Below are 116,287 nucleotides of genomic sequence, written 5' to 3'. Positions count from 1 at the left end.
CATTCTGCCATTTTATTGTATTGCCCATTCATGTGTTTACATTGCCAATCACTCAACATTACGAACCGCCATTGTGTTTTGTGTAGATTTTTTTTGTCTGTAGATAATTTTCACACTAATGTCAGCAACATCAGCGAGTTAACACATAAAGCTTAGCGTTTCAAGAATCTAGACACTTTAGTAACAATATTACAAAGGTTGTTTTTTTTTCAGCTTCAAAAAACGAAACAAAGTGAACAAACGAAATAATAAACTTTTTAAAGAATTAGCATCATAAAATTAATTTATTCCAAGTAAAAATACAAAATAATATTAATGACATTGACCAGATATGAAAGTCTCCCCCAGAAATAACTATTAATGGTTGAGAAATAAGTCTGTAAAGAAAATACGAAATAAAAATGAAAAAATGTAAATATGTTTAAATTATTTTCTTTTTTAGCAAAACCTTCTAAAAATAATGAAAATTTCTCAGTACAAAGGCTACATTACTACTGGAAGGTACTAGCAGGTAGAGTAGGTAAATACACAGTAGAAAATGATTTTAGTGAATCACAATGCTTGCAATGAAAATAATTCTGCAATAAAGATTTATGCCTCTTTTTCTTGTTTTCTTCTTTTTTACAAACAGTACAAACAGTATTGCACATTACAACAAAGAATCAAGGTTCTTAGCCTTAAAAAAATGGGACTAATTCAAGTCTTGCGTGAAGAGAAGGCCACCATTTAATTGATGCACCTTGGGGGCTTTTGATCAAGTTACAGGTGAAACACTTGTGTATTTTTGTGTTTAAAAATAACATTCTTTTCCCTCTACCTCCAACAGTTCACCGACTCTCATAAGTCTCTATTTTTTTCTTTTCCTCCTCCAACGATGTCAGGCTAACAAATCAGGGTATGTTGCTTTTACAAAACAAAAGGAGCACACATACTTTTAGGAAACATAAAAAAGTTTTCTTAAAAAAATAATGAACAGAAGATCTCTTTCACAATTCTGGTCAGCATAGTAAATGATTGATTATAAATATACAAAAAACGAGGGAAGTATCTTCAGTTTTCTTTCTAAGCACCTGATATTTCTAAAGATCTCTTTTGGAGAACACGGATGATATTGTTTTTCAGATCACTACCGCTTATGCCAATTTATGCTTCACACAAAGGTGTCACGCACCTAAAATGGCAGATCTACAAGCTCACAACGTGTCGCATCCAAGACACCTTGCAAGCTTGTAGGTCAGCTATTTTCGATGCGTGACAGTTGTGTGGTGAAGTATGAATCAGGCTTTATTTGTTGGTTTTGGTGACACCGTGCCTTCACGGTATTTCGACTGGTTGGACGATCACTCTAACCTTCTCTGTAATAAAGTAGACTGTACTTTCTAACTACATCATTATATTAAAGTTATAAAGCTCTAGCTCCTTCAGTTGTTCTTTTTTCCAAAAATAAATTTTAAAATAAAAGCAAAATAAGCATGATAAAAAATAAAAATCAACCATCTGTTAAATCATTTCTCTCGAAGAATTAAATTAATATATATATTTTTTTCATCTGAATAAACTTACTTAGAAAATATCAATTTCTCTCCTAATATATTTCAAAATTGAGGTATTGCAAAAGATCATATCAGTCAGAAAGCACGCTTTTTCGTTTTTCTTTTCTTAATAACAAAAAGAATTGCTGACTGTCGAAAACTGTTCAGATACAAAGAGTAGTGCATAACAAATGTCTATCATAGAGAAGAAACAAACATAGAAAACCCATCTGGGTGGGGAAAGAAATGTCACAAAAACACCCAGAATTCACTTTCATAGGGTTACTCATTATTACTCATGGTTAGCCTCTTTTTTTTTGTCTTAGTAAAAAAGTATCTTCTGCTTAGTTTCAATTAGTTATCTTTTACAAGAAACAAACAAAACGTCTATCCTAAAGCAAACAGTTTGCGACTAAAACGAGAGAGGGACTGCGGGGGTGCCATCACGGGACAATCACAGCTCACAGACAAGGGGGAAAACGACACACAAACTTGCAATGATGTAAGATCCAGTCGGATTGTCCATAAAACTGTTAAAACCAGTGTAACTTAGCCCCCCTTCCCCCAGTTCCACCGATCAAACCCAAGCCACCCCAACTTCAGCAGCCAATACTTAAGTTTCTAGGTATTGCATCCATAACTACCAAATGCCTCCCATCCCACCCGCATAGCCCGACCCTCCCCCAGTCCATTGAACTGCACCCTATACCATAGCCTTTTGATAAAAAAATATGTCCACCATTTTAGCAGGTCAATAATCTACTTCAAGCTTTGCAGGAAAAAAAAAATCTGGATAAATATGGTAACCCAGCTAGCACGTCATGTTCTGGTAATGTTATTCCAACCTCCTAGCCATGTAGTGACAACGTGTGCAGGCTAAGAAGGAGCTCAGTTTGTCAACCTCAAGTCTCCAGTAGCTTCAATGTTCTGGTTTCCCATCTGGTCACTGCCTTCTTTCTTTATCAAAATTACTCCACAAAATGTATCTACCTTGCACCTTAGCCCCTCATGTGAGGCTTAATTATTAGCGCAGTCTCTTCTGTGGGTAGCTGTGTGTGTGTGTGTGTGTGTGTGTGTGTATGTGTGTGTGTGTGTGTGTGTGTGTGTGTGTGTGGGTGGTTTGCTGAAGTTGAATACGTGAGCTCTTTGGTTATTTTGGGGAACATGAACTTGCGTTGTGAACTGTGGTTGATTCTTAATTAAGCTCACATTATTCTGTCTTATGTATGTGTTGGATCAGACTTTGTGCACGTAGGCCTGTGTGTGTGTGTGTGTGTGTGTGTGTGTGTGTGTGTGTGTGTGTGTGTGTGTGTGTGAGAGAGAGAGTGAGAGAAACATACACTATCTGTGTAACGTTACGTGTGTCTATGTGTGTAAGAGGCTATGTTTGTACTGGTGCAAGTGTGTGTACAAGAGAACATATACGTGTGCATACACTAGTTATGAAGTTTCACAGGACTTCTATGTCGGACATCAACGACAGTTAAAGCGAATCACAGTTCTAGGCATACTCAGACCTAACTACATACGGTATAAAAAATTGCACAATTATATCAACAATCACTGCAAAAACGTACTTCACCTATCATAGACAGTTTTAAATGGTAAATCCTACATTTAATTGGATTTATGATTATTACGTTTTTTTCCCCCCCAATCTTCAGGATGTGTTGACCATCTTTTTAAATATTTTTTTCTTATGCAGAAACTATCTGCTCTGGCACCCAGCCCAGTGGTACCAGTGGGTCCAGCATCTCTCAGGAGCTGCTGCAACTGTAGCCTTTTTTTTTTTTTTTTTGACCCAGTCTTTTCCTATTTCTGTCCAGTTTCCGTGCTAGTTTGTACGTACATCTATAGAGTGTTGTGCAAACATGGGCAGAATTGAATAGTAGACATGATACTGAAATAATTCTATTGCATGCAGCAACCTGATTGAAATAAACATGCAGTTAGGGCGACCCAGCCCACTCCCACCCTCCACCATGATAGCCATCATCATCTTAGGGGGGCCCACCTCCCCCTATGATAGTTTGTCATCCTAAACACTGGGTGCTTCTCTAGCTTCATTGTTGTGTGTGTGTGTGTGTGTGTGTGTGTGTGTGTGTGTGTGTGTGTGTGTGTGTGTGTGTGTGTGTGTGTGTGTGTGTGTGTGTGTGTGTGTTTGTTTTTTTACACCCTAAGCCTGAATAAAGTACTTATGGTATCTGTTCATACCATGAATTTAGCAGCAAAGCTATTGCAGCATTACATTGACATAACACTAAAAAATAATGTTATTATAAAACATAAAGCCCTACAAATCAAAAGCAAAATAATCTGATTGCGCTTATGAGGTATTAATATCTTCAGAGTCAAAATTGAGAGTGAGTATAGCCGTGTTATTTTTACTCTGGGCGTTACTGGCCCACACTACTGGATAGTTGTTAGATCTTGCTACATCTTATGCCATCTATTTTACTTTTCTGTATGCATTAATTTTCATTTGCCTTTGGTAATTATTTTTTACTAGGGGCAATAGACCTACATTTTTTTTCTTTTCTTTTTTTGAAAATAAGTGCATGCTCCTTTTACACAAAATTTAAATTATCTATTTATAGACATAGATAAACAACAAATTTAAATATGGGTATGGTCCCACCTCTGTCTCATCAAGGTGGAGTCCAACAGGACGTAGTGAGCCACCCAGGCAACAGAACGGGGAGCTGAACATAACCAGGTGTTGAACATATACATACCATCCTGTGTGCGTTTAGTGAGATTTTGTGCCAAAGTGCAAATTCTAAGCTGATAGACTTTCGCAATTCACTTAAATTCCCCCCTTTGTATTTTCAGAGAGGGGAACACTGTACAATGAGTTCAGCGCGAGTAAGAAAGTCCCATGTATTCGATGTCATCCTTTTTGCTTTGTCACAAGGTGGTAATGGGGAGCAGGGTGGAGTATGTGGGGGTGGGGGTGCAGCGCTGTCCTGGGGTGTTGGGATTGAGGGGCCGGATGGGGGCGGGTCCACCAGGACAGGGCTGACGCACGACCCCTCTCAGCTCCAGCGGAAGGACACGTGTCGAGGGCGGTCGCCCCCCTCCTTCACCAGTGGCTTGTGGAACTCCCGGCCGGCCCGGGAGTGGATGCTGGCCCAGCAGTACTCGCAGTAGTACTGCAGGCAGGTGACGTTGGCACAGAAGAAGGGCGCAAACTTCCCCCCGCAACGGGCACCCTGGCACTCATCGCACATCTGGTCGTCCAAGACGTACGGTTTCACCTCCACCTGTAGACAGAAACCAAAGAATGGAAGACAAGTACTGGATTAGATGCGTTACAAATGGACACCTTATTTGTCCCCATGCCCTCTTTTGCGCCATTACCTTCACTATGAAATGCAAACTCGCTCCAATTTGACAAAATGAAAAAAGGAATCACAAGGCTATCCCTGCAAATTTATTGTAGAATGTGGTATATTCTTGTCTGACGGTGAATTGATTGATGATTGAAACCTTTATTTATTCTCGAAAAGAGCATTGAGGTTTGCCCAATGCTGTCGAGATCACGCACGCACGCACACACACACACACACACACACACACACACACACACACACACACACACACACACACACACACACACACACACACACACACACACACACACACACACACACACACACACACACACACACACACACACACACACACACACACACACACACACACACACACACACACACACACACACACCTAAATGAAACCCAAACAGTTACATAGATAGAAGATTTGAGATCGTTATTAAATTGTCCATGGGATATTGGGGCATTATGTTTTAGCGTAAATTGTAGTTTATTCCATGAAACTGGCGCATCAAAACAGAAAGCAGAACTTCCCAGTTCAGACTAAACATGTGGAGCCTTAAGTGTGAGCCAGTCGTTTGAGTGGGTCTGGTAGGAGCTGTTGGTCCAATGTAACAGCAATGTAATGTATGGTGGTAATTTCCCATCAGTGACCATAACCCATTCAATCCGGGGCCACATCTGTGTCATTTTAGATTTCTTTGGCTATTAAAAAATAGCAGATCTACAAGCTCATAGCGCGGCACTCTTGTAGATCTGCTATTTTTGTTTTATTGTGAAAAATTGTGCAAATCTTTGAATATATGTATTTTTAAAAGCGAACGTTTTTTACTCAAATCTTTGCTTCTTAGGGGTTCCCTGGAACAAAGTATTTTGAAATGGGGGACTGCGGCCAAATACATATCATTTTGGGGGTCCTTGACAAGGTTTGAGAACTACTGATATATAGCAACATAAACTGTTAGGATTTAGAAGACATTTGTAGAATCCCCAGAAGCAAAGATTTGAGTTACAAATGTTTGCTTGAAAAAACATATATTGAAAGATTAGCAAAAATGTTCATGATTTTCTCAAAAAATAGCAAATATACAAGCTCATAGCACGGCACTCTGTGCCACGCTATAAGCTTGTAGATCTGCTATTTTTGAATAGCCAAAGTATAAGATAATGGTTAAAATCTAAAGTGACAGATGCTTTCCCGTCTTAATGGGTTAAAAATAAACTCATACATACATACTCACACATCACCATAATCCGCAACAGACATAAAAAACTGCTTCTGAACCGAATTGAACGAGGTAGAGTGGCGTTACCGTGGAGAATGGAGAAGCCTCGGTGTGTGAGAAGGCGTGATTCATGCTGACCTCATTGCAGCAGCGTTTAAAAGGATTTCAAACTTCTCCACATTGGATACTGTCCTCAGCTCAATTCTACAACAACTATCGTGTTAACAGTGGTTCTCAAAAAAGATTCATGTCACGGATCCCCCTATTTGGTCGCGGATCCAAATCTTAAAAAGATTTTGTGCCATGGACCCCCATAACAGCAGAATTGGGTTGTTAATTTCTTCTCTAAATTATTCAAGAATAGCAGATCTACAATAATAATAATACATACAATTTATATAGCGCTTTTCTGTGTACTCAAAGTCGCTTAAAAATAGAAGTAAAAAAAGGGGGGGGCTTGTACGTCGGCTATTTTTTAATAACCGAACTATATATAAAAATCACACCTGTGTGAAGGTAGCGGCGCCTTTGATACATTTTGTCATCAATAAGTGTTTATAATGTGTTTATAGCCACGTGTCACGTGAAGCTTGACCAATCACTTTGTTGACGTGTCTGACCAATCAGAACGTTGACGCAAAAGCCAGGTATAGAGGGCTAATATCCGCTCTATACCTAAAGGTATAGAGCTCTATACCTAAAGGTAGCGCCGCTAAAAATATAAGATTTTGAAGCTATATATTATTAACTAATTGTGCTGAAGACCTTCCGGAACCTCCTTTAGGACCCCGGGGGTCCCCAGACCCCACTTTGAGAACCACTGGCGTGATATCCACTGTTCTAAGACACAGTCGGAGAGGAATGAAAGCCAGGCTATTAATTGCGGTTATCAAATGAATATATGAGGCCAGCCAATAATTGAGCGAGTGCAATCATTAAGGACAAATGAGAGTTAATAGAATGATCTTGAACTCTTGAATGTGTGAAGAGAGACCATTGGAAACATAAGTGGCGACATTAGATGCCATCGTTCTCCATCATGACCTCAGACCAAACCGAACCCTGTAGGAGGGGTACACAGCAAAGTTCGGAGTGATGATTTAACTGAGTGCAGTCTCCTCCTTTATCTGCCTCACTCCATGCAATCTCTTCCAATCTCGCTGCTTGGAGTCTGAGAGTTAATGAGATTCTGCAATGCAGAGATTGATTCAACAGGCGTAGGTGGTAAAGGGATATGCAAGACACATAACAGACACACCAAATCCAATAGGGTTTCTTTTTTGTTTTGATAATGCTGGACGATACAATACAAATATGCCTAAAATGATGCATCAATTGTTCTGCGTAAAAAGTCAAAATGTAAAGGTAATTTTTCAATATGTCCAAATCGTAGAAAGTCGACTCAGTTTTACGTATTATTGTTGTATGAACCGACAATTTACATTACTAAATGGTGGACATCCCACATTCCCACTTTGTTGCTCTGTAAGGCACTTCCTTTACAGCATGATATAAATAGTTTGATTAGTCAGTCCAGTCAAAATAAAGACACCATAACCAGCCACTGAGGATAGATGGTGACAGCCCAGAGGAAGTTGGCGATGGGGGTATGGAGGTGTGGGGGAGGCACGCAGCCCGCACCCTGCAGACACTAGGCCTGCTGGCTGACAACCAGTCTCGCTTGGTCACAATTCGCCGCACTACTACTGGCCGTCAGGCCCAGACAAGCCAGCACAACCCAAGTGAATATACATTTATATAGGGAACTACTATAATTAAACCAGCCCAGTGTGTCTGCAACTTGAAACATCTGTCGGGACTCCAGCAGCCCAAAGCCCATGGTGATTACACACAGCCAGGCCTGGCCTACCGTTATTGTGGGCTGAGCCCAGTAAGCAGGCTGGAAACTGAGCTGTAATGAAAGCTCTGATACACGCGGGAGGAGGCTCGAGTGAGAGCTTCGGTCTACAGCATGCTGTAGGAATGACTGGGAAAACCTCAACCTTGGTCGAGTACGTTGTTTCGCCGTTTTTAGGAACCCTCCCCCCCCATGCCAAACCCTCCCTCTCCCTTAAGTGATTCCCCGGAGGGCGGGAATGCCGTTAAGGAAAACGCATGAACTCGCTCACCCTCTTGTCGATGTCATTGTGCTGCAGCTGAACGAATCGGGCGCTGATGGCGGCGATGTAGCTCTGCTGATTGGAGAAGGCCACGCGGCCCGCCCCCTTCGGGTACTTGAGTTCTGGGTCGGTGTCGATTCCGGCGTAGCAAACGCCTCCGTACAGCCGGTCCATTATCATAGCCAGCTCCACTAGGGGGACGAGACGGAAGGAGGAGGGGAAAGTAGAGCAACGTTAACAGTGCCATATATTGCAAGATATAAACCAGTCACCACTCTGAGATTTGTGATCCTCTCACACTACCTCCTGTTCTTGTTTTGTTTATACTATAAGTGGCACCAACTTCTAGTAGGATAAAACTGGAGGATATAAAGGTTTGAATTAGGGCTTTTGCAGGTCACACCGAGAAGGTGTGTGTGTGTGTGTGTGGTGGGGGGGGGGGGTGTCTGCAGCATGGCACTATGCATCACACGACTCCATCAGTCTGCAGTACTGCACTATTCATTAGAACAGCCGTCTCCAAATGCTGATATAATTAGCAGGAGTCACATTGCAGACAAGCGAGTGATGTTTATCTCTAGAACAGAAAGATTGAGCCATCTACCATACCATGAATACTTTAACATGACCACCGGTTTTGGCCAACTTCCTGGAAACCCAGGAGGGAAGGATTACATTCTCATGGGAAGAACTTTCATTACAGCCTCTGGGCCTTCCACACGCTGGGCCAGTCGATCTTATGAAGCCATGTTAGAGGGTTTGAGCCGGGGTTCAAGGAGTTAACCTCTTGAACCCCAGCATCCCTATTCTGGGGAGGAACATTCACTAAAAGTAGCAAATCTACAAGCTTACAACGCGTTGTGAGCTTGTAGATTTTGTATTTTCGCGATTTTGTGTAGATCGAAAAAAGAATGCACCAAGTACAGCGCAACTCAGGTGCGTTTGACTAAAGTATAGAGGGTTGTGGTAAAAAACAATCTGCTGGTATCAGTCTCCTTACCTGCACGCAGAGGCCGTGGTACCCCACCCACGAAGATGGTTTTGCGGGGGTCCAGAGGCTGTGATCCATCCATCACAAAGTCACTATCACTGAGGTTCCAGGGGCGAATCTGGACCTGAACAGGAAAAGAGGCCAAAAACACTCCTCAGTTTACCAGATCCTGTGATTAAAAAGTTACAAAATCTACAGATTCTTTCAGCGATTCTGTTTTGTTTGTTCGTTGTGTATTCGACACAGGTCCATTTTGACACTCTGAGTTAAATCGACACTCAGGATTGACATTCTGCACAACATTGTAGGTCTTATAGCACTGGGAACATTATAAGGTCAATCTGTTCTAATGCAACTGTGACTCCTGCCAGTCAAGGGCCCTTGAAAACTTCCTCCATTTTGCCAGTGTTTTGTGTAGTGTTTGTATCTGTAGCTTATTTTTCATACAATAAATGCACAAAATCTCTGTACGTATGTCCGTCCGTCTGTAGTTCACGTATCTCGAGAACCGGCCAACCAACCGACTTCAAACTCAGCACGTGCTTCACCGATGACCGAGGGAGCCGAGAATCCGAGAAGCGGGATAGGCGGTTGTCCAGAACTGCCAATTGACTACCATACCACAGATCCGACCACCATACCACAGATCCGACCACGTTGCCCATATATGGTCATGCGCAATATGGGGCCGATCAACTTCAAACTCGGCGCGCACATCGGCGAGGACTTGAGGGAGTGTGTTGCCCGGTGTCAAGTCGTTCGGATAGCCGGTTTGCCCAGAATTGCCGATCGGACGGATATGCCCAGAACCGCGATCCAACCCTTATGCCCATATATTGGTATACTGATGACATCAGGGATCTCCATATATGGGCATCAAAGAGACACAGGCAGACAAACGGATACAGAGAACTCCATGTCTGGGCACAAAAGGGGACACAGAGAGACGGGCACAACGGGTACTCTGACAACGGGTAAATGGGTATTTGATAGCAGGGTCGGGCATGCATTCCCAATTTGCATCGTTCCCGAGTAGTATCTAAGAAAAGCAGTCAGTTTATGTGGACTGAGTTGCATGAAACAAATACATAAAAAGCATAATCCTCACTTCATTTGACTAGAAATCTGCCACTCACAGGTTTGTCCTTGATGGTGGGGCTGGAAACACACAGGTAGAGTTTGCCGTCCTCCTCAATGCAGGCGTCGATCAGAGCCTGGACTGAGGTTTCCTCTTGAAACAGCAGGAAGGCATAGCCTGACAGACAGACAAAGAGAAAGAAATACATTTAGTGAAAAACAACCACTATATTCATAGTAATGACTGTAAGAGTCACAAGCTTGTGACCGTGATGCTTTTATTTCTGTCCTCTAGACAAGAAGTCACAAATAAATGCAATGTCTACATTATGGAAGTCATAATCTTATGACCCACGTTTGGCATTTATTTCCTTCTGGAAATGATTCATAGATTAAAAGAACGCCGCGCATGTGTGCATGCGCATGTGTGCATGTGTGTGTCTTCTCATGAGAACAAGACTTCAGGGTCCTGCTTTTTCTTTTCTTGCTTGACTTGCCCCGCAAGCTTCCATGTGACACATGGTACACCCAGTGCTGTACCTTGCAGCCTGCGCTGACACAGCAAACTGACTAACATAAAAAAAACAGAACCATGCAAAATTGAACAGCATAACACCCCCACATCTTTGCAAAAGTTGGGTCAGGTGGATATTAATATAATGTCTCTGGCAGGGAAGGGGAGAGAGAGAATTATACGAGAGTCCCTGGGCACCATTAAAATATTTATCATCAAAAAAGAGAGACCTGTTCCCGGTGGGGATCCCATAAATATTTTTCATTTTTGAAAAATGAAAACTAATTTGAAAGACTGCATTCATCACATTTCTCTACAGGGGGTTTTGGATAACAATAAGGAAGTGATACATTTGGCTAGCCAAAATGAGCCAGTCAGTCAACCTTGGAGAACGGATGCATGAAACAAGACCAGAGAGAATGAAAATAAGGATTTTCACAGTTGCAGGGCAACAGACCCATATACTGTAGCAAAAATGCTATATCATATCACGGTGCACACACACACATCTGAAGTGACGGTAGATTTTTCATATTGCTGTGATGACTGATGAGGCTAGCAGAACTCTGGCAACAACTTGTGGGCTCACGAGTGCTAAAGGAATATGAGCTGTGGAATGCATACATGTGTGCACATGTGCGCCTCAATTCGCCCTCGCACACTTGGGAAAAGAGGCCCGTCTCTCCAACTTCTGCTCACTTTGTTCAAAGCTTCCCGCGAGATTTTAGAATCCCTCTACTCTCTGTCACTTGCGTACTCACTCACACACACACACATGCAACAAAGTGAAAAAAGCAAAGAGGAATGTGCAACTGTCTTGTTGATCTCTCAGCATTCTGGAGTAGAACTACTACAGACAAGGGGAAAAGCCTGACTCGGCAGACCCAGCCAACTGTGGTATGTGGATATGTCTGAGAATGAACTATGAATGTGTCCAGACAATTTACAATTTCAGCATTTAGCAGACGCTCTTATCCAGAGCGACTTACAAAGTTCAAGATCAGAGTAAACGATGGGGTAAATGATCAGAATGCCAATAAATCAACTGTGAGCAACAAAGTAACTAGGATACTAGGTAAACATTAAACCTACTGTATGTAATAACCTATAATGTATATCTTAACAACATGATATCTAGCATCTGTGGACAAGCAAACATTATATGTCTAGTAATCAACATACAACATACGTCTGCAAGATATAACTAGCATCTATCAAAAATAGGCCACAAAATAGGGCCCGGACTGCAGACCTAGGCACTTAGGCTCTAATGTATGCGCATTGACAGCGCATCGAGTCCCGTTCCCGACGATCTTTACTGCATGTCTCTCCCCATCCCTCTCTCCCTGTTTCCTGTCCATCTCCACTATACACTATAAATAAAAGGCAGAAAAGCCCCAAAAAGGAAGTACAAGGAAGGGGTGAGTAAGAGTCTGAAGAGGTGAGTTTTCAGACTGCGGCAAAAAATGGGGAGAGAGTCTGCAGTCTTGACAGGGGGGGGGGGGGGGGGGTCATTCAACAGCTTGGGAGCCAGTAGAGAGAAGAGTCTAGGATGCTTGAAGCGTTGACCAAAAATGAAAGCAGGACAGAGAAGGAAAAAAATAAAAAAGATAGAGCATCAAAGGATAAATAATAAAAAAGCAGGTGCATGCATGAAACAGATTCTGCTCTGAGTGTGTGTGTGTGTGTGTGTGTGTGTGTGTGTGTGTGTGTGTGTGTGTGTGTGTGTGTGTGTGTGTGTGTGTGTGTGTGTGTGTGTGTGTGTGTGTACTTGTTTTACTATATTCTACTACTTGTGGTAGAACTACTACTACTACTAGAACTACTACTTGTGGCACAAGTAGTAGAATTTGAGAACGTTTTAGAGTTTACAAATAGGAGAAGATTCAGGTTGAGTGTAGGAAAAGGATCAGGCATTCAGAGGTTAGGTTTAGAGGTTGACGTTGGAGTCACAATATGCCTGATTTATTATACGAAGTTGTGTACTGGTGTCGACGCGTTCTGAGCTTGTAGTTCAGCTATTTGTGGTGCGCTTCACCTTAGGTTTAGGGTTAAAAATGCCATTTATAAAATTGCCATCCTAAAATGTCACAAGTGTAGTAATACAAACTTGTGTTTGTGTGCCTCTCTGTGCCTCTCTGCGTGTTATGTGTCACACGTCACAGTGATGTGAGAGGCCTTCGCTACCTCAGTAACACTTCCACACCCGTACTATAACTCTCCAGCATCTGCTTGTTTATGTGAGGAAGTTTCTATCAAAGGTCAATTACATATGGAATGTTTTGCTCCGAAATCGAGATTCCGCATTTGAAGCACAAAAGAAAAAAGGAGACACTATTATTGCTGACATGAACATAAAACTATCACGATACACAGTAAAGTCCAGAGAATTTATTTAAGCCTGTTAGAGTTCAATTAACACTCAGGATTTTGCGGAAGATTGTGCAGGGGCAATAAGACTGATGCAGACAAAAGTCTGCACTCACAAGCTTAGCCATTTTGATGATTTATTAAAGTGCACAGCAGTAGTCCGAGACATGCTGCAGCCTAAAGCCTTCGTCAGTGTGTAAATGTGCTCATCCCCGACTACGGCTGTGCACTTTAATAAATTATCGGGAAGCGTAGGGTTGTGAGTGCCGACTACTGTTTTTATCTGCATGTTTTGGAGTGTGCACCTGTTACATTACATAAGACCATGGAGTGGAGCGGCTTACAAAAGGTATGATTACAAAGACAGGTTTATTTTTTTCTCTCTTTTTTAAAATAATGTATGAATTTAGGTTCTACTAGTTCAACCACATCTAACATTTTTATTTCATTTAACTTTTCTATTCTCATCTATCTTGGTTTGGTTCTTGACTATTAAGGGCTGTACACACCAAGCACGATAACGATAACTACACATTTATTATATCGTTCACCATCATCTTTGTTATAGTAGTGGCCATCCACCTGAGTTAGAACAATTTGTAAAACTATATACTTATAATTATAGTGCTTGGTGTGAACAGACCTGTACCTCTGTTTAATTCTCAGTGCTGTTGCTGCTATGACACCTGAATTACCGGCCGGGGATCAATGTGATTATCATGTTGTTCCCGCCGCCCAGAAATGTATAGTATTTTTAAGTATTTCACCACACAATACAAGGAGATAGCACGTGAAAGCGTTTTTTAAATGAGGCCCTGACAGGAAAAGATAACATGAGGAAATACTAAAAGATATAATAAGAGAGACATGTTTGGAATTCAAGACATCTTCACCGCCACCACAAAAAACAACAAACTAACCAGACACAGTGAGTGTTAATGAAACACTTACCAAGTAGACCACATTACCACACTTTAAAGATTACAGGCCGCAACCACCCAGCTGCCTCATGAAACCTCTCAAGTACTTCAACTGTTGGGTTGGAACATAACATGGCGAAAAAAGGCTCAGAAGGGACCAAACATAATTTAGAAATTATTTTTGGAAATTCTGGATTTTCTGAATACTCTTATGTAATTACTTCACAGTATAGTACAAAATAATTTCAGCCCAGAAGGCAGAACTAATTTCAAAGAACCACTTTAAATGACAAAATCATTTCTGCCCTTCTGCTATTGGCTAACACAGAGCCAACTCTTTCACAAACCTGCCTCAGGAAATGAGGCTGGTGTACATCCTCATTATACTGATCGATATGCCTAACTATCTTACGGTATAGTCCCCCCCCCCCCCCCCCATTTCCCTCTGGTTACTAGATTACATAAAAGACGGTTTGTCATTGGGGAGAAGTTAGCGTCCCTGTACGTCTGTAAAAATTGCAGAGACTTAAAAAAAAAGAGCCCGAGCCAGCCACACAGTCTGAGAAAGGGAACAACGTGTTCTATGACCCAGCGCAGCCAAGGGAGAGGGAGGGAGAGAAAGAGGAAGAAAAGAGAAGTAGAAGAAGAGAGGAACGTCAAGAAGTTAGGAAAGGTACAGAAGGAGACTGTCTCACAATGCATCAGAGGGAATGGAAGAGACAGGCAAGAGATTAGGAATAGAGGGGGAATGGAAACAGGAAGATGTGTTTTGTGACTGTGACCATTTTCAAATGCTACAAGTGTATGTATAGTTAGTCCTCTACTAACTTCTACTAGACAGCAAAATCCAGAGTGTTAAATTGTTAAATTGAAGTTGACATAAAGCAACTTGAAATGATGATGGCATTGCTCATACACTACTCACATCTTGCCAATTCAAAAAACTTCTGCAAGGCAACATAAACTGCCAAGAACCTGGGAGTGATACTTCCTGGACAACATTGCAGCTCCTGCAGGTTTGCACTTTAAAACATCTGGAGGATCAGACCATTCCTCACCAACAAGTCTACCCAATTAATTATCTAAGGCAAATGTCAGTTATGCCCAGGCTCAACTGCTGCAACTATTCTCATTTCAGTTCTGCTTGCATACTCTCTCAAACCTCTACAACTAATCCAGGATGCTGCAGCACCACAACAACGTCTACGTCTCTCAACTTCTGCGCTTCCAACACTGGTGTAAACCTACAAGGAGGCCATGGCCATCACCCCCTACCTGCAGGATATGATCCACACCTTCCCACATACTATGAAGATCAGCAAACAGAGGACGTCTGCTTGTCCCATGACACCATCAGACTGTGCTACAAGTAATGTCCAACATATATAGTACAAGATATAATACAAGGGTCATTTAAAATAAGTTCTAATGCAAGTAAAGTACTACCCTAATACGTGTGCATAAACAGTATCAGTATACACAGACATTGGGTGTAGTGAATAACCACAGGCTAACATATAATACACAATTTAGAATTGCACCTTCCTTTAATTACTGAGGTAGGATATATGTATATCTCTATACAGTATGTTGCATCCAAAAACTACACAGAGAAAAAAAATGTATGAAAAATAGTTTGCTTCTATACAGACACTAAGCATATTATTTAGATAGATCCTATGTTTGATGACTACCTCCTATCCTAGTTATTTTGTAGCATATACTAAGTTTACATAGCACTCCAATTCCTGAACCCTGTTGTTGGTTGACTAGGGTTCACAGCGTTGACCTTGCATTTTATACATTAAGTCGCTGTGGGTCATTAACTCATTGAGTGCCCAAATTATTATTACGGTAACTATTTCTGGCCATTACAATTTTTATTCTTTTTATTTTTTCAAAGTAAAAAAAATTGCTTAGGAAGCGAGATACAGCCTTTTTAAGTTATAAGTTAAACAAGGAGTGGATGGAGCTGCAAATCTTCAGATGATGATATATTGGGTTCAACAAAAAAAAAAGGCACTCAACACCATAGCGCTAAAACACGTGAAACACGTTAATGGCACTCAATGAGTTAAGAGTGTCTGCTAAATGCCTAAATTGTAATTGTAATATAAAGGAGTCTGTGCATTATCCTGCACGTACCTGTTAGATTGGTTGTGAACCATAACAATTTAAGTAGGACAACTTCCACACATGACACATCACCACAGAATCAGGGACTTTAAAAAAAAATCCAAGTCTGGGGAATTGGAAAAAGTGAATCAATCATAGAGCTGAATCGCTATTTCTGTGCCACACACTATTTCAGTGTAGAATGCCTGCCAAGGCACCAACCTGCATTTGTTGGTTCCATCTGACATTCAAGGTGATTCCATAATGGGTACCTGGTGGCTCAGCCAGTTTGTGCACAGACCATATGCTCCTTGTGAGCACGAGGACCCAGGTTTTAATCAGACCAGCTGGCCTTGGTTTTCTGCCTCTCTACACTGATCTATCTGAAATAAAGCATACAATACCTGCAAGATATGGACAACATCAGATATAACAATATTGTTTATATTTACACAGAGATTTTTTATCTCTGTGTAATCATCAGTAAAGCCTATATGATAACTACTATAAGTGGGTAAATGCAAATAACAGCAGTTCTAATAGAATCCCTTCACTGTAATGCAGCCTTTAAAACCAGGAAAAGATAACACTTATGCCATATCACATGGCCAAACTCCCAGACAATTTTAAGTCTCATATCAAAATATGATATTGATATATTGCCTAGCTCTACATAATCACCCCGCCAAAACAAATCCATTACGTGACCATTTGCTTTTATGCTGCATGACCTGCAAAACATCGGCCCAAATCGGCCAATCCTTGAATGGCTAATGTTGTGGCAAGCTTGTATCACTAAAATGCATCAAACATTTACATGAATGTTGTCATGACTATGACTATTCCATGGACCCTTACATTGGTTATATTTGTACACTGTCAGAGTTAAATTAGCAGACAATTTTACTGTGTAGTTTCGTAAGACCTGACTGTAAGACCCACTTGATGAACCTCTGTGATGCTGATATTCTCTAGTATTTCGTCTGTGTCTCTGAGCCTCTGCTTCTTTCTCCACCAACCTTGCGCAGTGCAGAGGCTTTACGCCACGGGAGGAGAGCGCAGATCTGCAGTGGCTCGTGCCTGAGATTTATAGGGGCTTTGCTGCTGAGCTCCCAGCACCGTCCAGGGAGGAAGGAATACATAAACTGGCAACGTTTTCCACCCTAAAAGAATCTTGTTTATAGAGAAGTGATATGCAGAGTGTCCTCACGGGGGTCGTCTTCTACCAGAGACCCGGTGGCTTCACTCATGATAAGGAAACAGCAGGTTCACTCAAGAGCCACATGCAGACAATCTCATCAAAAACAAATGGCATCATTTACCATATTACTAACGATTCAAAATGGGGCCAAAAACATAAAAAGTACAATTTGGGATCACTGAAAAGACAGTGATCTACTGTATGACCTATATAAATAACTAAGTTATCTGTGTGAGACGCTTTCCCTAACATTATAGCAAAAACAACAACATGTAAGATGACAAGAGGTTAAAGCAGAGCAACTCATTTCATAAGGAAGTAAGTATCCTGTGTACATTGTTCAGGAAAAGTAACAGATTGGAGCTCAATATTGGCTGCTAATCAGTGGCATAAATCTAGGAGGTGTGATGGGCCCAGTCACCCCCTAACATGTGAAAATCCAGTCAAATTTTGCAACATACATTATTATGTATTGTTAAACTATAAAATGTCTCCCCTGTGACTTATTATAACCTCATCAAAAACAAGAAATGTGAGATGAAAGCCAGTCCTTGATGACTCCATAAACTGTGTCAGTGCACAGTTGCAGTGCATACCTCTCTGGATTTAATAGTGACAACTAAATCCAGGCTAATCTGCTCAAACTTAGGAACTAACGTGTCTACAGATTTACACTCAAAGGTGAGGGCACAGACCCTTGAACACAGCCCGGTGGCTCTGACTTCTAAGAAATAAATCAGCCACTCCCCATCAGTAAAATGTGGCGTGGAAAGGCCTTATATGCTGTGCATGCACATAGGCCTTGTGTGCGCATGCATGCACTCACACATGCAAGCCTTGTCAAAAAACCCTGGATATAGTTACAGAGCAGAAGATCAGGGAGAAAGTGAAAGAAGAGAGCAGAGAAGGAAAACTTGCAGTGGGTTGTAACTCTGCCACTAAATGTAAATAAAAGGATAGCCGCCGACAGCGGCTTACATGAAGAAGTGAGGAGGGGGCTTGGGGTCAGAATTTAGGGAGTCACGAACATCTAAAAACAAATATGGAGCCCTGAGGCATCCGAGTATTTCTGGAGCAAAGCTGGAGCTAGAACGAGGAGGGTGAAATGAAGCTTCACTAATCATCTCAAATTGGAGAACTCACTCATTGGATATAATCCTCACACAAGGGCAGAAGGATAAACCACAGCGTGGGCAGGTGTTGTAGTAGAAATTAATGTAGATACTGCCATCGCTATGGGGGCTTGTCTGGTCCTCGTAAACCAGACGGTTTCACCGCCTCACCTCCTCTCGATCACAGCTTAAGCCTGATTTATAGTTTGTCGTGCGGCACGGTTGTATGACGGCGTATGAACGAATCTCTTGCTTCCACAGTAATTCAGGCGAGAGCACACACTGACCCATTAGCCTAAAACAGCCTGCAGCCTGCTTGAATCCCTCTGGTGCCCGCCCGCCCCTCAACACAATAAACCCCCCATCAACATCCGCACAGACCGACAGAAATAGCTGCCTAACATTTTCAGCTCATCGCCGAGGGTGACGCCAGCACTAGGTGATTCGAGCCAGTGTGTGCGGCCGGCAGCTCCATGACAACCAGCGCTCATCTGCTGGTGACATCACTGAGGCAGAGAGAGAGGATAGAAGGTTGCGAGGATGAAAAGCCTAAAACAGATATGGGAACTAGGCAGCGAAACCGCACTTACGTTATCACATCAAAATAAACACCACTGTATGTTTGTAAGCATCTCTTCTGGCCAAATATAATACATCTGTTTTTTGTTCAGATATACCCAGTGGTGGTAAGTAACAAAGTACATGTACTCAAGTACTGTACTTAAGTACAATTTTGAGGTATTTGAACTTTACTTGAGTACTTTTACACCACTACATCTCAGAGGCAAATAATGCACTTTTACTCCACTACAATTATTTGAAAACTTTAGTTACTAGTTACTTTGTAGATTTTGATTATTATTACAAAACCACTTCAGACCTATATATACACTTTGGCAATTTGAACATCTACAAGCTCACAACACGCCGTAAAGCGACGCGTTGTGACTTTTATACATTTCATACATTTGGAAACTTGTGAAATGGGACCATCTGCATAATGAGTACTTTCTACTTTTAGTACTTTAAGTGCATTTTGATACCAATACTTTTGTACTTTTACTCAAGAAAATGTTTAATTCCTAAATAAAATATTTGAGTACTTTCTCCACCACTGGATATACCCACCTTTGTCATGTCAACTAAAACCTGCAGGCATACGGCCAACGACAGTGTACATAAGGGAAAATTACGATTTAAAGCACATAAGATATTAGTGCGTGATTAAAACTACAAAACAAGAGTAAACCCATCCTGTGAAGTGAATACTGCATTCTAATAGTGAATGGGCTTTGCCCTGCCCCTGGAGCTAGATGGAGCCACAACGTGACTCATGCCGTAACCGAAAAAAAGAACCCAAAACAAAACACTTTCATACTTGTACAGAGACACATAACTGGCAGTTTAATATGGAGCAGGATGGAAAGTGACGACTATCTTCCATTCGGTCAAGCTTGGAAGAGCGTTTTATGAGGAGAGGTTGATGACCTCTTGATGTGATTCCCACATCTGTAAATCACCCACTCACTCACAGTCCACGTGATGTGATGATAAAATACACACAGGATCTTGCAGATGTGTGCCCTCTCTCCCAAGAGCTCTCGATGCTAGAGCTAAGAAGTCTGCCGCTGGGCGCCTGTCCAAGCTCCCTAGCTAGCTCAGTGGTTCCCAAACCTTTAAGCCTGAGACCCAAAAGAGAAATTTGATGTCTCCCCGAGACCCAAACTAGTGAAAATAGCTGATCTATGTCGGCTATTCTCACTACTTCTGAAACAGTTTTTATTTCTTTTTTTTTTAATGAAATTCTTTTGCAATATGTTTGAATTTTGTTTTTAATTTATACGATTTTAAAATTTTGTGGGGATTTTTTTTTTTTGATTTTGAAATAATAATAATTAAAAACAAAATGTAGGAAATAAAAAAGGTGTATTTATTTGCGACCCATAAAAATGTTTGGGAAACACTGCGCTAGCTAATAGGATGAGTTCTCACTGTACTATCCCCTTTTTCCAACAGAAGTGAGGTAGGCTTTTTTATCACATGTGTGAGATGTTAAGCCAAGAAATGTTTTCCACGCGATCTCCACACCAGTCGGTTCCTCCTCACTACATTGCATCCATCCTCTAGTCTCCTCATGCTCATTCATTTCCCTAAAAGGATGCTACATTTTTCCCTCTCCCAGCTTTGGATATTAGTGGAGCCAGGCCTATTCAAAATAATCCTCTCCCTCCTGGGCTAAAAAAAGAAAAAAAAAAGGAAAAAAAACAGGGGTATAGAAAAATGAGAGCAGGGGGAGAAACTGGCAGAGTTTTTTTGTGCAATGTATTACCATCTGCTTATGGAATGTCAGTTATTTCCAGGCGTGTCTTTAATAGCTTCCCTAATATGACACATTGGAACTCCACAGGCCAGGGGGAGTCAGGCCTGGAAATGTGCTTTCACACTCCACCTCAGGTATTCATTCAAACAAACACTGCTCCACAGGTCAAAGTCAAAAGGTTTTGGTGGGCTGTGGTAGAGTATATATACAGTGTGTGTGTGTGTGTGTGTGTGTGTGTGTGTGTGTGTGTGTGTGTGTGTGTGTGTGTGTGTGTGTGTGTGTGTGTGTGTGTGTGTGTGTGTGTGTGTGTGTGTGTGTGTGTTTGCATGCACGTGTCTGTTGCAAGTCTCTCTGTGACCAACCTGCAGGGGTTTGCAAATAAGCCCACCTTTATGATTTCCCTGCATGAGTCACGGATTCAGGGTAATATGACCTTTTGCAAAACTCATTAAAAAAAAAAGCACCAGAAGGGATATCTATTGCTATAGGCTTTGTTATTTTTTACTGCTGGATCAGGTTATACAGATTATACCATGTGCTCCAAAAATACAGAACCGAGCTTTTCATTACCTTTGGGAGGGAAGTAGGACTTGCTCTCTGCTTTGTGTGGCCAATCTACCACCAGGTGACCGTAGCGACGGAAACTGTTAGTAATTTCATCTATAAACGGAAAGAACAAAATGAAAACATGGTTACAGTCGTGCAGGGATTAATCGTGGCAGTGATTCAACTGAAGTAAGTGATAACAGCCGTCAGTCCAAGCCAAACTGCATGCTGTCAGAACCAAGATGGACAGGGTTTCTATTTGTTGCTGTGTTCCCATTGCAGCGGTAGCTGCTGGTGCGTGGCCAGACGTATCCGATATTCACTAGGGTCACTGCGCTGTGGAAACTCATGAATATTTCAGTTGGCAACGGGCATGTTTCACGCATCGATTCAGTATGTTTTTCTGTGTGTGTGTGAGTACATCATGTGAGGCGTGTGTATTTTTTTCTGATGGGTTAGGTAAGTCTGCAAACAAGTAAGCGTTTCATATTGATGTCATCTTCTTAGGTATGCTTCACTCACATCTTCTATGAGTTTAAACCATGAATCAGGCAGTAAGTAAAATACCCCAATTGACCTAAAAAAACTAAATTAAGGGGAGCGCACGGGTGGTGCAGGGATAAAGTTCCTGCTCACGACCGTGGTAACTTTCAACTGCTCAGTAAAAGACTGTATTAGACAGTTCCTGAGCATGAATGTGAAGTAGGCTGTTCAGTGTTGATTTTGACAACAAATTTTGATGTAGTAGTCTTGAATTATATTGAATTACGTTTTTGTCATATTTTAGTCTAGTTTTAGTTGACTAAATATCAGAGGATTTTAGTCAACTAAATCTGCAGTTGATTTAGTCAACTAACATTTATTTTGGCGGGCCATTATGCTGCTGTAATGGCTGATTTATACTTAACTGCATGCCGATATAGTCGATCTACAAGCTCACAATGTGTCGCAGTGCGTTGTGAGCTTGTAGTCATCATAGCTTGACAAACATTTTTTGTAGTCGACGAACAGTTTCCGTCAGTGAAAAAAAGTAGTCGACGAACAATTTTTGTCATAGTTTTAGTCGACTAAATTAACACTGGCTGGTATAGAGGAGATTAGTAGTTATTTTTCTTTTAATCCTCCATCAGTACCTTCATCTATGTCAGGGGGCAGGCCTCCAACAAAGACCTTCCTGGAGTAGCGCTCCATCCTTTCTCCGTTCTGACAGCGGGTTGGCGAGTTCAGGCCTGGGGTCAAGGAAGGGTCACCGTGGCCATCGTCAAGGAAACCATCTTCAAAAGGGAACAGAGAAGAGCGACCTGGGAGGAGAGAAAACAGAGGGCGAGGACGACCAGGAGGGTAGGAAGGGATTGTTTGGGGGGTGGGAGAGAGAGAAGTAAAAATGTACAAAGGGAAAAGAGCAAAAGAGGAGGAGGGTATGAAAAGTACAAGTTAATACTCAAAGCCGTTTTCATCACAGTCACAGGTAATTTACACTCTATTGTAGAACTGTCCCTCTACAAAAATGGCAGATCTACAAGCTCACAACGTGTGGCATCGCAATGCGTTGTGAGCTTGTACCGGCTATTCTTGGCTTGTGACACCATCATACAAAGACGTATAAATCAGGCTTTACATTACACAATCCCATTGGATATAGAGGTCACCAACACCATAATGAACGACTCATTCTTCCAACAGTGGGAGATAATTGCACAGTATGCCCTACCTCAAAGTTTTAGCATGTCCAATCCTACACCACCTTTAACGGTGTTAGTGCAACAGCCCATCATCCTGTTACCACAAGGGATTGACCATATTCACCCGGCGGACACTTTGCTCTTACGTCATACTTGGATATGTTTTTGATATTGTAGCAATGTAATATGGAAAAACTAGGGTTGTCCGATATTGGCTTTTTTACCGATAACCGATATACCGATATTGTCCAACTCTTAATTACCGATACCGATAACATATGCGGGGATTATTGTGATTAGGGTAAGTTCAAATTTCATATCACACACACCATATACAGTAAGAACTCCTGTAACTTATTTATAAAGCAAAAAAAAAAAAAACGATACCGATATTTTCCCGATATCAACTTTTATGCTAATATCGGCCGATAATATCGGGAGGCCGATAATATCGGACATCCCTAGGAAAAACATTATCATGTCTTTGAAGACTGGAGATCATATAATGTTCTAATATCGACCGATGGAACATTATGTTTTTTATCTTGGAAAAGGGATATCAAGTAATTAAAGATTCATTCGCTGTAAGGGTATATTTTTGAGGCGTGTTACTATAAATAAAAGGAGAAAAACTCTAAACTATATATATAAGAGAGAATATCAAATTGCAATTCTTTGTACCCCCGGGACAAAAAGGAAAGAAAGAAAGAACTGCAGCAAGCATACAGTGAAGATATCATCATGATAATGCAGTATTGCAAACAATGTGGCAACTCCAACTGCTAAACTCTATGATGATGACCTCCGGACCTGTAGGCCACAGGCAGGAATGGAATAATGGTCGTCAAATAGCAGTAGGCAAGACGGCAGCGTTCTCAACCTAATGTAGAGTGACACACCACACCCGTGGAAGCTTCCACATGCTATTATACCATGCAGTAGGAGCATAGCCTCCTATTGGGAGGCTGCCACAGGCTACCATGTATCACTGCTTTTTCAGGGTGAGGGTAGTGTTTTGCTGAATTTATAAGCCGTCGTACAATGGTGTTGCACCAAAAATCGATTGAAGTCATGCACTGAGAGCTTGTAGATTGGCTATTTTGCTGCTGTCTTACAACCAAGTATAAATCAGGATTTTAATTGCAGTGCTGTGGGCCAGAAGTGTAAATCGGTGGGCCAGTGGTGTAATTATGATGTAGAGCCATAACATGAAAATTACCTCCCTTTTTACCTTTAGCATAGTTCATGAAGCTGCCATTATACGCTGCATTCAGCCAGCCTCACCATATTAAAACTAAGCATATTAACCCAAGACCAACAATGAATCGTTAAAAAACATCACACAACACCTTTCCTCCTTGCTTGAAGAAAGACAGAATTAGTTAAGACACTTAAAAAAAAGAAGAAATCAGAGATGAGCTATGTGTGCAGCTCCCTTATTTGCCATTCAGGACATGAATCACTTCTGAGTCACCATACTTCCTCAATGGAATGTTCAAATTATTGTTTGGGAACAGCTCCAAGCCCATGTGCTCTATTTGGCAACACAGCTTTTTAAAAGGTTTGGATTTTGTGTTTGGCAGCATCAAGGAGGTAATGGTGGTAAAAGCACATAAATACTACGCCAGCGCATTGTTGCATTGCGTGTTTTTTTGTCCTAATCCGGTCCTTTTCAATAGGATTTAGAATCAGCACTATAGACAAGCAGGCCAGTGAGCATGAATGTACTCACCAATTCATTCAAATGAATTAACAAGCACTTGTAACAGAAATTTCAATGGATAGTAAAAAACAATGCAGGAAGCAGAATGCCTCAGAATAGAGAGAAGATCAAATTTACAGCTAGATTTATTTCTCTCACCATCAAGCAAAAGAAAGGTCAGATTATGCAGATTATTTTATTGCCCGCTCCATTTTTTGATTCAGTGCAGTATGTGTGTGTGTGTGTGTGTGTGTGTGGGGGGGGGGGGGAGGGTTGGGTGAAGTAAGAGAACGGAAATTAATATGATTTCACTCGATCACAGCACAGATGAGAAAGCAAATAGTGACATCAAACTAGAGCCTCTCCCCTCGGCATTGAGGAGACGCAGAGAGAGCTACTGTAGCTAATTGTGCTCATGCCCCAACCATGATTTATATGGCAAGCATAACCCCCAGACAAAACGCCACACGTTACCTCTTCTGCGCCCATAGCTCCTGGCTGCTTGTCAGTACAGTGGGGGACAGATGAGCAGAGGGGGATACAGACAGAGACGGAGATGGACAGGAAGAGAGAGAGAGATAGAAAGAAAGAGAGAGAAGGGAGGAGAGAGAAAGAGAGGTAGGGGAAGGCACAAGAGGGAGAGAGATACAGAGACATGTTTTTTGTGGAAATTAAAACAGAAACATCTCCAGGCCAACAGCAAAACCACAGATGGGCCACGCCTAAGTGTCGTCAAAGGGAGGAGAAAGATTATTACAGCCTGGCATCGGCCCATGGTAAACCTGCCGCACCTGTCCCAGGCAATGCTGTATTAGGGAAAGAGGCCGAGATGAGGCGCCTTAGACTGGCCCAAACTTGAGATATTCATCAGCATGATTCTGCGCTCATAACAGAGATCATAATCTTGGCTAATGAGCCCAGAATGACTCATGTTCATGCTAATCTCATTGTGAATATTCATGAATGGCATGCTAAAGATACTCCGACCTGGGAGTTGGGGACTAAGCGAGAGCTGGTTAGTCATTAGCATGGACTTGGTAAAACATTATAGCTAATCTCACGGCAGGGAGGCCATACCAGGCCAAGAATAAGTGGAAACTTCCCACAAGATGAGAGTCAAGTCAGGTACAGTACTGTATAAAAATAAGATAAAAAACCTCTATATGCGTTAGTTAGCCCCTTCACTTCCAGCCCCTGGGATGGAAGTGGAGGGGATAACGCATATAGGCTACTAGATTATTTTCTTTTTTTTTAACCTTTATTTAACCAGAAGGAGAAGAAAAGAGTAGAGAGGCCATGTTATCGTAGATTTGTGGATCAATTTACATAATCTGGGGCAAAGGTACACTAAGGCATCATACAGATAAGATTATCTGATAACATGTTTGTAGAGCTATTGTAAAATAAACAAATGTGATTTATTGTTTCTGAACTACCAGTAGCCCACCTCTGAGTGAGTAGACAGAAATGATGGCATCTTATAATAAAATGGGTGAAGTACTCCTTTTTACCCTTTGCAAGAAAGATGGTAGCATATTGTAAAGGGATTGAGCGTTTGCCTAATGTCTCTGTTTACAAAGAAAAGAAAAGGATAAATTGGAGTCTTGCTGTGCCTCAAATACAAAACAAAGAGGAGGCAAAATGTTCCATAACAGGCCACAATCCCAACAAACTGTGGGGGTTCTTTATGCCGTTACAGAGCAAAGAGGACCCACTCGCTCCTCGCAGTCATGAGTCACAGAACAGACTGTCTGCTCCCAAAACCAATATGGGCCCTCCATTGTGATAGCACCATTGTGCGTCTCACCCCCTGGCTTTTTCTGGAAGGAGATATTGTCTGTGAGCCTCTCCTCTCTTTCTCTCTCACTAGGTTTTCATTAAGATGATATGGCTCCCCAGTCCAAACCAGGGCAGTCTGATGCTCTGCACCTTTACCCTCGCGCCGTCTCTCCGCCCCGGCTGAGACAAAGGTGCCTAGCAACCGGGGCACGACAGAGAAGCAAGTGTGTTGGGAAAGTGTCAGATGCCCTGGTGAAAAGAGAACATAGCCGAGGGGGGACAGAATGAGACGAGAGCTGCGGTGGGGGAGGCTTTGAACTTTACTGTGTCAGAGAGAGAGAGCGACAGACGGACACTTTGAAAGAAGCAGAGTGATAACTCTGGGAATTATACGTTTGTGTATTGCTCTGCACAGCTTCAAAGCACTGTCACACCACCAGGAGGAGAGGAGGCTACTACTGCCCTAGAAATCCAAACTCTGCCTAGAGGACACCTTCACCCACATAAACACATAGCTACTGCTACACCCTCAACTCTCCAGAGAACACAGACCTCTCACTGACTACAGAGTTTGAGAGCTTCAAAGTCAATGAGGCGAGATGAAGGTGAAATATTAAGGAAAGCACTTAAAGATGAAATCAAAGCTTTGCTGTGCCAACACACCCTGAGCTACAGCTGAGAGCGCCAACTGTGACAGACTGCAGAGATGGGGGTAGATCTCTGCCTGCTTGAGCGTAATCCCATGACGAGATAGTTTAGCGTCAATCTGAGACACACTCTCTGGGGGGGTGGCAAACGGTGAAAAGAACAAACTGAGAGAGTGCAACAGCAGCCAACCGATACACAAGGAGGGGATCTACATTACATTCCCTCATTTCCCCTTTCCCCCTCGACATTGGAAGATCAAACATGGCGAGTTAAGATAACTGAAAGAGGAGCGCAAACTTCATAGCAGATGTGTGATGATTATCAACCATCTGTTCCAGATAGCCTCAATCCTTCATTGCGATTTAGTACTGATATAGATACAACCTCAAGTGTATGTTGCCAGTTTTCATCACTGCTTCTGTGATGATTAAGCCTAATTATTGCAACTTAAGTCAACACTTTTTTCAGTTGAAAATGCACCATTTTTGCCAAAGCATAGATATTTATTTATGGTAGTTATGGCTAACTAGCCTCACCAGACGTTTACTGAGCTTAACCCTGTGAGCACATGGGATCTCTCATCTCTCATCTATCTCTCTCTCTGTGTGTGGCTGCTTGTCATCTACTGGCTAGAGGAACAGTGGAGAAATCTTGTCTTACAGGTCGGGATATTTTTAGAAGTGCCATTCAAGGGTCAGCTGTGTTCTCCCTTTGCTAAGAGGTCTACTCTGCATTGGGGGGTTATTTATGGTGTCAGTGGGGCCAAACTTGGCAGGGAATCTGAAGCTTTGCAAAGGGTCGGCATCGGTGCCCACTATGGGTTAGCATGGGAGCCTTTATCAAAGAATGTCTCCAGAGGCATGGGTGTTGGAAAGATGAAACCTTGACCTGTAAAACCGAAGCAATCAAAACATACTCAAGGATTGTGATATTACAATGAAACTGAACTTACTATTCAATGGCATTATGTGATCTGCTCCAGGATGGTGAAAGTTCAGGCCCATACGCCCTGTAACAGAGAAAGATTAAGTTGATTCGCAAAGGGGGGAAAAGGGGGGAAGATATGACTCATAAAACACCCTGTTGACAGAGAACTCATTTCATTTTAGGCATTGTAGACAAAATGGTAGCTAACAGGAAATGTTTAAGATGAATGAAAGAATGGCTTTTTGTCATTCGTTCATTCATTCAGTCTTCGTGTCTCAACACACCGACACATAAACAAAAGCAGTGAGGATTTTCACAGTGTGCATTCTGTCTAGGGCAACAATGTGTGCACATCACAAAGCCATGTCTGTTGTTTTACTTCCTGGAGGTGCTGGCCTATCCTCTTCTTCACCAAATAAGTAATTCCTGGTGCCCCAGTCTCCACCATACTACCCATACAAACAAGCAGAACAAGCCAGGAATCCAGGATGTAAAAATCATACCTAGTTGAGGGCAAAATATTGCCATCTGCCACCCTTGACAACTAAACATTATAGAGGGCCCTGCTTTGAGAAATGTCTGAAGTGGCTTTTAAACAAACACATGGCAACTAAGCAGCTCTTCCTGAGTAAATCAGGTATATTTGAGACATTTGGGTTGAATTGAGCAACCAACCACTAATGCATATCAATGGAATACATTTCAGATGCATTACCCAACAGTCCTTGGAAGCTAACAAAAGTTGGGTTCACCCAGACACAGCTTTGATCAGCCAACTCATCCTCAAGTGTAATTACTCAACAGTCACAGGGGCAGGTGTCTCGGATAGACACCATGTCTTACCACACTGGTGTGTTGTATGCCTATATATAGCATCAACTGTGAGAGACAGAGCGGCTGTTTTGTGTGTGTGTGTGTGTGTGTGTGTGTGTGTGTGTGTGTGTGTGTGTGTGTGTGTGTGTGTGTGTGTGTGTGTGTGTGTGTGTGTCAAGCTGCTGTGGTGCAAACTAAGAACATGACATGTCAAAAGTTTCAAAACTCGGCTACAGAAGACATACAGTATTGCTGACACGGTTGGGCCCTCCTCCTCTCGTACAAACAACAGTGGAACTAGCGGTTAGAAAGGAGGGGGGCTCTCTACAGCTCAACAGATGTTGATTTCCTCATTCCTCTCAGCCAACAATAATCCAGGGAACAGTGAGGCTTAGGGGTAGACGCAACGCAAGCAAGGCTGTACACACACACATACAGAGGTGCACACGTGACAATGTTTCAGTGTCACCCTGTCTCGCCCTTTGCTGTTCCCCAGATGGCCGTTATGAGTTGAGCGAGTATTTTATTGGGTCAGTCAGGCCAGAATAGCTTGACTCAGTAGAAACAACCAGTTCCATGTCCTGTAGGCTGCCAACTCTTTTTCTCACCCACCTCCCATTTTCATCTAACATCCAAGCCAGGTTTCTCCACTAGGACTCAACTACAGTAGTTGAATATCACACTACGGAATTTTGCCTCACATGCTGTGTATTATTGGACAATGTGTCTAACATAAATATTGTACCATCTTTATATTTATTGTATGCATTTAGTGAATTCTTGATCCAGATGGCCATATAACTAATGTGCAACCAGAATGTGAGCTTTGTTTCTAACATTACAGACAACTATGAGTATAGGGTATAAGGCTCAGACCTTATACCCTATTCACAAGATTTGTGTTCTAGAATAATCTGATAAGAATCTAGGGGCTACCCACTAGCAACCCCTGAAGGCCATGCTAATGTTTACACCAAAACGCACCAAACTGGTTTATTGCATATCGACTTAACAAGTGACATATGCAGAAAGGTTAATTTTCCAGGCAACATGAATGCTCTTAGCCAGTTTCATGGCAATGCGCCCATTATATTTTGAAGCTTGTATGGAAATGTTGGCCTTAGCGTGGCGCTAGAGCCAGGAAAGGCCATGGGGTTACCAAAATCAGGGGTCATGAATGTAAACAGAAGATATCATGGTAATCCAGACAGTTATCTGTTTTGGAGTAAAGTGTTGGACGGATGGACAGACAAACTTATCCTTAAAGCTCCGTCTCCAGCAGGGCTAAAAAAGCACCCATACAATGAATGAATAGGGGTCAAGATCTGAGAAGGGGTGTTGGGGGGGCATTAACGGAAGAAACACCACTATCTTGTAAATAGCTGTGGTCCTGTGATTGTCTTTGCATCTAAATCAGCCCTTTTAGTGACGGAGGGAGACAGTTGCCATCCCGAAAGCCTTAAAATAGCTCTTCAAATAGCTCTGGGCTTGTGCCATCTGCTTCCCTCCAGGGTTCAGCAGTGTGGCCTGTGGGGCCAGGGTGGCGTGCTTCTGCCGTTTGCTCTAGTGACATTTCCTCAACTGGAGGCCGAGGCTATTCTCAACCTTCCCTGTGATCACTGCGCAAGTGAGCTTGGCCTCCAGAGAAGACATGCCATTCACTTTCCCTCAGCGCCAAGCCAACATCGCCTTCCTTTCACGCGGCTGATCACTTGCAGACTGGCAAACGGCCTCAATGTGACCACTACACAATAAAATCTGGTTTTATTGTGCATGGTGGAGACGGGATGAAGAAGCTTTCTTTTTCCCAAGATATACTGTAAACTAAAGCCATGCTCACTTAAAACTGGAGAGCCAGGATGCCCTTGTAGGAGGGTGGAAAGGTCTAGTTGAGGGGCTAATATTGGAGAGAGCCCAAGAAACCAGTATAAAAGGGGTTTAAATGATATAGAATTATATTATTTATTGGGGGGGGATAACTAAGCAAAGTGATATTAAATCCTATCTTGACTTTCTTGCCAAACTGAGTAGCTCTACTCCAGCAAATGTTTTCACTTCAAAGAATTCCAAATTATTTTCTTTATGACCAAAATTCTGCGAACAACATAATGTATGGTTAAAAGAATACTATAACATGGTCAAACTGGACTACCCCATTGGATCAATGCACACGTTCTCATTCATATATAATAACCCACATATATAATAAACAATTTTGATTATCAACATTACATTTTGGTTAAAATGGTTGTGGGTGAATGTTGTTGCTAATCACTGGTGATATATCATATTATACCGTGGGTCCGCCACAGCTTAAAACGTGCACCAATAGGCCTTGCGTCAGATGGTGTATTTTAATAGTATAGCCTTTTTTTGTTTGTTTTTTGGTGAGATCTGACGTTCATAGTGACAGAACACTATACAACCGGGAAAAAAAACGGAAAAAAGTGTCGCTAGACGAAATTGAAATCTCGAGATTTCAATCTCGTCTAGCGAGACTTCCTTATTTTTTTGTTCTGTCATTATGAACGTCAGATCTCACCAAAAAACAGTTATTAAAATATGCGATCTAACGCAAGGCCTATTGGCGTACGTTTTAAGCTGTGGCGGACCCGCTTTTTTCTACTGTACCATTCATCCTAATATATCATATCATAGAAAAGGTAAGAAAACCGTGGTCCAAAATTCCCCTTTAAGTTGTGCCAATTCAAGTTGTACCAACAACAACTGTGGCAATATACCATGGCCTCTCATATACGCATTAGTGCTTAAATACACCATAAAGCAATCTAAGCTACATGATGAAAAGGAGTGGTAATTTCATCATAGTTGAAGCATTGCATTAGCATTGGACCAAGAAGCCCTGTTCTTAAGTGGTTAAACTTTTACTAGATCTCCTGATCACCGATGACTGCTTCACACCTGGAGCTCTCCATGACTCTGCCCAGGCCACGTTTTGCTCCCTCTGTTCCACATTACAGCACATATTAAAGCTGCCCCAAAACTGTACTGTGGGAAAAAAGCAGCCTTGATTATCAGAGGAGGGCAGGCGTGCCAGCAGAGAGGTGTGGAAATGTTATCCCTGCAGACAAACCCTTCCAACCCCAGAACATCACACTCTAAGCTGGGCACTGTTACGCTGTATACAGTGCAGATTTTTTTGGGGAAAAACGTAAACAGTCTAATAACCATTTAATTAATTGAAAACGCGATAGCGTATCGCGCATGTCGTGCAGTATTGTATACCATCCGAAAAAACCTAGAACACACCACTGACACCACTGTAGCAATAAGATACACCCTAAGAGGAGCAACGTGTTTTTCACAAGCCCAGTGCATTACTGACTAGAGGGGCTGAGCAGGGCATAGCCGTTTATTACAGAACCTGGTCAAGGGAATAGCCTTGTGTCCCTATCTTTCAGTGTGGCCTACTTCTTGAATTCTTCATAAGCTTTGCCTAAGAGCCCGGCCCAGGATGAGATTATTTATGACAGGATGAGCCAAAGTTCATATCTGGCAGACATGTCAAAATAATGTAAAATGATATATACAAAGAAAGAAAAACTCATACAATTGAATGGCCATGCAGAGCCAGAACACACCCAAGATTAGTAGGATGACACATTTTATACTGTAAGAGAAATGAGGCCAAAGTTTTATATTGACCATCCAGAGTGATCTCTGGGCGGTAATAAATATAGCTAAAAGAAGCTGCGATCGTCATACATTTCAAACCGCTATGCAGGTTTTTATTTACAAATTTCAATATAGCCTGAACCCCAACAGGGCTGGTTATGTTATGAATAACATGTCTTAGCTTAGGAGATGCTGACAAACTGTGATCTTTCAGTGACAAAACAAGTCCCGACTTGTTCTTTTGAGCTGGACATGGATCAGCCAAGTCATGCTGGCAGGAGTCATAGTTTTACCACCATAACAAACACTCATTTCACAAGCAGTCCATTGGTTGCAGGGTGTGATTTAACCTTTCACACTGCCAACAAACACATCACCTTATCTTTTCCAAGTCATTACTAACTGTTTAAAGTACAGGGGCATCTTTGGCTGTGGATGATCACCTCAGGAGTCGTTAACGACACGTGTCTAAAGGTTAAAGAGGTCAAGTCCAGTGGGTCAGGCACCCTCAAGCACAACCAGCTGTTTTTGGGGATTGACCTTTCACCTCAAGTCAAGCCACTGTGGCCACTTTCTGACCCTGGCACAAGCAAAGAGTCTACACTGACCTTTGTCTCTCCTCCTTCAAACATGTAGGGTTGTTCCTATCTGGCCAGATAACTTTGCAAAACAAGAATCTTGCTGTAGATGTTAATTAATGCATATCCCCAAACTTAACTTGGGGTTATACTTATGATTTAAAAAGATTATCTATTTCTAGCTTTGCAGCAAAAAAAAGTGTGACTAATTCTAGACCCGACCAATGTAGTTCTACAAGGCTTTGAGAGATTCTAAAGAAAATAGCACAACCTAGACTTCTAAGGTTTAACCACCCTTGCCTAATCTGCCTCTGACATGTGCAGTGCTTGCATTTCATGTTTTCCACCTGATAAAAAAGCGTGCTTGTCAACTCTAATCCACTGACCGATGTTCCTGTCAACAAGCACACAAAGGCAAACACCATCACCATTTGCTGTCCTTCGACTACCGACTTAAAATAAATCACCTAATAAATACCTACCATATGTATGAGAATTGAGAAGACCATCATGAAATAAACCAACCTAAATATAGTTGAGAGTACCCCTACCACACACAAAATATTGTACAGTTAGTACAATAAAAGACTGCTTGTACCAAACAAGGCATTAGCCATTCAGGTGATTTAAGATCAAGTGAATCAATTTCAACCATGTTAAAAACCTGTCTTACAGATAGAGAGATAACATAAAGGAAGTAATGGTCGCATGGGGGAGATCATGTGACGGACCAGATGACGCTTCACATGTGTAACTGTGAAAATAAGACTACAGACGAAGCGAAGGGTTGGGGTGAGTTCATCCATTTAGTCCAAACGGGGACCTCATCTTCACACTTTGAGGGTCCTGATGATTTAATGACACCTTTAAGAGATTGCGTGTAAGGAAGTGGTTGTGTGCTGATGAAATAGAGAAGTGACTGTTTGGCTGCTAAAAGCTGAGAAAACACTTGGCACGGAACCTGTGACAGCCTGACAAGAGTGTTAGATGAAAGCTCTTTGTACGGAATGTCACAGTTGATTTGCATGTCATAAACTATTTGTATATGTCCCGTCCAAGTGTGTGTGTGTGTGTGTGTGTGTGTGTGTGTGTGTGTGTGTGTCCTAGGGGAAGATCCATGGTCTTTATGCGTGTGTACATGTGTGCGCACGAGGTGGGAATGGGTGGGTGCTAACTCTACACACGTGAGCTCAGCTGACCCAGTTGAGAGACTCCATGCACTCCCAGTGTGTGGCACAGCAGAAAGAGCCTGTTTGTTTAGGACATCCCCCCCCCTGCCCCTTCTAGCATTCACCCCTCCAAAACAACGCAGCGGTTCCCTGTGCATACCATTCCGACTGGTTTAATGAGTATTTAGGAGAGGATTGCGAAAATTAAGTGTCACACCCCCACCCCACCACATACCCACACTTTCAACCAACTCCTCCCTAAACAAACTGAGGAAAACAAGTTGAATCTAAAGATCCCTGCCCATCTCCCTGTCTGAACCAAGACCGAGGGACCCCACCAATTCTCAAGTCTGGTCACAAAACGCATACCCACACACCCTCAACACACTTTCAACCAACTCCTCCCCACACAAACTGAGGAAAACAAGTTGAATGTAAAGATCCCCGTCCATCTCCCTGCCTGAAACAAGACTGAGGGACCCCACCAATTCTCAAGTCTGGTCACACAACGCTGCAAAAAAAGAAAAACAGAGAGAGAAAAAAGCACAAACACAGAAGAACTCGTAAAACACTCGAGGAAGAACAACTATTCTGGTCACAATGAGAAGTATGCAAGAAATGCCTGTGATGGAACATTGGTGGGCAGGGCTTATTTGTTTGAGGAACATGCTTTGCTTTGCCTGCTAGTCCTGTTGGTTACTATGAGAGACCACCTGAAAATGACAAGAGGTCATTTTCTTATGCCAAAAAGTTATGGGCAAAAACCAAGGACAGGAATGAAGGCCAGGTCCAAAGTCCACACCTTGGGCCTGGCCTTCATTCCAGTCCTTTCTAAGCTGATTGACTAGGACTGACTACTAGCGTGGAGAGCAGGGTGGAACCTGGGCTGTGGCAGGATCAATCGATCAATCGTAAATTCCAGTAGAAGACTTCCAGCGGCCTTATGCTGTTTACATGATGATGAGTACATGACAGAGGCTGGAATGTAAAACCAAGCCAGCCCCACCCACCTTTTCACCATCCTTTTATTATCTATACTTTTTCTTCCTCTTATCCACCACTCTACAACCCAATGGCAAAGGTTTCACAGGAGACTCAGGCCCCTCTCCGGGCCTGACCAGAATGACCTTTTTTCTGTTTAAAACAATGCTCTCTGTACACACGACTGGAAAAACAGACCCTACGCATGAGAAAGCAACAGGGCTCTGTTCATTCTATACCCCCTCCACTGCTTCTCCCTAACCCAGTCTTTCCATTGTTGAGTGACTGTAAAAACAACACCCGACCTGACAGGGGTGCGTTTAGCCAACTGGATCCAACGTTTTTACAACAGGCACGTGACCTATACGGGCAAAATATTAGCTTAAGGGGTCCGACATACACTGGATGGCCTGCCCTCAAAAGTGGTGTGAAGAAAGATTCCATTACTCATCATTGCTGAAACCCTCCATTGTCCTCGAGTAGGGCTTACAAATAAGGATTCAAAAGGTGCTACATTTGTGCTTGCCACTGCATTTGATCAAATGTTTCATGGGCATCAGGATGGAGACATAAGTCAGACATTTGTTTTGAGCTTTCGTGCGTGCACGCACACACACACACACACACACACACACACACACACACACACACACACACACACACACACACACACACACACACACACACACACACACACACACACACACACACACACACACACACACACACACACACACACGTATGTTTTCATTGCATTCGTTTTAAGCCAATATATTGAAATGCATTACTGCAGACGATCACTCAGCATTCATGTTCATAACAACATACTGGTCCAGTTAATATAAACAGACATGTCATTGTCACATCACTTCACTTCAATTTAGCAGAAGGTAAGAGAGAAATTACAGAGGTAAAGACATGCAAGTTGGCAATTAAGATCACACTAGTGCACACACACACACACAACAAAACAGTATAAAAGATTTTGCAGGTAAGGCCAAGGTTAATTACTGATTTTAAGTTGCATAAAATTATGATCCATACTGTATTGGTAGAGGGGGCAAATAGAGCAAAAGAAAAAAAAGGTACCAAGAGATGATGCGCCCATGAAGCCATAACAACCCAAATAAGTGTGGACATATAAATATTCCTAACCTGCAAAATGATTCCTCCATATAATATCAGCGATTGTCATTGGTGGGCCACCAGCAGGGTGTGGTTTACCTTTGTCATGGTCAGTCCTTATCATATCCATTAAGGAATTCTCCAAAGAGTGCAAGCTAAATGCATCAAAGGGCCGATTCCGGTCCTGCAACACAAGAAGAAACAGAAAGCGGATTGAGGTTCAGAGTCATTCTGGTGGTTGATGGCGAAAAAATACCTGAGAGTGTGTTCTTTACTGTGATTATGGGTTCTTTGGTGAGTGGGTGGCTTAGATACATATCTGTCACACCCATAATCACAGCACAGAACACCCATCTCACGTATTATGGCATTTATATAATGGGCACAAACCACAGTACTTGAAAGGTTTTTCTCAAAGAAAAGAACGAGAAAGATAGCTTCGTAGCTCCCTTGTTGGCAGCTGGCACAGGAGTTATAGTGTAACCAAATCCATTTTCTGTAACGAACGTCAAACTATCCCAAGAATCATCCCTGCATCTTTGATCAGTCAGATTACCGTACATAGCATGAAGCTGCTGACTGAAGTCCAACTCAAATATTTGCACTGTGAAGATGACATTGTGCATTTGCACAATAACATGTGCATGAAAAAACACACACCCACACAGATTCGATTTTTTGTTAATCAACTGTTTGTATTTGTTTTTTTCCCCGTTTTTTAATTATCCCCTTTAAGTCATTGCCAATTCCCCTCATGTGTAGGACTATAGTCCCTGTCGTTGCCAACCCCTACTTGTTGGAATTGGGGAGGGTGTACAACCACGTATCTCCTCCGATACATGTGACATCACCAGCCACTTCTTTTCAACCGGGTTTCACCAGGAGGATGAAATGCGTGCAGAGGAACACGCTACCTCTCCTATTTTTGCTCCCTGCTGCTGAACAGGCACCCGACCAATCTGTAGGAGTCGCTAGTGCAGCAACAGAGAACGCCCTCCCCTGCTGCGAGTTTAATAACCTGTTTGTCAGTGGTATCACCAACGGATGACCTTCATACAAACCCCATTACACCCAAAGAAAAAGATCAATTTCAGCCATGGGAACAAGGCATACACAGTACATTTCGCCTTGTTGTTGAAATTCTGGTTGGTTACCTTGCTCAAGGGCAGATCAGTGTAGCAGTAGCCAGCACACTGCATGTACCAACAGCACCCTGCTATTGTTACATCAGCTAAGCAGACAGGAACAAACTGCCACTCTAACCTCAACCAATCTAGGCCAATACAAATTAGGAGTTTGAAAGCAGACATTAGTCAAGCTTTGCTAAATTAGATGCTCTGTGTCGGCCTTGGGGACGACAATGATTTCAGTAAAAAGTGGGTGAGCATCTGGGACATCGCTTGTTTTTTGGACAAAATGACACTTGCATACAATGAACTGGACAGTGGCTGGATTCTTTTTTTGGTAGATTCCTACCATCAAAATCAGGCATGTGCAGAACAACGGTCAATATTGTGGTGGTCAGCGTTATTTGGAACTTGTCACATGGACCCCTTACCACTTCACAGCCCGGGAATATGCATATATATATACATATACATACATATATATATGCACACACACACACACACACACACATATATATATATATATATAAAATCTTAAATTTATTCCATTTTACTGTTTGACAAAGCCTCAACTGGCTGCCTGGAGCCCAATTCTTCAATGCAACCGTTTCGAGATCATCCTCAGAAATTGTTTTTTTTTCCTTCTTTTTTTCCTTGGGTTGTGAAGGAGTGCTAAGGGATTCCATGTGACAAGTTCCTAGTACCGTTGAGTGCCATTTGGTATGCGTCTGAATCTGTAATTTACAGAACCACTCTCAACCAATTTCCTGGTTCTGTGATGCCAAGACAGGTCCATTTGAACCCAGGGGTCGATACAGAAAGTCAATGCAATGTCGGCGGTATATATTCACGGTTTGGGGTTACACCACCCGCTGTTGATTAAATATTTGTAACTCTAGCGTAGGCAAATGAATGAATAAGAATGGCATTTGTGCCAAAGGTAAAGACTGCGAGAAAGTATAGCTGGCATGCCTGACAATGAGAGCCAGAGCTAGGTGCTAGCCTTGGCAGCTGTGTCCTGTGTCCACTGCCCTCGTCGGGGCCACATTGTTTGCACACCAGGGCTATTGTTGTGCATTCGGCTGAGCATTCAAAAGTGTTATTCCCCCACTCTGGACCCGGCAGTGCGGCATAGATAAAAATCTGCCCACTTGGTACAAATGGCAAACACTTAAAACGCTGAGCTTTTCATTCCCCCCCTCCTGTCAGACACACACGCATAAACGCAGTCCGGGGGTGGGAGATGATGGCTCACTCATGGTGAAATCACCTGAGGAGGACCACATTATGTACCGACCATAAACCATGTAGCCCCCTTCTTGTTAGAGATTTTACTGTTGTTAATACACCACATATGCAAGAGGCACAGCATGTGGACTGCAGGTTGAGATCAGCCGGTCTCGAAGGCTGCCTATGCTTTAATTCATCTTTCGTTATGACCCATAAAATGAGAATGCATTTATGGGTTTAAAAATGATTGATAGCAGGCTTAACAAGACAAATGTGTTTGATTTGTTTAATAATTTATAAGAGAATCAATAGTCAAGAGGGGTAAGCCAAGGGGCACGTCACATTTGGGTTAGTGCAGACCCTAGATTGATTAATATATTGCCTGTGAAAATTGAGCATTGGTTTGAAGTGTAAGCAGCAGTGAATAAAAAAGAAGAAAATAACATCCTGGCAAAGTGCATATTTTGTTCAATCAATTAGAACGACAGTATAATTGGTCACATACTGCACTGTGTATATCGATGTCACAGCCAGGCTGTGTATTAGTGTAGAGCAGCCCAATGCAAAAGGTTAAGCAAAAAATTGCTTAAATTAGACAAGCAACCATAATATTCATGTTACTCCTGAGTCCTCCTGACACATTGAAAATGCAAATTATCCTTTTTACGCCTTCAACCTTGACAATACCCCTGCCATTTTGCATAACCATCAGACTAACATTTGACTGCAGAACCTGCCTGTCACTCAGCTAGCTAAACTTCCAACATCCGATATGATATGAAGCGATAGGGATCACCGGAGTGTGCACAACAACTGCCTCTAACGTCATGTCAAATGAGGGTGTCTCCCGAGATGTTCATGTGACTTTGTTTTTTAAGCCTCACATGAACATGCTAAGTTGAATTCCACACATTCCTGGCACTTTAAGCAGCAGCCAACAACAGGCGAGTACAAGCACATGCAAGAGCACATGGTAGTTAAAGATCTGCAGTGTTCATCTGTCCGACTTTGAAAGAATCTTGGGTGGGGATCTACAGAATCCATGGCAGATACACCTGGCACCAGTTGTCTAGTTGTCAGGGTGGTTTACTTCATTTCCCTGGCCTGCTCAGCTCAGCTATTTTGCCTGAGTTTCACTTCAGCAAATAGGCCACTCTATACAGCCTGACATGTGGTCCTCTGACCTTGTGTCCTGGTGATAACTAGCTCTGTGAGTCGGCCAAGTCAAGAGAAAATAGATTGAGGCTCACCAGAGGAAACAGAGTAGTAAAAGGAGAGACAGACTGACACACACAATCATTATCTCCACAAAAAAGGAAAGAAAAAAGGGGGATATATGCTTCAAGCTGGCTGGAATTTCACCCTGCACTAGGGCAGCGTTTCTCTGGCACATGCTGTCCTCTCTGCAAGTTTAATGTTTTGGCTCACACGCTGTAGTCCAGGGCTTCCTTTTAAAAGGTTGAACAATACTGCTCTTTATTAAGCTGGTGACCTAAGAGGGTACATTCAAACTAGCTTATTTTTTAAGTTTGTTTGTTTTCAGGAACACAGTCCATGACTAAACATATGGGGGATACACATGACTGATCATCCTCCTGTAGAGCAGAACCCACTGTATAGTTTCACATAGCCTAAATCCAGGCAATTGTGAAATATGAAGTCAAGGCCAATTGAAACATTCTACTTTGAAGAGGCGTTGAATAATATTCTGCCATTAATAATCAGATTATAATAATGGCAGCACCTTATCTACACCGCGTTTCATGAGTTGATTGTGGGGCATGGCAATGTTACTTACAGATCGCAATCGAAACATTACGTCTGGTGAGATTTTGCTGGTCATTAATCGTTGTGAGTATCATGACAGCGAGAAGAAGCACAGCGGTACAATGAATATCATGTTTAATAGCCGCCCACTTCTACAGAACAAGCCAATCAACGTAGAGCATCGTGTCCTTTAAACGAATACCAAAACGCTCGCCCCAAAACACAGTCGCCCCGGGGCAAATCCGGCGGCTCCAAAGACTGCAACCCTAACCTGGTATTCCTACACGTGACGTAACCTTATTAGTAAACTATGCAAAAACCTAACCTTATTCATAAACTTAACTTCAGTAAAACTATGCCTAACCCTAAACTTATTTCTAACCTTATCCTCAGTAAAACAAATACAAGAAGAATACAAGAACCGCTGGTCCGCGAAAAAAAGAATGGGGGCAAGCGTGTTTTAGGGCGAATCTTCCTGTTACCCTTTAAACCCCCAGAGTGTGAGCTGGCATCAATAAGAGAAGCAAATTTAACCGTTTCATGCAATAATAATAAACTGTTCGTATGAACACAAGGCTTGGCCTGTGTGTTTTGAACATGCCACTCGTTTTACAGTGTATAATACATTTATATTGATTACTTCCTGGTCAATCGATTTGACTGCACATCAAAAGTGTTGACAGCTGTTGGCATAGATTAATCACGTTTGGAAATGTGTGTCGCTCACAAGTCCAGTTACTCTAATCGAGTGCAGCTTTATTTTTTTTGCCATGGTCGTAATAATAATTTTTAAGAAAACATCCACCTATTTGAAAATGGCTCTGAAGGTCATGTCCTATGCTACTCATTAGTACGATTTTGAGCAACCATTAAGGTTTTAAAAATCAGTATGGTGGTTAGGCAATGTTAAATAACATTTTCTCAGTTTAGTGTATTATACCATATAGCCTGTTAAAAATAAAAATAGATCAGCATCAAGACAACACTTTAGCTGTAGCCTATATGTCGGCATATAACTAGGCCGTAAAGCTTTAAGAGCATTCAGAAATACCTGAAAAGGCAGTATATTGTTGCTGTTGTCCGTCCTAAAGCCGCTGTCCTCCATCCAGGACTTGGGGGTGAGGGGACCGGCTCTCGGGAATTTGGGGGGCGCTATAACGTTGCCAGAATAGGGCTTTTTCATAGGGGAGATGGGGTTCATAGGAGAAGGCACCCCGACGCCGACACCACCGACCCCGACGCCCACGGCTCTCCGAGGGTCCCTGCCTGCCTGCAGACCGCTCCAGGGGTTGGAGGCTGTGCTCCACGCGGCGTTCTGGTGATTATTCCAAGCGGACGACGAGGCAGAAGACGACGAACCCTTGCTGTTCATGATGGTCTGATAAGCGTTCCTCTGTGGGAAGGGGCCTTGGTTGGGGCTGACGGGGGATCTCCTCTGCTGGGGCTGCTGCTGCTGCTGCTGCTGCTGGGCTTGCTGCTGCTGCTGCTGGTGCTGAGACTGAGCCAAGCCGATCTGAGGCGAGAAGTTACCTCCAAACACGGGGTTCACGTGGTGGTGGTGAGGGAAGTTCTGGAAAAGCATCGTCCCGTTCACCGACGCCGCCGGTATTCCTTGATAAAAACTATCGTCCACGGCGTTTGTGGTGCTTCCTCCAGTGGACCAGGTGCTTCCAAACGACGGGGAAAGGGTGCCACCGGTTTCCTGCGGCTGATGAAAACTCAAACCCGATGGCAGGATCGGTGACTCCATCGGCACTTTCTCTTTGTGGTTCAGCGCTGATGAAGCTGCTTGGTTGGTCGACGGACTCTCCTCCGATGAAGGGGGTTCCGATGAGGGGGTCGGGGTAGAGGAGGGAGGGTCTACGTTTGTTGGATCTTGCTGATGATGAGGCTGGGCTTTGTTTTTGTCCATCAGTAAATCATCCTGCATGGTTTGCTGAGCTGGAAATGGAGAAAACAGAGAGGGTTGAGTAAGTTATACTGTAGGATATCGCCGGGTTGTTAAGAAGACAACTTCATGGATATATATTATATATATAGCCCAATACAGGTTATCCTTCATATTATGAAGGAACCAGCAGGTAATTGCCAGGCAAATTCATCATCACCCATTTAGCCTGGGGTAAAATCAGCCTACTAAAGTGCTTCATTAATTTCCACAAGCTGTTCTATTTAACTCATTCTGCTCTGTGCTACACAGGAGGATGAACGCGGAGCAAACATACGGTACCGATATTCACCAGAATTCGCCACGTCTCGTTTTCCCCTCACACAGGAACTCCGGACAGAACAAGCAATGTGAAACTGATTCTGTCTGTTTTGCCCAAGATCCTCCCCTCAATTAATTTGCATACGTCAATAAATAGGACACACAGCTGTCCTTCGACAAGGTTAAATGCGTTCTATACCTCCTTGACCCACCGCCTCGCAACAACAAGGCACAAGGTGTCAGATCCTCCTCAACAAACTGACAGCCACTACGGCGTATCATTCGCCCGCACTGCCTTCGCGACGACATGCAGTAGTAGGCTAAGTCAGTGGTTCTCAACCTGTGGGTCGGGACCCCACATGATTTTCGGGTGGTCCCCAGATAACAGTGAAGTGACTTTTAAGACATTTGTAATACCTACAAAAATAATAATAAAAAAAGACCATTACTGCAAAAGTAATCAACAAACTATACTATAAAACATTGGCCAAATTGTCAAATAATATAAGAAAGAGGCAAACATTGTGAAAATAGCCGATCTACAAGCTCATAACGCCTGGCTATTTTCCACTATTTATCTGTAGAACGGAGTCAAACAAAATTGGGGGTCCCCAGGGGGGAGGGGGGCTCACGGCCTAAAAAGGTTGAGAACCACTCACATAGCCCATGTGACGCACTTGTCGGTGAGCCGGTGCTACTTTATTATATCGAGAAGAGCTCTAATTGTAGGGGCTTGTTCATTGGCACACTAGACGTTCACAGTCCACACTTGCAGAGGTATTGATCTAATAGAAGCTGCATAACGGCAGTGTAGCTACTGTAGCCTACGGTGCTTAATGTGAGAAATTCGATATCCAAGACCACCACCAGTAGGCTATAACGGAAAGCTCCACCCTGCATGTGTGGTCATTTACTTTACATGATAGACACATTTCTATTGGCCTGCCTTATCTTATCTACCTATACCATGCAAATATTATATTATAGTTTACAATTCGCATCTCGAATCAATCGATAGCATCCGTTTTATGTCATTTCACTTTAACTGGATGAACCATATGCAGTCAGGCTATATTCTCCATCAATTTCAAGTCGTAGATAATAACCCACATTAAATATACCACATTATGCTATGCTTGCTCGTGAGCCCATGAACACATGCGTTGTCGTCTAAAGCAGTAAGCTACACTTCTCATTGCGTGGGCTATAGATATATAGACAATATTCAGTAGTAAACCTTATAATAACAATGATGGCTACCGTCGCATTGAACAGGCTGTCAGGCTACACGTATAAAGTTAGTATTATCGGAACCTGGCTGCGGTTAAAATGCAGCCTAAACCTTATAGGCTACCACCATGCATGCAACAACATATGTAATTTACAAATAATCCATATTATAAACACCCATTCGTATGGCAAATTGTAGTTCTAAATGACAGCTAACGGATAGGTTATATACGAGTGGACTTCCAAGATAATGGCAATTGTTTTCTCTTCGAAGCGCAGCCTTTTTTTCCAAGGTCATCAAGATGTCTAATAACTCTAGTCAGGTATTTACTCGTCCTTTTTTCCAAAGATATTGCCACATTTTGACCATCTAAACGCCTATTCTTCGTGGTGATCAAGAGAATACGTTCATAAAGCTGCCTTGTCTTGAAATCCCTTTAATCCATATGTCCTCCATACAAACAAGAAAACAGCATGCACACACACACACTCGGTGTCGCTTTTCTGCCATGGAAATTACCTTTATCGTTCACCTTTTTGGACTCTGTAAATAAAGCTATTTCTGTTTGCCTCGTCTGGGTTGTGAGATATGACAAACTACCCTTGTGCCGAGGTAGTCAGCAGTTGCCTCAACAGCTGATTGACTGCGGCGCATGGATGATGCAGTGGAGGCAGGTGGGAGTTGTAGTTTCTCCCTGTGCGTAGTCGTCACAGGCTATTCTTGAAAACTGGATAATGTTGTAGGCCCTATAACTGTTGTCAACCATACCATACTAATATCATTGGGGAATGTTATTCTGTAAAACGTGATAGCCTAATGTGTCAGTCCTGGTGTTAAATAGTGAGAATTTGGCAGAGACTGTTTGCACCCTATCTGTCCGTCCGTGAGTTTGTCCGTGTATGTGTCTGTGAGCAGCTAATCTCCGGCACTGTTGGGCCAATCGCAGCAAAACTGTGCACGCACACTCCCTGGATGCCAGAGAAGAACCTCTGCCCCAAAATTTTCAGATCGGACGGTTATAGGAGGTCAAATTTTGCAAAACACATTTTTTGATATAAAAATATATGATATATATAATATCGGTACACAGTAGGCCTATCTCTATAATCATTAAACAAAACAGGTATTTCAGATTTTTCATATTCCATCCTGATTGGCTAAGATTGGCTTCCAAAGTTGGAAGAGTGCTCCGTTTTGAACAAAATGCCTCAAATAATGAAGGCCAATCTGTTTTTACTGACTGCGTTTTTACTTTGTATGCCCACACCCTAGAGGCCAAGGAAAAAACATTTTACATCCTGATTGGCTAGATTGCCATGCATCTAAAGTTTGCATGCGTGGCTCGTTTTGAACAAAATCCCTAAATCATGAATGCAGCGTGCGATTGCCGTGAAACTTTGCACGTACATTCCTACTAGACCGAGGAAGAAATACCACCCTTTTCACATTGGCCTTTATAGTGCCACCAGCAGGCCGATGATTTTTGCTAAACACATTTTTATTGTATGCCAGAAAATGGCTCAAATCATGAACTGATTGCAGTGAAAGGCCGATGAAGAAATGCCACCCTTTTCACATTGGCCTATTATAGCGCCACAATACCCTACCTGACCTGGCGGAGACCTGTGCTCCGAGGAGCACTTTTTGTGAGAGAGAGAGAGAGAGAGAGAAGCTAATTGACACTGTCAATAAAATATAACATGTCTACTCTCTAACTTGCATACATTTTACAGAAATTAAGGTGGGTTTACTTTGCACTCAATAAGGGTACAGTTTTGCATCCAACCAGAATATCCTCATGATGACAGACGACTGGTAAAAAGAAAGACAGTGTAATAAAAACATCTTACCGCAATAAGAAGTGTTCTGTAGCCATATGTGTATCTTCATGATGGTTTAAGAAGACCTAGTACCTCTAGGCAGACCCGTCAGAGCGCTTCGGAACATTAATTTGATATTTTCGGCCACATGAGGGAGGGAAACATAACAGTGCAACTACATCATAGAGTTATAGAACTACATATCCCATGTTGCTGTGGGCGAACGCGTGCTCCTTCGCCCTCTGACAACGTTCTTGTTGTGATGATGTCAGTACGTAGCCCCTCAACTTTGCGTCACGTAACGTTACGTATCAGTCAATGGAGTCAAACAAGCGGTCAAACCGATGCGATTGTGTTAATGACAGTGTTAATGGATGTAAACGAGGTCCTTACTTGACATAATACACAAGTCATCGATAATTGCTCTTTTACGTTATCATGACGGCGTAGAAACATTCTTTATAGATGTCGTTACGTGGCTGCTAGCTAGCTTGCAGCTGACGCTCCGTGTCAACACAAAGGCCTCAGTCCCCAAGTTAGCATTAGCAACTCTGCTAGCTAGCTGCCAAGTTTAGAGCAAGTGACAATATCACATTTTATTCTTTGAGCCTTTAGCTGGTCAATTTAAATTGCTCCATTCAAGCGGTGACTGGGGTTTCTGCGGTTATGGCGGAACAGGAGGATGCAGTGGCCATGCAGCAGAATTTGGACAGGTGAGTTGAAGTTGGACTGGAGGCCAACCAGCTAACGTTAGCTACCCACAGAGCTTAATGCTACTGTAAGCTATAACGTTAGCGTACAGTCTGATGTTTGGTATTAGACCAAGGGTCTTCAACAGGGGGTCCGGGGCCCCTAGAGGGTCCTCAGAGTTACTACAGAGGGGCCACCAAAGTTTATGTGATAGGATTTATTTATTTCTTCACATTAACCACTTGAACCCTAGTATCCTTATTCTGAGGGGAACATTGGCCGAAAATTGCAGATCTACAAGCTCACCAGCCAGCTGGTGTGGAGGGAAAAAAGAGCAAACCAAGGACAGAGGCGAAGGTCAAGTTTACTAAGTATTGAGGGTTTAAGTGGTTAAATGTCAGAAATAAACAAAAAACATTAATTGACACAACACTGAGGACAGTGCTGTCAATATGTAGTGGGGGTCCCACTCCCTGCTCCATCTCTCTCTCTCAGCTAAGGGGTCCTTGGCCTGTAAAACGTTGAAGACCCCTGTATTAGACAAATCACCCTTGACAGCTGACAGCTGCGTGGGGGACAATAACATAGTAGTGGTCAAAATAAGCAACATTGTAATGTAGTGCTTTACACTTTTCATTTTAAGTCAGCAAGAGGGATTTGATGCTTGGAATTCTGTTATTTGTTAATTGCAATCAAATATGTATCCGACACAACAGAAAGTTGGAAATGTTTATGTAACACAAATTATGGAACAGTAGTATTCCTTAATTTATTTTAACACAGATATGACTATATTAATAGTCACCTAACGTTACTCATCCTGTTGATATTCATAGTCCTGTAACTTGTGCCTACTGACTGTTATGTCTAAATTGGCACGTTCATTGTTTATGCATAACTAGTTTAAAGAAAGGGTACATTCTGAGTGAGTGGACTTTGAACACATCTTGTATAACGTATGGTACGATCATAGAGCAGAGTGACCCTTTACATTTTGACGGGTAAACAAACAGCTGGAGTTTGTGGTTGTGTTTCATTTTGGGTGTTACTGTGATTTCACAGCAGACATTCTTACAGCATTCTCAACTTTCTCCACAGCATGGACAGCTCCTGTACAGTTAACTTCATCCAGGCACCCACAAATGCCTAAATGAAACGCCCACCACAATATACCTGCTGGCAATAAAATGATAATTCTGAGACCCTTGTGGGCAGAATTTTGCCTATATGAACTCTATTACAGATTTTTATCAAGGTAGATTTATATGGTTCCACCGGTAACGGGAAAGTGGGCTCCTGGTATTTCTGGGCACCTTTTTGTTCTTTGTACACTGGGCACCTCTGGGCCAAATAATCCGGAACACAGGGCACCTTTTGGGAAGAACACTGGGTACCTGAGGTGGATTTATTTTGGAATTTATTTTTTCTATCCTTAAAGTAGTGTACATTTCAGATACATTTGGCAATATTGTGTTATTTTTTCCTATCCCTATCATACAATTAATGTATAAAATCCCTTGTGCTGTAACCTGTTCTTTCTTACAATGCCCTATTCTGTCAAATAAACTTGACAACTACTTGTAGCCGATCTACAAGCTCACAACGTGTTGCAAGCTTGTAGATCTGTCTGCTATTTCTGGCGAAGAGATTTGGTGTTGAAGGAAACAACGCAGACGCAGTACAGTTGCAAGTCAGATTCGTTAAAGTGGTTGAGAGAATTATTGGAACGTTCAATGAATTAATAGAAACAAATGTATCTGCAGTCTCATTGTGTGAATGTTCTCATGACGCAAACAAACAACAAACAGTTCCAATGACTAGGATACACAGAGTGAGACATATTCTTTCAGACTAAACCACTTGACGGAACGCAACGGACTAAACCACTTGGCCACATGATTTGTTCTTGATTGTACGGCATGGCTTAAGAAAAACTGCCAATTTACAAGCTTACAACGTGTTGCGCTGCGCCGAGTTGTGAGCTTGTAGATCAGCTTGTCCTTGTGTGACACAGTGCTCACTTTGCTACATCAAAGAGAGTTCATTGAGCCTTATAATAATGGCATTATTTGGTGTCACCTCACTCGTAGTGTCTATTTTAAGAATGCGTAATAACATGAGCTGTCACCTTTTTTACCCCTGGTCTGTTTGCATGCCTGCGTTTAAGACTTCAAGCACAAAGTATTGCCGGTGCCCAGTCGACTTTGGTGCTCAGAAATACCAGGTGCCCACGGTGTTTTGGTGCCCAGTGTTCCCGGCGCCCAGTCGTTTTTGGAGCCCAGAAATACCAGGTGCCTACTGTTCTGAGGTAGCTGGATTTGCGAGGTGCCCAGAAGGTTTAGGTGCCAACTGGACCTATATCCGGTTTCACCTATTAAAATGATCTGACATTTGACGAGAGCACAGATTACAAAAATGTAAGTTCTTTGGTACAAGACTACTAGCGCGACAAAGTAACAGCCTACAAGTCATTATCAATGGAAGCCAGCGACATGATACCCCAAACCTATCAGATGTGCAAAAGCAGGCTGGCCTTGCGGTCCGGGCACCTAGGCTTATAAGTAGCCTGTCAGCACACTGCGGGTTCGAGTCCCGTTCCCGACAGTCTTTGCTGTATGTCTCTCCCCATCTCTCTGCCCTGTTTCCTGTCCATCTATACTACAAACTATAAAAAAAGGCCCAAAAATATATCTTACAAAAAAAAGATGTGCAAAAGCAGCAGGTTTACCTGAATTCAGCTGTGTTGACACTATTCCACAATGCTAAGCACTAAAGCAATAAATTGGGCGTAAACAATGTCAACAGCTGTCAAACAGCTGTCAACATGTGTACCTGCTGTCCTGATGAAAAAACGGACTGTATGGAAAGTAGTGCATTTTGAACTCAAAGATTTAAACTGAGTGATGGGAAATGAATCAATATTGATTGACTCAATATATGACCATTTATCAGCAAAAATCAAAATGTATACATTGTTTACAAACAAGCTGTGAATGACGTGCAACGCGTCCATCCGCATTTCTCCGCCCTTACTCCGCTGCTGTCTGGGCAGAGAGCAGCTGGTGTGTCGTTCAGACCACCTGCCTGAAACGGCCCATGATTGTGTATGTTTATTTGTCTATCAATCTACAACTGGTAGTTAATAACTTTGATATTCTCTTATGTGCATACATAAGTCTGTTTCTGTTGAAAGCAGTGTTGGGCATAAGTAAAAGTAACGCGCTACTGTAATAATACTGTTTCCAGTGAAGAGTAATTTAACAAATTACTGGGTTAGGGTTAATAATATCAGTTACAATTTCCACGAGCCTTGATGGAATTGCAGGTCGAGACCTAGTGCATGTAGTGTGATTTGCGGGTTGTCATGATTTAGATATTGTCTTGAGTTATGCTGCGATGCAATGATGGGCTGAAGGCCTTAAGACAACAGTGGAGTGAGTTGGACTTGTCTAACTCTCCCCTCCCCAAGGAATAAGGAGTTACAATGTCTATACAATGAATAAATATTACAAGACTGTTCAATCTCTGTACCCACAAGCCACAACAACATGTGTGTTCTCCCTCCGCCTGATTTGTTCCATTTTCATGCCACTGCATCTTTCATATGCCTGATTTATACTTGGTTGCATGCCTTGTCGTGCACCGAACATAGCTGATATACAACTACAAGCTCACAACACATGATTGTGCTGCGACACGTGAGCTTGTAGATCGGCAGTTTTTTGTAAATCAGTCACACTCACTGAAAACCACTTGATGCTTTTATTTAGCAGTCCAAATGTAGTAGACAGTCCATCTAAATTCTTTGTACAGCTCACCTTAATCAAAGTGTTGCCTATTCCTTGTCTAGATAGCTCGTCATATTGTTGAATACACTAACATCCCTAGTGTTAATTATCTCTGATGCATGTACAAATGTAACCAAATGGACCTTTTCCAACTTCCAACAAGATTTGACTGTGTGCAGAAAAAAGGGGGTTGTAACGAAAAAGGAACGAGCAGCGTAACTAGTTACTGTTAGCAGGGAGTAATAAGTAAAGGAGTAATGTGTAATGTATTACTTTTCTTTAACGGGCCCAACACTGGTTGCAAGTTGAAGTGGTGTTGTTGAGTGATGTGTTTCTAGTCCACGGCCAGCGAGACCCAGGGTACTGCAGTGATCAGTGGCCAGCTGCACCCAGTATCAAAGCACACAGACACAGGCAGGAGAAATGTGGACACTAGAATCTCACCTCCCATGGCTTGTTTGTACGATTAATATATTTTACGCATTAAATATGTATGGCATATGCCAGGTAGTTGCCCAATCTTCATTGCTTTCACATGCACAGCTGCTAGTTTAAAACTTAAACTTTGATATAGAAAGTAGCAACCTTTTTATATGGCAGTGCAGCACCTGTGGAAAGCACAGTACCTGTAGAAAGCCTGCTGTGAAAATGACACAAGTGATCTTCATAATCTATTTATCTTTTATATCTATTAATTCTCAAAACATGTGTCTGTGTGTCCCGCAGCACGGGTGCCGCCCAACCAAATGGCCTCAAACTTGGTGTGTGTGTCCCACATGACCAGGGGGGTGCTCTGTACAGTGCCGAGTGGCAATTCGATCGGACGAACAGTTCCCGAGAACCGAAAAAACACAAATATCTGTCTGACCGTGGGTGTGTGGAGGACGCACCGATACTGCAGAGAACGCACAGAATTGCCGTGTTTGGGGTGTGTGTATGCATCGGATTCCCTGATTGGCCAACCTGGCCCCGTCGGCTTCATAGATTGGTGAAGCTTCGGGTAAGGTGTGTGCAGCATAGCCATGGCTGAGCTTCGCTTCCTGTCGCCAATTTAAGTGGCATTGTGTGCAATGAAACAGGAAGTACGAGAGCTGTGGTCATGGTGAAGGGAGCGAACGAAAGCAGCGGCCGTGAAGCAAAACGCAATGCGCGTGAAACTGACAACGGGTACGAGTACATATTATTATTCAGATATTCAGATATTCCATTGACTACCTTTTATATGAAATAAAGTAAAATACTTCAGAACATATAAAACATGTGTGATTGGTGGTCCAGTTGTTTGCTAAGTAAGTCCTGGACAGACAAACACACTCCTACCTGACCTACAGAGCCACACTGTAAAGCGTTTTGTATGTTGAACTTGAGATTTTTACATTTATTTCATAAGGTATTATTTTGCCCAGCACAAGAGTGCTACTGTAATATACAGGGAAAACCTGTGTTAACAATAATTCTGCAGCTTTAGGTTGGGTATAACAGATGCAATAGCTGCATTAGGTGCAACTGCACAAGTGTGCCATTTCCCCCAAAATAGATTTTGGCATTTGATAATGCATACCAAGCAAACAGAAATAGGGCCTACCCTTAGCACTTGACTCTGTGCTTTCTGTCAATATCGAACTTTGGACTTTGAGTGGATTTCTCAACACAGTGGCAGAGTACCAACAAGGAAAGAAGGGGTGTGCATGGCTGCATGCTTTATGAAACGTGCTATAGCTGTGCACCAGTGTCATGTGGCAGGTCTCAGAGCAGTGGCAATAACCCTGACAGTGTTTGAAGAGCAGATAGCAGCAAGATGTGTGTCATGTTCCCCCCGGTTCTAGAGGGCTGCATAACCAGACTATCAATGACAAACATAAGGCTCCACAAGCTCTTATCTGGGCCTGCCATGAGCAGCTAGCTAACTCCCCCCTGCAATGCAGTGTTTAAGAAATGGAGGAGGGAGACACATTTTAATCCTGACAGACTGTTTCATTGGCTCTTGCACCAGCTCCTTGTTTTACTCTCCTCCCATCTGTGTTTGATTGCCAGATTATCTTTAACCTAGGATATATTTAGACATGGATGGATATCCATGGAGATATTACCGATGCTAATATGATTCGTTGCCTAATTCAAAATAAGGCTTCTGAAGAATCCTAAGTCTCAAAGTGACCTGTTGATGATAATTATATGACCACCATACATATAGTTTCTTAGCTGGATTTTTTTATACGAATAATTCTGAAATGTAATTAAACTTACGTGTAATGCTGATGTACGTGGAACTCTTAATTATGAAAGCATACATAACATAGGTATATGTACATGTATTTGTCTCCATTTTACTATTCATAGTGTGCTGATTTCAGGCAACTCCTGTGACTTGTGACAGTGGAAATGGAAGGGTTGTTTTGGATGAATGGGATCTCACCCACCACCTGCCAAACAGTCAAATATAGCCTACGCTGTGAGAGCCAGCCGCCACCGTAAGCCTGGCCAATCAGAGAGGAAACTGACAAGTCCCTGCCTGCTTTTCACTTTTTCCATACAGGTGTTAATAATACTTGAGGGCCACAGAGCCTAATATGCTGTTTAAGTACACAAGATTTTTTGAAGAAGCCTCGGTATGTTTTGATTATTCTGAGGGCATTAGCCAATAATAAGCACAGGGGAGGGGAATGCTCTGACTAAGAATTGACATAGTTTCGCTAATAAAGCTTTCATGCAAATGTTTTGTTTGGCTTCGTTGTCATGGAGTTTAGGTCGATGGATACCACCGTAGTGGGTGAGACCGCTTGGTTTGGGTGGTTCTGATTACTGAGTTGAGTCAGGCTGGACCAGGCTGGGGTTGAGCAGCGTGAGCCAGACATGGAAAACCTTCCTTTTAAGACATTTGTGGGCCAGGATCCGGTGCTTGTGCTTTTGTGCTTAGGAACCTCCAGTTTTCCCACAGTCACGTGACCGCTGCTGAGTGAAAGGAGCCATTGTGGAGTGGCTTAGGCCCTTCTTAAAGAACGGGAGCCTGACTTGTGAGACGATTAGAAAGTAGCTATGCTGTCACACTCATCTTTACACACAATGCCAATCACACAGTTACTGGCCATTCTGTTTGAGCCCCCATGTATCTCATCATGATGTAATTTGTGCACTTTTCCTCTGAGGTCAAACGTAAATTGAATCGGACTTGGTGGCCCACATTGTGGGGGGATTTTAGATACCTTATAATCCCATGGGGATTCACCCAGCTGATGGCTACTATGATGAGTACTCTTGGGGGGGGGGGGCAGTTAGGGGGTATGTGTTTTCTCAGGGACACTTTGACACATAGGCCGAGGCCGAGAGGCGAACCGGTGACCTTCTTATTACCAGTAGGCCTCTCTGCACGCTAAGCTACGGCTTGCCCAAATGTTATGGGCCTCTTGTGATTTGGATGCTCTTATGTTTCCTCACTGCTTTGGTGCAGGGCTTGGGGTGACCCAATAGCTAAATGGTTAGGGCACATACCACATGGGCTCTAATGCCTGAAAGCGAGTCCCCAGTTCGGTTCCCGGGCAGACGGACCACACATTGTACACCTTTTTAAATAAAGGCTGAGAAAATGTCCCAAAAATACCTTTAAGCCTTTCAGGGCAGAAAAGTTAATAAAAACTAATGTATGACATATTTCGCTGCCCTTGGAGTTTCAAAGTGAAGTCGCTTTAGCATTGGATGAATTAGAGCTCTTAGTGGAAACAAGGCTGTATATACTAGCTCCAGTCTCCGGCTGTAAACCTCATGTTCTTTTAAGTAATTTCAGTAGAAACCTGGATGTTATAGCAGCAGTAAGGGGTCAGTTGTAGCATCTTCTAGCATTTTAGATTAGCAGACTTTTCATATTGCATTTCGTTTCCGCCTCCCAAAGGTTGTGGGAAGGCCTATTTTACAAAGAATGCCAAAAATCATGACTGCAGCGTCCGATCTATCTAAGCCAAAAGCGATACACACCCACAGATGTCACTTTGTTGCAGAAACATGTTTTCTTCTTGCCAAATTAGGTACACATAATCAAGTGAAAATGACCGTCAAACAGGGTATGGATATTAGAGCCCGACCGTAAGAAGACACCATAACTTATTTGTAGATCATGTGCATAGTAGACCAGTTTGTTGATTGCGCCCGATAACTGAGTTTGTAACGGTGGGTGAAATCTATCAAAACGTTGGAAACATGAATTCTATTCCCCACAGTTTTTCCAATTACCGGCACTTTGATAAATATTTGTTCTTGTTTTGAATGTGTAGGCCAGGCCTAGATCTTATTTTGGGTGACACCATCACGGATTCTGTGAATCGTGGACACCGTTTTGTAGCATGCGGCTCCAGCCTTATCAGTTTGAGTGTTCTGTTTAGCATGGCCAAGGCGACGTGGTAGAGCTGGAGAAGAGATTAAGGTTTCGCATGGAGGATAGCGTTTCGATTCCGTTGTATTGGGCCCTGTCAAGCAACAGGGCTGGGTTACTGCAACAGGAGCCAGTGAATCTACCGGAGCACCCCCTTGTTTTTGTTCTCCACTGCCGTGCTCCCGCTGAGACTCTGTCCACTCTTAGTTCCAATCAGCACCTCGGCCTTCCATTTCACTCCTCTGCGTCTGTCTCTCTGGTACCTCTTGTCTCAGCTCGGTCAATACCATCAGCCGCTCGACAAGGCTGTGTATATTACAGACTTGCTTGGTATTAGATGTGCTCGGGTACACTGTAACAGAAGAAATAATTGCAAACAATCATTTTGCTTTAAAGTTTCTGAGCCTGAGAGGTTGTTCAACTTAACCTTCCACATAGTACCTGATGTAGCCTAACCATTATCCGTAGTGATGGAAGTACATGTATATTGTGTCAAGCATCATCGCAAACAGAGCAGGGTTCACACAAGATGAGATAAGGAGAGAAGAGGGCAAAACAGCAGGTAGTAGCGGGAGCCGGGAGGATGCGGTTGGTGCGAGGGCAGTAGATGGGAGAAAAGGGGGGTTTAAGTTTCCATATAAAGACTCGAGTTCACCACGTAGGTCTGCCCTGAGGCCCTACACTGGCCGTGTCACCTGAGCACTTCGACCCCTAGGCTCCTCTCCTGCATCGTCATGTTTTATTCAGTGCCAGAGGAGGATTGGAAAATCAGCCACCGCAGGCTGGGCAGGGCAACCTGAGCAAACAATCCAAGCCAAATGTCTGCACCCCTTCCTGGAGGGTCCTGTCGACTCCCCTGCAGTAGTGCCAGTGATGGAGCACACCTAGGGCTGTGGACAACTGACAGAAGGCCAGAGATTTGACATCCATTATTTAGATGTGGAAGCGTGCAGGATGAATTATGCATGTTATATTATGAGGGACTTGTCTTGCTCTTCTCAATCCTGCTCACACATTCTGCTGTGGTTGATGATAGTGGGAGGAACCAGGACATCAAGAAAATGAGTGAAAGTGGATTTGGAAAGTTGATATGGCTATAAACCAATGTAAACTAGAAGAAAAAGGCCTGCAGGGTTCCTCCATTCAGAGCATAGCTATTGTTTGTTTAAAGGCAGGAAATTGAACAGTTGGCTGCGGATAAGCTTTTTTTTTTTGTACAACAAACACATTCCAAAACATTTCTCATTCTTAGACATGGGGCGTACAGCTCTATTGATACATCAGAGCCTTGACTGGAGTCTGGACCGAGTCTTAAACTAACCTGTAGCATACTTTTGATTGGTGAATCCTGGATAGACTCACTGACACAAGGTTAAATGTGGGTTAATGTCCGCACAAAAGCTGTGATGGAAGCGATCTTTCTTAATGAGGCAGACCGGTACAAAAGTGAGGTCAGTGTGTGACTGTGAGTGTGTATGCGCGGTTTCATAGATGATATTGCCTATAATCTTGACAGTATTATTTTTTCAGGTTTATTAACATGAACATCAAATAATCAAATTGTAACGAATATCCAAAATACACATAATTGCAGCGTGGGAGAACCCCCCCAACCTCTGCCACTATCATGCCTGGCTTTATTGAATTCATGCCAAGGGGTTTATGGGAGGTGTGTAGATTAATCATTGCTTCATTCAGCTATTGAAATGCCAACTGTTCAAGGTTCAGTGTAATTATGGAAATAAAGAATGTAAATGTCACACGTGGATAGCCAGGCTCAAAGTGATCTGAAAGCTGTAGTCCCTGAACTAACAGATCACCTAGCAACAGGCCAGTGGTAAGGCATATCATTTTGAATGAGAATGGAGCTTAAAGCGGGATATCTTGACATTTTAGATTTTAGATCAGGATTTTCACTTAACAGACCTTGTCACATTCACACGACTGTCGTTCGCCTAAAATGACTGATCTACAAGCTCACAATGTGTTGTCACAGCGTGTTGTGAGCGTGTAGATCTGAGTATAAATTAAACATTAGTCTAATTTAAACCAATAGGGCACAGCTAGCGACAATCTTAGAAGCAAAATGAAAATAACCTACTAAAATGTCAAGGTGTCCCTTTAAGCAACGAAAGTCCCAAGACATTGAGCGAGAGTCTAAGTCATCAATATAGCCCCTCAGCTTCTGCCTTTTATCAATTATTCAGGACTTAACCTATGAATATATTTTTTAGTTATCGGCGTGTAGCAGCTTTCATTAGAAATATCGCTGGTTCTAGAGTATTGAGCTCTGCCACGTACAGTGAGACATGGGTGGTGATCTGTCCAGCCAATCCCGCGCTGGCTATTAATTATGGAACAGTAATATAATGTCACAGTCGGAGACATACTGCAGGTAGGTCAGGGTACTAGGGATATCTAATATCCTCCCGAGATGTTGGGATGGACACGGAGGAATTGGTTTTCATTTGTCGCTGTGTGTTTGTGAAGGGGATGCGCTTAACTTTCGGGTAGGGATAGAGGTGCTCTGATCAACCTGCCACCGATTTTAAATTGGTCTTTTATGACTGAGCTGCACCGTTTAAGTGGTATAAAGTCAATCCAATATCAAATACAATATTACTTAACAGCTAACCGGTAGGAAATAGTGTCCTACTGACCGATGACCCGCTCATCAAATTATTGGCTTAGGAATGCGACAAAAACAAAAAGATTTCCATGAATTCAAGGCTTCCTGGGGTTTGTAATTGCTAGAAAATAAGTAATTGTTTGGGTGAACTACTCCTTTAATGAGGGCTAGATTCTACAGGTGTGGCACATTGGCATAAATAATAGTTCCTGGAATGCTAAATTAGGGAAACGATAGAAACTTTTTTTTACATTTATTGAACAGAGATGATTTTTTTCCAGAGGATTAAAAGGATATTTCACTTTCAAACATGTTTGGGGTCATTTTAACGTCTACACAGGCTTTTAAGTTGCTTAATTCAGTATTTAGATTTGATATTCATTTTATCAGACACGCCCCCTTCCTATAAAAACCCATTGTAACTTCAAACTATATTTTAACCATGATAAATTCATCGAAAACACCCGTCCTTGGTACTGGTGACTCATACTGCCCTCCTAATACACGAGGGGGGCGTGCTTTTTCGATTATCTTATTTCTTTTTTATTTATTTTCTTTTATTGTATTTCTTTATTCAATTTCCCAAAATAAATATTGAAAAAACACGGCCCCTCACGTATTAGGAGGGCAGTATGAGTTACCAGAACCAAGAACGGCTGTTTTCGATGAATCTAATTCAAATGGAGTTTGAAGTTATAATGTGTTTGTATAGGAAGGGGGCGTGTCTGATAAAATAAATATCATAAATACTATATAAATACTGAATCAAGCAACTTAAAAACTGTCTGGGGTCCTCACAAAAGCCTGACGCAGACGTTAAAATGACCCCAAACATGTTTGAAAGTGAAATATCCCTTTAAACCACACCATAGGATGTGTAAAATGGGTCTTCAATAGTTCATGTTCTATTATGAACAATTGAACATGCGATAACATTTTACATTTTTCATTCAATACATTTTACAGTTTGTATGCTGTCAAGTATGGCCAAAAAGTGCTATTGGCAAGACAGACTTTTTGGACATAAAAAATGTAGCATCTCTATGGCATACATTCTATTTTTATTTGTGTATGAGTGAGCAAGCAAGCTTTCATTCAGCAGGGAGGGAGATATTAAAATATGTCTTGGCTCTGTTCCAGGATAACACATCAGTTCAGAGACTCTGTCCCATCGGTCTGATGAGGTAGACTCTCTGCATCCACTGCACAGTCTAGCAGTGGTCTGACACTATTACACTATTACTCCCTCAAGGCACAGAGGTGAACTGTTGAATTTTCAGTTGGAGAAACTGCAATGTCATTTATAATAACTTAAGGCAATGTCAGGCAAACGTAGCTCTCAAGTCCTAAGCAGTATCTAATAGTGAGAGACTAGCCAAAAAAGAGTTGAACAATGAGTCAATACTGACAGGTTAACCTACCTACGCTTTGTTTGATCAGTCACTAGGCTGATGAATATAGAGCCAGATCAATGTCTCAGTCTGGCTGATATATCTACCATTATTTGACTGCATGTGACCTGCAGTAAAAGCTCTTAGACATTCTTTGCTTGCTATCCAGATGGCCACTGGACTGTTTGTTTGAGCTTGTCTGTTTGTGTCGAGCAGTTCCTGCGGCGCTCTCAGATGTGCTCGACAAAGCATTCAGCATTACCGCTTGTTTGCCTATAGAGTTTTCATATTGATCTAGACAGATTGTTAAATCATTTTTATGCAGAGTCATTGGCCTCCAGTTCTGCTGCATGGGTTCCATCTAGGCCATTCAGTGAACAGTTATTCAAAAGACTTTGATCATTACCACCACTATTATCATTCCATCAAATACTACAAATTGGCCTCTCCAATGCTTTCCTCTAAGAAAGTACTCTCCATCTAAGTCAGGTGAAGCCTAGACCTTTAACTTGTGTTTTCGGAAAGCTGACTTTGTTTTGATGACCGCCTGCTGTTTACCCCTAGGGGGACTAGTAAGATCTCTTCTCTTCTCTTCTCTTCTCTTCTCTTCTCTTCTCTTCTCTTCTCTTCTCCCCCAATTGCTATAGACAAATTTCTTTAAGATTTAAGGGAGATTTAAGTATGTATGCTTCATTTCCTCCTAAACCCTATTTGAAACTGAAACTACGGTCATGTTGTGTGGAAGGCTGTGTTCTTGGTAAACCCCTACCTAGTCTGTCTGTCTCTGGTCCAAGGAAAGGCTTTCTCTCCTGTCTGCCAGCACCAGCATCAGAGCTAAGGGTATTTATCACTTCACATTTAGAAATGCAGAGGCGCTCTCTCTAATCTCACCAGTCCCTTTTTTTTTGGTGTTTTCCTTTCCTGATAACGCTTCATTTTCAAGTATGCAGGTGTTTGTTCGTTCACTGTGGAATGCTAATGTTCTCCTTCTCCAAATTAATATAAAGAACTGAGATTTTAATGGTTTTCACACATGACGGTCGGTGTTATCGATGTTATCCTTTCACAAATGTAGCACGGCACAAACGCAATCTTTTTTTATTTATTTTCTTCCACAGAACATGACAGATGAATTGAATTGCTCAGCAAGCGGTCTCCCATTGATGCACCCATGCAAAACACAAAGGACACATCTTTCCTACCATAGTATCAGTATGCCTAATGTAGACAATTAGCTACAACCTACTTTTCATCTAAACAAGCTGTCCTCAGAGCTGGAAAATAGCATTGGTCTGTGAAAAGAGAGTGCGCAGGGAAGTGTCAGGTGTTGCTCGTTGTCTAATTACTATTTACTACAGTAGGAAAGAGGCGTTTGTTTGTTTCACTTATGAGCCATTTATTTTATCTGTGACTTTTCAACTCGACACAAATAAAAAGTTGAATGAAAGAACTGGATTTCAGTTCTCTTCTCTCTCTCTCTCCAAACACTGGACATCAATCACTTATCAATATCACTCACCTCGAGAGTAGGGGAGGCTCCTCGACAATAGCGTCATCAACACGGCCATTCGCTCAATGTAAATTCATCGGACTATGACCACGTCCATTCACACATTGAGCTGTTTCGGGCTCAATCGGATATTACACAGACTTAACTCAAGGGAGCTGTCGGCTACTTAGTCGGACATTCATACATACAGCCCCACCGTTTTAAAGTCTGGGAAAGTTTCATGTTACAGTGCATGTGTGAATGAGGCTTTTGATAGACCCTAACAAATCAAAGATATAGTAATAACGTGGATTCATTTTCACTAAGAAGCCAAAACTGAAACCAGTCCTTAGTGTTTGTGTTTGTATCCATTTGTTAGTGTGTCACAAATGCTTTTGTACTCACTTTGTACACTCTTAAGAGTTAAAGTATTAACACTGCGAATTTTACTGTGTTTGGTGAGTTCAGGAGCTGCTGGGTGTGCTTTGCCACAGACGAGGATGACCGCACGGCAGAGTGGGTACGTCCCTGCCGCTGTCGTGGCTCCACCAAGTGGGTCCACCAGACGTGCCTACAGCGCTGGGTGGACGAGAAGCAGCGTGGCAACAGTACGGCACGAGTGGCCTGCCCACAGTGCAATGCAGAGTACCTCATCGTCTTCCCCAAACTGGGTAGGTTACACCTCACAACATGGACTGGGGCCGGTGCACAGGAAGCAGACTTAAAGACCAGCTGAAATGAGGGGGGGGGGGGGGGGGCTGAGGAAGAGCCTAAAACGTAACCGCCATTGAAAAAAAAAACTGGTGGCATTCTGGTGTGCAGATTTTATTATTTCATGTTGAGTTTTTGATCCAGCACCCATCCCAGCAGGACAGGATGTGCGTGTCTTTTGTCAATTTGTGACACCTTTTCCACAGAAACAAACATCCCATTTGTCTTGGCTATTATGTTACACTTGTTTGGTTTTAATTGGCATACTTGATGTCAGATGTGCTCAAATTTGATTATTCTTTACTCAGATCCACTGAGTAAAGAAAACACAATTGTTCATCGATTTTTCATCGATTTTGCTTTAAAATAAGCACAAGAACTGATGTCTATTAAAGCCAGTAAGGTGATAGCTGTGTTAGAGTGATGGCAAGTACACTGGTTCTCCCTCGCCGGTATGGGAAATCAGAGCAACTCTATGGTGGACGGCTGGTCTAGACAGCCCTTTCAAAATGTCATGACAGCCCTCAATTCTCCATCTGTTGCTGTCACAGTAGCAGCATTATGAACCAATTTTCCCTGTTAAGTGGGAGTGTGGAGGCAGTCCGTTGAGGGCACTGTCAATAGGCAGTCCCTGTAACTGTACCACAAGCTCCAAGAACCATTCAGTTTGTTTTGCCTGAGTGCATGTTTATTTATTTCCAGAGCCAGCATAGGTTCTGTGGTGATCTGGGTAAATACTCCTTTTCAGCCTGACGAAGAGCAGAAAGGCCCCCTGCTTATTATTCCACCGCCGGGCTCAAGGCTGATTGACAAAACAGCAGTTTAGAGAAGTTCCTGCTCTCATTATCCCGACACGTCATTGGGACTCGAGGCTCCAATTGTTCCCAGGCACCAGCGCTGAGTCATCCGGTAAACACAACATCCGCAGCAACGCTCATATTGGCAAGGACACCGTTTCACACTGTGTCACATTCCTCTTCTCCCTTCCTATAGACGCTGTTACTTATTATTTTTTTGTGGTGAAAAATAAATACAATTATAATAATGTATTTTAATATTATAATTACTATTTGTTGTACGTACCATCAAAGTGTGATCACACCTTTTTGATCTTCAGATTGTTGGTTGAGCGCGTATCCATACTTACTAATCGATTGAATATATATTTTGCACAGTTTTCCCTTAAAGTCGACAGTTATTCATTTGACATCCCTATAGCAGTTGCTAAAATATGTCATCATACTGCATAGAAGCAGAATCCACAGAAACGAGAGCTAGTGTCTTTAGCAATTCCTGTCAGTGATTACAGATAGTAAGCCCTGTGACCCATAATAGTCCAGTTACTCTGAATTTCACTTCCGCATGACAATGACATAAGATCCATTCCTTATGCAACTGGGTTGGACTAGGGATGTACAACTAATCCAGAGTAGAGGTGCAACAGTTAATCGAACTAATCGATTTAATCAATTATTTAAAACCAATATTTTAATAAAAATAGATTAAAGAAAATACTGAAAATAAATATTTTTTGGTTAAAACAAAAAGTATTTTGTTAAAAGGTTAAAACACTATATTCTGATAGTAATCATTGCTATAGAGTGTTTTTTCAGTAACAGATGTCTCCCTGTCTCTCCAGCTCTTTAATAAACAGAAAATACATTTTCCGGTAGGTGTCAAAATCTCAGCCAATCAGGAGAAAGTACCCATTTTTTTTTTCCATTTTTTTTAAATTAGATTTTTCAGAACATGAAAACAAACATTCACAGAAAAGAAAAGACTAACACATTAATAACAAACAAACCGAACATACAAAACATACAATTACAAACATATAAGGGGGAGAAAGTACCCATTTTAAGCTTAATTTGTATAGTGTTCCAGTTCCAATTTTGTCTGCTGATGACACATTTCTTAGTATCACCACTTCCAATTTCACTTGTTTAATCTGTATCCTGATTGAGTCCTCTGTCCTGATTAGATAAAATTGGAAATGAAACTGAAACGAAAATGCATTATCTGTTTAATAAAGAGGTGGAGAGACAAGGAGACTCCTGTTACTGAACAAACACTCTATAGCAATGAGTACTATCAGAATATAGAGCTATTTAACTCTTATTTTAACCAAAGCAAATCACTTACCCTACCTTTAATTAAATCAATCAACTTAGTCGATTATAAAAAAAATATTTGAAATCTTCATGTTTTGTTAATATATTAAAAAAAAGATTTAAACAAAAGATCATGGTTCTCCATTATTTTAGTAATCAGTTGAATAATAGCTATAGATACTCTATTTGCAGCCCTAATTAAAAATAATTGAAAAATTGTGAATGTGATTTTATGTTTAACAATTCATGAAACTTAACTCAAACACCTTATTTGGCAGTTGCTGCACCTTGCCCGTGTCTCCTCTCCAGTACACAACAGTTAATAACCAGATTACATTGTACAACCTGTCTCCCCATCCCTCAGGCTCACAGAAAAAAATCACAGAGGTCATTATAATAAAACACACACAACCAGCACAATGAGCAGAAAATGTTAGAAACGTATTTTCCCACCAAAAACTGTCATCCCCAATAATTGTGATTAATAATAGTCATTACAATATTAAGCAATATAATCAGGATTATACATTTTGACATAATTGTGCAGCCCTAGATTGGTCAAAGACACCATTTTTGCTCCCTCCCAATCTGTTACGTCAGAGAGAGAGAGGAGAATGTGCAATTTGAGAGTGGGAGCTGGCTCTTTGACAATGTCGGGGTTCGCAGGAGTTCTGGCTCGGCAAGTAAACAGGTTTGGCGTGTATTTATAGTGACCCGGGCAGTGCTGTCAGTCACCTCACTTGCTATAAGCAGCAGATTCAGTTATGCCTTGAAGGTGCCAGTGAGTGAGTGATGCTGCTGGCATCAGTGATTTGCTCCCTACAAAATTAAGGTCAATAATATGGTGTCACAAGCAATCCAGATCATAGATGACCTTCTCCATCCAGCTCACCATCTTTTTCAGCGTAGCCCCTCTGACAGAAGGTACAGGTCTCTAGGAGGCAGGACAGAACGGCTTAACCAGAGCTGCTTCCACAAAGCCATACACAGTAAAATCCTTGGGGTTAATTTAACTCTGAGCGTGTACAAATGGAAGCAAATGGACACTTACGGGTCCATTTGGTTCCAGTTGTACAGTTAAAAATGGATAAATTAACCCTTTTTTGTTTACAGTTGATATATACACAAAAGTATGTCCAATTGTATGTTATGTGGCATTGTCCCTATGGTCCTCTATGTTTGCACTGGTTTTGTGTGCACGTGGTGTATGTTTACAGCCTTTCCGTCTGAACAGAGATTAATTCCACCAGCCTAGCCGTGTAGTAATAAAAGAAACCATGAAAACGTTGAGAGACTTTGGAGGTAATGGACAGAATGGACTCTATTCACAGCGGGTGTTTTGAGTTTGACATCTCATAGAGGGGGTAAACACAGCTGAATGTAATGACGTTAATTCAGGGTCTGTTTCATTTACCTGTGTTTTCAGTTGTCCATGCTGGTGGTACGCACCTAAATGAAACATGCCCTGAATTAATGTCACTAGTGCAGTGCCAGTTGGTTGAACATGGCCGTTGGGAGTACATGGCTATTGCAATATTAAGCATGTTCTCATTAAGATATGCTCTAAAAGTCTGAAAAACATATATTTCATTTCATTAGGTCTTTAACTTGCGTAAATCCTTGTTTAGTCTTGGAGACAGGTTCTCTGAATGTCATCAGTGGTAACTCTGCACCTCCATTGAGTCTTTGATTGGTGAATTTGAATTACCTTCCTCTTTCCTTGCTGGTTGGATACATTTTGGGGCTGATATTGTTACCCATTATTCAAAAGGTGGGCAATTAGTCTTAACTGCAGTAACCTAGCATGGCTACTGCTTGGCGCTCCTTACTTGGTAAATAACCTTGCCTATATGTGTGTCTTCTCTGGAGAATCTGTTTTGTGCTTGGCTGAGTAGTTGGTTATTTTTAGGATTACTTGTCTGTGAAGCATTAGCTCCTTGGTTACAGCCAAATGTGAAGTAATTGTGCAATTTTAACCAGATATTCCCGTTTCATTATTTTAGCCTATGGCAATACAAATTTAAAGGAAAATAATAAATGGAAATCAAGTATTGCTTAAAAAATGTTCCGTTATGGAAATATTATGCACTAAAACTGATCCATAATTGATCGCGTTCCAGTATGCCCTAGATTCTAGCATCATCATTTACATCCTGCAAACGTGAGTAATTCTTCAGTAGATGGCTTATATAATATCCTTCCATGTTTTATTAGCCTATTATTTGGTCCTGTGACGTTAAACATAAATTCTTAAAAATGATTTAGCTAGACATGAGAGCAATATTTCATTCACGTTCAGTGGATCCATCGCACGAGGGACTCGCTTGCCAAATACACTGATCTACAAGTTGTCAAAGCTTGCAGATCTGTTCATTTTGAGAAGCGAAGCTGTTGAACCTGTACCATGGCGTTCTCAGCGCAGTGAAGTTCGTTTCACGTTGGATATTTCCGGTTGCCTTTTATGATGTCAAATGTAGTGTGGAACAATGCAAATGGGATGCACGTGAATGAGCTTTTTAATTACGAATTGGTGGGATTCATCATCTGATACCTGTGATCTGCACAAATAAAGGCTTTACATAGCCTTCATGAATTGCACGTCGGTCTTTACTTAAAGAAATCTACACTAAATTATAGTAGGAAGTTAGGAACATTACGAAGAGCTTTGTGAATGAGGCCCAATGCTTCAGTGCTTTTCCACCGTCCGCCACATCATTTCTCTTAATTTCCTTTTTTTCTCCATCATTTCTAGGAGGTGAGCTATTCTTGGCTGCGTTCTTTGCATCACGAGTCGAGAACCAAGAATTGTGGCCCAGAAGGTTAAACTGTTTATTTTCAAGCTCATCAGCTCTCTCTTCTTCCACAGTGCAGCCTACTCTGTTTTTTTGTGTTGCTTCCTTGTGTCTTTTAATGCTCTGCCGGTTTGGCCGACAGCTATAGGGAGGATTGTGTGATGGATGAGTCAATGGTTTGTTTAGAAAGGGAACCTCCTCTCAGCTGTGGCCGTTTGGCTGACTGATGGCATCCTCAGAAAGTGGTGTAGTGGGCTTACGCCACCATCACTCATCATTTACCGAGGCACTTCTATAAGGGCTTGTGTTACATTTGTGATTTAGCTGCAGGGGAAATGTCTTTCATGGCCCTTCACTTTTATACAACAGAAAGATTGAGAAAATTGTGTGGGAATAGGCTCCACGTCAAGATGCTTAAGCTTCAAGTGAAGCTTTTCTCAGTGATATGAGGTCTGGCAAGGTTCAGAACAATCTTCTAGTAATCATTCAGAGGTCTAGAGAGAGGGCTGGAAGTGTGATGGGTTATTAGATTTGGGGAAAGGGGGCATCCGCTTATCCCTCAGAAATTGGGATTTCTCTGGCTGTGTCCGCTAAGAGAAATTTGGCAACAGATGACTAGAAATGGGAAGAGTGGGAGGTAGAGCCAAAGGGCACGAATGAGCTCGAATGAGGAACAATAGGGCTGAGCTCTGTAGAAAGACTGTCAGATAGATACACCACCCCACGATACACAATGAATGATGCTACCTTTGGGCCATCTGTTCCACATCCTGTTCATACTTTGAAAAGGACGTTGAAAACTTTTTAATCAGTATTGTTGACCTATTGAGTTTACCTGCGTTAACTCTCCACCCAAATCCCATTTGCTACTACTATGTAAATTCCCACTGTGTAATATCCATTTTAGTAGTCTTTTTGGCAACAACTCCGATAGTGCCGTTGTCTGTGAGAACAGCGATTCCTAGAATTCAGTTTGAAACAAAAACACTAACGCTTCGAAAATACGTATGCATAGGGCTCTAGCTCATAGCTCAATGGTAACGCTGGTCAGTACTGTAGAAAAGGCATCCCGAAAAGAAATTGCAATATATCGCCTTGCATACAATATTGCAATATTTTGCAATGTGTCGTGACCCCTGTATTCTGATCACTGATACGTATCGTATCGCCAGATCAATGGCAAACACGGCCCTATTTCCGCTACATTTCCAATGCCTGCTTAATTTTGGTGCGAGTGTCGGCCTGTTGGAGGCAAACACTCGGGAAATAGTGTTTAGAGAAGTTGTCAAATACACATTTATGTTTGTTTTTTGTGGAAAATATACAAGTGCAAGATTATATCAAATAGAGCTTTGATATAAACAAAATATAATATTTAAATGGAAAAAGTTACACAGTATGACTTTAAACTAGACAGAGGTTGAGCTGGAAGTGTTGGGGGAAATTAGGCTGTGGGTGCACTGTGCATCCGAGGGGAGCAGCTTATCAAAGAGTGACGAAGCACAGGAGATGACTGAAGCAGATGTGTGTGTCTCATTTCTGCTGCAGGTGCTCTGTTGATGTTGACTAAAAATAGCCCTGAGTGGTCATGTCGCCTCAGACTGCAGCAGACCAATCACAGAGCAGTGACGCTGGCACCTGGATGGGTTGTGTCTGTCCGTCTGGCTAGTGATCGAACCCCCCCCCCCCCCCCCCCCCACCACCTTGTCCACCCACCCATGCACCCTTAGGTGTCTCCCTGTTACATTGACGCAACGTCTACTGTGCTTCATTTGCATTTGCATTTGCAACTCAGTCTGATGATGAGGCTTCAAGATTATAGAGACCATAATGTTTCTGCCATTCTCTTTTCAACTGAGTACAGCTTTGGTAACTAGATACTGTAAGAAGGATTGCGTGATTAAGCCTATGGGTGGGATCAGGAAAGTTGTGCAAATTGACTTGGGAATTGAAATTAAATATTTAATAAAATGGTACAGGTAATGTCTAAAATAGTACAAGTAAGGGATAATTCATGATGAGTCATGCATTTATCCCCAAATAATGCACAATGTGGAGGCTAATTTAAATTACCTCTGTGGAGTGCATTATATTTTTTGACAACTGTAAGGCACGTCGCAGACTATTTGTTACATAAGTAGTATTTGCAAATGGAGTTTAACCTTGGTCAGTGCACTAACGGATGTCTGATAGCACATTTCAACAACAAGGAAATGCAATATGCTTAACATAAACATTAAGCAAAGGAAGCATATACCTTAAGCTGCTAACATGATGTTTTAGGTGTAGTATGTAAGAGTTGGTATGTAGTGGCTTTAACTAATAAAGATGGAAGACCATATCACAGCACATCTCTTTTGGGATTTGTATCATTTTTAGGTGTAGCAAGCACTCTGAAGATGCAGGCTAGACATGAGCATTTGTTCTGCTTTAGTGCACTTTTGAAGAGGGCAGAGGGAGTAGCACTGTCTATTTTGCTGCATCATTGCTGCAGTCTTTTACCTTTATTGTATTGTTGCTCTGCAATCTGTATTATGGTCCTGCAGATGCAAGGGTATAATATTATGTTTATGATTTACATAGTACACACTACACAGTGAGCCAAATGCTTCCTTTTCACAACATATATGGTTTTGGAAAATTCTTCAAATTCTATTCCGGGTCAACGGAACCTCAATAGTTTGACATTGTGTGGTATTTTGTGAGCCTTTTTTAATTAGTCTTCACACTCATGTCAATGTTGCTGCTTGGCGGCACACCGGGACGACGGCTTTCAATCTGGGTAATACAGAGGCAAGACCGTGGACGGGCCTCTGACACAGTTGTCCTCTGTGCTGCTGTTGAGGCTTGCTGATTTTTATGAGCCTGATGAATGCGTCAACTAGTGGATGGGTGGGGGCATTTCTATTAACCTGTGTTTCAGTTTGTGTTGATTGATTGGTAACGCAGGAGAAAGAGAGGGAGGCTAGCTACACCGCTAATCTATGCAGAGAGCAGGGTGGCTAGTACAGTATATGCTGCGTTGGTTCTCTTGCCATCAGCAGCTGCGATGGAGCTAGAGCCAGCGTATCGCGCTAATTTGGCCAGCAGTATAAATTTGAGGTTGGTGTGTCCTTGCCGCTACTCTTCCCCTCTGCTCTGGCTTGAGAGAGTTAATAAGCCAACTGGAACGGAGTACCAACCTGCATGCGCACTATGGAGGATTTGGGATGCAATTGCACTTTTCCCCCTGGTCTCTGCCCCCACACACCTTCCCTCCCTCCTTTTTAATTATCTTAATTATGGAATCTGCTGCCAGTGGCTGAAATGAATTGCTCAGCTCTATGCCCTGCCAGTGGCCATTAAGGGCGACCTAGTTCCCTCCATCTGCAGTGGTGTAATGCTTAGGCAGGGAGAAAGTGGAAGGGAGTGAGTGAGTGACACCCACAGCCACGACACCAGAGGGAGCGACCACGATCTGGTTCTCCCCAAATTTAGAACAAACATGGGAAACTTCTCATTATACTACTCTGCCACCACAATGTGGAATGCCCTGACACCATCCATTAAAGGATGTGTATCGCTGGTTTCTTTCAAAAATTGTCCAGAAAAACACATCTATCAGACGGTCACAAGGGGAGACAGTTTTATTTCCCTTCGAAAAGAGGTGTCTTACACTATCAGCATTTTCCTTTTCCCTTTTTCTCCTTTGTATATGGCTTGTATATGTGTTGATGACATGTGTTAATGTGTAACATTTGATGCTCTGTTGATTATTTGAATACATAGGACCACAATGGAAACAAGTCCCCAGGACTTTTTTTGTGTTATCGTTTTAGCTTAAATGTCTTACTGTACCACCGTGCTGTTTACATTTCTGTCTAATAACGTATTCAATCAATCGATTCCAACGCTGTCATCAGGATATGGCAGATTAATGTGCTTAAGCGCACAAGATCATTCTGGTTGGCAAACACCTGTGCACTTAAGTACAACCCTGGAAAGTAACTGAAATTCTGGCAGTGCACAGGAGGGGCCACTATGTTCATGACTAACTTTACTTAGGAAATGAATGTCTGATATTTTCCCGTGAGTAGTTCAAAAGTGCTCCCTTTTTTGTCTCTGCCTTCTTCAACAGGTGGACTGAATCTCTTCTTTGGATACTGCCTCTAAAGATCCCCACAAAAATGGCTTCTAAATTCCCGGCTTTTATTTAGTGGTCACTTAAGGATTCAACTTGATGAAATAGAAAGCGTGCCACTAACATTAACCCTAACCCAAATTAAACCGTGCTCATTTACAAACTATTTACAAACTGTACCGTCTAAACATATGTGCCTGCCTTTAACCCCAGAATACCCAGTGGGTCCAAGAATACTTGAAATAAAATGTGGGTATATTATTCTCTACTACTATTCTCTATTATCTACTCTTTTCAAGTGGCAAATGTGGGAACTGGAGTAGCTATAGCTATGAACTTTTTATTTTCTACTTAAACCCCTGACAAACCACAAAATGGTTAGGTGGTATTCATGTATAGAATCTCAATCTACAGATCTTAAATAAACAGTTACGGGACTTTGCTGTCGGAAATGCCATGACATCAAGTGAGCCAATGTGGGAAATGCCATGAAGGCAACTTTAGTAGAGAAAGATTACTTGTATCCTTAACCATCACTGTTGTAAACGATACAACTTGATAATTCCAATTTGTTCTCTACACACTATTGTATTATCGAGAGACCAATCAGACCATCTATGATGAACATGAGGTTGCAAAAATAATTTGACTTTGAACCCCTATCTTTCATAATTATACTAGAAATTTGTATAATTATGAAAAAGTGCTGGCATAATATCTAGTTAAGGCTACTCCAGTCTAGGTTTTTAACCAAATGTGGGTCAAAAGTATTTACATTGGCAAATACAGATGGGTGATAAGTAAAAGGAAAAAACAACGTGTATGTGTGACGCTGTTGGAGGACTGTGCTGGTGAGGGTAGAGAGTGCTGCCCAACACATCAGTCCAAAATCTCCCATTGGTGTTCAATTGGGTTGAGATCTCGTGACTGTAAAGGTCATAGCACAATATTCACATCATTTCCATACTGATCAGTAATCCCCCATGCCCTGTAGATGGGGGATTACTGAATGTAATTCAGTAATTACTAAAATGTAATACATTGACTGTAATCGTCTTTTTTCGTTTTCCATCTGCCAAAAGTTGTGTATACATTTTGACCTCCGTCAAGGTTCCTAGCGAGCTGAGGTGATGCCAAAAGGTGATGTGAAAACACTGCAGACTACTGATTGTCAGAGAATCATCACTAGCGTTGTGCTGTCATGACAGACTCCCCTATACTAAGTGCATGGAAGCTCCCAAAGATTTAAGAAAAATATATATATTGCTTTAAACTTGCTGTTGTAAATATGCAGTGAAATATTGAGCAACTACAACTCTATTTCAGACCTGTACTGTTCTCTTGGTATACACCACACATCCACTCTGCCCCTTGTTGAGAAATGAGAATATGGTGAAGGATGACTCATCATCTGACCATATAACCTTTTTCCACATCTCTGTTCCTATGGGTTTTTTGTTTTTTTGCATCACTGAACTCTCAAATGTGCATTCATCTTTGTAATGAGGGGTTTATGCACAGCAACCCTACTACAATATCCCTCTTATTTACTTGTCGAGGGGCTGTTTTTGGCATGTGATGTGCCCAGTGGGAATTCGGTCGGACCAGCCCATTGGGAGCGGTGCCGTTGGGAACGCATGCCCCTCCACATGCACACGTTGTTCCTGTTGTCAGAGTACTCGTTGTACCTTAGTGCAGTACCCATTATTATAGTATACTTGGAGGCCAGTCTATGTATGAAAAACAAAACCGTATTTGATTAAGCCCTAAAGTGATGTACAATCTACTGTGTTTCAGATTCAGTGGCCAAGAGTAGGACATTTCACATTTGTTATGTTGGCCATAGGTTGTCCTACTGCCACCTCTTCATGCTAGTCCCTCTGGTGGCGTTCCCTCCCCCTGACTCCTGGGCCAGTTATTAATAGGTCCTGGATAGGGCCTGTCTGAGTTAGGGAAATCTGGTTGCCTATCCCACAAATAACGGATGATTTCTCTGGAGAAGCCCTGGAATGCTAGAGGGGAGGAAGCAAATAGAATCAGCTTTTTCCCTTTTTTTAAAGGTTCCTGGTAGAGTTGTGATGGTGGTTTGAAGCCATGGTGGTTGTTGTTTTTTTCTATCTTTTGAGTACAGTAAGGCTATGTCCACACATAGACTAGTATTTTTTAAATACGAGTCTATGTGTGTGTATGTCCCTATACACAGCCTGGTCTGTCTTTAGATACCTCGATACAATTATACAATGTGAAAAGACAGAGAGATCAGAGAACAATGTGTAGGCTATTATGTCTTCTTTTATTTTCCGCTTGTCCATCCGGCTCTCATTGAATTCAATGCATTCCGTCAGGAATTTTCTTTTTGTCTACAAAATGCAAATGTGAAATGAATAAATATTGAGAAAATACATGGCCCATTTCTCAGTCAGGTCAGGTGAAATATAGATAATTTACAGAGAAACAGACATTTTGGTCTTCTAGGCTACTTCAGAACCACCAGAGACGAACAAAAGCTGATAGAATGCACATCACCTGTTGGTGTGCTGGAATAAAAGAGGATAATGAAAAGGAATAGAGACTGGTCCGTGTATGAAATTTAATGGAGCTCTTGAGTGTGCACATTCGATTATTAATTATTATGGTCACTAATTTCGCAAAATGTTTCCTCGCCACAAACGCTGATTTTGTTTTATTCATACAGAAGGAAAATTCAACAATATAGGCCATGTAGGAGTCAACATGCAATGGCAGCGGGGAATATTAAAATAAATTATGTACTCCCACGGCATGCTTATAATTTAAAAATAAAAAATGTGTTCATATTAGTATCTCCGTCCACGCAGTAATGCAAAAATGGGATTCTTTTAAAAATATGTGTTTTTAAAAATACCTTAGAAGAACTAAGGAGGGAAAAATGCATAACAGAAAACTCTTGTAGTTTTATTACATTCATAATCAACAATTCATGATTTTTGTAATGAACCTTTAAATGAAACAATAAAAAGAATACATACAAATAAAATACTAACAAGCAACTAGTAAACTGATCTTGATGAATGTTTACATGAAATGCTATAAAACACAAAATCGGCATGTATAAAAGGCTGATACATAAGCTCAATAAACACGTCAATGCGACTTCATTTTTCATGATGGACAAGTAACTTTGCTGTCTTTCTGCTTCAATATCACACATAAACTAACACACACACACCAGTGGTTGTGTGGAGGGACACACATAGTCACAGGAAATGTCTTTGGTATATGAGCAGACATTACATAGTAGGCTGTACAACACTCAAAATGCAAATGTAAAACTATGTTACCTTCATGTAGAATAGAATTTCAACACTTTGGACGCTCAGTACACTTTGGGACATGGTCAAACTCTGTGTATTTGCCCAACTTTGGCAGGTTGATTAGCGTTATATCTCAACTGTCGACTACCAGTAGAGTGGTAGTTTAGGCTAAACATCACCTGATCATGATTGCCAAAAAGAACAAATCTATAAATCAGTAATACATCGCGATACGTGACATCAACAGTAGAATGTGAATGAAGCCATGAATACAGTTTTCTTATCATCAAGCAACAACTGTTTTTTATTTATTTTTTTATTTTTTATCTCAACGTCTTGATGCCAACTGGGCATCACAGTTCTTTCTCCTGTCACTCGACCTGCCCCACATTCCAAGCCAAAAGGTTTCCAGCACAACCCCATACCTGGCGTGCTCGGAGTGGCATGGTATGCCGGAAAGGAAGCAAGTTCATGTTTCAGTGTTTCCGCATTGTTGAGGTCACCTTCCTTATTGCAGCTGAGGGGAGTGACTGGAGAAAGCTGTTTGCTTTGTGTGAGTTTCCTTGTCCCCAAAGTCACCTTTGTCTCACTGTAGCACAATGACTTCAATGCAAGTGCATGTTAGGGAAGGAAGCTGACCTTTCTGACTGAAGGCCACAAATCCCCACATTGACCAACCACTATCACTGTTTCAACAGCCTCGTATATTTTGAGAAAAGAATAGTCTTGTTTCCTGCATAAGCAACTGATACAGTAGGCCAGTTGCTGCTGTTGATTTTCCATCATGCTTATGGGACAAGGGGTAGACTAGGTGTGTTTGCACACTGTGTGTGCACCGCCACCCCACCCAGTACTGATTTATATTAGCAGCAGAGCAGCCATCTCATGACCCCTGCTGGACACATGCCGTTCAATGGCAGATGTCCAACCTTGCAGGCCCTCGAACACTTGGGTTCAATAGTATATCATAATAAAACCACAGGAATGTAGAAATGGCCATTTTAAGTGGAATGCCCCAATTGACAGTGTATGGAGTCGTGATTGAAATACTAATTGTATTTGAGTTACAGGACGCTATTGATTTTAAATGTATTTGACAATTGTGGTCATTAACTAGCACTGCAGTAATGTGGTAGGTGTTAACACATCCAACTGAGCTTGTTCTCCGTTCTATCTCTCTCTCAGGTCCTGTGGTTTATGTTCTGGACCTGGCTGACCGACTCGTCTCCAAAGCGGGCCCGTTCGCTGCCGCCGGCATCATGGTGGGGTCCATCTACTGGACTGCTGTCACTTATGGAGCTGTCACCGTCATGCAGGTGATAATAGCGTTTCAGTGTTGGAGAATTTGTTTTTTAACCCGCTTTTTTACCTTTTTTGTATTGGCTTATTTGTCGTGTGTTTATACATTTTGCCTGATTTGAGCAGGGGGAAAGTGAATTATTACAGTTGACTTCCTTCATCTCTCATTTTCATTTCTTTCATCATTAATCTCCTTAGAGACATTTTTATAGACCTTATTTTTCCTGTGGGGGTGGAAAAAGTTCCTGATGGCTGCTCAGATCATCATGATGGGTGTTGGTGGGAGGCAGGCGGTAAGCAATTAGGGGTCAAGTGTCTTGCTCAGCGACACTTCGACATGTATTACTTGGCAGGCCGGAAGGGCAAGCAGTGACCTTCTGATTACCAGGCGTCCTCTCTACCCGCTAAGCTACGGCCGCCCCATAGTAATGATTTATGTGCTGTGTCATATTTATTTTAGTTTATTCTGTCCCTTTCCTTACCTTTCTAGGTGGTGGGCCACAAGGAGGGCTTGGATGTAATGGAGCGTGCAGACCCCTTGTTCCTGCTTATCGGCCTGCCCACCATCCCCGTCATGCTGATTCTAGGGAAGATGATTCGCTGGGAAGACTATGTGCTTCGGCTATGGAGGAAGTACTCCAACAAGCTGCAGATCCTCAATAGCATCTTCCCAGGTCTTTATGCTTCATCATACAAAGGTGCCGCTCGCTGAAAATAGCTCATGTACAAGCTCACAACACGTCACATGTATATTTTTGGTTATTTGGCTACTCAGCTGTTTTTTGCAAGCGACACCATTGTACAGAGTATACAATACATTAAGCATCAGGGATAAAGGCAACAATGGCTTGGATTTTAAAAACGTGCACTATAGGAACTTGGAGTTGTTTGATGTTATACTATGTCATCAAAACTAGGCATTCTATGTCGTTGATCAGTTGATGGTAGTTGAAAAATCTAAGCTTATTCTGCTTTTAGATTCAGAGTTGGTCTAAATAAGCATGTCAGCTGAATGCTGTAAATGTTTAATGGTCTCTACAGTTTCACAGCATTTAAACAATAGTTATGAGAGACTCGGCCCTGCTAGAAATAAGATGGTAAACTTGTAACTTTATACTTAAGAGGAATAAACAAACACGTTTCTACAGTTTTCTTATAAAATATTGAAGAATGCTTCTTCCAAAAGCAAGTTCAATTAAAACTAAATTTATAATGGGTATGGAACATCAAACATCAGACTGAGAAATATCACATTTAAAGGAAAACGGAGTGATGGTAACTTGCTGACAATGAATTCATTTTGTATCATGTTTTATAACCATATAAGCACTGGTGAAATGAAAATGAAAATGTTTGAACACAAACCGCATGTGCATGTATACACACTGGCACACGCACACACATACACGTGAAGAGGCAAATGCCAGGCCCCCTGCTCTGCTGGTACTGTCGGCCTCCTGAGGCAGATCACTGCAGGCAGATTTCTCCACTCATTAATCTCTTGTGAGAATGTAATAAAGAAATGCAATCTGTTGCTAATATCTAGGCTACGCTTAAGCTCAATTCATACTTCATTGCATGACAGTGTCACATACCAAAAATAACAGATCTACAAACTAACAACACATTGATCGGTTCTTTTTGGCAAATGACCCCAAATATGAATTGGGTTTTATGTCATCCAACCAACCCCACTTCCTCTGGCTGCGCAGGGCTTGGCTGTCCAGTTCCTCGCATCCCAGCAGAGGCCAGCCCTCTGGCAGACCACGTGTCGGCTACAAGAATCCTGTGCGGCGCGCTTGTGTTTCCCACCATTGCCACCATCGTGGGCAAGCTCATGTTCAGCAGTGTCAACTCCAACCTGCAGAGGACCATCCTGGTGGGTACAGACAGACCCGCAGTCACTTCATTTAGCTAATGTAGGGTTGCAGTTGCAACTATCGATTACCTTCTAAGTGATTGTTCTATCGATTACTGTTTTGATTAATCTAGCAATTTTTTTTTTATAATTAAAAAAGAACATTGATTTAACGAATGAACACAAAAACTATTTGAATCAATTTTTTATAATAGATTGATAAACCAATAACCACTCAGGCTCTATTTTATTCTTAGAAGCTTACTACAATCTCACAACGTGTTGCATTGTGACGTGTTGTGCACTTGTGGATCAGCTATTTTCAGCATTTTGATTATCGATTTATATATATTATAATTGATTCAATCGATAAGTTTGATTATCTACCTACCTAAATTAATGTAAAGGATCTTATCGACAAATTTGCATTGTAAAATAGCCTTTTCTCATCTCCGAGGAGAAAAGCCTGGGTACAACCTAATGCAGAGGGTGGGACTTCCGTCGCATGTACTTCCCCCGGGAACAGTCTTTTTTTAACTAGTCACAACACGGGTTTCATGTGCAGGGAATGTAGACAGATCTGTAAAGCCTCAAAATAACTTCCTTGGGCGGTACTTCCGCCCAAATTCCAGTACTTCCGTTTAGACGCTCATCCGGCGAGGGTCCCCGCCCAGCGTGGTAAAATATTGACAGGGTGCACGGACCCCAGGATCACGCAGTGCAAGGGGGAAAAGCGTAACATATACGATACTAGACAGTAATGCCATACATATATCGCTTTACAAACATTACTTCTACCAGTGGGCCCAACCACATGCTGTGCATTCATGCTAGTGAATGAATAAGTGGCAGTATGAGCCATGTATTAACTATGCAACCGCTTATGTCAGTCACACACAAGACAAACACACAGCCCTTCTCAGTGCTTCACTGAGTGAATGTGGACAGCAAGGTAACCAGAGTGGCAGGCGTTGTGTGTGTCATACGAGCTGCTCTGAACATGATGTTCTTCTCCACTGCCTGCTCAGAGAGAGAGACATACAGTACAGTACGTGGGCATTCATTCAGGTTCCATTTGACCGCATGTAGCTGTGTTGCAAACCAGTGTCTATATTATAATCCATGGTATTACTATTGAAAGTGCACTTAAAGCTACAATACATAAATTGTTTTAAAGAATAAAACATGATTTTAACCAGTCTGTATGGTAGAGTATGTTCTTACACATCTGCACATCTGTAGTGGTTGGAGGTGGTCTCCCTTCTCTCCAGTTGAGAAATTGTAATCCTGACGTCTGTTAGGACACGGCTGATTGACAATTAATTTGCAGGTCAATTGAGTCTCCTACCGGAGAGTCCACCGGTCATAAAATAATTGGTTTAGGAATGCGACAAAAACAGAAATCTCCATGAATTCAAGGCTTCATGGGATGTGAAATTGATGGAAAATAAGATTTTTTTTGGATAAACTACTCCTTTACTGGAAAAAATAGCAGAAAGCAGAAAAAGTTAATTGGATTGGTCACTAGATGTGCCACCATCTTTATTGTAGTTTGGACAACATTGCATTTACAACTCTCAGTCGGGAGAAACATAAAAAAGGCCTTTGCAGACAGGGTGCGATTAGTCAATCAGTCTTTACCGCATGCGAAAAGACGCACGAATCGAACTGGGTTCGATTGAAAAAAAAAACGCATCGCATCGCCGCATGGTAAATTCGAAGCCGGTGTGCATGAGGTCATTGAGAACCATGTGTTCATTTAAAAAATGATATTGTCCGTTTTTTTCCGTGCGAAAAATCGCACCCTGTCTGCAAAGGCCTTAACTCTGTAACGTCAAGCAGTGGTCTCTTGCTTCCTTTAAGCTCCTCCCCTCCCCTTGTGTGCTTTACCTACAGGGAGGCATCGCCTTTGTGGCCATAAAGGGTGCATTTAAGGTGTACTTCAAACAGCAGCAGTACCAGAGGCAAGCCCACCGCAGGATCCTCAACTTCTCTGAGCCGGAGGAGGCATGAAAGAAGAAGGCACCGGATGGGACAGGGACGTCTCTCACTCTCATTTATTCCTGGTGGGGGGGCAGAGGATAACCCCATTGGACACACTGACTCCAAGCAGGAACTCTGGTGAAACTGGTGCCCCCCCCCCCTCCCCACAGCCATTGTACTACTGCTGGCATTGACACTAGGATTATCACCACCACACATTGTTTTTAATCTCTTAATGCTTTCGTAAGGGTGAGACGGATAAGACCTTGGACATTTAAACTTATGACACAAAGCATTCGTGGTTAAATCATATAGACACACACACACTGATAAAACACAGGAGTTTCTTTATCCCCCCTCTCCCCAGGCTTGTGACATGTTGCAGTAGCCAGGATGGATGTGTTTGAACAATCACATAACCATTACTTGTTGTATACTTAATGTATTTTAAGAGGATAAAGAGGAATATATATATATATATATATATATATATATATATATATATGTATATAAATATGGGGGCAAGTGTAATTATAAAGTTTTATAATAAATGATTGTTTTATGTTTATTTTGCTGATTTGAAATGTCCCCTTTGCCAATGTGAGAGAGTGGTGGGGTTTCTATTCAGTGAGGAACATTCTTTGTATGGAATGTATTAGCGCTGATATATAATAATTTATGGATGATTTAAGTAGAGTAAATAACTCCAACCACAAAACTTTCAGCAACAAGAAATGTCATTTTATGATTTATCTTATTGGCTCCCATGAGGCATGAGTGCCAATCATCCTGTCTCCCGCAACTTGTCTGTGTGTACTATATATCCAATCACTAAAACCTATATAGCACAAAATAAATAATTTATTTAACAAGACGACTTCAGAATAAGGATGAGAAGCTACAAGTAGGCCAATTAGCTGTGTTTGAGACCTCAAGTTACATGAGGGTCTGTTTTTTTGTTATTTTTTAAAAACACAATTGCCTTGTAAGTATTCACTTCATGTCTGTAGCTTTATCTCTTCCTTGGTCCAAATGTTCCTCTTGTGATTAGTTTGAAACTTTATGTTGCTTATGGATCACCACACCCGTTTCTTTTGTGACGCCCCCCAGACCAGGTCTTTGTTGCAGATTTCCACCATCAGATGTTGACAGTTGAAAAGTTGGGCGGGCAGCATGATGCTTGAGTTATTTATAAGCTGTATGATGATGGGATCTTTCCAATGAATGCTTTTTGTATGTTTTCTTGGGTTTCACATGAGCCACACACTTCACTAAAGCCTAACAGAACCTTTTAACAGGACTGTAAACTGGTTGAAAGTGGAAGGCCATCTTCAGAGTGATATTGATGAGTGGCCTAGAGAGGGGTTTTCTCTTAAGTAGTTCTCCTCCGGTTTGATTTTTGAAGAAAAGTTGACTTTTTTTTATGTTCTATTCACATGAGTCCTTCATGGAGAGTACTCTATGGTCTAGGTGAGACTGGAGTGCATGACTTTGGTGATCTGTTCATCTGGTATGCAAAATACCCCACCATTTAGCCACTTCTAAAAATAAAAGGTGTTATGTTCTTAATTCAATATAAATTAACTGCTTTGTTTTTATGGTTAATTAACTTTCCCCTGTTAATTAACCACCAGTATTTACTAATGTGTGGCAAACACCGGAGAACCAAACCATGCATTCAGTTGCTCTCTTTCCAGTTGAATACTTTCAGGCCATGGGACCATCTGAATGTCTGATGAAAAGTAAAGATCCATTTGGTTATGTCAGCTATCAGCATCTAGCTTACACCTAATTCATAGTTCAAGTATAATTAGCCATTAGTTACGCCTCTCTAGAAACCTTATAAGAAAAATAGTACCAGTCAACAGTATATGACTTGTGAAAAGGCATGCCATAAAACTGACCACTTGAATATTAATGTGTACATCTCTTAACTGTGCCTGCCTGACGGGTGTCCTACGATCTGAAAATGTCTCTACTCGGCTTCTGATGCGTTCACTGTAAAAAGAAAAAATAATCCATCTCCTGTATGCCAAAAGTTGTATGTTGAAGTTGTGTAAATGTGTTGTACAGACATTTGCTTTTGAATTTATAGTTTCATGGCCAATTCTGTGAATAAATGTATTTTTCCAAAATCTTGATGTGAGTGGGGTGGGTTGCATGATGAAGTAAATAGACAAGAGTTCCACTGAACTTCTCACCCTATCTCTAAGGGAGAGGCCTGCCACCTGTCTGAGACAACTCATTTCGGCTGATTGTGTCTGCGATCATGACCATAGATAGGTGAGAGTAGGAATGAAGATTGATTGACTTTTTGACATAAACTATAAATCACAGCACAAAAGTCATACACAGATTTTTGGGGCGGTGTAGCCGCCCCCTATAAGTGAGTTTTGGACACCGACCAAAAAAATTGTGTACCCCCTAACCCTTCCATTGTTAATGCAAATCGATACTTTTTTCATATCAGCCAATCACATTACAGCTAGTGTCATCACCACTAACTGTAATGTGATTGGCTGACTTTGCAAATTCAGGACTGTGATTGGCTAGCGAAACACATGACACATGTGCAGCCCTATGAATAGCAGTATTTTAGCAGTACTTTAAAAAAAGTAATTCATCCTTTTTTTAAAGTGAGTCATGTTGTGATGACCACACACCGCCCACTTCACACTGGGTGTGATTTTTTTTATATATATAAAAAACTGAGCCTACGGGTCAAGATATTTCACTATAAACGGCACTGTACAGTCGATTCTAGCTAAATAAACCTCCAATGTGCATGAAAAATTATAAATTTTAATGACATACTTGGGCTAAAATGAAACATCTCTCTGTTTGCTTTCGTGCAAATCTGGGTGCAGGGTAAAAATAATTCTAAACATGAAACTAAATCTCAGTTGTGTCATAATGAACCGTGGTGTACTGTATCTGTAGATTCTGTCATTCTGTCAAGGGGAGAGATGTTTGCTGTGGATTTTCATCTTTTGACCTGTCACCTTTTCCTTCAACCTCAAATATGACCTCAAACATCTAATAAGTGTGAAAAGCCTGGTGAAGCAAGAGAAAAGCTGAGGCTGCACAAATTGAGGGTTGTGGGTTGGAACTTTGGTCCTGGTAAAACGTTATTTTCGGTCTATGTAGGCATAGAGCGCATGGAGACAGCTAACCTCCCTCCTCACTCTCTTTAAGCTTCGGTAGGAGCTTAGGAAATGTACATATTAAGCAAAGTAATCTGTTATGTATTTAAGCATTTTTATTTATAAAAGCACAGAAGATGCAAGTGAGAACAAACTACGGTTACAGAAGCTGTCACTTTGATTATCAACTTCATGTTCAAATGTGTTTACCTGTAGTCTACAGGTAAACACATGATCTACAGGCTGTAGATCATATGTCACACTAAACAAAAATGGTGCTAAATAGTGCTAAAAGTGGTTCTTTGAATCGTGATTATGTTCTACTAGACTAAGGTTCTGGCCGCTACGCTACCCTCACACCTACGTGGCACCGCCGATCCAACCAATATGTCTGAGTCTGCTCAGGAAAGTGTAAAAAACAAAAAAATCTCCATGAATTCAAGGCTTCATGGAGTGTGTAATTGACAGAAAATAAGTAATTTTTGGGGGTACTATTTTTTCAAGTGTCCTGTTCAGGGACACTTTGACATATTGCTGAGGCCTGGGATCGAACCTGGTATTTATGGCTTGCTTGCCAGTCAGGCTCTCTAACCATTCAGCTATGGCCACATCATTAGCAGAGATTCTAACACAGTTCTACTCTGTAACAGTAAAGGGGTTTCAGGGGAAACCAGCAAAATGAGGAATAATATAATAAAAGACCTGTGGGAGCCAGACTTAGGCTATATCAGACAATATCACTGGTGTTCACCGTTCACTTAGGCTACGGGGTTGGGAAAAGCCATCTAAAACTTAAAATGCAATCAAAAATCCATAATTCAAGTTGCACAAAGACGTGTCATTTCAACCCACTGGGCACACAAGACAACGCTCATACGCTGTGCATACGCTGTCCATAAGACGTCCGAGTCAGACGTGTGTCGACGTCGTTTCAACGTATTTTTTGCAAAACAGCTGCTGACTGAGGCTGACTGAGGTCTGACTCGGACGTCGTATGGACGGCGTATGCACGGCGTATGGGCGTTGTATTGTGTGTGCCCAGTGGGTAAAGAGATATCTGTTGAAAAGACATGTCTTTTTACAACGTCGATTACGACGTCGTCGCAAAACGCTGATAGAATGGATTACTGACAATGAATTACAAAATGATAGAATCCCCCCCACCCCCTCTACATTCAATAAATCTAAGATATGATTGCTATACTTTTAGCAAAAAGCAGTTTATTAAAGTGTACTATAAGTATACTTCTTTTATACTAAAAATGAGACAGTATACTTTAAGTTGACTTTTTATATACTCAACAGATATAGACTTAAAACTAGTATACTTAAGTATACTTGGCTTATACTGAAAAGTATGAAGAAAAGTCTAAGTATACTAATTAGACTATCAAGTACTATAATTCTAAGGCTTATACTTCCTGAGACTAGTATAATTGAGTATACTTGGCTTATACTGAAAAGTATAAAGAAAAGTCCAAGGCTTATACGTATACTTCCTGAGACTAGTATACTTAAGTATAACTACAAGTAAACTAGTAGTTTACTGAGGATATACTTAAAAGTGTACTTCAATGAACCGAGTGATATAGATGAGTGTAATTAGAAGTGTGACAGCCCTGCCCCTCTGCCTCCACTGTTGGCTAGCCGGCAGCCTGAGTGATTAGGGCAGAGTGGGGCAGGCCGTCAGACCAACTGGGTACAGCTGGGTGGGGTGTGGCTTGGGAGAGCATATAGGGACCTCTCCTATACCAGCCTCTCACAGTAGGTTTTAACAGCGGGCGACTCACGGGCGATCGGCGGGCGACATCGTCCAAAAGATAAAGAAAATCCATCTTTCATCGCCCCCCCCACCCACTTCGCCCAATCGCCAGTAGTTGCCGGCTCTCATAGACATATAATGACGTCGCCCGGCGATCGCCCGAGAGTCGCCCGCTGTTAAAACGTACCGTCACTCACTCTCTCTCTCTCTTCCCTGAAAGCAATATCTGCTTAGGGTTGCCACCTGGCCTGTGGGGCCAAATCCTGTTGTTTAAGTTGCCTTTATACAACTTTTTATACAACACTAACACAGCACATTTCATACATCCATACACTGCAGACATAACTGATTACTGACTTGCTCACACCTGATACCAGTATGTTTTAATTATTGCAATTCTTTATTTAATTTAGAACAATAAATATAGTTTAAATGTTTGACTTGTTTGTGGACTCCCTTGTTTTGCCATGTGTTCCCTAGTACATGACACAAGTAGGATATACTTAAAAGTGTACTTCAATGAACTAAAAAGTGGGCTAGAAGTATATAACTAGTACACCAGGGGTATATAGATGAGTGTACTTACAAATATATAAATAGTATACTGTATAGTCATTAAATAGAGTTGCATCTTCCATATTGGTGTGGCTCAGGAGATATACCAGGGATTTACAAGCTGAAGGTTTAGGGTTTGAAACTCCTTAATATAATTCAATCAAATTCGATCAAACCTCATGAAGAACGTTATCATCACTCTATCTACATTTTAAAAGGTGGGTTAAATATTACAGTCTCGGTTGCATCTTCAATGCCAGTGTGGCTCAAACGTTAAATCAGTGGTTTATAAACAGAAAGTTTAAGGGCCAAAACTCCAGAATAATAAAATTTACTCTCCGTCTAAATTCTCAAAGGTGGGCGAAGTAATACATTATCTATTGCATCTTCGATGCCAGCTAGCATGTGAGATAAATCAGTGATTAATAAACCGTTGGTTAAAGGTTCAAAACTCATAAAGAACTTTTTCACTCTCTATCTAAACTCTAAAAGGTGGATTAAGTGTCACATTCTTAGTTTATTATTACATTCCCAGATGCATCTTCCATGTCAGCTAGCATGTGAGATAAATCAGTGATTTATAAACCGTTTGTTAAGGGTTCAAAACTCCTAAAGAACTTTTTCACTCTCCATCTAAATTGTGAAAGGTGAGTTAACTATTACATTCCCAATTGCATCTCCTATGTCACCATGGCTCAATAGATGAATTAGGGGTTTATAATCCAAAGGTTCTGGGTTCAAAGCTCCCAGAGAGCATTTTTCACTTTCCATCTAAATTGTGAAAGGTGAGTTAACTATTACATTCCCAATTTCTTCTTCCATGCTAACATGGCTCAAATGATAAATCAGGGGTTTATAATCCGAAGGTTCTGGGTTCAAAGCTCCCAGAGAGCATTTTTCACTTTCCATCTAAATTGTAAAAGGTGAGCTAAGTAATACATTCCCAAATGCAACTTCTGTGCCAGCATGGCTCAATAGATGAATCAGGGGTTTATAAACCAAAGGTTCAGGGTTCAAAGCTCATCTAATACAAAAGACCACTCCAACAACTAATACAAAATATCTCAAACAACTAAAACAACAATCAATACAAAACTTCAAAGTGCCTCAATAAAAAAACATAAAACAGTGGTCAAAAAAATAACAAATAAGTCAGCTATAATACTAATAATGTCAATGACATACAACAAAATTTCCTTTACTTAGTATGTAAATGTATAAGCTCCTCCCACTGGAGGCGGGCTTTACCCATGCTCCTCCCCCTCCTACCGGAGCTAAAAGAGGGCGTGAGGAGGGAGGCGGGCTGATTCCACGCTCCTCACCTCACCAAAGAGCAGAGATAGAGATTTACCAGGGCCAAGATTCAAACCCCCAACCTTCCACCTGCGAGGCCTCTCCTTTTCTCTTGCGCCACCAGGCTTTTCACAGTAATTAGAAACTCGAGGTAATATTTGAAGTTTAAGGGAGAGGTGGCAGGTCAAAAGTTGAAAGTCTACACCTCTCCCCCTGACAGAATGACTGAATCTACTAGATTCACTGATGGTCAGGGTTCATTATGACACAACGTTTTTGAGTTTTAGGTTATTGTTAAAAAACATCTGTTGGAAAAAAAAATCAACAGATGGTTGGAGAGCAAACAGAGGGATGTTTAATGTTATCAAAACACATATTCGTTATTGTCATATCTTAAAGTCATTTATCAATTTCAGAAGACCAAACCTAGCAGTTTTAATCAGGAGTGTGAACCTGGCTCAGAGTTCAAACAAAATAAGAGCAATACACTTAAACACAGAATTGATTATGAATATAAAGACAAAGGCTAATTAACTAATTGTTTATGAGTGAGTGAAAGACAAACAAGCCAAAATGTGAGAGGGGAGAATGAGAGACTCCAAAAGTAATGAAGACTGCTGTCACTATGCGAGTCAGGAGGGAGTGCAGGACAGAAAGACCAAGGCAGACTAGTTCAGATACACAGAGTTTTCTTGTTTTTATTATGACAAAAACCAGGGCACACAAGGAGCACGAGAAGGACTAGGAGGGCACTTGCAAGTTTCACTTGTAAAAGCACAAGAAGAAAGCCTACATACACCGAATCAAGGAGACTAGATCAAACACTAAGATACTGACAGTCAACTACATACAACAAACAGACTGGCAGTGAAGGGCAAACAGAAACACATTGGAGACACAGGCACCCTGGGCAAGACCTGGGATGTTGGTTGTCTAGGAAGTTGACAACCGGAAATGGTTGCATTTGGCGGAAGTACCTCCCAAGGAAATGACGTTGATGCTTTAGAAATCTGTTAACAATCTCGGTGAATGAAACGAGTGTTGTGATTGGTCAAAAAATATTGTTTCCGGGGGAAACGGAAATCCTGCCACTCAGGACTTCCTAGACACTCGCTGCTTTAGGTCGTGACCAGGCTCTTCTTTTCGCAGATAAGTGAGGCTGGGACCGAGGTTAAGACACAGGTGCTTATCTATGGACAATCAACACACGATTGGCTAGGGCTAAACAAGACACAGGTGAACAACATTTGCAAATGACATGGTGAGACAAGACAGGTAGCAGCAAACAGGAAACACTCAGACATCACTACAAAACAAAAGGTACACAAGTGTAAATTACAACTAGAACTAAGAAGATATATTTCTAAAATATGTAAAGAAACAACTGTATTGTAAAACACCAAGTATAACTAAGAAACAAGGAACACAACAGTTATTGTTAAAAAACATCTGTTGCAAAAAAAGTCACTACAAAGTACTACCAATCAACTCTAAATTGCCTGAAACGTACTCCTAACAGGTTTTTGGGGGGACGATTTTGGCCTCCACACTTAGTGATTTTTTCGGATTTAACTTTCGTTTCGGTAGTGACCAACTTTCGTTTCGGTAGTGACACAATGGTGAAATGTACTAAGTCCAGAGCTCGATGAATGTTAGGGACCAAAAAAAAAGTCACTACAAAGTACTACCAATCAACTCTAAATTGCCTGAAACATACTCCTAACAGGTTTTTGGGGGGACGATTTTGGCCTCCACACTTAGTGATTTTTTCGGATTTAACTTTCGTTTCGGTAGTGACCAACTTTCGTTTCGGTAGTGACACAATGGTGAAATGTACTAAGTCCAGAGCTCGATGAATGTTAGGGACCAAAAAAAAAGTCACTACAAAGTACTACCAATCAACTCTAAATTGCCTGAAACGTACTCCTAACAGGTTTTTGGGGGGACGATTTTGGCCTCCACACTTAGTGATTTTTTCGGATTTAACTTTCGTTTCGGTAGTGGCCAACTTTCGTTTCGGTAGTGACACAATGGTGAAATGTACTAAGTCCAGAGCTCGATGAATGTTAGGGACCAAAAAAAAAGTCACTACAAAGTACTACCAATCAACTCTAAATTGCCTGAAACGTACTCCTAACAGGTTTTTGGGGGGACGATTTTGGCCTCCACACTTTTTTCGGATTTAACTTTCGTTTCGGTAGTGACCAACTTTCGTTTCGGTAGTGACACAATGGTGAAATGTACTAAGTCCAGAGCTCGATGAATGTTAGGGACCAAAAAAAAAGTCACTACAAAGTACTACCAATCAACTCTAAATTGCCTGAAACATACTCCTAACAGGTTTTTGGGGGGACGATTTTGGCCTCCACACTTAGTGATTTTTTCGGATTTAACTTTCGTTTCGGTAGTGACCAACTTTCGTTTCGGTAGTGACACAATGGTGAAATGTACTAAGTCCAGAGCTCGATGAATGTTAGGGACCAAAAAAAAAGTCACTACAAAGTACTACCAATCAACTCTAAATTGCCTGAAACGTACTCCTAACAGGTTTTTGGGGGGACGATTTTGGCCTCCACACTTAGTGATTTTTTCGGATTTAACTTTCGTTTCGGTAGTGGCCAACTTTCGTTTCGGTAGTGACACAATGGTGAAATGTACTAAGTCCAGAGCTCGATGAATGTTAGGGACCAAAAAAAAAGTCACTACAAAGTACTACCAATCAACTCTAAATTGCCTGAAACGTACTCCTAACAGGTTTTTGGGGGGACGATTTTGGCCTCCACACTTTTTTCGGATTTAACTTTCGTTTCGGTAGTGACCAACTTTCGTTTCGGTAGTGACACAATGGTGAAATGTACTAAGTCCAGAGCTCGATGAATGTTAGGGACCAAAAAAAAAGTCACTACAAAGTACTACCAATCAACTCTAAATTGCCTGAAACATACTCCTAACAGGTTTTTGGGGGGACGATTTTGGCCTCCACACTTAGTGATTTTTTCGGATTTAACTTTCGTTTCGGTAGTGACCAACTTTCGTTTCGGTAGTGACACAATGGTGAAATGTACTAAGTCCAGAGCTCGATGAATGTTAGGGACCAAAAAAAAAGTCACTACAAAGTACTACCAATCAACTCTAAATTGCCTGAAACGTACTCCTAACAGGTTTTTGGGGGGACGATTTTGGCCTCCACACTTAGTGATTTTTTCGGATTTAACTTTCGTTTCGGTAGTGGCCAACTTTCGTTTCGGTAGTGACACAATGGTGAAATGTACTAAGTCCAGAGCTCGATGAATGTTAGGGACCAAAAAAAAAGTCACTACAAAGTACTACCAATCAACTCTAAATTGCCTGAAACGTACTCCTAACAGGTTTTTGGGGGGACGATTTTGGCCTCCACACTTTTTTCGGATTTAACTTTCGTTTCGGTAGTGACCAACTTTCGTTTCGGTAGTGACACAATGGTGAAATGTACTAAGTCCAGAGCTCGATGAATGTTAGGGACCAAAAAAAAAGTCACTACAAAGTACTACCAATCAACTCTAAATTGCCTGAAACGTACTCCTAACAGGTTTTTGGGGGGACGATTTTGGCCTCCACACTTTTTTCGGATTTAACTTTCGTTTCGGTAGTGACCAACTTTCGTTTCGGTAGTGACACAATGGTGAAATGTACTAAGTCCAGAGCTCGATGAATGTTAGGGACCAAAAAAAAAGTCACTACAAAGTACTACCAATCAACTCTAAATTGCCTGAAACATACTCCTAACAGGTTTTTGGGGGGACGATTTTGGCCTCCACACTTAGTGATTTTTTCGGATTTAACTTTCGTTTCGGTAGTGACCAACTTTCGTTTCGGTAGTGACACAATGGTGAAATGTACTAAGTCCAGAGCTCGATGAATGTTAGGGACCAAAAAAAAAGTCACTACAAAGTACTACCAATCAACTCTAAATTGCCTGAAACGTACTCCTAACAGGTTTTTGGGGGGACGATTTTGGCCTCCACACTTAGTGATTTTTTCGGATTTAACTTTCGTTTCGGTAGTGGCCAACTTTCGTTTCGGTAGTGACACAATGGTGAAATGTACTAAGTCCAGAGCTCGATGAATGTTAGGGACCAAAAAAAAAGTCACTACAAAGTACTACCAATCAACTCTAAATTGCCTGAAACGTACTCCTAACAGGTTTTTGGGGGGACGATTTTGGCCTCCACACTTTTTTCGGATTTAACTTTCGTTTCGGTAGTGACCAACTTTCGTTTCGGTAGTGACACAATGGTGAAATGTACTAAGTCCAGAGCTCGATGAATGTTAGGGACCAAAAAAAAAGTCACTACAAAGTACTACCAATCAACTCTAAATTGCCTGAAACATACTCCTAACAGGTTTTTGGGGGGACGATTTTGGCCTCCACACTTAGTGATTTTTTCGGATTTAACTTTCGTTTCGGTAGTGACCAACTTTCGTTTCGGTAGTGACACAATGGTGAAATGTACTAAGTCCAGAGCTCGATGAATGTTAGGGACCAAAAAAAAAGTCACTACAAAGTACTACCAATCAACTCTAAATTGCCTGAAACGTACTCCTAACAGGTTTTTGGGGGGACGATTTTGGCCTCCACACTTAGTGATTTTTTCGGATTTAACTTTCGTTTCGGTAGTGGCCAACTTTCGTTTCGGTAGTGACACAATGGTGAAATGTACTAAGTCCAGAGCTCGATGAATGTTAGGGACCAAAAAAAAAGTCACTACAAAGTACTACCAATCAACTCTAAATTGCCTGAAACGTACTCCTAACAGGTTTTTGGGGGGACGATTTTGGCCTCCACACTTTTTTCGGATTTAACTTTCGTTTCGGTAGTGACCAACTTTCGTTTCGGTAGTGACACAATGGTGAAATGTACTAAGTCCAGAGCTCGATGAATGTTAGGGACCAAAAAAAAAGTCACTACAAAGTACTACCAATCAACTCTAAATTGCCTGAAACATACTCCTAACAGGTTTTTGGGGGACGATTTTGGCCTCCACACTTAGTGATTTTTTCGGATTTAACTTTCGTTTCGGTAGTGACCAACTTTCGTTTCGGTAGTGACACAATGGTGAAATGTACTAAGTCCAGAGCTCGATGAATGTTAGGGACCAAAAAAAAAGTCACTACAAAGTACTACCAATCAACTCTAAATTGCCTGAAACGTACTCCTAACAGGTTTTTGGGGGGACGATTTTGGCCTCCACACTTAGTGATTTTTTCGGATTTAACTTTCGTTTCGGTAGTGGCCAACTTTCGTTTCGGTAGTGACACAATGGTGAAATGTACTAAGTCCAGAGCTCGATGAATGTTAGGGACCAAAAAAAAAGTCACTACAAAGTACTACCAATCAACTCTAAATTGCCTGAAACGTACTCCTAACAGGTTTTTGGGGGGACGATTTTGGCCTCCACACTTTTTTCGGATTTAACTTTCGTTTCGGTAGTGACCAACTTTCGTTTCGGTAGTGACACAATGGTGAAATGTACTAAGTCCAGAGCTCGATGAATGTTAGGGACCAAAAAAAAGTCACTACAAAGTACTACCAATCAACTCTAAATTGCCTGAAACGTACTCCTAACAGGTTTTTGGGGGGACGATTTTGGCCTCCACACTTAGTGATTTTTTCGGATTTAACTTTCGTTTCGGTAGTGACCAACTTTCGTTTCGGTAGTGACACAATGGTGAAATGTACTAAGTACTAAGTACAAATATGTAAAGAAACACAACTGTATTGTAAAACACCAAGTATAACTAAGAAACAAGGAACACAACAGTTATTGTTAAAAAACATCTGTTGGAATATTTTTCTCTGCACCCAGATTTACTCTTTCATTGAGAGCAAACAGAGGGATGTTTAATGTCATCAAAATACAAATCCGTTATTGTCATATCTTATAGTCATTAAATAGAGTTGCATCTTCCATATCAGTGTGGCTCAGGAGATATACCAGGGATTTATAAGCTGAAGGTTTAGAGTTTGAAACTCCTTAATATAATGTTTCACTCTCAATCTAAAATCGAAGAGGTTGGTTAAGTATTGCATTCTTACGTGAGTTTTTATATAAATTGTGAAAGGTGAGTTAACTATTACATTCCCGATTGCTTCGTCCATGCTAGCGTGGCTCTAATGATAACTCAGGGGTTTCAAATCAGAGGGTTCTGGGTTCAAAGCTCCCAAAGAGCAATTTTCACTTTCCATCTAAATTAATTGTGAAAGGTGAGTTAACTATTACATTCCCGATTGCATCTCCTATGTTAGTGTGGCTCAAATGATGAATCAGGGGTTTCAAGTTCAAGGGTTCTGGGTTCAAAGCTCCCAAAGAGCATTTTTCACTTTCCATCTAAATTGTGAAAGGTGAGTTAACCATTACATTCCCAATTGCTTCTTCCACGCTAGCATGGCTCAAATGATAACTCAGGGGTTTCAAATCCGAGGGTTCTGGGTTCAAAGTTCCCAAAGAGCATTTTTCACTTTCCATCTAAATTGTGAAAGGTGAGTTAACTATTACATTCCCGATTACTTCTTCCATGCTAGCATGGCTCAAATGATAAATCAGGGGTTTCAAATCCGAGGGTTCTGGGTTCAAAGCTCCAAAAGAGCATTTTTCACTTTCCATCTAAATTGTAAAAGGTGAGTTAAGTATTACATTCCCAATTGTATCTTCTATGCCAGTGTGGCTCAATAGATGAATCAGCGGTTTATAAACCAAAGGTTCAGGGTTCAAAGCTCACCTAATACAAAAGACCACTCCAACAACTAATACAAAATATCTCAAACAACCAAAACAACAATCAATACAAAACGTCAAAGTGCCTCAATAAACATAAAACAGTGGTCAAAAAAATAACAAATAAGTCAGCTGTAATACTAATAATGTCAATGACATACAACACAAATTGCTTTGCTTATTATGTAAATGTATTAAGCTCCTCCCACTGGAGGTGGGCTTTACCCATGCTCCTCCCCCTCCTACCGGAGCTAAAAGAGGGCACGAGGAGGGAGGCGGGCTGATTCCACGCTCCTCACCTTAAAAAGAGCAAAGATAGAGATTTACCAGGACCAAGATTCAAACCCCCAACCTTCCACATGCGAGGCCTCTCCTTTTCTCTTGCGCCACCAGGCTTTTCACACTAATTAGAAACTCGAGGTAATATTTGAAGTTTAAGGGAGAGGTGGCAGGTCAAAAGTTGAAAGTCTACAGCAAACACCTCTCCCCCTGACAGAATGACTGAATCTACTAGATTCACTGATGATCAGGGTTCATTATGACACAACCTTTTTGAGTTTTACGTTATTGTTAAAAACCATCTGTTGGGAAAAAAAAACATGCAACAGATGGTTGGAGAGCAAACAGAGGGATGTTTAATGTTATCAAAACACATATTCGTTATTGTCATATCTTAGTCATTTATCAATTTCAGAAGACCAAAACTAGCAGTTTTGATCAAGAGTGTGAACCTGGCTCAGAGTTCAAACAACATAAGAGCAATACACTTAAACACAGAATTGATTATGAATATAAAGACAAAGGCTAATTAACTAATTGTTTATGAGTGAGTTAGTCTGCGGAATCTGTAGTGGATGTGTGTAAAGCAATGGTTTTCAAAGTGGGTTCCAGGGGACCCTCATGGTTTCTTGAGGGGGTTCTGATTGTCCCCTTACATTTCTGTAACTCCCGAGAGTGTACAAAATGGAACCAAATGGACCCCTAATGGTCCATTTGTACACGCTCAGAGATATGGGGGTCATTGAAATGAAAATGTCTTAGAAGTAAGGAGTTGGATGATGGATGCAAACCAAAAGACAAACAAGCCAAAATGTGGCGAGAGAGGGGAGAATGAGAGACTCCAAAAGTAATGAAGACTGCTGTCACTATGCGAGTCAGGAGGGAGTGCAGGACAGAAAGACCAAGGCAGACTAGTTCAGATACACGGAGTTTTCTTGTTTTTATTATGACAAAAAACAGGGAACACAAGGAGCACGAGAAGGACTAGGAGGGCACTTGCAAGTTTCACTTGTAAAAGCACAAGAAGAAAGCCTACATACACCGAATCAAGGAGACTAGATCAAACACTTAAGATACTCACAGACAACTACATACAACAAACAGACTGGCAGTGAAGGGCAAAAAGAAACACATTGGAGACACAGGTGCTTATCTATGGACAATCAACACACGATTGGCTAGGGCTAAACAAGACACAGGTGAACAACATTTGCAAATTACATGGTGAGACAAGACAGGTAGCAGCAAACAGGAACACTCCGACATCACTACAAAACAAAAGGTACACAAGTGTAAATTAAAACTAGAACTAAGAAGATATATTTCTAAAATATGTAAAGTGTAAAGGAACACAACTGTATTGTAAAACACCAAGTATAACTAAGAAACAAGGAACACAACAGTTATTGTTAAAAATCTGTTGGAACATTTTTCTCTGCACCCAGATGTACTCTTTCATTGAGAGCAAACAGAGGGATGTTTAATGTCATCAAAATACAAATCCGTTATTGTCATAGTAGTAGTTTACTGAGGATATACTTAAAAGTGTACTTCAATTAACTAAAAAGTGGGCTAGAAGTATGTAACTGGTACACTAGGAGTATATGAGTGTACTTGTAGTATACTTGAAAGTATACTTCTGTTTTTTTTTTCAGGACTTTCAAAAAGCGTTAAGCATTGGTTCTCAAAGTGGGGTCCGGGGACCCCCAGGGGTCCTTGGGGGAGTTCCAGGGGGTCCCCAGCAAAATGTTATTATTAAATATGGCTCTTTAATTGCTACTTTTAACTTTTTTAATGGATCCTATGTAAGTAAAGCCTGACAAAAGTGTCAAACTCCCAAAATCCACCAGAATACTGGAAATTCCCCCCAGCGTGGGCAAGAGCCCCCCCCCCCCCCTGGGAAAAAATCTCCTGTTATCGTCAGATGGGGGAATTAAGGGATCCTCTCGGTAAAATGTGTAAAGCATTACCCTCCAGCCATTCATCAATCGACTTTTAAAATAAACACGTTTGCAGTTAGAGTACACGTGTATGCTAAGAGGCAGGGTTCCTCCAAAATGTTAGATTTTAGGTCTTTCTTATTTGGTGACCTAAAGGATAATAAGAACACCTCTTCAGGACATTGTGGTTGTAATTTCCCTCAACACTGTCAGGGCTGTAAGAAAAAAGAACAATGTCAATTCCATGACATTTCCTCATTTCCTAGTAATGACTGTACAGTAGGAGCCATTCATCCCAGCTCATATTTTTTTATTAGTAGGACCACGTTGAAGACGCTCATCTGCATTCAGAGTGAATTCTCAGCCGACAAAGCAAGAAAAGACTGCTTCTGTGATTGACACAGATGCTGCAACATATTATGTAACATTACATTTGCATTAGGCTCATTTTGTATGGGACCCATGAAAAGCTCTTCTGCTGCAGGGAGATAATATGCCAATTCATGTCACTGGTCATGTCTCCTTGGCCCTTAATCCCCTTGAAACAGGCAGGCTGTGATACAACCTGTCATTATTGCAGTTGATATGCTGCGAGCGTGCCCATGTCAGTGTCACCTCCACGGCTATGAATAGAAGTAGGATGCTGAGGAGAAGGAGACACGATTGGGGGACTGCGTTTGAAAATTAGCTGACATTATCTAAAGGCAGACCCAGGGCCAAACAGGCTGAACCAACATGTATGCATGCTGGGTGCTGAGAACCGGATTTGACCACCTTATTTACATGTACACATATGTGTACAGAATGTCAATGTCAATTTGAGTGTGCAGTGTCAAAGTAGACAAAAAAAAGAGGCTATGTTAGAACGCTGCACCATAACGGTGAAGTAGGTTGTGCTACAGATAAGACACTTCGATGTTATATGAAACTTTATCACTTTTAAATTATATTTTTGCCCAAAAACCCAAGGGAGAAGCATTTGAAAATAGGTTTATTTTGAATATAGAAAATATATGTGCATCTCTTAACTTTGTAGACTACTCTGTAATAAAGAAAGCCAAGACACTCATCTGTGCAAAAGTTAAAAAGCCTTTGTGTATGTATTTGGTTTTCATTTCATTTATGTCTTCCCTCTTGACCATGAAAAAAGAATATCCCTGACTTTCTTTTCTGTAAAGACATGTTACCCTTGAAGCACCTTTTACTTGCACAAAACTTTAAAAATAGTTTCTGAACAACAACGCAGGGATGTACATCATGTACTTCATCTCAACTCACTGAACTAAAAGTGTCTTCTACCTAAGAGCAACCTTCTCCACCAGACGCCCCATAGAGCAGACCGTGTCTGAGTCTTGACTAATGACTTGCACTGTATGTTTTCCCTGTGACCTTGAGGTTGGCTGTGAACACTGCCATCAGTGTCCCAACTCTCTGTCCTCTAGCAATGAGCAGTAGACTATGGTATCAGCAACCAACACCTCTCCCTCAGCAGATGTTTAAATGTGCAAATGCTCAGTGCTTTAGGCAGATTACCGGTGAATAAGGCACATTACAATCCATAATGGCACTCAGGAGAGTGCTCTGCAGATTATTCTGGGCCTTGAATCAACACTAATTTGTGCAGCTCTGAACAACCAATTTTGGATTTCTCCCAGACTATGGGGAGGAGAAGTAATTTGTTAATAATATTAACCTTGACAAACACATGGGTTCTATTTTTGTACATACGTACATTTGTACACCTCATTTTGCCTGAAGTGTGTCGAAGTAACAATTTCCTGTGGTGCAGTGGTGTTTCTTTCATGGCCTGCATGCGTTATTGCGATATTTTGAACACAGGAATGCTGTGAATGCTGCGAGGAAGCACCTGAGAAGACAGATAAGCACCATAGGAAGCACCATAGATGACAGGGAAGCACCATAGGAAGCACCATAGATCACAGGGAAGCGCCATAGGAGACAGGGAAGCACTATAGATCTGCAGGGAAGCACCAGATGACAGGGAAGCACCATAGAAGACAGGGAAGCAACATAGGAAGCACAGAAGAAGACAGGGAATCACCATAGGAAGCTCAATGACAGATAAGCACCATAAGAAGCACCATAGATGACAGGGAAGCACCATAGGAAACACCATAGAAGACAGGGAAGCACCATAGGAAGCACCATGGAAGACTACCATCTTCCATGGCATAAACATTATAAACTGTTCAAGCACCATAGATGACAGTAAAACACAATAGGAAGCACCATAGATGACAGTGAAGTACCATAGGAAGTGCCATAGAAGACAGGGATGCACCATAGAAGACAGGGATAAAAGAGTGTTATGCCTTATTGTTGTAAGCGCATTAAAATGCATTACAAATGTGCATATAATCCATTATAGACCCTCTACTTTGTACTTTTATTAGCCTTGTTGTATGCTAACTAGAGTTCATGCTTATTCTGCTATTTAGATACTGCACTTGTAAGTGGCTCTGGATAAGAGCATCTGCAAAATGGCAAAATTGTAAATTGAAGACTTATCGTGCACCGTGGGAGTGGGAGAAGAGGCACAGCAGGGTGTATGTTATTGGTAATCCAACCGTGCGTGCTCCAAATGTTGTGTTATAAAGGGCCACTGCCCACCTGCTTTGCTCTGTCAATACATCAGGGTGTTTTCATTAGTGTGTGTTCAGGACCCCAGGAAGACTAGAGGCTCATTCATCTGTCTCTAATGGGGATCATTTAATAAACATAAACAGAGGTGCACCCATATAGACATCTCCAAATTCACACATGTATGTTATGCTTGTCTGTTTCACTTTGATATTTCAGTACAGTCATACATTTAGCCTGTTTTCTACACTATGGTAAGCTAGTCATAGCCTAGGCCTAAATGTTGAGCAAATAGGCTACTGTTTGCTGTTCAAACCGGGGGCTGCAGCGTGCGTTCCCACTTCTGGAAACAAGAGCTGCAGCAGCATCTGAAACTAGAAAGTTGCACTCTGCAGAGCACAAATCTCCACCAGGTGGCATGCCCTACCTCCCTCCATCTTCCAGACTGTCACATGTGTGTGGCAATTAGGTCATGTAATAACAGGCTCAATTGTTGGACAGATGACAGCCAAGATTTTGGGACAAAAGCATACTTTATTTCCATGTGACACACACTCAGCTCGCCATGCCTTTGGAGTAATGGTGCCATATACTGTGTATCCACAAGGAAACATAAAAAGGCAGATACCAAAATCTGTCTGACAGAGGCTGTCTCTATCCCTGCTTAGTTTGAATCAGACCAGCTGTGACTGCTTAAATCAGCCATCCCACAGGCCATTTTTTTGTCTCTACAGGAGGCTAGCTGTGTATAAGAGGGTTTGTGTGCGGATGTGTGTGCAATAACTGTCTCTATTCCACACAGCACAATGTCTGAGTAGGCATTAGCATTAGCATACAGATTGTAGTGTTCTAATCAGGATACTGGCTTTGATCATGTTGGACAATGGTTAGGTTACTCTCGGACAATTACAATGTCCAGAACAAGGTCTCCATTTAATCTATACATTTGTTTCCATTGTGGTCCATTGTACTCACAATTAGAGATAGACGAAAATACACTAAAACTTATTTTGACTGGGTCAAAAAATGTATCACAATAGAAATACAAAATACTGGTCTGAGAAATGTATTTGATACTGACACCAGGATACTGACACAAGGATACTGGATAATGTAGTTGTCACAAAAGTAAACTATCTTTAATGCATAAGTAAATGTCAACCTAGCTTCATTCACTAGTTGAGGCAAGGTGATATGAAGTCTGTCTCAAGACCCGCCCTACTCTGCCTCTCATTTTTTGAGGCGGAGTAGAAGTACCACCTGAGAATTAATTAAATTCCCCAAAGTTCCATGTGCCGAATACATTACTAAAAGTGTCCTAATATTCCAGAATCTCCACCGCCAGTGGCAACCCTGAAGAGCCTTTCCTGAGTAGTAAGCATTGAGTTAAAAATAAAGTATTAAGCCTTAAAGGAAAAACTATTCCATGTATCTGCATTTTTAGTAGAGTAGGAGAGTTCAAACTGAGGTCAGTAATGACACTCTCATAAGGTATTAAGCCTTAAAGGAAAACATATTCCATGTATATGCATGTTTTAGTAGAGTAGGAGAGTTCAAACTGAGGTCAGTAATGACACTCCAGAATGGTGGAGACAGCCTGCTTTAATGCAAACATCATCCTGTTTCACTGAATGTCTCCAAAATGGACGATGGATGTGCTTGCATATAACTTTCTTCTTCTTCTTTTTGTTGTTTTTGTACACGGGAATATGGGCTCAACGCCAGCTTGAAGCAAATTCCCTTTGAATGCTGGCAACTCAGGTTTATTTGGGCCCGCTGTCAGTAAAGCAGACTTTGAATTGGGAGGGCAGTATTTTAGGTGGGTAAATGTTGGTGTATATGCTGACTGTGCATTCCGATTCTGCCATCAGGAACTTTCAAAATTTCAACATCTTTTCTTGCATTCAATATGTCTGCAAAGAAAGAAAAAGAAACTGCACACACATTATGGGCAACCTCAGCGCTTAACTTTGCAGATAATTAGTTTAATTTTTATGCTCAGCATCAATCATCTGCATTCGTAGTGAACAATACAAGCCGACTCTGCATGAATAAACAAATAAAAGACTCATAATGCACTCAAGAAAGTATAAACAGTCACAGATGAATGTGCAACACCTGCTCGGGACGGGTGCGTTTCTGCTGGGGGAACTATGAAATGCTACGTGTCACCAACAGAATCGGTCAGCCAGTCAGTCATTTGGCAAGAAAATATCATGTTTACATCTTTCACTCCGTCTCCCTGCACTCCTGTTCTCCGTCTCGGTGTCAGGCTGGAAACGGGCCCGGAAAATCCCTCAGCGGCACACAGGATGTCTCCAGATGGCCTGTGATGGCTCTGCTTTTCCTCACCACAACGCTCGAGTTTCCTAAAGTGATCAAGAGGGCAGCACAGGTGCTTTGCTCTATGCGTGTGTGTGTGCGCGCGTGTGTTTGATATATGTGTGTGAAACGGAGAAGGGGAAAGTGTGTCAGCGTCTTGTCCAGTGACGTACATTTACGCAGAGTGCCATGAATCCCCGCAGTCAATGCACAAACAACACAGCCAATAATGACGCATTGCAGCGCACAGGAGGAGGAACCTGTGCCATGGGGATGGGCATGACTGGCGTATGTTCAGCGTACTTCAAAAGGAGTGTGTGTGTTTGTGGGGGGGGGGGGGTCTATGAGGGCACTTGACCTACTGCCTACTGTCTGGAACCTGCACCTCCCTGTAGCCAATCAGCTGGCTAGGGGGGAGGTGTTTATTGTGAGCATGCTCAATAAGAGTGTCCTCCAACATTTGCATCATGTCAAGAGCAGACTAGAGAGGACAGAATGAAAAGAGAGGAGAGGAGAAAAACATATCAAACACCGTCAAGTTATCCATCATCTATCACATAACGTGTGTTGTGACGAACCTTCTAAAAAGTATTCTATGGGGCTGGCCAAATGATTCATTCAATAATCTCTCTGCACCAGACTGTGATGATGGTGTCACACATGCACAGACTGTGGGGGCCTCATATGAAAGAGTGTGATTTGATCACAAGATCTTATCAGAGACTTTCCACATTTGCCCTCAGTGACACCCCTGGAATGACAGATAAAAAAAATGTAAAGGGAGAAGGAGAGAGAGTGCTTACCAACACTTGAAATCTGGGAAGGAAAGTTAGACGTTCTAGTACATAGACAAACTGTGGTGTGAAAGCAGCACTATTGGGAAAATACAAATCTGTTGAGTCTGAGCCGTTAACAAAATTGTACACTGCTAACAGTGTTGCCATGGAGAAAGCCTTCAATATGTAACCGTGACAACAGCTGAGGTATGAAGGCCTTGAGACGTGGTAGGGTGACATCTGGAATACAGATCACAGACAACAGCAATCAATCACAGAGCCATTTCCCTGCCTGCAAATCAGGACAGGAATGTATCAAAAGGGGGAAAGTGTGTATGTGTGAGCCTGGTTAAAACACACACATGTACAAATGCAGTCACACATACAGGCCCACACCAACTACAACCTAGCCAATCTTAATGTAAGCCACGCGCGCGCACGCGCACACACACACACACACACACACACACACACACACACACACACACACACACACACACACACACACACACACACACACACACACACACACACACACACACACACACACACACACACACACACACACACACACACACACACACACACAGCATTGATAAGTGCAACAGTGGGGGTTAACTGGAGACTCTAGTCTAGTGGGGTCCAGGGTCTGACCCTGTAAGTTGCAAATGAGCCTTATATGTGTGAACCCAGGAAAGGTCTGTGCAAACTGCAAGTTGAAATTATAACAAGGTAAGCTTCAGAATACAGACACTACAGGGAGGAGAGACTGCAGCGGGAGGTGTCTGCCAGAACACAAGCTTGGCATTCAAATGAGAACGAGACTGAGCCAGAGAAGAATGGCGAGGGCAGAGAGAACATAAAACCTTCTATACAGCACAGGCTAAAACCCCCGGAGACTTAAAGCCGGGTTTTAACCCTTCAAGATCGGGAACACATCTGTCATTTTAGATTTATTTGGCTATTTAAAAAAAATCGTGAACATTTTTAAAAGCGAACATGCCGCGCTATGAGCTTGTATATCTGCTATTTTTGAATAGCCAAATAAATCTAAAATGACAGAGATGCTTTCCCGGAATGAGTGGGTTAAAAAGGACCCCTAGAAACACTAGGGTAGACATAGCCCATTGCCCTGGCCACAATAGTTTACATTATGGTGCTACTCCCATTAATTCAATTGTTTATTAGTTTCTATTGTCCTGACCCAGTTTCAGAATAAACCCCAAATAACCTGAACCAACAATGCTAGATCAATGATTGATTAAATATGGATTTAATGCCGGTGATTAAGTCTACTGACAATCAAGAGGCCCCCACTAAGAGTGAGTAGGTCCTAAATAATTAAAAAGACAAATTATCATAAGAAAGTTTCTTTCTTTACAGAGAGAAACTTGTTTTGACAAAACAAAATACAAAACACACAACACATCAGCTGCCCATCCAATGGAGGTGCGGGTCTGTAGCACAGAGTCGGAGAAGGGTATCATGCTTAGGGTCGGGGGTTTAAGAAACGGACGGTATTGTTAGGATAGAAGCTGGATGGGTGGACAAATTGAGGGGTGTGTTTGTCGCACCATCCAGCAAGGTTATTATAGTTAACTAAAACTAACAAAATAGCTAAAACTACAATTGACAAAACATTATACCGATGGTTAACTGAAATAAAACAAAAAATGGGGCCGTAAAGAAAAAAGATAACTAATTGAAAGTGTATTGTGCGATTACAAAACTAACCAATACTACCTACAATCATAGCAAAAAGGTCCTTAGTTTTAGTCTTTGTCCATTTATCAAAATATTTTCAAATTTTTTCAAGTCTTAAAAAATATTGAAAGTAGCAGATTTAAAATCTCACAACACATTGCATAGCGACACGTTGTGAGCTTGATGCGCTATTTTCAGTTTTTTTTTAATTTCACCTCTGACAAATACCCCATCAATCAATCAATCAATCAATCAATCAATCAGTCAACTTTATTGCCACAACAGGTAAACGTGAGGTGAAACTCTTGTTTATGCTTACTGTTCAATGGAAAATAAAATGAGCACAAAATGCCTGAAAAAAGCATCTTTAAATATATCATGTCATTTAAAGAGGTTCTAAATCACATTTAGATTTAAATCACACATAGTGCATGTCAGTATCATGTAGCTTAGAAGTCCTAAAGGAAGTACTAAAACACATGTGCATCTGTAGACTAATAGTGCACATGAGAATAGAAAACTAGCACTGAAACTAATAAAAAACTAAACTAAACCTTTTAAAAAACAACTAAACTAGTAAAACCACTTAAAAAAACAATCTAAACTAAAGTGAAATTGAGAGCGAAAAGTCAAAACAAAATAATAACGATGACAACCTCAGTCATTAGCAGGCGGAGGTAGTACATGGCATGCTGATGAGGCTGCTCTGCCCTGAAGTTATTCAGAGAGCGCATGTACTGGAAGAGAAGTCAAAGTCAGTTCACTGTTACTCATAATCAGGTAATAAGCACACACCCCATCAATGTACCCACATCAGCCTCTGTAGGCCTATAACCCAGGCAGTAACCTAATCTCTGCTACCCAACCATGTGTTTTCTGTCTCTTTAAAGTTCTGCAACAGAAGGAAGATAATAAAGGTAACTGTCTGGAGGTTTAACATTTACTGTACAAGGCAGACACATCAAATTATGTCATCGATGAACGTGTCACTGTGAGATGCCATAAACAGTGGCAGTCGAAAATTAACTTCTTCAGAAGGACGTGTTACTTGTTGTTGTAGAAACCCTTCACGGACAGCTGCTAGTGAGGGTCATTACATCAAAAAGCATTGTTTTTATTACAGTTCAATATAAACTTGATGGTGGTTGATAATATGGATGATATAGCTTAGGATGTGTTCCTCACAGAACAAATTGAAATGGGAAATTAAAATGAGTCTGCAGTTACTGAAAGTGTGTCAAGTAGGACTTTAAAAAATTAATTATGAATGATATATTTGGTACTTTCCCAAATGTTTGTTCAATTGACAAAACTCCCAAATATTCCCAGACTTTCTGGAGATCTCCTGCATTATACTAAATACAATAGTTATGCAAATGCCTACTCGAGGACCATGCAACCCGTTTATGCCACACCCGTTGTACTTGTTGTCAAGAGTACCCAAAGCGTTACTCGCTACCATAAGACTAAATATGAATATACGGTTATCCCTGATGTCATCAAAAACTGCTGACTGCTTTCGTTAATGATGTACATGGGCATACACAAATGAGGCCAATACGCAATGCTCGGCCAATCAGTTAAGCCGAATTGGTTGGGTCGGCCAATCAGGGAGGCCGATGCCTACGCTATATGACTGACTGTATGCTCTGGCAGACAGCCAGGCTAAATGCTAATTCCTGTTGCAGAGGCCACAGAGTTCTATGCTATTGTAAATTCCTATGCTTCACTGTGTTGTTAAGGCCAGCAGGAATTTGCTGGCCTAACAACAGGCTGAAACGTCTGCATTAGAAGATTAACCTAAAAAGAACCCTCAAATTAGCACCTGCTTGCAATACAAACATATCTTACACATCTGACCCCTGGATTCCACCGGGTGCAGGTCTATGACATCATGTCTGCAACGTGGTTTTGATGCAAATAAGTGCTTTAAAAATAGAAATGCACCGTCAAGGTTATTTGAAGGTTCATCTTTGCAATGTCATCCAAACCTTGTAGCCAGTCATGATTCAGCAAATCCGGTGGCTACACTCAGGGAATTATACAACCCCGCCACCCCCCTTTCACTCGGCCTCTGTGGTGTCACATATTAGCTGTGATCTCTTTCTAACAGCATTAACGTGACACGCATGCTGCTGACTCAAGTCAACCCCAACACCAGCCCTTCAAACAAGCCCATGGTTCCAAGTGTGTGCACTGTGCAGACCTAACATTTTCTGGGAGAATAGATGGCTACAGCTATAAGACAAAGTATACAGGCTACTGGGTCTTGTGAGAATGGGTGCAGTCCTGCAGAAATGAAAAATAAACAATTCCTCAACTATTGTGTGGATTTCTGTAATGACAGTTATATTTACAGTAGAACTAGTTGTCTTGAGGTGCCTGGTGGCTCAACCAGGCTCGAACCTGAGTTTCAATCTGACTCCCAAATTGTCTTGCATGTCTGGCCTCTCTCTGCCTTTGGTTTCCTGTCTCTCTAAACTATCTGAAATAAAGCATACAATGCCAAAATAAATCTAAATTGGAAAAAGTGCTCCTCGGAGCACAGGTCAGGTAGATTATTATGGGCCAGCAATGTTCGTAATTCAGTCATTATAGAGGTGAGCGGAATCTGTAGGAGTTGAGGGATTAATGAGGCATCCAATGGACTCTATTCTCCCAGCTGGAAGATCTTGACTTCGCTGACGATTTTGCTCTCCTATCATCCAACCACTACAACATCCAGGCTAAAACTGACAGGCTTAACAACTTTGCCAGACAGGTCAGACTCAGTATCAACACCATCCTGTGTCAACTCCATCCCCACAGGAACCACTCGAGTTTGTGGAAGATTTCACTTATTTGAGCAGCCTCATCGGCAAGGACAGGGTCGGCGGGACATCAAAAGACATCAGCTCAGGGTGCCTTCTCCCAACTCCGTTCCATCTGGAGATCTAAGCAATACAGCCTTAAAACGAAGATGCTCCTATACAACAGCAATGTCAAGTGTGTTCTGCTGTACGGTTCCGAGAGTTGGCGAGTGGTCAAAACAGACATGAGGAACAGACGAATACGGCAGATCTTTTGGCCTAATAAAATCTCCAACAATGAACTGTACAAACTAACAGGAAGCCGGAGCATTACCAAGGAGATTACACACAGACGCCTGAGATGGCTAGGACATGTGCTGAGGATGGAGCAGGACTGCATCACAAAGGTGGCCTTGAGATGGACACCATCAGGCAAAAGAAAACCTGGGAGGTCCAAAACCACCTGGCGCAGAACTGTGACACAGGAGCTGGAACAGATGAACCTGTCATGGGCGCAACATGCTGCCAGGGACCGAATGCAATGGAGAGTGCTCATTGAAGCCTTATGTCCCATAGGGGACAAAGAGGAGTAAGTAAGTAAGATTTGCGTGATGTTTGGACAAAATCTGTAGGAGTAATATATATATTTTTTTTGCAAAAATAGGTCCTGGTGGCGGATGTGAAAAATGCAGGGCAGAGGTTTTTCCTTGGTTTTTCATGGTAAAAACGTAAATCGGCCTGTAATAGTGCCACATGAGGCTAATTTGAAAAATATAGGATGGCATTTCTTCCTTGACCCACTGGGAATGTGTATGCAAAGTTTCACAGCAATCGCATTCATGATTTGAGGCATTTTGCTCAAAACGGACCACTCCTGCAAACTTTGGAAGCCAATCTTAGCCCATCAGGATGGAATATGAGGAATCGGATAGATCCGTCTTGATCACATGACTATAGAGATACTGTGTACCGATAAAATCTGTAGGAGTAATATTATCAAAAAATGTGTTTGGCAAAAATCGGCCTCCTGGTGGCGCTAACAGGCAGATGTGAAAAATGTGAGGCAGAGGTTCTGTTCTGGAATTCAGGGAGTGTGTGTGCGCTGTGCGCAGTTTCACGTCGATCGGGCCAGCGGTGCCGGAGATTATTACTCATAGCCATCAGGCCTTCTGGACACAGTTCCATTTTTAACTTGCTTTCTGGACCCTTGCCTCGGCAAAGCTGTGACTATAACTACGTCAGTGTAACTGCACCATTTGGCTTCATTCTTGTACCATAGGAAGAGAGACTTTTTCATCCACCACGTGGCTGATATTGAATGGCAGCGAAAGGAATTAAATGACTAAAATGTGTGAAATGATTCCAGTTTCACTATTCCTCCTCTTCTGACCTCTGAACACTATCTGGACACACTATCTAAACGCATTAGCTTAGATGAGTTTTGAGAATCAATAAAATCAGCCAGCTGTTTTTGTCCTTGAGGACCTAGTTACGCACCTGAAGAACTCAATGTTCAAACAAACCTTGCTCATGGCAGTATCCTGAAGAGGAATTAAATAACCTCTCTCTCTCTCTCTCTGTACTCATTTGCATTCAAAAGTCTATTTTGTAGAAGATTTGCACAGGAGTCAGCAGCAATGCAAGTACAACACAGCAATATATGTGTGCTGGCTGGTTCTAATACATTCGGTTTAATTACTTTAATATCAGCAAATTATGTTATTACTGCTACTACTGCTAGTATTTGTAGTCAGCAGGGTGTATAACACTAAAGAAAAAAGGAAAAAAGTTAAGTACCAGGGCTTTTCTCCACAGTCATTCCTCTAGAGAGCAGAACATATAAGCCGTAGTTAATAACTTATCTGATCTCAGCAATGGCAGTGCCAGTGCTAAATTCAGGTCTCAATCCTGACACTGCCTTATCATATGAAAGAGGAAGAACAGAGACTCTCCGACCAAAATATGCAGACAAGCTTTCAGGACTGTCTGCTGGCATGAAGTAACGAGCAGAAACACTTGCCTTGATTAAAGTGGGGAAGGCTGGAGAGTCTTTCTCCAGAGGGTAGATCTCAAAGTTATTAGGGATGAACTCATTCTTCATAGGTAACTTCAACTTGCAATTGAGGTTGGTGTTTGCCCATTTCTGAGAAAGCACATGCAGAAATGTATGAAAACACAGGGAAACACACACACACACACACACACACACACACACGCAGACACACACACACACACACACACACACACACACACACACACACACACACACACACACACACACACACACACACACACACACACACACACACACACACACACACACACACACACACACACACACACACACACACACACACACACACACACGTGAACTAGAAAAACTAAACTAAAGTCTGAACTAGAAAAACTAAACTAAAGAATTGAGAAAGCTGAATAAAAGGCCTGAGGATAAATCCTTTGTTTGACAGCTACATAAAGTGTGTCTGAAAGCTAGGTTGACCTTAGTAGAACTTACATATACTTTTGTTTATTGTTGCTACCTACAAGATATGTGAAAACTCTTGTCAATATCTGGTCAGCTGTGTACAACTTTAGGAAGGGGCAACTTAGGCAATTGCTCAGGGCACCCAAGTCCCTACTAGTGGCGTCAACGGGTGCTGCACCATAAGTGAAATAGTTTTGATTTATTCTTGCGCTCTCTACCTAGCTACCCAAAACAGGCAGGAGTCAGGAAAGAAGACAACAAAACAACCAAAATGAAACAGCCTTTGGAATTAAGTGAGGGGCAAAATAGAGTGTGAGTGCGTGTCTGCCAGCACTATCCCCGGTACCCGCTGCTGAATGGAGCAGAAATAGAAAGAACAGTTCTAGATCAGTTCAGTTCAGCCTTGCTTGGTTTTCGTGATTGTAATTTAAGTATAATTCTAATTATATTTTTTTATTTGTCACTGACTTCAGGTACAAGCAGCAAAATGTTGTTGGGACAACATTAACGAAAAATATATTAATGCTAGAAAATAAAATAGAAAATATACAAATATACAGTGATAGGACAATACACTAATACTTAGGAACTTGACTTAGACAGGCACAGTAACTTATCATAATTAACAGCTTTCTGTGTGCAGTCAATTTCTGATCAAAACAGCAATGTTCACCCAAATGTGCAAAGTGACCATGTGCAGATGTAACAGGATCAATCAAATGTGCAAGTGTCACGTATATATAGGCCTACATAGCATGAGCACATTGAGCAGCATTTCTCAAACAACAACAAGTGATCAGGAACTACGCTCAGAGGACGGCGCTTTCCTGTTTGACATCTATGTTTAGAATCCGTGGCATTGATGGTAAATCAATAGCCAGCACTGGGAAACCATGTTAAACTGGGACCTTGGCATTGATCAATCGCAAAGTAGTGGCGTAGTGCTGAGAATAGTGAGCTCTCTTGCAAACATCCAGTCAATGGCTGTTAGTGGGGTCAATGTAAAATCTGATCAATGGCGTTTATTAGCAGCCAAATGTGGTTATTATTTTCAGTAAATTCAATAACGTAACCGTACTCCCTCCACATAACTGTCTGGCTCTATATTTCAACGATGTGTTGCGTCAACTGGAACGAGCAAATAATAGACCTAAGAGCATAAACCTTTGTTGTCAAATGACAAGGTCAGTACCTTGGCATAATACTTTATCAGTGTTTTTCAGTGTTTCAGATTCCAGTTTCACTATTCCTCCTCTTCTGACCTCTGAACACTATCTGGACACACTATCTAAACGCATTAGCTTAGATGAGTTTTGAGAATCAATAAAATCAGCCAGCTGTTTTTGTCCTTGAGGACCTAGTTACGCACCTGAAGAACTCAATGTTCAAACAAACCTTGCTCATGGCAGTATCCTGAAGAGGAATTAAATAACCTCTCTCTCTCTCTCTCTGTACTCATTTGCATTCAAAAGTCTATTTTGTAGAAGATTTGCACAGGAGTCAGCAGCAATGCAAGTACAACACAGCAATATATGTGTGCTGGCTGGTTCTAATACATTCGGTTTAATTACTTTAATATCAGCAAATTATGTTATTACTGCTACTACTGCTAGTATTTGTAGTCAGCAGGGTGTATAACACTAAAGAAAAAAGGAAAAAAGTTAAGTACCAGGGCTTTTCTCCACAGTCATTCCTCTAGAGAGCAGAACATATAAGCCGTAGTTAATAACTTATCTGATCTCAGCAATGGCAGTGCCAGTGCTAAATTCAGGTCTCAATCCTGACACTGCCTTATCATATGAAAGAGGAAGAACAGAGACTCTCCGACCAAAATATGCAGACAAGCTTTCAGGACTGTCTGCTGGCATGAAGTAACGAGCAGAAACACTTGCCTTGATTAAAGTGGGGAAGGCTGGAGAGTCTTTCTCCAGAGGGTAGATCTCAAAGTTATTAGGGATGAACTCATTCTTCATAGGTAACTTCAACTTGCAATTGAGGTTGGTGTTTGCCCATTTCTGAGAAAGCACATGCAGAAATGTATGAAAACACAGGGAAACACACACACACACACACACACACGCAGACACACACACACACACACACACACACACACACACACACACACACACACACACACACACACACACACACACACACACACACACACACACACACACACACACACACACACACACACACACACACACACACACACACACACACACACACACACACACACACACACACACACACACACACACGTGAACTAGAAAAACTAAACTAAAGTCTGAACTAGAAAAACTAAACTAAAGAATTGAGAAAGCTGAATAAAAGGCCTGAGGATAAATCCTTTGTTTGACAGCTACATAAAGTGTGTCTGAAAGCTAGGTTGACCTTAGTAGAACTTACATATACTTTTGTTTATTGTTGCTACCTACAAGATATGTGAAAACTCTTGTCAATATCTGGTCAGCTGTGTACAACTTTAGGAAGGGGCAACTTAGGCAATTGCTCAGGGCACCCAAGTCCCTACTAGTGGCGTCAACGGGTGCTGCACCATAAGTGAAATAGTTTTGATTTATTCTTGCGCTCTCTACCTAGCTACCCAAAACAGGCAGGAGTCAGGAAAGAAGACAACAAAACAACCAAAATGAAACAGCCTTTGGAATTAAGTGAGGGGCAAAATAGAGTGTGAGTGCGTGTCTGCCAGCACTATCCCCGGTACCCGCTGCTGAATGGAGCAGAAATAGAAAGAACAGTTCTAGATCAGTTCAGTTCAGCCTTGCTTGGTTTTCGTGATTGTAATTTAAGTATAATTCTAATTATATTTTTTTATTTGTCACTGACTTCAGGTACAAGCAGCAAAATGTTGTTGGGACAACATTAACGAAAAATATATTAATGCTAGAAAATAAAATAGAAAATATACAAATATACAGTGATAGGACAATACACTAATACTTAGGAACTTGACTTAGACAGGCACAGTAACTTATCATAATTAACAGCTTTCTGTGTGCAGTCAATTTCTGATCAAAACAGCAATGTTCACCCAAATGTGCAAAGTGACCATGTGCAGATGTAACAGGATCAATCAAATGTGCAAGTGTCACGTATATATAGGCCTACATAGCATGAGCACATTGAGCAGCATTTCTCAAACAACAACAAGTGATCAGGAACTACGCTCAGAGGACGGCGCTTTCCTGTTTGACATCTATGTTTAGAATCCGTGGCATTGATGGTAAATCAATAGCCAGCACTGGGAAACCATGTTAAACTGGGACCTTGGCATTGATCAATCGCAAAGTAGTGGCGTAGTGCTGAGAATAGTGAGCTCTCTTGCAAACATCCAGTCAATGGCTGTTAGTGGGGTCAATGTAAAATCTGATCAATGGCGTTTATTAGCAGCCAAATGTGGTTATTATTTTCAGTAAATTCAATAACGTAACCGTACTCCCTCCACATAACTGTCTGGCTCTATATTTCAACGATGTGTTGCGTCAACTGGAACGAGCAAATAATAGACCTAAGAGCATAAACCTTTGTTGTCAAATGACAAGGTCAGTACCTTGGCATAATACTTTATCAGTGTTTTTCAGTGTTTCAGTGTTCTACAAACATAACAGATCAGTTTAAGAATACATCACACTCCACTGATAGCCAAGGTGAAATCATATCAGGATGCCTGCAAGTGCCGTCCACTGAGAGCAAAACTGGATAAGGTGTCCACTGGGTATCTATCACAAAGTAGTAACAAATAGGCTTTTGAAGCTGGAGAGGAAATGTAATCTGCAGGCTACTATGTAGTAGCGTTGCCTCACATTCACTTTGCAGAAAATGTAGAAGCAATATTTGATCTAAACATCACAGCAGGGCAGAAAAAAAGTGTTTTTGTTATCTCCTTAGGAAGACACTTTAAACAGGAATGGTGAGAGCAAAGTGGATGACATTTCGGGGCTACATAGCAAGTGATTCTTTGATGTTCGGGCCAAATATAGTATATGACCGGATCAATTTCAATAAACCTCAGCTGTTGTGAGAGGTACTGTGCTGAATTGTGGCCTGTATGATGCAAAGTACTGACAGCAGAAAAGCAAAGTACATGGTTAACAGATCCACGGACGAAGCCATTGCTAAATCCCTTCACACCACCCTCTCACACCTTGAGAGAGATAAATCCTATGTGAGAATTCTGTTCATAGACTATAGCACAGCGTTCAATACCATAATCCCTGTGGCCATGTTCAGTTCCAACCAAGTGGTCAATACCATAATTCCCCTCAAACTAGAGTCTGGGCCTAAACCCAAGCCTTTGTAGCTGGATCCTCGACTTCCTGTCAGAACGACGTCAGGTGGTTCAAATTCCTGGAGGTGCACATCACTGAGGACCTAACCTGGGATGTGCAGACAGAGTGGGTGGTGAAGAAGGCACAACAACGCCTCTACTTTCTCAGACAACTGAAGAAAGCTGCCATGGGTCTCAAAGTCCTAAGAGCTTTCTATAGAGGCACCACGAGAGCATCCTGACTGGCTGCTTCACACTACCTGGTATGGCAACTGAACCAGCCTCAACCGCAAGGCAATGCAAAGGTTTGTGCTTACAGCCGAATGCATCAGTGGATGTGATCTCCCCCCCATCCAAGCCTTATACGACGAACGTTGTGTCAGCAAAGCTCGCGGCATCATCAAGGATCCAAGCCATCCCAACAGAATCAGAATCAGAACCACAGACTGTTTCAGATAATGCCGCATGGAAAGTGGGTACGCAGTCTCAGAGCCACTGGCACAGACTGCTAAAAAGCTTCTTTCCCCGTATAATCAGGCACATGAACGATCTGACAATAATAAAAAATAAATCAGGACAAAAGGAAACGCTAACACCCCCCCCAACACACACACACACACACACACACACACACACACACACACACACACACACACACACACACACACACACACACACACACACACACACACACACACACACACACACACACACACCTCCTTCCTCTTTTTCTTGCACTTTGATATGCTTGAACTGTTCCTACCTAAACTGCTGTATATAGAAGATACTGTGAAGTTGTTTACATAAAGTACTGTGGCATCTGCTGAAAAATGCTGTTGGTGTATATAATATACCAAGCTTGTGCACGTGTAACAGTACATACTCTGATGTTGTTGTTTTTTTGCACTCTCTCTGAAACGGAAGCCAAACAAAAATACGTTTTACTCTTGTGTACCTGTACACAATAAAACACAACCTTGAACGGTAGAACAGAATATAAACCCTGGAAGTAAGACAAACCTCAGTCTACTTATGTCATTGTCATATGTCATCTAGGGAATCCAATGCAGGGAAGGGCAATGGCTTGAGACAGGCTTTCAGATGCAAACAGTTTCATCGGTCGTTTCATCCTACGATGAACAAAATTAGCTACCGGAACACATTTGAACATATTTCTAGTCGGTCTATTTGGGCTGTGCTTCTGCAAGGACTCCATCTTCTCTATAAGTCATGGATGTAGGCAGAAGCACCAGCCTGATGACATCACTCGCAGACATAATGAGCTGCAGTGTGTTGCCCTGGAGACAAACTCTGCAGATGAAAGAGAGGACCTACGTGCGTTAAACCAGCCACTTTGGAAGTGTAGCCGCGGGGTCGCTCTTTGTCCTTGAACCTGAAGGCCACATTGTTTAAATCCTGAGTATACATTGATCACTAGTAAAAACAAAACAGCAGAACAGTATATACAACTAAACTTAAATGCCCAATCCTTAAAACAGAAAAATAAAATGGTAATTCCAGTTACTTTGAGATCCTCCACGTGCTGCTTTCATGCTAATCATAGCTCAGCAAGAGCATGTTTTGTCTGAGAAAACCACTATTTCATAAAAATAAACAATAAACTATTTGTTTATTTTTTTTGCCCAAACGGATATATAATGGTACCAGTGCTAATCATTTCTTAACATTTAGTATTGTATTGTATTTTGCACTCAAAAGAGTGCTGATAAGTATTGGTGTGCTGATAAACAATATCAATAGCGGTATTGGTATTAATAAAATCCTAACCATACCTGTCCATAGCTGTAGATACTAAGTAAATAACTAACAGGTGCAGTTCATGACATGACATGGCTTGCCATAGTACTCCTTTCTCTCTTATTTTAAGCACTTCTTTCATGGTGACTTGACTTGAGTCTAAACACAGTGACTTAGTTTGAGCCTAGTTTGAGACTTGCATGTCAAGTCTTGCTTGAGACTTGCATGTCAAGTCTTGCTTGAGACTTGCACATGCATAGCTTAAGCCAGCGTCACACTGCAGGAATCCTAACCCATTTTGAAATTGGGTCACTTCACGCACATAAGGAAAACTTCTCACAGTTCTCTCTAATCTCAAACTTGCACACACTACAAGATTTGAAAATAATGGCGCAGGCATCACTGATCACACACCCTACAGAATGTTATTACTGTCTGATTAGCATCAGAGGGGAGGGCAGACGGAGGAGGCAACATCTGACTAAGGTCATCATGAGCCACATACAAACCCTTAATTGGTTATTAGTACACTAACTGGAAGCACCACTGCAACACATTTAAATTTGAAATATATGGTCTAAATAATTAACACATAGTGATAAAAAAATTGGCATTTGATGATTAACATTTGTTTGAGAAATCTATTGTAAAACTAAATCTACTGTAATCCTCCGTAATGTGTGATAATGTAAATCAAATCAACACACACTTTGACCAGTAGTTAAAGAAGATATTTACCGTTTCACTATGGTACTGGGTAGCACTACCATGGGACTGAAAAAGCCATTAGCAATGAGGTCATGCTGTTGTAAACACATGCTGCCAAAATGTCTCTCTTTTCATTCCACCGTGGTGGACATGGTGTCACTAAATCCACTATTTCAGACAGTAATGAACACACCAGTGACAAGGCATTTCAATAGCGCGCTGGCCAGCTCCTCTGTGACCCGGAGATGTGGACCGGGGAACACAAGCATCATTGAGAAATCACTCACTTGGGGGTTAATACAGGGGAGGAGTGTTAAATAAATAATGGTGGGGAAAAACAACTTCAAAAGTGGTAGTTGTATAAAGTTTTAGGCTGTGTATGTCTTAAGTGACTTACAGACTTTGCTGAATGTCCTCCGGCTAAGATACAGTACCCAGGGTTCAGTAGGTCTCTGGGGCGCTGCTCAGCATGATGCCTGCAGGGCTCAGCTACTTTTAATAGAGGCTCTTTTCAGACAAGTTTTATACAGCCATTCCTTCACAATTTTACTTTTACCCTGAGGATTAAAGGACATTTAGAACATAGTTGAAAATGGCATGACCTTTCCTCATCCTTTATCATTTGTGTGCAACATGCCTGGATACATTCTAAATTTTGACTGCACAATGAATTGAAAACAATCAGAAAATTGGGATTTTACTAATCCCAATTACGTAAGTATGAAGCGCGTTTCACTTGACCTTGACAAGGGGTTGATGACAATAACATGGTTCAAGTCATCTCTCTATCCATCAGGTTCAATCAATACCATACCATAATAGTTAATAAAACATCAACTGATACACAAACTTGGACACATCATCAGTGTTGTTACCTGGAGTCACTGGGTGTTTTTCAGGTCATGCAACAGACAACCCTCCTCCAGGTGACCTGACCGAGGCTGATCAGACCCCGGCCTGTGTCCAAGTAATCTCTCAAGAACAGATTCAGAGCTACCCTACTGAATCTGTCGAGAGCCCCGTTCAGAACGTGCGCACATTAGCTTACAAGTGGGCGTGCCTTCAGATCAGGAAGCGGGCCGCGTTTTACCCAATCAAATGTAGTGGGCGGGATTTACTGTCTCTGCGCTCCCTTCCCACTGAAAACAAACCGAAACTCATTTAACAATAGCGTCCTTGGAGCAGACAAAACCACGGAAAGATGTTCACATTTTAACTTGCCCTTTCATCATAGAAACAAGTGGGCTTATAACCAAAACGATCCATGTTCTCTGGGAGAAGTGGTGTTAGTGTTCCGTGTAGAAATATTGTTAGTGGGAATGAAAACATAAGCGCACCACCGGAAGTGGAGCGCTGAGGGCAGACCAAAACCCCGGTTTCCTTGCGCACGGGTGCTACATTAAGCTCGGCCCAGAGCCAAGTGAAAGAGTAAAAAACAGCAGAGGGCGCTGTTTTTCCTTTTTATTTGGCGATGGGTTCCCAGATTGGTGTCCAAGTGGCATGCTACTGCCCCCACTGTCTCTGATATACTTTGTTTATCTAAACATAGACAAAATATATTAAGATACCCATAAACACTATCCCTGCAGTACCAACAAGAAATACTACACACTGCAGTAGTAGTACTACTGACATTAACAATATTTTTAGATAATGTTATCAGAATCTCAGAATACGAATCAGGAGAGCAGACAGATTGAATCATTACTCTCCAATTTGGGATACCCAACAGTGTCAATCGAACAGAAACTAAAACTTTAAGCCCCAATAACAGCTGAGGAAATTGTCAGCTTCAAAATTTCATGAGAATAGTAACACCAGATAGGGGCCCCAATCCATACCAAACTTGGTAAAAACACTTTATGGGCGTCTGGCATGAAACGAAATTGCACACATGTGGCACTGCATTAGCATTAAAGCAGTGTCTAACACTTCAAATGGCCATATGGATCGATGACCATTGCTCTGATCAACGTAATGTAGGACTAGATTTGAGTGAAAGTCTAGTCTAGTGCTAAAAAAACAGCATTGGACTACAGGTTTGTTCAGTGAATGCGAAATCAACTGCAGCTGAACCTATTAACGCATTCTCACACCCGTGGTGTCAAACAGGTGACATAATTGGACAGGATTTGACCGTTAGACGCTACGGGACTCCTCCTGCCGCAGCACGCAGTTACATACATTATACACTCAAAGGACGGGACCGCAATGCAAATAAGCACTCAAGCTTTGTTGTGTTTGATCGTTTTGACAGATGATTTGGCTGTGTACAAATATATGGCCATGCATGCTAGCCTATAGAAAAACAGCAATATGCCAATGTGGCAGGAGACAAGCTGTAGCACTAGCAGCCTGTCTAATGTATTTTGTACCGATACCTCCCATCATGCAACATATTGCAAAAGGAATTAATTACTCTTCTTACCACAGTGGTTCCCAAACTTTTTAGCTCAAGATCCAAAAGAGAAATGTGGGCCGTGACCCAAACTAGTGAAAATAGCTCTGCTTTTTCAGCTTGTAGATCGGCTATTTTCACTATTTCTTAAACATTTGTTTTCGAATTTATAGAATTTCTTAGATTTTTGGCATTTGTTTAAGACATTTTGAAAAATTAAGAATTTGTTTTAAATCCATGACAAGATTTAAATTAAAATAAAATAAAGGGGATATTTACTTACGACCCATAAAAATGGACCCCCACAGTTTGGGAACTACTGCTCTACCAAGTGTAACCACGAAAGATGGACCACTTGACTTGACTGACTCCTCCCACTCCAGCCCACTGCAAGCGACGACAACGACT

The 116,287-nt window shown here is 41.6% G+C and overlaps 2 protein-coding genes across 9 annotated transcripts; one reads left to right on the top strand and one right to left on the bottom strand.

The window, feature by feature from the left end:
- Positions 1-265: 265 nt before the first annotated feature.
- Positions 266-45,906, bottom strand: cpeb3 (cytoplasmic polyadenylation element binding protein 3). 7 transcript variants are annotated; one of them, XM_084076292.1, is made up of 11 exons: positions 45,837-45,906; positions 41,598-42,487; positions 36,453-36,606; positions 28,146-28,202; positions 25,241-25,264; positions 22,516-22,683; positions 21,407-21,496; positions 10,344-10,462; positions 9,217-9,331; positions 8,226-8,407; positions 266-4,795 (listed from the first exon to the last, which is right to left on the bottom strand). In XM_084076292.1, exons 1-11 carry the CDS (start codon positions 45,874-45,876, stop codon positions 4,568-4,570), a joined length of 2,067 nt encoding a protein of 688 aa, XP_083932418.1. In that variant the 5' UTR covers positions 45,877-45,906; the 3' UTR covers positions 266-4,567. The 7 variants fall into 7 exon arrangements, with proteins under 7 accessions (XP_083932418.1, XP_083932423.1, XP_083932420.1 ...); XM_084076297.1 differs by having other exon boundaries at positions 36,522-36,606; XM_084076294.1 differs by lacking the exon at positions 45,837-45,906 and adding an exon at positions 42,955-43,042.
- A 203-nt stretch (positions 45,907-46,109) lies between these two features.
- On the top strand, positions 46,110-80,312 carry marchf5 (membrane-associated ring finger (C3HC4) 5). 2 transcript variants are annotated; one of them, XM_084076945.1, is made up of 6 exons: positions 46,110-46,519; positions 60,625-60,827; positions 74,369-74,499; positions 74,973-75,156; positions 76,195-76,361; positions 78,237-80,312. In XM_084076945.1, exons 1-6 carry the CDS (start codon positions 46,473-46,475, stop codon positions 78,351-78,353), a joined length of 849 nt encoding a protein of 282 aa, XP_083933071.1. In that variant the 5' UTR covers positions 46,110-46,472; the 3' UTR covers positions 78,354-80,312. The 2 variants fall into 2 exon arrangements, with proteins under 2 accessions (XP_083933071.1, XP_083933070.1); XM_084076944.1 differs by having other exon boundaries at positions 74,973-75,180.
- The last annotated feature ends 35,975 nt before the right edge of the window (positions 80,313-116,287 follow it).

This window comes from Gymnoscopelus microlampas, assembly GCF_963454915.1.
Source record: "Gymnoscopelus microlampas genome assembly, chromosome: 13".
NCBI classification, from domain to species: domain Eukaryota; kingdom Metazoa; phylum Chordata; class Actinopteri; order Myctophiformes; family Myctophidae; genus Gymnoscopelus; species Gymnoscopelus microlampas.
This window is presented reverse-complemented; position numbering and strand designations above follow the sequence as displayed.

Coding starts and splice junctions, on each gene's coding strand:
- cpeb3 (XM_084076292.1), bottom strand. CDS start 45,876: ATGAAGATACACATATGGCTACAGAACACTTCTTATTGCG. Junction 42,488..45,836: donor ACAGAACACTTCTTATTGCG/GTAAGATGTTTT, acceptor CTCCATTTCCAG/CTCAGCAAACCATGCAGGAT. Junction 28,203..36,452: donor ATGGAGGAATCATTTTGCAG/GTTAGGAATATT, acceptor TCTCTGTTACAG/GGCGTATGGGCCTGAACTTT.
- marchf5 (XM_084076944.1), top strand. CDS start 46,473: ATGGCGGAACAGGAGGATGCAGTGGCCATGCAGCAGAATTTGGACAG. Junction 74,500..74,972: donor GAGCTGTCACCGTCATGCAG/GTGATAATAGCG, acceptor TTACCTTTCTAG/GTGGTGGGCCACAAGGAGGG. Junction 75,181..76,194: donor TTATGCTTCATCATACAAAG/GTGCCGCTCGCT, acceptor CTGGCTGCGCAG/GGCTTGGCTGTCCAGTTCCT.